The sequence below is a fragment of the Excalfactoria chinensis genome, chromosome Z (assembly GCF_039878825.1).
Source record: "Excalfactoria chinensis isolate bCotChi1 chromosome Z, bCotChi1.hap2, whole genome shotgun sequence".
Taxonomy (NCBI): Eukaryota; Metazoa; Chordata; class Aves; order Galliformes; family Phasianidae; genus Excalfactoria; species Excalfactoria chinensis.
The window spans coordinates 13520020-13664198 of record NC_092857.1 but is presented as its reverse complement, the minus strand read 5'-3'; the positions used below and the strand labels follow the sequence as shown (position 1 = coordinate 13664198).

The following is a 144179-nucleotide window of genomic DNA, read 5'->3' as shown; positions in this document are numbered from 1 at the left end:
TTTTCAAGAAGCTACTCAGGTTTAGTTTATGGGCTTGTCCAAACATTGTTCATAGGAAATGTTCTTGGCTTAGAAATCCTCCCTGTGACCAGGAGGGTGCATTGTCTACATAAAATTAATTGCTGTAGAATCTGAGACTATGGAGACATGTACCATGTACCATGAATGGAGTCTAGCTAAGAATTTCAGTTTTTAAATAATGGCATAAGAAAGACATCTTTTGGCTGACTATTGTAACAGTGCATACCCTCATGTGGAAAGCATTTTTACACCCTATTCATCAAACAGAAAAGCCTTTATTGATGCAGTACAATTGCTAACAGAAAGATGTTAAGAACCTCACACAAGAAATCTGACTGTAAAAGTTTATGGTACTGCTGAAACTCATGTTGATGTCATGTTGGCAACTAGATGACTTCCTCAGCATCTGGTGCTACTACTCTTGATCAAGTCAGTGGTGACTAGGTACCAACATGCTAAGAATGAAAGGACTACTTATGGCTTGCTCCAGGGACACAAGTCAAGAGACTTTATGGTAACAGATCTTAGAATGAACAATCTAGAATTAAATATATATATATATATTTATATATATATATATATATATATACACACACACACATATACATATAAGATACTGACTGCAGGCAATGTCCTGCAGCTTAGTCTAAAAGGAAATAAGAGAAACATGACCATTTAATGCAGAAAGACTACTGCTTCAAAAGTAAGAAATGAGAAATTTCATGATAAACTGTCCAAAGAACAATTTTCATGTAAAAGCGTTCAAGATTAATAACTGAGCAGCAAACGCATTGTCTGAAGCATACACAAATTACATAATCTAGAGCTAGATCAGCATAGATCAGCAATATCCAAAGAAACTATATATAATCCAACTTTTATTTTTGAGATATACGTCAGACGCAGCTGATATTCTGTGTAAAGTTATCAACCATTTTTCTCAAAAAAGTTTTTATCTGAATTTTAGCACAGCTGTTCAAACCACAGTTTCTACTTCTGAACTAAACACAAAAAGGAAATTCACCTAGAAATAATGAAACTCTACCATATGCTATGGCTATTTTGACAAAACATCTGCTACTGCAAAGGCCCATTTTTAAATGATTCAGGAATATGCCATGAGTATCTATTCTTGCCAACTGTTATTCCAGGAAATTATGTGGTTTATTGACTGCCCCAATAGCATTCAGCTGAACTGTTGGCTAAAATGGCTTCCAGAACTACAATTCGTACTTAACTCCTGCAAGCAAAAACTAGTCTTAGGAAAATAAAGTCTTTTTAACCATTCAGTTTAAGACAGATAATTTGTCTTATGTTAGCATAACTAGGTTATTTGATGTGTCCAACTCTCTTTCTATCATAGTCTCTTCAATTTGGCATTAATCTCTGTCCTGTTTACTCTGTAGTAAGAATGATATAATAGAGACATATTTGAAGTAAGAAACTCTGCAAAACAAAAATATCTTTATTTTAATGCATGTCAAATGATACTTAGCAACATCTTCATTAACTAAAATCTTATCTGATATCATGAGATAGGGGAAGACAGATGACTAAATTCATGTTTTGCTTTAGCACAGAACACTAATGAGCAGACAATATTAAACAGAGTACTAACATCATTACTAAGACTAAGAACTATGAATTTGGAGCAGAACTATATCTATATTCCAAAGAGTTTGTGACATAACAAGAATCCTGGCTCTGCAGAATATCACTGCATGTTAATGAATCTTAGCCTGCTGTAGGGGACCTGCTTTGCAGGGGCATTGCACTTGATGATCTCTAGACCTACAACCCCTACAATTCTGTGATTCCATGGTCCTAGTTAAGGATAGAATATTGGCTTTTAGGTGGGGCATCAACTGGGGCAGAGAGGTTGGGGCAGCCTGTATTCCTTACACATAAGCACTAACCTACATGAATGTCATGCTTGTATATGCCTAAGCCAAATTCATTCAGGAAACAATATTCATAACTTCGAAATCAAATTCATTACGGAACAAAACTGATAATGTACTTTTGAATATGACTCTGCTTCTTACCTCTTCCAACAGTAACCAAAACATTTCCTTCTACAAGTGTTGCAAACAAATATGAAATTGCCTTTCATATCTGAAGGGCTGGTCACTTTTATGGGTGTAATATGTGAAAAAGTAGAAGATATTCAGATTATAAATGCTGGAATATAATTTAGTTAAATAAAACAGTATATCAAATATTACACAAAACCAATCTAGATTTTCAAATTGTTTTCCAATATGTATTTCATTTCCTTCTGGAATGTGAAACAGAATCAAATGGAATAGGTCAACAGTCAAACTTTCGTTTCTTAAGAAAGATCAACTCCTTGTCATCCAGTGTAGATATTAAAGAAAGTAGCTAAATGCACTTTGTGAATTATTTCAATACCTTTCTGTTTAAATCTATTTAATCTTCACAGTGCTTCACTTGTGAAATCCAGGCTTCCTGGACCTTGGTTTCCCCTTCTATCTTTCTTTAAAGCTCTATATGATTCTAGAGCAATGAATATATCTGGTATAAATAGATGTAGCTATATCTTTCTGCAAACAAGATTGCAAAGCATGCCTTATTACTAAAAGACAGATTTTCCTTGAACTCTTCCATTACCATAAATAGACTCTTCAGAAAAACAAAACAAAAATCTCATAGGAGCTACCTACATTATTAGTTTGAACCTATATATGCATTTTAAAACTCATATACAACAAGATTTTTAGTTATATCACTTCTGTATCTTATACCAGCATTGCTCCCCTCCCCGCCTGCCCCATAATAAATAAACAAATAAATAAATCAATAAATATGTCCTCATTAAACTCTGTGTTGCTGAAGATGTGATGCTATTATATCACTGAAGAAAGACATGTGGATCATTCTTCCTTTTCATTTCATCCAAACTGATTTGTAACAAGCAAAAAAAGCCTGCAATAAGCCACTCTTAATCCAAGATATTCACTGGGCTTTGAACTGATGCAGATTATAGCAGAAATCCAGAGGCTACTCATACATGTTTTCTTATAAAGAGATCTCTCAGAGGTCAGGAAGGGTCCTCTGTGAGATCTCTTTTCCATTCTGGCAATATTGGCATAAAATGTAACTTCACGAACTGCAAGAAGATACAAATCTCAGGTCTGCTCAGCATAATAGCAAAATAGATGCCTGTCAGCAAGATGTTTTGCATTATATTGGACAGAACGTAAAACCAGAAAAACATCATAAATCACAGCATAACATAAGAGGCATTGTAACAGTGCTATAATTTACGTCTGTTTTTCACAGTGCTTGATTTCAGTTCTGCTAGTCTTCATTTTCTCTTCTTTCTGGTTCACATTCTGCTTAGGAAACACCTTACTAATTGTAATATCAGTTCATCAGTTAACCCCAGAGAGTAGCAAGATGCCTAGAGTCACAAGATGGCAATGCTGAGGTGAGCCAGAAGAGAACAAATGCTGGATGCAGTTAAGAAAGGTTAATCTCCTCAATTCCTCTCCAAGCAAAGGTGAGAAAATAAAGAAAGTAATAAGGAAAGAAATATGAGAGAGCCATGGAATAGGCAGAAAATGGTGGACTTTGCTAAGATTCTATGTGAGAACTGAACATATTATTCAAGGATATTAAGTTGGATCAATCCACAAAGTGAATCACAGATACAAATTTTACCAAAGAAGCCCAAACTGTTTAAAAGTAATCAAAGTTATTTCAAGGAGACTATTTCTAGCAGTTTCTATCCCCTCTGCCTTCGTGATTTTTGTTTTTATCTACCACATATTAGCACTTACAGATGGAAATGCAACTGAATTACAAAACTGGAAAAATGACAAATTATATGATCTTCATTTTGTTTTGGAGTTAGACATGTTGCAGGGGAAAAAAAAGAAAGTAACAAAGGGATTAAATATCTAAAGCAGTCATTCATTTGCAGTTTAGTTAGATACAAGTCATTTCCAGTCATGGACACTAAAGATATGGTTCTTTTCTAACACTCTCCAGAATATACTCTGTATCTATATTTGAATTACTGTTAGTGATTCTTATAGCAACTGGAAATTAACATTTCCCTAATTCCCTACACATTGCTAGTTTCCCTCTGACATGTAACTTTTCACCCTTTTTGTATGTTTAACATGAAACTAAACATAAACTGTTCTTTTTTTTTTTTTCCTTTTTTTTTTTTTTTTTTTTTTTAACCTAAGGATGCAGCTTGGCGTTACAACTAAACTGATCAAACTACATAATTCTGTCGAAAGAAGCTATCAGCAATCTTGCTTCCTCTTCTGTTCTACCAGCTGTTTATATCTACTCCCATATTCTCTTTGCACTAGACTGCCTTTTTCTCCTTCCTTCCTTCCTTCCTTCCTTCCTTCCTTCCTTCCTTCCTTCCTTCCTTCCTTCCTTCCTTCCTTCCTTCCTTCCTTCCTTCCTTCCTTCCTTCCTTCCTTCCTTCCTTCCTTCCTTCCTTCCTTCCTTCCTTCCTTCCTTCCTTCCTTCCTTCCTTCCTTCCTTCCTTCCTTCCTTCCTTCCTTCCTTCCTTCCTTCCTTCCTTCCTTCCTTCCTTCCTTCCTTCCTTCCTTCCTTCCTTCCTTCCTTCCTTCCTTCCTTCCTTCCTTCCTCCCTCCCTCCCTCCCTCCCTCCCTCCCTCCCTCCCTCCCTCCCTCCCTCCCTCCCTCCCTCCCTCCCTCCCTCCCTCCCTTCCTTCCTTCCTTCCTTCCTTCCTTCCTTCCTTCCTTCCTTCCTTCCTTCCTTCCTTCCTTCCTTCCTTCCTTCCTTCCTTCCTTCCTTCCTTCCTTCCTTCCTTCCTTCCTTCCTTCCTTCCTTCCTTCCTTCCTTCCTTCCTTTCTCTCTCTCTCTCTCTCTCTCTCTCTCTCTTTCTTTCTTTCTTTCTTTCTTTCTTTCTTTCTTTCTTTCTTTCTTTCTTTCTTTCTTTCTTTCTTTCTTTCTTTCTTTCTTTCTTCTTTCTTCTCTCTCTTTCTCTCTTTCTTTCTCTCTTTCTTTCTTTCTCTCTCTCTCTCTCTCTCTCTCTTTCTTTCTTTCTTGCTTTCTTTCTTTCTTTCTTTCTTCTCTCTCTCTCTTTCTCTCTTTCTTTCTCTCTTTCTTTCTCTCTCTCTCTCTCTCTTTCTTTCTTTCTTTCTTTCTTTCTTTCTTTCACTCTCTCTTTCTCTCTCTCTCTCTCTTTCTTTCTCTCTTTCTTTCTTTCTCTCTTCTTCCTTTTGCTTTCCCTTTCATTCCTTCCATTTTTTTCCTATTTTTTTCTCTTTCTTTCTCTTCTCTTTCCTTCTTTTCTTTTCATCTCATTCTATCTTCCTTCTTCTTCCTTTTTCTTTCTTTCTCTTTTTATCCTTTCTGTCTCTCTTTTTTTTTGTTCTCTCCTCCTCTGTCCCTCTTCTTCCTGTCTCTCTTCGTTTCTTCCTTTTATCCTTCTTTCTTTTTCCTCTTTGTTTCTTTTGCTCCTCCTTCCCTTCCTCTCCTCTTGCTCTTTCACTCTTCTCTTCTTCTACAAGTACCTTGGCAGGGACAGGAAGGGAGTAGAGCCAGTGCTAGAGGAGGAATAAGAGCTCGTTGGGAGCTATGACCCGGCACCCCACTGGGTGAAACACTGAGCCTTGTGCGGCAATCTGATTGTCATTGCCGGCAGAGGGAGCGCATAGCATTGCTTCTGTGAGGCCCTCTGGTGAAACACTTCGGACGTTCAAACAGCGATGGAGTAAAACACTAGGAGAACAAGACTGCATATGAAAGACCTTTCCCATCTACCACAGCATCAGTACTGGGATTTAAAACAAGCAATGGCTTAAACTGCATAACAGTTCTCCCTGTTTCCTTGTAACAGGTTTTGTACTCATCAATTAGAATAATCAATGTTTATTTAACCATTTGATCTGAATTCAAATGTGGGATGTGTTGTAAACACACATGAAATCACTTCAAAGTAACAGGGAGGTAACAGGGTAACAAATCTGGAAGAACCAAAAGTAGCCTTGCAGCTCTACAACTTCCATAAAGAAAGCAAATTTATGTAAGATACATACAGGCTCACATGAATTAATGCAATGTGCACTCAAAAGTCAGGAAAGCCAAATATTAAGCTTTAACTTCCTCAGTTTAACTCTTCACATTGTATATCCTGTCGTTTTTATGGTAGACCGTAAATAACAAAATGATACATTAAGGTTTCCATTTAATAAGGAAACCTGGAATAGAAAATAACACATGTGTACAACTTGGCCAAGTAAACACTGTGGAAACAGTCTTAAATTTAAGTGTTTCCTGAGTCTGGATTGAGGATGTTTTAGACCCACATCTGGATCAAATGATGTGACTTGAGTCCTTCTCAGATAAGAAAGTATGGCATAAGAGATGTTTTTATAGTAGTACAACTCAGCTGTTACAGTTTAGGGCTTTTCTTTCTCAAATTTTTAAAAATTTGGCAATATTTGATCAAAAAACAACAATTATAATTTTCACCTCCAAAGTAATTAATTTGGAAAAATTGCAATCCAGTGAAAAATGAGAGAAGGTCAAGAAAAACAATCATATACTCAAAGAAATTATGCTTTCTGCTATACCCATTTTTAAACAAGTGTGCAGTAAATTGCAGGTGATAATGATCTTTCTTGCCCAAAATTACAACAGAACTGCTAAGTCACTTGCACATGCAGTGTTCTTGATTTACTCAAGAGTAAGTGAGATTAAAATAAGATTTCTGATTACATTTTAAATAGGTGATCATACTTTACTTTGACTACAACATCTATTCTGCCTTCATGGCAGTCATGGAAGAAAACTTTCATGAGGAACTCTAGCTCTCTCTGTGTTTGTATAAAATAGCATTATTTTTCCAGGGCTCATTTGGAGTCTCTGTAATATGCAGCTCTCATTTGGTTTGGAGCTGTAACTTTGAAAGCATCTGCAGTCAAATTTAAAGAAAGATGCACACATGCGTAAGTACAGTTGGATAATTGAAGCATATTTTTGAGATGTGATAACATGGGAGAAATTATGATGTATCTGGTGGACTGCAAATATACTGCAACATATCAACATATTCTATACAAGTAACAGTCTTCAACAGATGCAGAATCCCTGAAAAAAAAATAAAATAAAATCATTTTTAAGTTATGAGACACACAGGCACTGTTACAGTGATGTCCTCAGATGTTATCAGACCCACCTTTGCACATCATATTTTCCACAGAGAGGGGGACTGAAGAGGATTAGGAGAAAACGTATCTTTCAGCTTCCCAGTACTTTCACACCTGGATACCAGATGGCCTCCAGGGGCCTAGTGGGTGTTTAAAGTTACACCAGCTTATATCACAAAGTCCAGAACATCATACAGGGAATCAAGTGTACACCTTCAGCCATTCTAGCTGCCACAGTTTTTTGCTATTCTTGTTCTAAAACACTAGGATCTAGGAAAAAGAGGCATATTCCACAGTCTGCAAGTCTTTCTCCACTAGCATACAATGGTTTGACTCCTGACAGTTCCATTCCAGATGGTGTATATTTAATTTAACATTCAGTCATTCAGATTTTTGTTGAGAAATTTTCTATGAATGCCCAAAGATATTTCCAAGGATACACATCCCATATTTTAAAACACAGGCTGTACTCTTCCTGATTCAGAACCAAAGACTATCAGGCAAAATTTCTATTCCCAGGTGGCCTGGGAGTTTGGAGATGTCAATGCTTCTTCCTCTGAAGTTCTTGAAATAAAATTCTGACCACTGTTTCTAAAATGAGTCTGTTTGGTGTACCTATGATTATCAGTGATTGCAGAAAGCTCTGATATATTCACCTCTGAAGTTCACTTGGAGTTTTAATTGATTCTGGAAAGAACAGTTGTAAGAGTTCAGTAAAACTACATATCTATTTGACATATTCTGTCACCATTCTGTCAGAGCCCAGAAGGCCTAGGGGTTTGTCCAGAACAAGGATGGGATGGCCAGAGGAGTCCTTCTGAAAGAAGCACCTAGCACAGTCACCTTCTTTAGGCCAACTGCTTGCACCCCTAAGATATGGTCTGCTGAAAACAGGAGTCATACACCACAGAGTGCTCAGCATTGTCCAGCTCACTAGCAAAAATCCTTGCAAAAATCTGCCTGTACAAGATCACAGACAGGAATCCTTTGGTTGTTCTCTGTGTACACAGACACACACAGCACAAAAACCTTGACCCACTTCACAGAAGAGATCCCAGAGACCTATGAGAAACTTCTACCTTTCATGTAAAACTCAGGAACATTTTCTATTCTTGTTCACTCCTTACTTATTTCTGTTCTAAACAGTTATTCTTAGTGATTTCTTCCCTCTCTTACTACCTCAAAAATTGAAAAGCCCTTGGACAGCCTGTCAGCTTGTTGTCCTTTTGAATCTTCAGACCAACATGCTATTCTGATACAAATCTAAACTTCTACATCATTTCATGTAAATTCACTCTGGAGACAACAAACATTTTCATGTGGTTCTATTCCTTAATTGTTGAACCATACAAAATAAGTTTGTAGTTATACCTGTCAGAGCATTGAAACTTAATGGATAAGCACTACTCACACATGTTAAAATTTCCCAAGTTTACCTTTGGCAGATCACAAGTGCAGAGATTTTTACCAAGATTCTTTGCTGTTTTGGCAAGGAAAATACCTGTCTAGTATATATTTCACACTCTGTGCCTCTTATGTATACTTTTGTTTCCCTATGTATTCTGACAAGGCTCCAAAAATATGAAAAAAAACTCATAAGGAAAACTATAATACTTTTATCTGTGCAAGTACTACGTTTTTGTTCCTTTCTGAAAACACACCACTCAAAATGACAGCATGGGGAAGATTTCATGTATAAGTTCCCATTGATAGTGATAGCTGATGCTGTGTGACTTTGTTCCAAAGGAGAGAGAAGACTGTTAGGTAAGAGGCTCAGACTGCGCAGAATTCACACCTTATAGAGACTTTTGCAGTTACTCACTGAAATCCAAGATGTGCAGTGTATGTCAAGTGTTGTTGGTTTGAAGCATTTTTTTCTCAACCTACCTGGTTACAACCTATCTTTTCCCTCACCAGTATGAAAATTATTTTTTCTCAAGCCTGTGAAGAACCAGCCCTTGGGTTTGGGCACCTTTATAAGGAGGTGCCCAGACAGAAATGTAGCTGAAAGAGATGTCCAAGGCATTTGGAAATACTCTACACTGCAATGCCCAGAAGACTGTGATAGGGAAGCCCTTGCATATGAGACATGCTTAGCCAAACTCAACTATTAGCTGTGTCCCACGTGCCCACTCATAATTTTCCAGGATCTTTCAGGTTTCTGAATCCTGTTTATAATGGTGCCAATTGCTTCACCCACCCAGAGCTCTGCAAGGCTGCTGCAGCTCTAACCCCATAGATGCCTACCCTGCCCCCCCACACACACTGGAGGAACCATATGGGACAGTGCCATAACATATAGATATATACATCCATTGTTCTCTCCTCTTTTCACTTTCCTTGTGCTTCTGATGGAGGGATCAAACCTGGCCAGAGCACTTGCACTCTGCAGGAGCTTTCCATCTTGGGCTAGAAGGTCACTGAGCACATCAGGTAGGTCTCATACTTCATTTCTGTGTGCTTCCAGGCCCTCTCACTCACTCACTCACTCAGCCCAACAGGGAGCAGACATACATCTAAACTTGGTATCACTTTCCAGATATCTCTGTGAGCTGAGCCAGCTGAAGGTGACTCTTCTCCTTCAAGTATCCGAGCCAATCTCATCTGTTATATGTAACATAACCCTCTGCACAGCTCCATAGGAGGGTCCCCTAAAGTTCACTGCAGCTTCTCCCCTCAAGAAGAAAAAAAATAAAAATAAAAAAAAAATTATCTGTCAACTTTGTGATCCAGTTCAAATCAATCTTTTAGCTAATTTGGAAATACTCAAGCAACCTCTGCAATGCCCTAAAGATTTCACTTGCTCTCCTCTCAGTAAATAATGGCTATAGATGCAATTAGAGAACAAGTGTGCTAAAACACAGAAACATAAAATTTTCATAAAATGTGATGTAGAAGAAAAAGAACACCATTTCTGATTGCCAGAATGTGAGTGTTTTCTCAGAGAAAGGACACTTGCCAAAGGGTGTTCCTTCAAGCCTCTAGCACCCACTTGGAAGAGCAGGCACACTCGTCGACAACTGACACCAACACCATCTTCAGTGCTGACCTGGAGCCTCTCCCTCCAGCACGGCTTTCTCTGATTGGAGGGCAGTCTCTACAAGGAGCACCCACCAGGCCTTTTGATGCTAAATCTTGTTTTACAAGTTATCCATAGTATTAAACATTCTGCTTTTATGGGGTCTTTTCCTTTTATTTTTAATATATATTTACAGTGTTCTCTGCAGTGTTCCAATAGCAGAGGGAGTAATAAAGGTAAAGTAGATATGCTTGACTCCATTCTCTCAGCAAATTAGCTGTGCCTTGATTGGCTATCAAGTTAATCAGCATGGCCTGATTAGCCTTGCTTCTTCTAGTGGCTTAAGTTCATTCAGAATAGACATGTAGGAAAAATTAGTATTTTATTCCTCTCTGAAAATTGGGAATCACTAATACTTACTTGGCATAGTTTTCTGTATGGTACTGTTAAATTTGCATTCTTTGTAAAGCTTTCTGAAAAGTCCTGAAAAGTTACAATTCTCTTGTTCAGCAAATCAGTAAATGGAAGGAAGAAGAAAAAGGAGTACTTAAATACACAATTGCTTCAGGGCTCTCCAGTGCTAGGGTTTTGGAAACATATTCTGCCTTACACTCTCCCTCTCCAAAAAAAATTTGTGGCAGTCCAAAACTCCAGTCTTTTTGAAAACTACGTCCCTGTTGCAACATTCTGTGTAATGAAAAGTTAATATTAATAATAAAGGAAGAGAAAGATAAATAAATAAATAAATAAATACATAAATACATAAAAAGAGCATTAAACATTACAGAATGGTGGCTTGCAAGAGAAGTTGTCAGTTCAAATGGCCAGTACTTGGTAGTCTCCAGGTAGGGTGCAAATATTACAAACAAACATGAAATACAGAGCAATATTGTCAGTAAATTAAAATCATGCTTGAAGTGATAAATCTTTGCTCTAGATAGCGATTTATTAATGCTTTTGGAGTTGGTCCATATATCTAAAGTTCATTTAGCACAGAGGAGTGGAAGAATGACATGCAGCTGTGGACAGAAAAAGGAAAGTGTTCAATTGTTTCAGCCACAACACTGGAGTTAGGATCTGAATTTCAGTAGTCAGTGAAGTGGGCAGGGACTAAAACATTACACAAGCCTTTCTCTAGGGCCAACCCAGCAAATCTTCAGCAATACTGTTACAGATACATTCACAACTAGAAGTAGGGCTGGTAAGAGCCACACATTGTGGTTAGGGGCAGAGTGCTTTTCATTATCAGTTTTTAGCTGTCTCGAATACTCATGACATTCTTGATTATTTCACAACATTGTTTCACCATTACAGCACCCCAGAAAATACAGACACCAAGAACTTCAGGAGGGGTGAGATGAAGTGGGAATTTTCCATTCCTGTGATCACAAAGGAGCTGGGATCAGATACAGCAACAGGTTAATAATCTTCGGACACTTAATATTTTATCATATCTAGCAAAGGGCTGGCAAATCCATTAAAAGTACAATTTTTTGACGGGAGGGTTTGTCCCCTCCCTTTTATACTGAACTGAAAAGTGATAAATCTCTTTTAAGTTTGCTTTGGCTGAGATGCTAACATGGACGTTTCATCACGTTTTACGCAATGAGGATATAAAAACAAAGAACTATGGCAGCTCCAAGTTTTCATCTAAAAAAAAAAAAAAATAAAGATTTTACAGCTAAGCAAAACATATAATGTAAAGTAATTCATTTGGTTATTCTGGACATACTGTGAATATACACAATATAACTGCCTCTGCCAGAATTCCTTCTCAGATTGCTACTTTGACCAAAACAAAAACAAAACAAAACAAAACAAAATATTTTGCCTCTAAAGATATTCCTGTAAAAAGCTCTCTTAGAGTCATATCATACCCACATTTTACAAGAGAAATCCCTAGAGAAAATGAGAGGATATTTCAAAAGCACTTTATTTCAACAGAGTTGGCTCATCATAAGCAATTGTCTCAAGTGCAATTATTTGAGTTATCTGAAATCCAGAACTTTAGTAAACAGGACAAATTGATATAGCAAAGCTTATGTTAAAGTTTCTTGTTTGTAAAATTATGGCCTATAGCTAAACCTGGCATATCTTGTAAATGCTGATGATTACTCAAGAGAACTGGGTCGTTAACCTGAATTTTTCTGCATTCACGTTTTCATTTCCTTATGCCAAAGTCCTGAATCTGAATCTAAATAATCATGTGGGAATGCTTGTTGAGGAACAGATTGGTGGTTTTTAACTCCTGCTTAGTACACTTGTCCTCACCTGTTATGACTGTGAAGACTAAAGCAAACAAACAAAACAACAACAACAACAAAAGGCCAAAACCACTATCAGATTCACCACAGAGTTTATTTCTGGACAGTGACCCAGAGTGGCTAGCAGAAAAATCACCACTCAGTTTTCACTCTGTACACTCACATTACATTTGTGCTAAAGGACAAAGACACACATAATGTTGTGTTGGTTAGTCTTGGTAGACGAGCAATACAAAGTTTCTAAAGAGCAGAAGCAGAATCAACAGTGAATAGGAAGGGCATAATTTAGCTTTTTCAGAGTAGATTCTGGCCAAATAACTGTGTATCTGATTGCAGGAACATGCATTCATTTCTGGACAGGGTTATTCCTCTGATTAATGAGTTACAACTCTGTAGCTGTTGACCAGAGCCCTGGTGGAGAAGTTGTGTGTGAAGCCAAAACTGTTCCTCAGAAAGGCTTTGGTGATCCCTACTCTTTAGGAATCAGGGAGAGGGACACCGGTGCATCTCTTCAGCTTGCTTTCTGGGTCAAAGACTGCTACTTTTGATCAGCTTCATTAAACACCTTGAAGAACTGAAGTAACTCAAGTACACTCTTCCATGAGCAGACATCAGGTAAGTAAATGCATCTCATGTTTTCTAATCTGCCCTGTCCAATTTGCAGCCCACATGTCTTGGTGTGCTCAGTGCAGGTGTTGAAGCTACCTACCTGAACTCAAAAACAAGGTCAGAAAGGCATGAATGGTAGGGTGCTACTTGCTATTACCAAAACATGGTGGATCTGCTCCCATGACTGGAGTGCTGTGATGGATGGTTACAAGCTCATCAGAAGGGATAGATGAGGAAGAAAGGGTGGTGGTGTGACCCTTTGTATTAAAGGTTGTTTTGATGTTGAAGAGCTTGGGGTTGGGAGTAATAAAGTTGAGTGTCTGTGGGTAAGGATAATGGGGAAGGCCTCTAGGGGTGACACATTGATGGGGATCTGTTACAGACTGCCTAATCAGGGTGAAGAGATGGACAAGGCATTCTATGAGGAGCTTGCCAAAGTTGCCAGCACGCATTCTTTTGGGAGACTTCAACTTCTCTGATATATGCTGGAAATATAACACAGAACCGAGAAAATAGTCCAAGAGGTTTCTGGAGTGTGTGGATGATAGCTTCCTTATGCACCTGGAGCCTACCAGGTGCGGTGCCTTGCTATACCTGCTCTTCACTAACAGTGAAGGACTGGTGGGAGATGTGAAGGTTAGGGACTGCCTTAGGCAGAGTGACCATGAAATGGTAGAATTCTCTGTTCTTGGAGATGTCAGAAGGATGACTAGCAAAATTACCATCTTGAACTTCCAGAGGGCAGACTTTGACCTGTTCAGGATGTTTGTAGCTTAGTTCCCTTGGGAGCTACTACTTAAGGGTAAAGGAGTCCAGGAAGCCTGGATGTTCCTCAAGATGGAAATCTTAAAGGCACAAGAACAGACTGTCACTGAATGCCACAAGGTGAACCATAGGGGAAGAGGACATGTGTGGATAAACTGAGAACTACTGTTGAGACTCAGAAGAAAAAGAGAGTCTACGTGCTCAGGAAGAAGTGACAGACTATTTGGGGAGATTACAGGGAATTTGCTAAGGTATGCAGGGAGGAAGTTAGGAAGGCAAAAGACCAGCTTGAACTCAGACTGGCCACTCTAGTAAAAGAATAAGAAATCCTATTGAAAATTTAACAGTAAGAGAAGAATCAAGGAAAATTTCCATCCTTTACTTGATGCAGCGGGGAATGTGACCACTGAGGATAAGGAGAAGGCTGAGGTCCTCAATGCTTCTTTGCCTCTGCCTTTAATAGGCTGATCAGTTATTTTCAGGGCACTTTATGCCCTGATCTGAAAGTCTGGGATGGAATGCAGAATACACCCTCAGTGATTCAAGTGAAGAAAGTTAGAGAGCTTCTCCATCTGGACTATCAGTACTGTCATCACTGTTAGAACTTACATTTAACTTTGGCAAAAACAAACAAACAAACTAACAAACAAACAAACCCACTCTCAATTTCAGAAATAAAAACAACTTAGAATACTTTTTTTGTAACTTGAGATAAAATCTTTACTGTTTCTCACTTCAGCTCTAATTTATTGAGCATTTAAAGGAGTGATCTTGTCATACTTAATAAACATGTTGAGCGACCCCTGAGTTTTATTCCTACTGCAGTCTTTTATTCATAGGCCTGGCTATACTCAGAACATTATTTGATTCTGTGCTATGCTTATTTAAGAAAAAATAAATTTATATGTTTTTCCTACAAATAAAATAATAAAATAAAATAAAATAAAATAAAATAATAAAATAAAATAAAATAAAATAAAATAAAATAAAATAAAATAAAATAAAATAAAACAAGGAAAAAAGGAACATATCTATTTTTATTGCTATGAAGCTAGAAACCAAGTCTGCACATAGCAGATATGTGCGGGAAACATTCAGTTTTGGTAGATACTGGGAATGAGTACTTGCTTTCAGGCAATGTTAGGCATGACCAATAAACAGCAGAAGTTTCTTACATGAATACAAGAAACCTGGATGAAGAACTTTGTGATACGAAACCAGAGATAGCAGAAATAACAAACTGCTACTGAAACATAGAGCTTAGAGTAACAGACAGCCACAGGTCCCAAGCTGTACATTAGTGATGATAGAAACTGTGAATAAGAACTAATATAGATAAAATAAAATTGAACTAAGTCAAAAAATCAGTCTCTGATGAAGAATGATTGTGCAAATTTATTCAGATTAACTTTGGAAATATCTGCAGTTCCTTTGAATAAGGTATAAATAATGGCAATATTATTTGAGAAATCCTCTTGCAAATTTATGTAATTAATGAGAATCTAGTTCTTTGGATTGGATATGAGATCTACTAACATAGGGCCCATTTAGCCCTGGTCAGGATATATGCTGTCATCTGAGAGATGAGACTCTCTTAATCTTTGATTTGGTGAGTATTTGGTTTGGTACCATAAATTAGTCAGCCACAGAAAACAAGTGATCATGAGCTCCCTTACTTAAAACTGAGTGATAGGACAAATATAAGTAGGTATTCAATGAAAACTCTCAGTTTCAGGTGAATGAAATGAGAAATTCTGGAAGGTAATTAATGAAGACAAATAGACTAAAAAATAAGGAATTACGTAGAATGTTTTTAAAACAAACAAACAAACAAACAAACAAAAAAGTTCCGTATTTGTATCACACACAGAAGTGTGTACTTACAGGAAATTGGTTTTAGGTATGTTACAATAAATAATGACCTGACAAGTAATATCTGCTTATGCTGAAAAATGCAGGGAAAAGCTCAAAAAATCAGAAATTATTGAGATAAAGAAAAATATCAAAAGTAAACAAGCTACTACATGGAAGAGAAATCAGAGGAAGTTCTTCAGCCACAGTACTGAAGAAAAAGATAAAAACAGTGGAGTAGAAATGCTATGGCAAAAGTTGAAATATCAAATGATTATTATGACATCTCCGAAAACTACATAGAAAATTCCTATCAGTTCCTAGTAAGAGTTTTGATGCCGAATACCAGAAAGAAATGCATAACCACAGTGGAAGAATGAGGATGAAAATGAATGACATCTAAGAGAGATTCAAAAGAGTTCCTTGATATTGGCATCTTATTTAAGACAATGGAGTATTTAAGACAATGCTGAAAATGAGACAAAAGAGATGTTTGATTCAAAAAGCCGCTGAGGCAAGATGTTTCCACAGTCCTCCAGGCATTAAACTCTTCCCAAAATATGGAATAGTTTGAGGTGCATATTTGTATGAGCAAATTTGAAAGTGATTATATAGCTTCATTAGGGTTCCCTGATCACAGGTATTGTGGTTTGGAGCTGAAGGATAATACCAGTCCCTCATTTCCTCATTGGTCAGATTCTTCAGAACAGATGTAGTTGTCAGTTCGGGATGCTTGTTGGAATTTGGATGGTGAAAAGCATTCTGAACAATAAGTGTCGGTAAGTTGGTAAGTGTTAAAAACCTAGTTCTGGGTTCTTTCTGCATCCTGCTGTTGGTTAACGATGTAGTTGTGACCATATCTTGACATCTATATTTTACTTATAAATCTGTGGTTACTGTCAAAAATCTTTGTGAAGCCTTTATATTAGGTGAGATGATGTACTTGTAAAACTAACTAGTAAATCTATAATCTTTACGTGGAAATGGGCATTTGAAAGCACAGCTTTGATTGCTATGTAGATTGTTATATGGAACGGAAAGATAGACTGGAAAAAGATAATGATAAAAGCCAGTAAAACAAAACTAAAAAACAAACTGTGAGCAAGAAATCTTGATACAAATTGTAGTCACATCAAAGATAGTGCTTCCATGCTTTGCTTTTCCACTTTAACTAATTCAGAGACCTTTGGCCTCTTCGGTATGAGGATGTCCTCCAGTAGGTGTTTGGATTCTTATTGGAGCATAATGCTGGCAATACTTGAAAAGTATTCATTAATAATAATAGGTTTCTGAGTATCCAGACAATTTAATTACAGTGCATCACAAAGGTGCCACTATTACTAGTTTTCAGTGTTGCATTTGTAGTTGAATTGGAAAAGTAGTACAGTGTAAGCTATCCAAGGTACAGTGCCTGAGAACTAAAACAAAATGTTATAGGTGCAATTAAGAAAATGAGAGAAATCAGAAATGACATTATGAAATACTTGAAATTTTCATTTGACCTCGGTTTACTTAGGTCAGATTTGAGAGAACATCTGGCTCCATAACTAGTTAAAGGTCTACTCATATCAAATCAAATGCCTTGCTACTTCTTCAACTCGGAAAACAAAACAAAACAAAACAAAACAAAACAAACAAAAACAAACAAAACAGTTTTCTACTTTCAAACTGTACATACTGTACCAGATGATACTATGTTTCTGTAGAAGTAGACCAAATGTCTAATTTGTCAAAATTCATTGCAGCAGCCTTCAGCTTTTCATTTAAACCAGTAGGATTTAACAAGGCATGTATCAGCAAAAGCTACTTACAAGTAGTTCATCATAGCATTCTTCAGACAAGCCAATATCAATGTCCATCTGATGATAAAATGTGGATACATACTGCAATCACTGAATAAGATGGCTTCAGAAATATCTCAGTGGTGATCATACACATTTATATACACTTCTAGCTACTAGACTCATTGTACATCTGTCTGTTGGTTAGAGTAAGATGGCTGGAAACACGCAGCCTTTCCTCCCTATCAGACTGCAGCCTTCCTGAATTAGATAAAACCTTCTGCTTTTTGTCAAAGAGTAAGCTGGGTTCTGAACTCCCTTCTGATATCTAAAATCTAATTGTAACTCTATGATAAAACAAGTGTCAAGGACAGTAGAGAAAAATAAGTATACTACAACTAATCTGTAAAAATTTGTATTTTCCTCCAAATACCTTGTTGTCAGAAGACAACAGACTCCTCTCTCGTCTCCCACTTGAATGTTATTGTGCTTGCTATGAGAAACTGTTGGAAAGGCAATTCAGAAGTGAGATTAGATTTGTTTCTTTATATGTTTAAAACAGTAACTGGAAAACTTGGACTGCAAAGAGTTGAAGTTGCTACTGATTAAAAACTATTTGTTCTGTTCTGCTTATTATCCATGATGGCAGCAAGCTAATTCCTCTCTACATCAATTTAGCTGTAGAGTTCTCCTATGATTATGAAATCCAAGGAATGTTTTCACCACACAATTGTCAGATTTAATTTAATGTAGCTCTTAAAAAAATAAATAAATAAAAAAATAAAAAATCTAGCTGGACAACAGTTGTTTCAAAAGTACTTGCACTCTTGTAAATCATCTTCTGCCATTCTTTTTTGTTGTTGTTAGGAGCATCATGAGCTCATAAATCAGTGGGCTTTTCACATTTTTAGGATTATCTCTTGAAAATCTTTATAACCCTAAAGATGACTCCCAAAAGAGGGTTTACTACATTTCATTTCATCATAAAATGTCTTATGGGATAGTCTGCCACACATTTAGATCACATAGCCAACCACTTCAAATGTGTGTTAGGGAAATCTCTGATACATTTGCTCTTACTAGGATCTCAGTGTCTGTTGCCTCCTGGCACCAGGGAATTGCCATGGTCTTTGAGGCAACTTAAAGAGAAGTGAGAGTTTCTTAATGTGGCTGTGTGACAGCACACTGTAGATGTTACAACACTGTCTTGCAGAACTCCAGTTTTGTTCTCAGTTTAATGCCTCTTCTCTCTACAGTCTAATTCAAAGTGTTCCAAAACTATTAGAGCCTTTGATAATCTGTGGTTTGTTTCATCACATGGGCATCCATTCTATGATTTGTATTTCTGAGTGCATGATTTCATCCACTGAAGACAGCAAATGCCTAATGGTGATGTTAGCAAGCATCAAAAGGAGTTGGTTGATAACAAGCTTTCTTTTTTAAGTGAGGAATAAAAACAAACTTATCACAAGCTCTATGGATATTACAGCTACTAACAACATTTTTCTCAAGAGTATGTTAAGATCGCCTGGACTGTTCTTATGTGGAATGAATTAATCAGAAAAGGAGGAACCTAATGCTAAGCTCATGAAAAAGCATTGTCATGAGAGATAGAGAATGTCTTGAGAGATAGAGAATTTCATGAAAGATCCTGGGTTGAAAAAGATGCTGGAAATGGAGACTAGCTGAAGATGAACATAAAGATATTTTCCAAATTTGGGAAGAGACAGGGTAAATGGAAGACTATTCATAACACAGGAAGAAAGGTAAGATAAAGGAAAATGGTTAAAATGAGAAATTTCCTTTCTTAAATGTTATGACTTAGATCAATGACATTCTTAGTCCTGATGTACAACTTGCAAAGTAAAGAGATTTTAATTGTCCTTGCAATTAAGGGTGATGGTCTTTACTAAATTCTGTGTTTCAGCCATAGTTTATGTAAGTAATTTACATTACTCAGCCTGTAATGATGCACTTGGCTTCATTGATTATGGTCTGTTTCTTATTTGTTTGACAATACAGTGTAGGACTTCACTGACACAGATTTCCTTTAGTTTTACAACAAAAAGCTCTTGCAAGTACTGCATAAGACATCTTACATTTAATCACTTTGTTGTTTTCATATCTTCTCAGGCAGGTGCATTCAGACATTTAACTCTGCATTCTGAGGATAAATTGGAACTCCTTGCTATAATGACAATGTAGAAATTCCTTCACTGTGTAAAGACAGACTCATATTTGATTTTATTTATTTATTTATTTATTTATTTATTTAACGTAGCTTGTAAATTTTCAGCCTGGACTGTTCTTGAGAAGTAATTTAATTCTTTAATTTTAATATAGATTAAGATCCACAACTTACTGCTTAGAACATTTTCTTTTGAAAGCCATGGAAGTGAAAGCCATGCTCATACAGCATTATACGGGAAAGGAAAATATATATAAACTTCTTGGCAGTCCTTCCAGCAAAGAGTGCTTCACCTGTGTTTAGAAAAACTACTACTAAAGATGAGAAATCTTTTACCTGGAGGAGAAAAGCAAGACACAGCTACTGCAGTGCTGTAGTATGTTTTCACTTATTAAAACAAACAAACAAACAAACAAAAATATACATTTTAATCAACGTTAAATCAATTAGTTTTTTTGCCATAAGCAATAAGAACAACTGTCTAAGTATTCATGCTTATAAAGAGAAATGGATGCAAGAATTTTAACGGACTTTTGGTTGTGATATCTATATACATTCAGGCTGCAGAAATGTCAGTATAAATTTTAGCATATTCTAACCAAATGATACACTCGGATTCCATCAGTAGTATATTCTTTATTTCTTTCTGCCTATGACTTTGTAGATATCACTTCCAACTTGCGTAATTAGAACTTAAAAATTTAAAAACAATTATTTCAACTCTAAAAATTAAAATGATCCACATTAAACCTGAAAGTAAAGTGTATGCTATCATCTTCCCTTTGTCATTCATGCACACTCTCAGAATACAATGCATTCAGTAGGAAAAAGCAAGTACTGAGGTTTTTAAAAAATGTTCAGTTTCTCTACTGAACATTTTTCGGAGATCTTAAATTTAATTCCTAGACACTAGGTTTCCATGCATTTGGAAACCTTTGGGTGTATCACTTCTAATTGGTGACCCGGTGAGAGGTAAGAGCCAGTTATTGAAAGACTTAATGGAGACATGAAGAATATGTGTTTTCCTTCCTTGGATGCAAAGTACTCTTTCTGAGGCTGAAGAAACTCATCTCTTCAGTAATCAGTATGACAGCTCAGAAGTACTTTGTTTGATTGACGTTATGAGAAGTAAGTCAGTGAAGATTGCAAACTCACATTTGGTAACAAATATATATTTTCTTTGTCCTTTAGAAAACTCAGTTACATAGCAGTTTTACTTCTATACAGAATTTAACTGGAGTATTTGGTCAGTTTGTGTTTAACTACAATCTCTAAATATAAAAAAATAAAAGTGAAATGAAATAAAATTATATATATATTATATATATTATATATTATTTATATATACATATACTTATATATATATATTATATAAATATATATTATTTATTTATTTATTTATTTTAAGATGACTTTAATGTCCTGAACATACTGCAGCAATTTGATGCAGAAAGCCTCAAATTTTTAGTTGAGGGCTGCGCCTTATCCTCTGTGGATAAGTAAAAGTATATACCTACTTAAAATACTTGCTAGAAATTTTTGAATAAGCTGTTGAATCAACTCTGTCTTAACTGTAAAGGTTGTTAAGCAAATTTTCTTAGTTCCAAGAGAACATATTCTTCACTGACAAAAGAAAACCTACTAGATGACCTAGCCATCATTTTGTCAAAAAGACAGTTTTAGGCCTTTTCATGTTCTCTGATTATTGCAGTGGTTTTAATCACATTTTTGTATTTCTTCAAATATCAAATCATGTTCCATTCTGCATTGGCCAAAAGAAACATCTAGGAAATTGTAAGTCTTCCTGACTGTGGAGAAGATTGTATGTATGCCTCCAAGCTGTTATTGGTTTGTAGGATTTTTCTTTTTCTCAGCACTGAGCCCCTAAAACTAGATACAAAAAGAAAGACTTTTTTTTTCTTTTTTTTTTTCCTATGATACTAAGAAAGATAAATATTGGACTGGGGTGGTCACTGCCCAGACTCATTTTGATGGTTTATATAATCGTATGTAAAATTCAATTTGTTCGTGGAGTTTGACCATGTGGTATTATCAATGTGTTTCCTGGCATCCCAGCAAGAGTTCACTCTGTCAACCCCCTAAGCATCTCCAGCCAAAACAAATCAGTTCTGTAGTGCACTGATTTAAAATCAGTATGTGCTTTCCCTGGTATTATATGAGAGGCATACCAAAACGTATTCCCACACATGAAATGATAACAGAGGATCCTGGAATTTCTATAAGCACTTGTCAACAGTTGATGGGCTGGTTCAGCCCGGTTCTATGACTAGTGAGGTGGAGGAATTTCACAAAATCTGTGCCTCCAGAAATCACTTCAAAGTGATGGTGATGAAGCTTTCAGTCTGCTGAAGCATAAAACATAATGGGTCTGTAGCCAGTGGGAAGGCTTTCCCTTCTCTTTCCAAGGTCACTTTCAGTTGGTTTAGGATTAGCCATCATGAATATTTTTGTCCCATGAGGAAAATGAGGAAGGACTGCATTACTCATTCCATTATGCAGTTCACCTTGACATGCTTTTTGCATTTAAAACCGTATTTGAAATGTAAAATATGATAGTCTTGTTGCATAGATGTTTTATTTTCAGGACAACATTAGCAGGAACATTATAGTTTCAGGAAGAGCAGTAAAAATAAAAAGACAGATTACATAATGTAGTTTAAGGAACCTGCAAATAATTAGTTGGAGTTGTAAATATACTCGAATGAACTGTAACAATTTTGAATCTGAAGGATATCACTAAGACTCAAATTTCGCCTGGGCAGAACTGTTTTCCTAACTCGAATGAGTAGCCCCACAGTAGTCAGTTAACAAAGATAAAGTAATTTGGTTTCTGTAGAGTTTACAGAAGAGAGAAGAATTTCCTATCTGCATATTCCATCCTCTTTCTTCGTAAGATGGATGTGAAAGCTGTCCTTCCAACAGTGGTTATTTAGAATAAGATCCGAATCCTCTTCCATCTCATGCTGGCTAATCTTCAGCAGTAGCAGCCAAGAATGGTGAAAATTGAATGGAAAGGACCATCAGTTCTCCCAGGCAAAACTGTTGGAATAGGAAGCTATAGGAGCTTCATCCCAGAAGACTTAGTACCTCCACTGCAGAGAGGTTTGTGCAAAGATCTATCCCAAAGGCAATGACACAACATAGTCATGAAACCTCACTGGTCTTCAGCAGTTTCATATTCTACTACATCTAAATTTAGGGCTGTAGAAGGCTATAGATGATTACTGGCTTACATCTATCTTTATGTATAGGAAAAAGTCATGCTTCCAATATGATTAACTTTGTCTAAATTCCACTGAATGTGAAATCTCCACTCATGACTACTTTGGCCAAGTTGAGAAGTCACTGTAAAAAACCCAACCCTTAGGATATTTATTTTCCATTTCTATAACTCTTTAGGGAAATTTCAAATTATGTAGAATTATAACTAGCAGCAGCTTGTGGGTGTTGTTTCTGAACCATATCGTTTTGCAAGTTTTGTCTTCCTCTCTGACACTAGATAAAATCATTAAATTTTGGTTAATCCTGTAACTTATATAACTCATGGCTTTTTCAGCCAGGACCACAAAAAACCATTTGTAGTACTGAAAATGGATATAAACTCTTGAGTCCAACAAGATCATTTAAAAAAAAAAAAAAAAAAAAAAAAATTCTTTCCCTTGTCCTTCACTGAAGTTCCAAAGTAATGACTCAAAATTAAATCCTCATCAAAATTTATGATATCAAATGTACAAGAAAAGTCCCCCCCCAAAATATATTTATATAAATATATTTATATATATTTATATATAAATATATATATTTATATAAATATATTTATAAATTTATATATATATGGAATACCTCCTTGACAGAATGACACTTTCAGTGTTGGAATTGCTTTACAAAACTGTGAAGACTAGAAGAGATAGTCTGTCGTCGTGTCATATGCACTAATGTAATCTTGTCTATTTAGAGAGAAGCTGTGAAATACTCTGGTCATTCTACAGTTCACCATCAATTTTTGTTTTATTCCCACCTGCTTACCTTCGGCAAAGATAACTAAAATCAGGATTCACCGTAGCTTTCTATAAAAGACAGCTAAAGACATGGATTCAGCATCTTTTACAGCCAAACGTCTCCTCAGACAAATTGACAGGAAGAACTGGCAAGAGTTTATCCCCATTGAATGGGCAACAGGGTCCATTTTACAGTCTTACAGATCTTAAAGTTCAGCTCAAAATCACCTCTTTAACAGCTATTACATGACAAAGGAGATATGAGAATATGCTATTACTTATTCTAGTCCAGGATGCTGAAAAACGTGGGACATGCTCTGTTCTCTGGATGTAGCTTCAGGCCCACAGAAAAATATCCATGATGGCCTAAGCAGAACATAAAAGGGAAAAGCAATATGAAACAAAACAAAAGAATATGAGAAAAATAAAAAAATAAAAAAAAAAAGAAAAAGAAAGAACACTGATGTGAAAAACTTTGCTGTTATCATGTCCTCCACAGAGAGAAGGTAAGGCTGAACAAAGACGATCTTTGAAAATAAGAAAACTGTGTTAGGTAAAGATTATGGAAGTTGCAGGCAGATCGCTTTTCCAAAGAAATGCACATCAGGAATTTCTTTCTGACAATGTATGGTTTGCAGCAGAGCTACCAATACTAAAATATTCTGACAGCTATGTTTTCAGTATGCATGCTAGTTTTCTCTTTGCCCTCTAGTTTTATCAAGAAAGAGATTCTCAATGATGAGAAGCAGTATGTTATGAGAAATACAACTGAAGAGTTCTGCCCAAAATAGAGCAGCAGCACAGAACTGTGCAATTAAGGGCATGAATGCATATTAGGCTTTTCAACCACCTTTCTGAATCTATGATATGTCTGGTTATGGCTCTGGATTTCGGATTTGGCTTTTTGTTTGTTTGTTTGTTTGTTTGTTTTAACTATCAGGTTTTAAACAACCAGAAGTTTTAAGTTTTAAAAGAAAGTTTTATATATATACACATATATATACATATATACATACACACACACACACACATATATATATATATTTAATGAAAAACTAATGTGGCTTCAAAAGCAGCTTTGATTAAATTTGTTCACAAAGCTCTTGGAATGATTCTAGCTGGAACTGTAATCTCTAAGCTTTTGGCCCAGAAGAGAGAACATCAGTAAACCCATGCATGCTTTTGTAGCATTTTCCTTGAGTGGTCTGATCAGAGTTTAGTTTGTAAGATCCAAACACAGCTGAGCAGCATTTGATTATGATTATTTTATTTAATTTTCTAAAGTATTTGCACAATATTATTGTTACTTTGAAGATACCTTACTTCAAGCTGTTCAGCTTTTACTTGACAAAGCCAAACACAGTTTCTTTTTATGAAACACTGTAAATATAGAAAGTTGTAAATTAACTTGCTTTGGAACAGAGAAAGCGATTTTAAGAAATGTCAAGTAATATATCTAGCTTTGAAATCACTCTCCAGAGGAAGGAACAGGACTTTCCCTGTGTTCCTGCCACAACAGGAAGCAAAAAGGCTAATTCAATTTCAGGCCAGAAGAAAGAAAATAACCATGTTTACATTATAGCACACACTAGTAGAAGAGATACTTAGAAAAACAAGAATTGTGCTCGTGACCACACAACTTATGCATAGCATAAGTATTTGCCATACACTCAATTTTTACCATTTTGATCCAGCTACTTCACTTATTAGATGTAAACTGTAACTACTCCCTTTACCTAAAAAAATTAATATCATTAACAGGCCAGTAGTATTACTTATACACGATGTTGTTTTTAAAGTAAATAATTAAATAATTGTTGATAAAAGCACATATTTTACAGTAATGCTACAAAGGGCTGTGTAAATGATGCAAGGTATTATTTTATAATACCCTTTGTATGTTGAGACATCCAACCACTGCATTTTATAGAGACTTGAAAAGTGTTCTGTGTGGGCTGGTGACTACTAAGACCTTATAATGAGATAAAGTTTTGAAGCAGAGTTTTCCAAACTGCGCAGCTGAGAAGAATTTGCAGAATTTCCTAAATAATTGTGATGGATCACCAGAGTTGAAGCACTTCTACACAGGCTGTTCCAGTTGATCCATACTAAGTCACTGCTGTGTGCTGCAGTGTGTGTGACCTGCAGTTCCAGTGGCAAGAATACAGCCTGTACTTGAATCTATTCTTGAGACTCAGCACATGGGATTAGAACCAAGCCACAGCAGGCCGCTTGGAGGAGAGACCGGAGATATGGTATAGAGGCCTAAGAGTACAATTACCCATGCACTGAATTTGAGTGAAAGTAGGGTGTTGTAGCGGAGGGCAATATAAAACAAACATTGTTCAATTTAAATAACTGTACAATACAAATCAGTGATGATAGAGCTAGAATATTATACTGTAGAACCTCTGGAGTTATCTGCTAATACCTGTGAGTCCTGATGATCAGTACCTCTTGATAGTCAAGCCTAAAACTCTAACTTTTTACTGTTATACCCACATACTTGGGGCATACCCACTTGTTGCTTCAGACAAAATTATTCATTAGATTACATGCAATACACTACTTACAAGAAGAATTTAGTCTCCTTCTATCCAGTCTGAAAAGAAAAGGGACGTTCTAGGAAAGATGGCCATATAAAAACTGCTAGATTTTGATACCAGAACTTCTGACTACAATCTAATTTCTACCATTCATTATTTTTATTTAATGACAATTATCTGCTTAATTAAAAAGTTTTAATTTTCTTGAAATTCCAGAAATCCAATTAGCTCTCCTCCTGAGTAACTTGACTTTTAGTTATCTCTTAAATCTCTGACAGAGAGCAGTTTGCTCTTTGATTGAGATGATCAGCAACTTTTAGCCAGATCAGTCAGCTGCAAGTAGATCTCCCAGACCCTGAGCAACTTCTCCTCTACAGCCATCCCCTGTTAGGGGCAGAGTTCCAAAGCCCCTCTCCATCCCTCTGGGATGTTTCTCTACACTAGATCCTGAAAACATCAGAGGAATGAGCTCTTCCTTTTGGAATCAATGAGAATAAACTGTTTAGTTTCTCAGTAATTGGGCTAGGCACTCTCCAAAAGCAATGGATTTTGGAACTCTTTTCCTGACTACTTTTTCTAATCAAGAGCTAAGCATTTGGTCCTCCCTGGACTGGTGCATAATTCTTTTCATTTCATAGGGCTTCTGGAGTCTTTACTTCCAACTCAAAACTCCCTTATATTCCGGAATATTGTGCCAAAGCATAGACATAACACAGAGAGGATGATTATCAGTGTATTTTTGTAAGGCACAGGAATGCACAAGAGCAAAAATAAGCTCTGAGAAAGTAATGCATAATAGAGCACTACCAAAGACAACAAATGTTATTTTTATATTCTAACATTTATAGTCTTCACCAAGACATTAAATGTTTAATTTGCAGCCTCCACAGTCCACACCAATCAAGTTCAATTTATTCAAATACAAATCCCAAAGCAACTTTTAGCACTGCATAAAAGTAATTGGCCATACAGAAGCCACAAGTGACTAGGATCAATTTGGAAATTTAAATATAATCTAGTCCATAAAAATCCTTTCTTCACCAATTCAAACCCTTTTGCTGTTCCTGTGGTAAAAGTCACTCAAGGATTTGATACTTACAGTGATATTGCCCATTCATGATAACCTCATATAAGTCTTCTGTATTTTCAAATCATTTAATTTCTTCCCATCTTGAAGATATTTCCTAGCCATTTCTAATGGTCAGTTCTGGAGCTAGAGAACACAATTATACATAACATTACTTTAAACTTGAATTGTGCTCATGTTCTAAGATGTGAATTGTGAATTGGGAACACATATTTGGATAGCTTCAGATCCTTCTAGTTCCTATGAAATTGTTGTCTTCTATTTTACATGAGTAATTAAAATCACGTAAGTACTCAAGAAAGTCTTCCACTCCCAAAAACTTGAGTTAGAGTACTTACTGTACATCTGCAAATCCAAATATTATTCCAAAGAACTGAAGTTGTCCATGGTGAGTTTTTCCTCATTCTTTAGATACCACTCGTAGTCAGAAACAATCACATGTTTTGCTTCTGAATTTTTATACTGTTTTCTTTATACTCTTTTGTATCTAATACAATTGAAAGCAAGTATCTTAAAATACCTTCACATTAGGGGTCAGCATCAGCATATGTTCTCCAGCTTCTGCCACATATATATATTTAATTATTACTGTAAAAGATGAGCAATCTGCCTGTTGCTTAGTCACTTTTATCTTTAGGTGATGCACCAAAAATCCTGATTACTTTGTTTCAGAAACACACTGCTATAAGTTTATCCTGGTAATCCACTGCATTAAATTTCCAAAACTTTCTGATACTTTGGAGAATATACTAACACATACTGAGAACTGTAGTTACAATTATTGTTTTTTTTTTTTTTTCTGGTTCCAGTCCTTCAAGGCCTCCTTTAGATCACTGTGTCATGACTACTTCACAGATCTTTTTCTAGAGGGAAAACTATACCATTTGTGTAGTTTCTGAAAGACCAGTTCTTGCTCAGCCTCAGAGTTCTAAACCATGCATCACTTAGGAGTACAGCTCTTCTCTACAGAGCAATACATCTTTTCAAACACCAGTGAATTCACTGCTACAATCCAGTGTCAGTTTTATATGCTTGCTCTTCTACTTCATATCCTTTGGTTTGAGAAGCCTTCTCATGTTGAGTTGGTCTTTTCCACAGTTGTCCCACTGACTTTAGAGGATCGTTTTTCATTCCTGTATGTGAAATAACTGCAGAATTCACCCCTGACAAGATCACCACATTCATTTTCTCCACAGGTATTCTTTTCCTCCTCACACTCCCCATAAACTCCTGATCTGCCAGTCACAGTTGAACAAAAGAGTCAGTACTGAGCATGATTATTTCATACATACTTGAAGCTTCAAAAGGCTACAACATCATGAAACAATATTCAAATGATCAAACAAATGATAAGATTTATGGACACCGTTGATTTGCTTAGAACTAGACAGAAAAGAATAGACAAATTGGAACTACATGAAAGCATCCACTGGATCAATCTAACATTAAGTGCCCTAGCTAGATATTTTCATACCGCTGTTGTGATGATTTTTTTTTTTTGTGTGTGTGTGTATTTTGTTGTTGTTTTTTGGGCTGGGAGGTATGGGGGGAGGTGATTAATTAAAAATGAAAAAATATCAGCAAAGGGTGGTAGGACAAGAAGAAATTACATTGCTTAAAATTAAAATTGCTGCTAATTCCTTCTCTAGAAGGCTTTCATGACCAAAGAAATCAGATTCTTAGGGCTAAGAAAAGGAAAGACTACATCAGGGAAATATTTTCAAAAAGATCTTGGAGTTGCATGCATGAAATATTTAAGTAGGCTAGAGCCTGTGAGCTTATATTCTGATCATTTCCCAAGTTCTGAGAGATTTACAAGAAGTTATTTTTTTTCCTAGAAAGGTAAATACTTTTGAAAAAGTATCCTGCATTTGAAAAACCAATTTTCTTTGGAAAAAAAAATAAATCAAAATAACCTTATCACTTCTAGTTGATCACATGTTAATATACCGTGAATGTCTTTTAAAAGTCTTTCAACTTACTATGATGCTTTACTAATCATCTGAAATTTGCAGATATAGTTAACAAGTAAGTCTGTGCAAAACTAAAGAAAGAAATGGCTTTAAAACAATTTCTGAAGATTTAGAAATGTAAATTTAAAAACTGAATTTTCAGTGATGAAGGCAAGTTTTTTTCTGCACTTTGCCCTGCAAGAGGAAAAAGCTCAACTATTTTCCAGACCAATTAGGAGAAACATACTTAGGAAAAGTGTATACTCATTAATATATTAAGTCATTGCTTATTCTGAAACAGAAGCAAAATTATCCCATGTCAGAAAGATTAATCTCTTCATTGTTTGTTATTATGTTCTCTTTGCTGAAGCACTAACAAGGTGTTTTGTTTTGTTTAATATGTTCATGGTAGGTGCACCCATCAACACAACTGCAATGCAAGTTGTAATGTGCTTGGTGCTGCACAAACTTCAACAAAAATATAGTTCTCTTCACAGTCCTACAGTTTCATAATTTGGATAAGGTCCTAAGAACACAATTCTCATTTAATTCAATGGTAAGCACATAACTAAAACCCTGTGCAAAGCATTGAACATTTAGCACAGTATTCACTAAGTAGATCCAGATGATGGGCCAAATCCAGCTCTGATGTAGGTGGGCAAAATGCCATTGAAATCATTTGAGTTGCGACACCAGAGCTGAATTTGACCTTATATTTTTTGAACATGATGCCAAATGACTGCAAAAACAATGTAGTTTTTACTCAAGTGCAAATGAATGCAGTGGTTTCATCCTAGCCCCTGGAGGACAAGTATTCAGAGCACAAAAGCATCACACAGTTTGGCACAGCTTGTAACTGCTTTTCCGCAAAGATCCAGGACTAGAGCATTCAGGGCGTTGCAGGTCATGAGCAAAGGAGGAGAAGCAGGATAGCTGCATGGACATGGCTACACACTGTTTGCCTCTTGCTAACCTCTTGCCAGCACTCGTTTATTCATTTTCATCCTCCACTTTAATGTTTCAAGAACAATAAAAGCAATCTGAATTATTTTGAAGTCTTAGTGGATTCACATTTTTTCTCCCCTGGGCCTACTGAAAGGCAACTCTATAACTCTGTATATATGCTGATAGAGTTACAAGCTGATTTTTTTCTTAATGGGACTACTAATACTCAGCCTGTGTAATGTCTTACCTTCAAAGACGTCCAGGGTCTTCCTGAAGGCAAATTTATATAAGACTGATTAATAAGACCACTATTTTTAATACATGTACTTGTTGGCCATTCATGTTTTTGTGTTCAAAATTTGGCTACCAGAATTACTAAGCATAAGGAAATGTTTTAGCTTCCTTTAGAATTACATTAATCCTATGCCTCAAGGGGACTAATGGAGGACATAAATTCAAGTCCTTAAAGTTACCCTTCCAGTCAAGTCAATAGGCACATCTTTAATTAGCACAAACAAACAAACAAACAAAAATAACAAGAAAACCCACAACATAGATAACAATTAAAAAAGAAAAAGAAAAAAAAAAAAAAAAGTAAATCTACATTAACTGCAAACACACTACTTGGATCATCAGATCCAGTAACTAAATAATATGAATGTAGTCAAGAGGGCTCAATATTTTGTCTTAAACCAATGCTTTCATACTGTTTCATTAAAGGGTACTCAGTAAACTGCTGCTTTTCTTACTTACCTTTTCTGTTCCGTGGGTAACTAAAAAGCTGAAACCCTTCCATAGAAAAAGAAAAAAAAAAATAGCACAAAAATATCATGTCAAGGGAAAATCTCCTGATTTAAAAGTTGTGGGGAAATTGGTTTCCAGCAAGTCCAATATTCAATAAATAGGGGAAGAAGTTGCAAGCTTATTTCATAAGACCCACTTTTGTTCTGCTATTTGTTAATCTCTTCCAAGCTGTACTGTCACAAACAAACTTCCTTGAAAGAAATCGTAAGGATAACTTCCCAGGGCTACAGAACAGCTGAAGAAATAATCCACAGTAGTACTCATTTTCTTCTTGCATATAAAATGTGTAAAAATTTTTCTTCACAACCAGTATCTTACCAGTTTTTCTCCAGTATCTTACCAGTTTTTCTCCAGTATCTTACCAGTTTTTATCACCAGTTTATTTCTTCCTTACAGCAGTCTGTGAACTGTCCAAATGAGATATTGCAGTTCTGTTCATTCTGTAGCAGTATGGATCCCATGCTATTTCAACCTGCAGAATAAAGTAAGCTGAAAAACGGAGTCAACCCAAAGAAAGGGGTGCAAATATGAAGTGAAAAGTTGTAGCTCTTCAGTCATTCAGACAGACTTCTGAGGTGCTGTGAAGAACAGAAATGAAAACTAAGCATTTATCAGGATCTTCAACAAAAGTAAAAGGTGAAATTAAAAGTGTAGCATCATTAACTCAGCTTGGACCATCTTTACTTGCTGATACTCAGTTTTCAGAATTATACTTTAAATTAGGAAAACATACAATTCAATATTTTCCAAGATATCCCAAGAATGGTTTGCATCTCACAGATCAAAGTTAGACATTTTTCAAAGAATCTACTCAACCAACAGCACATATTTTTACATCTACATCAACTTACATTTTTTGACATCAGAATTAGATAATTTGAAGAACTTTTAAGCTGCCATTGAATAAACATGTTAGATTTATCTTCAGAAAGTGGTAGATATATTCTGTCTTGTTCATTTCACTCCAGAAAGTATCAGGAATTTGATACAGAAAATTAAATGGAAAGCAAGAAATATTTTTCTTCAGGAACCAAGAACTAGAATTTTAAAACTAAAAGTTGTTCAACACAGATCTTTTTATTACATATTTGATTTTTATCTCCTCTAACTCATTCTTTTCCTTACAGTTCAGATGTCTGGAAAACTCTTGTAGATTGGCTTCCAAATCCAGTAAGCCCACCCTAGGAAGGCAGCTTTCAGTTCCAGGAGAAAATTTTTACTCAGTGGCAAACAGGCTTCCAAGTTCATGATCCAGAACAGGCCAAGAGTACTTAAAAGTCAAAAACATCATAAATTAGTGAAGAAAGGCTAAAGTACTGAATGAAGTATGCAAAGTTGATTTGGGGGGTATCAAATCAGAAATCAGCTCCAACTTTTAACCCCTATTGAATTGTCCTGTAGAAATTATGTCTTAAAAAAACAATCTGAACCAAAATGCTATGCCCAATAGAAATCACCACTGAAACTCTTAACAGGCTTTTGCATTACAAAGGCCAAACTTTTTTTCCCCTTGACTATCTTTTTGTTTAACCAGACTTCAAATAGAGAGCTTCCTGGGTGGAATTAAAAAACCACACAGAAAGTACCCCCATTTTAGTTTGACTTTGGCATTTCATAAGGATGTCAGAGCTAAGTCTAGCCAATTCTTCCAACCCAGGATTCTGTGGCATGCAGGGCTGATGGATAGGTCACATTCTTTCCTCCAGCCATACAAACTGATGTCCTAATATGGTACTAGGTGGCACTGTGCTGTGAAAAGTCTTTTTTTTTTTTTTTTTTTTTTTTATGCAACTCTTCGTCACTAAATACCACTGTACTTTCTGACAAAAAGTGGTGCTAACTCGTTCCTTGACAAAGCCAAAGCATGAGCTAACTCAGCCCATTTCAACCAGTCTTAACCTTAATTCACTGTATGCATCAATCTTCAGGTACTGCTTCTGTAAGAGATGTAAGTCTTCATGTATGTTTTCCTTTCAAAACTGGAGCCAATTTTGAAAACATTCAGTGAGTATGCATGAAAAAAAGCCCTGCAAGATCCTTTGGGTGAATGGCTCAAGACCTACATGAAACTTTGTGATTTTAATAACTAAAATTAAGACCACTTTGCCCTATGCTGTGTACACAATTCATGCTCATGCTTCCCTACACCCTAATCTGGTGATGGCTGTAATTGCTTTCTATGCATTGCATTTTTCATACTTTTTTTTGTGTGTGTGTGTGGTTTTTTTTTCCCCCTTTCCATATGGGTACTGCTACTGTACAAAGATCCACGAACAGGAACTCACTGAGACAGGCCACCAGTTTCTTTCTGAAAGCCAGAAACTTGGACTGCAGTACCAACTGCATAATTAACATCCTGTGTAACCTTTAATCTGTGTTCCTCATCTAAAAGAAAATAGAGCTCGTGACAATGTTTATCCTTATCAAGTCTTCTTTCCAACCGTCTTTTGTGTCTTGATATTGTGGTAGTTTAATGTGGTAACATTTTCAGATGACATATTCATTTGTAGCCATTTCTAATTTCTGTGCCACCCAAAAAGATCCTTGAGGGTACCAACCCCTTGTATTTAAAATCAACCTCTAAATATAGTCCAAGAAATTTAAAAATAGCAAATCTAAGAACCTCAACTAAAAGTGAAGATATTTTACATTTATTTCTTGCCTTCCATTTTACTGGAAATTTCACAACATTCTAAAAACACTTGGCATTAGGCAAGTAATATGATTATTCTAATTAAAAACGATGTTCTTAAGTACCATTTATCATTGAAACTGTCTCCAGTGACAGACAACTAGTTTTCATGTCAGAGAAGGCCATGCAAGACTGTAGGTACTACAGCTGTATTTTCCAAGCAGTTTAGGCTCTTGTTCTTATTATAAGTTATCTGTTGAAGCTGCAATCCCAGTTTTAGTCTATCTTTATAAAAAGCATAAGACATTACAATAGAAAGGTATCAGATTCAAATTCATCACAATCACTATTCATGGAAATGTGTTCTCTGTAATACCATCCAAACGAGAGAAATAGTTCAAAGTTCCAGGGTGAGGGGTAGAGTGGGTTTTGTTTTGCGCGTTTCCCACCCACTTTTCTTTTTCCAGTTTGGCTGCGTTCTTACGTATGTGTCCCACAGAAGGGCATTTCTCTTTCCTAATCTCCAGTTTATCCATCTTGTAGGAAATACAGCAAGAAGGGGCCTGGTAGCAAAGGCAGAACTTGGTGAGATTAAGACCACAGAAAGAATCTCAGGCAGAGGGGCAGGAGCCATATCCCCTCCCCAGCTCCGCAGGCTGCTCAGCTTTACCTCCCTCTCCCAGGGCAGGTTATGGCTGGAGGAGGGGCAGTCCAAAGTGATGCACTTTCACACTCCAGTTAATTTGCAAAGATCAAACAGCTCCATGGGGCCACTGTGCTAACACTACCCCATTTGTTGTCATCTTAGACTCTGGAGAAAACTTTAGAGTAGAGCCGAGTTTACTTAGCTGCATAAAGTTTGGTGAACTCCAGTTCATTCCAGGGCCTGTTAACAGCAGGAAAAATCCAGCCTACAGCTACAGAGGATTCACTGCTTGGTGACACTAATAAGATCCAGATCCAAGAGGTAGAGACAGATGTGATCTTCTGTATCCTCTGGCCTGCGGGGTGAGTATGCTAAAGCTTTTCATCTTCTTTATGATGTTCCCTCTTCCCATTCAAGTGCGAAGGGTGAGGGCAAAACAGGAGAGGCTCATAGAAATTTGTGCCCTCATTTTGCTTTAGTGAGAATTTGTAAACCACCGCTGAGGAGATAACACTTAGGGAGACTGCTATAAAGATTCTCCAGTCTCACCAACATTTTAAATAGATATGCTTATTAAAACCAGAGAAATAACTGCTTCTTATGAAGAGCTAAACAATGAGAAAATAAACACATACATGAGGAGCCTGACACGGGTTTCTTTGATAAGGTCAAGATTCTGGAAATACAAACCAAAGCATAAATGATAGGAAAGCAATAAATTTCAATAGTACTGCATAGATACTATTTCTGTGTCTCTATTCTGTATTACAGTAAAATGCGTTTCTAATGAGCAGACATATATTACCCCAATTTTTAAGGTAGTGTTTTTGAAGTTTTACATATCAGCATCATAACTGAAAAATATAACAGCATATTTCCGTAATCTGAGTGAAAAAATAAAGTACTATCCCTATAAAGCTTTTCTTACCTTTGTCTTTTCAAAAATGTCCTCCATTTTTTCGGCTACATTAAGGGCAATAGCTTGCTTTGTGCCGTGTCATTTACAAAAATTACATATGAACAAAATGCATGCCATGAGCTACTTAGGATAAACAATTTATATTCCCTGCCCAGATAGCAGAGGACCAGATTCTCAAAACTTTGGTTTGTGGGCTGCCCATCTGAGCAGAAATCAGCAGGATTTAGTCCTAATCTATGCACCTGACATCAAATCTACTAGATGAATCTACACAGACAACACATGTCTATCCAGAACATCAGCACTGAGACAAAAACCACACCAGAGAAAACACAAGAGCCATTTTGAACTGTGTTCAGGCATTATATACTTTTCAACCCACTTAATAAAATATATAGACTTAATAAATCTCAATTGAACAGGTGAAACAGTAAGAAATAGTTCAATTTATAGCTTTTATTTCAAATTCAGATAACATTGCTATAGATATCAGGAACTTCAGCAGAAAGAACAGTGAATATAATGAATTAATGTCACGAGTCACTGCAGGATATTTCTTTTTGCTTTAGATGTGTTGCTTCCAGGGAAATGTTTCTTTAGTTAATATGAATGCAAAACTAGTATCTGGGAACCTACCTAGTAATGTGTTGATTTCCTATCTTTATAAATAGGAGTAATGAGCCATCTCCAAAATAATTTGCTTGTATTTACTGAATAAAATATGGTCAGAAGTCTATCAGAATCCAAATTAATTAACATCTTCTGTGGGATTTTCATCTCCTTCATACAGCATTTACACTTCCAAAATATTTATGAGATACAATGAATTTTCATAGCTTTCTAATCCAAAATTACTGTCCATGTCTGTCCTTGACTTTAACCATCTTAGCAGTGAACCATTAATATTTGTTGGGTATCTGTATCATGCCAGAGTTGGCATTTCATTTAGGTGCTGCATCATTAACTTTGGTTAAGAGCACTACTTTAAGAACGAAAGCAAAAGCATAAATAAGGAATTGAATCTGCAAAAAGTTCAAATGTTGCAGATGGTTCTCGTCAAAAGACTGATATCTGGATGTAGCTTTATTGGAAATATAAATATTTGTAAAATAATTTGGGCTTGCATTTAAAGGTCATCTCTTTAAACAAATAAGTGACATTAAATTAGTCACAAATGTTCCTAAAATATTGTTTTTGCCATTTACTATTAGCCAGTAGAAAGTTGAGTCATACTTCTCACATCTGACAAAGTGTTATTTTTGATTTTTAAAGCAATATAATGTTATAAGCTGTATCAGGCTGCTAATATTTAAATTGGAATTGAGCATTGGATTTGAGTCATACTTGGCATGATCTCACACTTTTCCTCCCAGTGGTGAAAATTACTGCTGAATTTCCCATTAATTTTTGTAGCAATGTTCTTTGGACACAAGTGGACAAATTTTACCCAGATTTACACTCTGCTAAAGCCAACAGGGATGCAAAATACAACCCAACATCTATGTGCCAGAAGGTGACATGCTGTGATGTGTCTGCTTGCCATCAGTATACTGCTGCAGTAGAAACTAATATTACAGTTAACCCAAACACCTTTTGAAAGCCACTACTCTTACTTTGAACCTTTACTTAGTGTTTACTTCAGAGAAACACTATTCTGAATGTATGGAGAGTTAATTTGATCCCTGCAATTTAGCACCTTTGTAGTATAGCATTTGTAAAGGAGCAGACAACTTGCTGGATACAGAGGAAGGATTTCAAAGAGGCAAGGTATCTGTTATTCTTTTTCTAGGATGGCAGCAATTGTAGATAATCATTGCAGTACTTTTTGTTGGTGTTGACAAAGATTATTCCAGCTGTATTTAATTTTTTTATTATTATTATTTTTTATTTTTTTGCTATTAAGAGTGTAATTAAGCAGTCCTTCACTGAAGTGTTTGTCTATTTGCTAAATGTTAATTTAATTAACAAATGCATACCAAATAGAAAAGGTCAACAAGCTATGACATGACAAGTTCCTAGTGCAATACAGCAATGTTTTATGAAGTCTGAATAATGTGGTACTGTCAGGATTTCTGTAGAATAATTTTTGCTTCAAAACACTTTACACCTAACACACAGTCAAGCTGTGTCTGCCATGCTCACATCTAGCACCTACGGCTGGGACTAAACTGATCTAAGTTGATCTAAACTGACTTCAGACTGGATGTGATTGGATGGGGCCCTGGGTAGCCTGATCTAGCGAGTGGCAACTCTGTCTGTGGCAGAGGGGTTTAATGTCACTTCCAAACCATTCTACAGTTCTATAATTTTTGTTTGCATGGAACAGTATCAATAAACTTTTAATTATACTGGATTTGATTGTTTGTTTTTGTGGTTTTTTTTTGTTTTTTTTTTTTTTTTCCATTATTGACATAGATCTGCCCCTGAAAAAGAAAAAAAAAAAAAAAAAAAGGCAAAGAAATATGACATATGCTCAAGTCTTTTTCTGTAGCATGTATGAGACAGTAATACATCAGTTCTAGCTCCTGCTTCAATAATAGCTTGCAGCAGAAATCACATGGGTACAAAACCTCGTTGCATGGTATCCTCTAGACAGTATACAATATCAAGCGCATTTAATACTGTACATAATATATTTCAACATCTAAGCCACAATTATTTGTAGGCATTTGATTCTCTGAGCTTTCCTGCATTATTGTAAGGACACTTCAGCCATATCATCCCCACTCACAAAGCCCTAAAGTAAGCTGGAATGGCACTTGGCAAGGGCTGAGAACTCAGAGAGTAGAATGGGAGATTGCCATCAACTCCAACAACCTACAGAATTCCTCCTCCTACTGACATAGAAAAGGATGCTAAGATTTTCAGTCTGAAACAAACTTAATAGCCTTAAGATATTTTTAAAGGTGAACTGGAATTCCAACGCAGTTCATCAAATCCAAGAGGGACAACAAAATATGCCTGCCTCAGTGTTGTTTCCTTCTTTTAAGGGTTTCAGTCCTTCCCTAATTAAAAGAAATTGCAAAACTCCTGCCCATTTCACTGGGAGAGGAATCAAATCCTTTCAAATCTTTACCAGGGACTACACCCTGATATGCATGTTTTCACATGAAAATCATCCATATCATCCAAAAGTATTTTTGCAGTGGGAATTAACATCAAAAATGAGATCCATAACACAGAGCAGCCAGTCAGCATCATTTTCACAGTCCCTAGCATCTGGCTGTCTGTTCAGCCCCAACAGGCTAGTCATAATCCATTTCATAGGCTTTAGAATGTAGGAAAGATCTAACAATCAACAACATTTAGCTTATCAGCAACAGCAAATGAAAACACCAAGGATGAAAAATAAGAACAACTGTGCAAATGATGCAGAGTGCCTGGTTTGGTTCATTAGAAAGCCGTAAGATATAAGCACTCAGCTGAATGTCATGCTCTGTGATACTGTAGAGCATTACAGCAACCAAACAGCTCTTGTAGACATTTTGTGTCCTTATCAGTCCTTCATCTTCCTAAAAATAGTTAAATTCTCCACTTGGGAACACCTTACAAAACACTGAAGTCATAGTGTTGTAACAGTTTCTGACACTTCCTTAATTAGCTTGAGCTCTGGCTTAGAGGGGTCTGGAGAAGGAACAGGAGGAGAGAAAAAGCTGTGTGTTAAATATTGTAAGACTTCCGCTGTTTTATATGTAACATCAGAAAGAGAGAACTTCTGCATAAGGTTGTTCTCATGGTTTTCATTATCGGATATAGTTAATCAAAAACATTTCAACCTCAGGCAACCATCACACTGCTAAGAGAATATTAAGAGGGTATAAAAGCATCCTACTCACTTGGAAACTAATTAACTTGGTTAAAAATGAAACAGTTTTTTAAAAAGTACTGTAGTGTCAGGAAGGTCTTGTTGATACCTCAGATTTACTATGTGTGCACACAAATGAAAGGCAATTTTGCCTCTCTTGAAGGTAATGGAATTAGTAAAGGCAGATCAAGCCTTTTGCACTACACTTGAATCTTTAAGGAAATAGGATAGCAATTTATGTACTTAAATGTTCTCAAAACTCAAAGTCCTAGTTTCAAGATATCTCATTTTAAGAGTTGTGTGGTTTCCTAAAGTTCTGTTTTGTTTGTTTTAAGAAACAAACAAACAAACAAATAAATAAATAAATAAATAAATTAAAAAAGAGAGAAAGAGAGAGAGAGAGAAATTTAGGTACCTGATGCCTGTTCAAGAGTAATTTAAGTGTTCAGTTCTAATACTACAGCCCTGAAAATCCTTCTTCAACTATTCAACAGCTTCCTAAATTTTGCAGATTCTTCTATTCTTGTATTTCCACTTTATTACAAAACAAACAGCTTCTTCTTCAACACGGCTATACTTTTCCCTCATTAGCACTTTTCCATGGCCAGATGTAGATGTAAAGCTCTGAGACAATGACCCTTCTACTGAACTGTGAGCATTCATTCCCTGAGCACATTACTGTACACTGGTTGAAACAGAATCTACATATAATGCAGTATCAATTCCCTTTTTTTACCAGCTTTCCTTTTATACCAAGAGATCACAACACACATGCAGATTATGAAATAATAGTTTTCTTGATAATGGCATTTGACTTTACATCCCAGTGAATGCCTAAGTTCTTGAGCTACCCTGCTGTCAATGAGGTAATCAGTGCTCTCAAGCCCTCTTGATGAAGCCAACTAAGCAAAAAACAATTTATTAAAATAGATTGAAGTGGAAGACAAAATGGTGAATGAGGTTCTCATGTTCTGCAGGTTCTGTTTTGCAGCAGAAATTGCAAAAGCCCTGTCTCAAAGTCAGACTCAAGATTTGGGTGAGTGCATCCATCTATTTCTGCAGGAATCCACTTCTCATTGCAAGCCCACATTCCCAGCTTTCATGAGATGGCCCACCCATGTTCCAAACCATGACATTTCCCTGGAATTTTGCAGAGTACAACAAAATTCACTTTTACTTCACCACATTTTATTCTGGATAGCTACAGTGACTCTAATCAGCTGGCTTGAATTCCATTTTGAATGGAATTGGCATTAATGGTAGGTTATTTTCCAGACACCTGTTTCATAAGAGTGTGTCCTCAAGAAGGTGTGCTCAGCCTCTGTCAATTTCAGTCCTGAATGCAAACTGATATCCTCCTATCTAGACCCCGTATGTATATGGGAATATGATGAAATTCTCAACAGATTCCTTAGTACATTACGGGACTCTCTGAAGAGAAGAGGCTGTAATTTGAAATCCTCCTCTGTTGACTTGGATAAAAGTTAGACTAAGAAAAGTCAATAAATGCTTCTAAAACGAATCAGACTCCACATTGGAGTACTTTCAGACATAGCATCATGTGATTTAAACAAGGGTCTCAGAAGTTTAGAGCTGAATAGGTCACAAGCCTCTAAAATTGCTACTGACGTGTAGGGTGCTCTGTGATATTTTAAGAGTTATTTTGTTGCACTGATTAATAATAAATAGAGAACATTTGAGTGGTTTTATTTACTCAGCTTTCTCTCACATGAAACTAATCCGCACATACATTATTGATAAATAATGTGCACCTCTCCAGTTCACAGCATCTAAATTATGCAGAATTAGGAACAGCTGACAAACCAATACACATAACAGTTTATCCTACTAGATAGCACTGTATTTGCTGCCAGCACATTTGGTGAACTGTAATTTTAAGTAAAATCTACAGAGGTGGACTTTTTTTCTATAGATGATACAACATCATTTGACATTCCGATCAAAACCACCCTCATTACTGTTCAGTTCAGATAAGAGTTATCAGAATCAAGTTAAATACATACAGAAGCATTTTTGAAAGCAATAATGAAGTTTAGTGGTTGTGGTCAGCCTTATACAAATCAAAAGTTCAGTAGAATCTTATATTTAGAATAAATCAACTAGCAGGTGTTTCAGCTCTTCATGACACCACAGTTGTTTAATTCTAAAAATATATATTCTTCTACCAATGCTCACCGTGGCTTTTTACAAAGCAGTGTCTATTTTCAACAAGGAACTAAACACAACATTGTCAAGCAGCATCTCTCAGCGCTCATGAAATATTTAGCACAATAATCACCTGAAAGCATCACCTGGCACAGATTTTTCAGAACAATAATCTTAGGTTACATTTGCATTGGGTTTCCAAGAGGAAGTATGATTTTTCCAGTGCAGTTACATAAGGCCAAATTCACCTCTTCATCTCACTTAATTCATGTCTGGAAAGAATTTGGGCTATTCCCTACTCAACTGTGTTGAATTAGGCTTTGCCTCTTCAGTTTTATTTAGATTGAAGTAATTGCCTGAGAAAAAGCTCCACAGAATATTCAACATATTATAGTATTACACAGAAATGTATTAGGGATGTTTTGCTTAAAGTGTGGCAGAACATACACTGACTCTTCTGCCCAAATGATAACTGGAGAGCAGAGGTGAACAATTCATAGACCCAGCTGTGTACACTGTGGAGTTTGGGGCTTTTTGATCACTGGGGCAATAGAGGTATGAGACAAAAGCCTAAAACCCTAGAAGCAAGTCATTCTTCAAATACTGAAATCTAAATCCCATTTTATTATGCTGTCAATGAACTGCTGAGATTCTCCCTTGCTTGTTAACATGATAGCAGACAGATGAGAAGAAATAAAAAGTACTGGCCTGTGAAAGGCAAATCAAAAGGGGAGATTGAAGGGATTTCTCGAGTTACTCAGGTGAGTCTTTACGCCCCAGCCAGTGACCCAGCCAATGGTCAGGAGGGTGCAGGTTCCATTTGGTTGCCCCTAAAGCTCAGACACGGGATCCAACTGTCTGCCCAAAAGGCTGAGAATTTGCAGTTTCTTTGTAAAGCTTACTGCACAATAAACAAAAGAAGGGAATTTGATACTAACTAAACAGGGAATGAATAGTCAAGAAAATTGTATAAACTTTTTAAAGTCACAAATCTTAATGCAGAAGGAACAACTTCAGGTGCTACTACATTTCAGCTGCAGAGATTTGTAAATATTCTTCAGATCTGCTAAATAATCATTTTATGCCTTTCAACATGGGTGGCATAATGTTTGTAAACTAAAAGATTCCAGTAAAATAATAATAATAATAATAATAATAATAATAATAATAATAATAATAATAATAATAATAATAATAGTGGGATCTCTAATTATTGATTTAAATAAAAAAAAAATAAAGAAAGAAAAGAAAAAGAAGAAAAAAGGAAAAACTAAAACATTTATATTACTATGATTGACATTTTGAATAAAAAAAATTTATCAAGTTTTGTGCTACCACAACTCAATTACAAAATGAGGTCACGTGAACAAGACAGGAAAATATAGAAACACAATTATATTTGTACAAAAATTTTAAGGGCAGTCAGCTAGAATTTATAGACCTAAACCTAAATTTTCTTGCAATGGAAACTTTGTTCCATGTATCATGGTATATATTCATCAGAATGAGCTGTCAAGTTTAAGTAATACCTTACATGCCCTTTTTTGTAACTTGCAGAATTAGCTTTATGAAACCCAGCTGTTCAAAATAAAGCCTGGACTAGCAGTGCCATCTAGCATCTTTAAAAAAATTCAACAACAACAAAATCCCTGTACACTTAAATAATTGGTAAGTTAGCATTTATTAAGACAATCAATTTTTATAATAGATCTATGCATCAAGTCGTAACCCTCAAGTGAGGGACAAGACATGTTTTGATAATCATCGTATTACCAAATACAACAACTGTACACGTCACAGACCATCTGGACAATAAAAGTGTCAGACAAAACCCTTTTGCCTTTGAAAGAGCTGAACCAAGACTGGGAAAAAGAGGGCTGCACTTACTCATTCAGTGTTAGGTTATTGCAATGTTGATAATGTAAATCTGTGATAGAGATGGGAATAAGGAACAGTAAGAGGTTTTCTTAAGCAATATTGAATATGTAAACCACTTCGGGTTACCAGAAAAATAAATAAATAAATAAATAAAAAATTGCTAATGCTAGTAAGGAGAAAAATCTGCTTCGCATGGCTGAACAAATGAATTCCCCATCTGAAATTCAACTTTGTGTAGGTATATGTAGATATTCACATAGACACATGAACAATATTCATTTTCTTCTCTCAATATGGAGTTAAAAAGCTTAAAATTTGCAAAAGTATAACAGCAAACAAAATTTCACCCACTTTTATTGTTTGTTGAACAGAATGAATTGCTTGGCATTGCATAAGACAAAACATGAAAACAAATACTGTCTCTCAGAGTCTACAGTATAGAAGACAGGCTCTGAAATGACAGGATGTACTGGGAAGCCTTGAAACACAGTCATTAATTATCATCATTGTTAAAAGCAAGCCTTTAGGAAGAACTAGAGTGCAAACAAGGATGGGAAGACACTGCAGTATAAGGGGTTGCAGAGAGAGAAGTGAGATGAGTTATTGCAAGCTCAGAAGTAGCAGGGCCTTGGCACAATGGTGCAGAGACATAGATATAGGCAACACAAGTTTCCTTCATATATTATTCAAAAAGAAAAGTCATCTTTTTTTTTCTTTTCTCAGCAGTGTAGGTTTTCTTGGGATAGAAACAGAAAGAGTATATGTCTATAGAGATATAGTGTAGTATATGTCTAAAGAGTATATATAAGAGTCTGGCTTGTGTGGAAAAAATGTATGTATTAACATCAATGTAAACATTTGGCAGCCATTGTAAAATCACCTGTAACTATCTCAAAATCATCATTCTGTTGGCAGCCTCAGTGGAAAAGTAAAATAGTTATTTATTTAGGTTAGTCCTTATGTAATTCCTTTGACCCTTATGAAGTTCTTCTTTACTTTTACCTACTTATTACCACTAGTATAACATAAGATTTTGTGAGCTTCCTCTTTAGTATGGCATTCAGCTGCATTAGATAGAAACACTGAACATACATCCGTGGTATTCCCCTTTTCCATATCAGGACTTGATGCATCACTTAGAAGCTGTTTATTGCTAATTACTTCAAATGACTTTTTACTGTCTTGTAAGAATAGTTATTTTTAAAATATATCACATCTGTAGTACTTTCAAAAAGACCAGTAGGCATTACACAAAGAACTGGAAAAGCAAAGCGTGAATGCTTTAGTCTGACAAAGTGTTCCTGCACTTGTAAGGAAATACACAAATGGCACATGTTTTCCAATTATAATCACTCTAACTTTAGATCTATGAACAGAAAGGAACAGCACGCACTTTGAAAGAGACTCTGAAGGAAATGTGAGAATGGAGACCTGGCAGATACTATACAGGGCCTCTTTCTGCCTTCAGTTCCTTATGTCAGGCTTGCTGGAAACACTACATGTTGGTGGTAACCCAAAGAACATTTTCTTCTTACATTCTTTTAAACTTCTTTTTTTTAAATGCAAGTTTCCTTTTTACCTTCTCACTGTGTTCTAATTAAGCAAGTTTTATTTTCTCATCTTATTTTCCTTCTTTTATGGCAAGCTGTTTTGATGAGGAATTCATCCTACTGGGACAAGTCGCTGCTAGGGAGGCAAGGTATAATAGTCTAGGTATTTCCACAGGTCTTGTCAGTGTATTCAGAAGATTCATCATACCTCTGCAGAGGTTCAGTGTTCATATTTGTTAAGTGTTGCTTAAATAAATTTTCTAAAGAGCACCAAAAAAAAGGATAAAGTTCCCAACTAAAAGGAAAAAAGAAATCCATTTAAATTAGACACCCCCTCACACAAGTAAACCCACTAGGCACAGGGCTGATTAGCTGCCTGAGGCCACTGAGACCATAGGCACAGGATGTTTTCCTAAAGGGAGGAGGGACTAGTTTGACCTTTTAATTTATAAAGGGAAACCACACACCCAGGTGTTGCAGCTCTGCTCACTAGGAGCAATTAGGGCATAATCTAGGTTGTTTATTTTGTTGGGTTCAGAGGTCCATGCTGAAAGATCAAAAAAGGACTTATAGACACTCAGTAAGCCTCATGCATGTGATGTTTTTCAACTGGCTTTTGTGTTGGCACTGTCTAGTTATTTGTTTATTTGGAGAGGGAGGAAAAAAAAAAAAAAAAAAAAAAAAAAAAAAGTCTCTACAGTCTCTTTAAGTAGGAAATCCCACTTGGGTTTGTCTGCTCCAATGAGGCAAATTGTGCCTTCATGTTGAAGCTGGATTTTAAAGCAAAACCTTGAAAGAAAACCTATGTCTATAAAGTGAGCGGCAGCTCTCCAGTCAAAGGTATATTTTTAACAATGGTAAGAGCCAATCAGTTCCAAATGAATGTGCTTTTCCTGACTACCTTGTGACTTTAGGAATATAGACATAAACCAGTTAGTAAAGTGAAACATTTTAGTACATTTTGAATATGTTACAGTCTTCAGAGTCTAGAACAATTCTACTTAATATAATATAAAAGAATGCACATAAGCCTCCAATTAATTACAACAGGTGCTATAAGGGACTCTTCTGAACAACAGTGACATTGGTGTCACAGCCGAAGTTGCACAATTACCCATGCTTCTTTCCTAGAATGAGTCAAGTTTTTGTAGCTCTTCTGACCCAAAGCCTGACAAAGAAAGTTAGGCAGGAACTCATATAGGCAATAAAAACTGCTTCTGAGGCTGTCAGCCCAGAAGCAATAGAGAGAGAAACAGATTATGCTGTGGTGCTCCAAAATCTTGCACCTTGAATCTCTCCAAAGGTGCCATCCTAATGGTACTGCCTGTGCACAGAAGACCCGTTAGTCATGATACTGATTCAATTATTAATCTGACTGTAATGGCCACTTTTTTTTCTTTCTTCTTTTTACTCCTCCATCTTAACAGAGGTAGAAGGCAATAGTCAAACAAAGACTGATTGTGTCATCCACTCAGAATGTGCAGATCCCTCTCCTAGACATTTTTATATCACTACACAACAATTAAAAAAGTATAAGGTCTTAGACAGTCTACAGAAAGGAAATTCTTCCCCTCTACTGAAGTACTTGGTAGCTGATCTGTCATCAACTACCCACAAGAGAGTAGAAGGGTAAAAATAGCCATTCTTCACAATAGATTCCATTCCAGATCTTTCACATTTCCTGTCAGTGCCTTCTCTGGCTACTGTTCTTGCAGCTACGGGGGACCTTGGCCAACAGGATGGCAGGCCAGCCATACAGTACAAACTGTCATATCTTGAGATTACTGCAAAAAGATGTCAGAACATGCCAGCAGGTTTGTGCTGTTGTAAGGACTAACAATAGGTTTTAATACTGTGATCTAGTCACTGCTTTTGCAAAGATATATATGCAACCTCAAATTAGTAGATTTTTAGTCTAATCCAAAAGACTAATACTACTTAAGAGCATTCTCTTGTTGATTTCCCAGATTTTGGATCAGGAATAGCGAACAGACAAGTTTTTGTAAGTGGGATTTCCTTAATTGTGTGAACTTAGATCATGAAACTAACGATGGCATCTGCTACCTGGAACACTTCGGAATATGTCAGCCAAAAGCACTAACAAGGAATTAAGAACGATGCTTTTTTTTCTTCAGATACTTGTTTATTTCTAGTTTTATTTCTTGTTTATTTCCTGCTGACATTTAATCTTGCATAAAAAAGAAACTTAAATAAAGTTAAACTATTGAGACTTTTTCTCTCTGAAGTTTTCAGTGAAAGAAAATAAAAAATAACAGAAAATCACAAATCTAACTCACAAGACTCCAGAACAGCCCTTACAACTAGGCATGTCTATTATCCCATCTTTTTTATTTCCTATACAACAGAAGAAAGCGTGTGTTTCTCAAGGAAAACACAAATGTAACATTTGGAACCATAATGTCTGATTCACTGCAATGTTGTCTTCCTTTATTCCTTTCTGACTGTCATAAAATCCCATGATGTAGAAACGTAAAAGTACTTTGATGGTTCAAAATATATTACAGAAGAATAAATTCTGCTATCTTCAGCTTTAATGAGTAAAAACGTCAGTATTCTATAAAATACACGAAACTTTGTTTTTTTCATTAGATCTAAATTATAGTTTGCCATGGCACAAACAGGAAAGAGAGAAAATCTATTTGTGAATGCAACTTCTGGCTATGAGAGCAAGTTAAGCTTACTTTTCATTCTTTTTAGCCAATGGAAACCTTTAGCATCTAAAAAATACAGTGAGTAGAGAAAAAAAAAAAAAAAAAAAAAGGCTGTTTCTTCAATATTTTGACCAAAAATAAATCTCCTAAGCTTAGAAACCAGTGACTTCACTTTTATATAGTAGGAATATGTTCTCAATGCTTCAATTTTATTTGTGCTGATTTGTGAATTTCTCATCAATAAACCAGAGGATGTCATACCCAGGGATTGTTCCCCATAGCCATATTGAGTAGCATCCACTGTTAGAGGCTTATGGGAACTTTTCAGAACCACAACTCATTGAAGTAGATGCAGGAATTGTGCAGAAGACAGACCAGGAAAGAGGATAATTCTATAGCATGTATTAGAAAGCAAGTTAGATCCAATAGCCATTAAAGTTATTCCTGCATCTAATGTTTATTAGATGAAAGTAATCTTTATCAATTAAGAATGTAAACTTTATTATATATTCTAAGGAAAGCATGCCATGTACAAAAATACAGAGCTAGAAAGCTGGTAGCGATTTTAAAATGAAAGATGTAATTGAGAAATAGAGAAGCAAATTCAATGGTTTATTTCTTAAATTTTTAAACAGTATCAGATGGGCATAATTGCAAACGAACAAATAAGACGATGAGCAAAATTTTGTTTTGTCATCTATTTTACAATCCAAAGTCAGTGGACACTACATGGGAAAAGAGTTTGGTGCATAGATGGAGTAGCAGACTCAGACTGAACTTAGCTTTGCTACTCTCCTGCTAGATTGCCTTTGGCAAGTCTTTTCCATAGCTTGTACCTCTATTTCCTAGCATGTAACAAGGATTTCCTCTGTCAAGGATTTCAAAATCTCTTGGTAATGCTCTTGTAGTTCAGTTGCATTGTTTTCATACTTTGCTGTGATCTTATCCTCTCTGAAGGCAAAAAGTAGCTTGGCATGTGGGATATAATTTATCTCATAGTGCTACAGTTGGGTAAATAATACTAATACATGGCTATTTGAGGTAACCAAAATGGGATTTAACACAGGCTTTTGCTTCTAATCTGAACTTTCAAAAACATTTGCTGAGAGATTGTTTAAAGCTCATAGGTGCCTCAGGCTTCAAGAAAGCTTCATCAGTACATACAGATCAACTTCCCATCTGTACAAAAACACCTGAGCACCTAAAAGTAGACAGGACCAAACACACCTTATATTGCAGTGCAAGCTCATTGCATGCTGGAATGCTGAAACTAAATCTTCTTATCTCCATGAAAGATTCAATCCAGTGAGTGTTAACACCTGTGAGAAGGGAGACTTGAATTTCAGTGCTGCTTGGACTGCTGCTTATTTATTTTGCATTAGGCAGTCATACAACACATAAACAGACCATGGAAAAGCAACTGAAACCCAGATCTTAATTTTAAAATAAATAATAGAATCATAGTGTATCCTGAGTTGGAAGGAGTCCATTAGCATCACTGAGTCCAGCTCCCTATGTTGCACACCAAGACTCAATACTCCAGATCCTGAGCACTCAGTTCCTCACACCACCAGGCTTCAAATCAAAGTAATCAAGTCACTGACCAGTTTCCATTTCTTGTTTCTGATAAATTGCTGATTGGTTTATTTCATCTTTGAAGACTTCACTATTCCTTTTCATCTCTGAATTAATGCCAGTAACAACACATTGAGCATACCTCTACAGGTGGCTGCTAAAGAAACCAAAGATTAATTTAATTTATGTTCCTTTTCTCCAAAATCAAGTCAAACTGCTTCAGCCCTCAGGAATTGTGCTAGAATTGGTGTTTTTCTGGACAACAGTCTAAGCAAAGTGGAAAGTGACATAATAATTAACGGGAAAATGAGATTGTTGGTCAAGTACTTTCATGAACTGAGATATGAATATGAATCTTCCACATGCAGAAGGATCTGAACTGAAAATTCACATCACATCAGTAAGAACTTGGGCATGAATGGAGATCACAACTTGTGCATTTCCCTCTGTTCCATAGTTCCTGTTCCTTCAATTGGCCTAAGATTTATCTGAAACATCTATAAATTTGAAGAAGGCAGCTTCCTCTTGTACAGAAACAGTTCCCAAGCCTTCAACAAGGTGATAAGAGAAGACATTCTGATCTGTTTAGGTACACAGACAACAGTGCAGATGGCTGTATCTTCTTCAAAAGCAGCCAAGTGTTTGATGAACATCACCATACCAAAATCCTTTATTTTGGACAGATTCTCATGGTAGGAAATAGTGAGGAGTTTGTTTGTAGGTATGATGGTGTCTGCAGTCACTCAGAATTTCTGGCAGCTCTGATAGTGATTCAGTTCTGATTCCAACTTTATTACATACATTTTCTAATTTATATATATATATATATATTCTGATTCCAACTTTATTATATACATTTTCTAATTTTTATATATATATATATTCTGATTCCAACTTTATTATATACATTTTCTAATTTATATATATATATATTCTGATTCCAACTTTATTATATACATTTTCTAATTTATATATATATATATATATATATATATAGGAAGAATGTTTTAGATACCTTGCACTTATCAGTAAGAGATGAAAATCTTACAGTCATATAAAGGCATTATCATAAACGATTCTGAAATGAGTTAACCATTGTCTGTCTCTAGGTTGACTACTTCTAGTTCAGGTCAGCTGAAAAACAAACAAAAAACAACTAAAAACTTGCTGCCATATTTATTATAGGTAATTTCAAAAATGCTGTGAAAAGCCATTTGGGGAACAGAGGATGCATGTGTGTGTGTGTATGTATGCACACACATTTCTGAAGAGGTTGATTCAGTCAGAATCAGTGTCAGTGTAAATTACTTCCTGGGTTTGATTACTGAGTTATTTGTTTGAATGCCAACTACCTGAGGATATGATTCTTGATATACCTCATCAATTTACACATTTTATTTATGCAGAAAATATCACAAAAGTTGGCTCAATAAAAACAAAGACAAGACTACTTGAGTCTGATGTAGTATTTACCATTTTTGACACAATTTCAAAGCCAGCAGGAACTCTAGAAGTAAATAAGTTGCGGAATTGGTCTAGAAGCATTTACAGTTTGTAGATTTTAGCATAGCCTTGAGAAAGTGTGACAGATAGTCATGCCAGAAGAAGCCCTTCTGTGTCAGACAACTTCTCCCAACTTTCCCTTTATTTACAGTGGCTGCTAATGGCTGCAGCACAAGTTCCCTTCCTCTAATTCAGCCTGAGGATAAGGGAATCTCACTATATATATATATTGCCATTACCACCTTCCACAACTAAATACTTCGGTGAGCCAAGCACCACTTTCAGCTCCTACTGACTGCTATCAGAGCAGACCAAAGCCAGAGGGATTAGAACAAGGATAGCAGAAGAAATCCTCTTTTTCTAAGTTGCAAGGATGCATTCTTCAGACTAATTGATTACAAATGTTCACTTAACAAGCAAAGATATTTATATGTTACAGTAACGTAATAGTTAGACTTGAAGAACTTAAACATTGTTCACTTGTCTTTTGAAATCAAAATCATCCAGTAATTATTACAGGGGAAAGGAAAAAAAAAAAAAAAGCTGTACTTAAAGCAAATGTCATTTTTAATCTAACAGAAATTTGTAGCCAAGAATTTAGTGAATTTTTTAACTTTTTTTTTTTTTTGACGAGTGCAAACCATCTATATAAATGCATAGCATAATTGAACAATAAAAAAAATAATGATAAGGACTAAAAATAAAAGCAGAAGCCTTTTGCAGCTGTGCTATTTTCTTTGTTTTACTCTTTTGTGATTTACCATACAGTCTGCTAAGTATTCCATGCATGATGTAAAACAAACTGCTATATTGTGATACTTGAGGGTGTACGCAAAAGACATACAAGTAGTACATGGATAAACTATAGGCAGAATGAAAAAACTCAATGTCCATGGAACAAGCATTAATTACTGTCTTCCTTAGTCTGATTTGGGAATTTCCAGGGAATTTCTAGAATTGCCACGCCCTTGTGTATTTTCTGCAATTTTGTCAGAGCAGGAAAACCACATAGAATCTGTTGAAGTCAGCTGTCCAGAATCAACTGAAATTTGAGTCCTGTTTATTCTCTAAGTTTTGCAGAATTAGAGTTTTAGAGAGAAAGGATCCTCATAAAAAGAAACAGAAAATAAATTATTGTGAACGGATGAGAGAGAGTTTGCCCTGCTCTTGGTTATTCTGCAATTTCACAGATGTCAGTAAGTAATGCAAGCATTCTGTTCAGCTTTTAATCGTGATCTATTTGGCTTCTTCAAAGTCATGAATACTACAGAAAATGAATTCAATGGTCATCTAAAATGAACTCTGCATCTAGAACAGCCTGATATCTTTCTAACTTGTTTTTAAGTTTTCACATGAAAAAGATCAAACAGCCTACCAGTTCCTTCTAATGCTCACCAAAAGCACTAGACTTGGTATCTGTAATAATGATCTTCTCCTTGGAGAATATACAATAGCTACCATTCCTTCAAGTTATGAATATGTTCAGATCCTTCAGAATTCCAAAACCGCCTACCAAAATTAGTTTCTTCTCACAGTTTGGGTTGTTTCTCAGCCCTTGAAAATGACAATGATCTCACTACTGATATCTGAATTTATAGAAGTGACATCTATATAGTCATATCTGAGTAACTTTCTGTAAGTGAGCTGAAAGTCTTAATAGGAAAAGCTGAATTACCCTACCCTAAGAGTACTTCATGCCTACAATCATTCTGAAATTTACTGGAAAATTTTGGTGCTTAAATACATGCACAAGAAATTGACTGGATGGAAAGGGACTCAGTGATTTGCAAGGCCAAGTCCAGTTTTCTCTGAAGACCTGATAGATTAGAGGGCCTTATTTATAAAAATGTTTTCCAGGTCACTTTACTTGGCAGAACACATGATTTGGTGAGAGAACTTGCATTTATTCTCAACATTCCTATCCTCAGTTATTAACTCATCATAGTTATGACTTACAGTTTTCTTCTGTACAAAACAAAAAACTGGAGAAAGGACATCCCAGCCATCATTCATCCATTTCTCTGCAGATGTCCCATGTTGTGCATAAGGTAGGCTGCTTACAGGGACCACAGCACTGTGCATGTCTGAACAGCTCTCCAGGGAATGTATTGGAGGAGGAACAGCTTCTCCCTGTCTCCCATTGGAGACACTAAGCAGTTTTAAGAGGATGCTTCTCCTGATGGCCAACAGGGAACAACTGTCTAATGTCCAATGAACAGCACAAAATCTCTGTTTTAGACTTCTGGAAGAGGGTCTTTTATTGCAAACTGCTGAGAAGAAGAAGAAAAAAAAAATTATTCTCCTCCTCCTTATACTTTCAGCACACAGCATAACCCTTTTCGTTTCAGTGGTGAGAGAAAACAGAGATAAGCTGTTGTGGCTTTTCTAAAAATGTGGGCTGTTGACAGATTTGAATGTATATCCATAGGGAACCAAAACTAAGAAAGTCTGGCCTGACTAACACTTTATTTGTAAATTTGGGGGCTTTTTTTTATTTTTTAAGACTCTTGCCACTCAGTAACAATGAATCTAAACTTCTGAATAGAGCTTTTAGTATAGGACATTTTCTTGACTCTATAATAATTAATTAACTAACCTAGGCAACCTGATAGCCTTCTATGATGTTGTCACTGGCTGGGTGGATGGGGGGAGAGTGGTGAATGTAGTCTACCTTGACTTCAGCAAGGCATTTGATACTATCTCCCACGACATCCTTATAGCAAATCTGAGGAAGTGTGGGATAGATGAGTGGACAGTAAAGTGACTGACTGGCAGAGCACAGAGGGTCATCATTGGCAGTGCAGAGTCCAGCCGGAGACCTATAACTGGTGGTGTTCCCCAGGGGTAAGTGCTGGGTCCGGTCTTGTTCAACATCTTCATCAGTGACCTTGATGAGGGTATAGTGGCCACCTTCAGCAAGTTTGCTGATTATATAAATTTGGGAGGATTGGCTGACACACCTGAAGGTTGTGCTGCCATTCAGCAAGATGTGGACAGGCTGGAGAGCTGGGCAGTAAGAAGACAGATGAGGTTTAACAAAAGCAAGTGTAGAGACTTGCACCTGGGTAGAAATAATTGCATGCACCAGTACAGGCTGGGGGAAGACCTGCTGCAGAGGAACTCTGCTGAGAGGGACTTGGGCGTCCTCGTGGACGACAGGTTGGCCATGAGCCAGCAGTGTTCCCTCATGGCCAAAAAGGCCAATGACATTCTGGGGTGCATTAAAAGGACCATGGCCAGCAGGTCAAGAGAGGTGATCTTCCCCCTCTTCTCTGCCCTGGTGAGGCCTCATCTGGAATATTGTGTCCAGTTCTGGGCTCCCCAGTACAAACAAGACAGGGATCTCTAGGAAAGAGTCCAGCAGAGGGCCACAAAGATGGTGAAGGGCCTGGAGCATCTCCCCTATGAAGAAAGGCTAAGTGAACTGGGTCTGTTTAGCCTTGAGAAGACTGAGAGCGGACCTGATCCAGGTCTATAAATATCTGAGGTGTGGAGGGCAAAGTAGTGAGGCCAGACTCTTTTCAGCAGTGTGTGGAGACAGGACAAGGGGAAATGGCCAGAAACTGCAGCAGAGGAAGTTCCTCCCTAATGTGCGCAAGAACTTCTTTATGGTGAGGGTGATGGAGCACTGGAACAGGCTGCCCAGAGGGCTTGTGGAGACTCCTTCTCTGGAGATATTCAAGACCCACCTGGACGACTACCTGTGTGATGTGGTGTAGGGAACCTGCTTTGGAAGTGGGGTTGGGCTCAAAGATCTCTGGAGGTCCCTTTCAATCCCTACAGTTCTGTGATTCTCTGATTCTGTAATAAAATTGCCAATTAACTGAAGAGTTTGGCTGCCTTTTGGTGTGTTTCTGGCACAAACACCAGCAAGTCAGAAGTTACATGAGGTGAGCTGAAGACATTGCTTTTGTTAAATCACTTGTAGAGCAGAGTCACGGAACTTCAGAAGACATGAGAAAATCTAGTGTTCAATACTGCAGAAATTAAAGACGTATTTTTATACCTGCATCATCTTTGGAAATTATATGCTGGCTTATCTCATCAGCCCTTTTCCTCTGCTTAGACAGTATTTTGTATTAAGTAGTGCTTTTCCACAAAAGATGGTCAACATTTTTGAGAACTAAGTAACTTGCTCTTTGCTGTTTATATTTCTGTCATCTAAATACACAAAAAAAGACTCCAAGATTATATTCTTTTCCCAGTAATCACATGAATAGGATAACTCCATTATTCAGGGCTGGAAGGAATACCAGAGGCAAGGCAGCATTACAAGCACTGTAGAAGAGAAAGAAAGGAATGTTCCTTTCCTTTTTTGGCCTCATCCTTCCATTTGTTGGGTGCAAGATGCCCTTCTATGCTGTTTAAAGCTGCTCAAAATGAGCTTATACCATATACACAAGCTTCTGCTGCTTGTTATAGTCTGTAATATCTCTTGGTTTGGCAGATTCCAGTCTGTTTTAGGGTCTACATAATCCTGAGCTTCACTGAAAAAAACTTCAGCATATTTCTAAATATTTAGAAACATCCAAGGAAGGTAGTTTGCCAGTTATTGGCATGTAATAAAACAATGTGTGTCATTCTCAGAGTTCCTTGCTTTTAGCTGCATGTAGGGTACATGAAACATGATGTCATTTTTTGAGAATCTGTCATTTAGGAGCTAATTATTAACATCAGAAACTGCCAACTTGGCTAAAATCTGCAATAATTTGGATCTGTGTGGCCTGTTACCCACATATCATAAAGAAAAATAATTTCTTTAAGCTCAGCAGAATGGATGACTGCTCTTCAGAGAGTTGCTTAAAACTTTAACATGCTGTAAACATTTTAAATAATGATGGAAAGAAGATACCATATTGTTATCCTTTGTGTTTTGATCTTCGTAAAAGCTAAACAAGCTGCTAATAAATATAGATCTAATTAAGCTGCTTTCCAAAACAATGATGAAGAGTACCTTCTACCAACAGAAACCTCCAGGAAGACCACATTTTGGCCTTTCAGTACGTGAAAGGAGCTTGCAAGCAGGAGGGGATCAACTTTTTGCTTGGTCTGATAGTGACAGGACACAGAAAAAAATTGCTTTAAAATAAAAGAGGGGAGATTTAGGTTTGATTTTAGGAGGAAATTTTTCACTCAGAGGGCAGTGAGGCACTGGCATAGGCTGCCCAGAGAACTGAAGGCATTCAAGGCTGGGTTGGATGGGGCTTTGGGCAGCCTGCTCTGGTGGGGGGCAGCTCTGACTACAGCAGAGCATTGGAGCTTTATTAAGGTCTTCCCCCACCTAAGCCATTCTATGATTCTATGAAAATCACTTATAAAGAGAACACAGCTTGGAAATTCTCTGCCTTTGAGGGTCCCATTTTTTGGGTGGGGCACAAGAGCAGAATAATAGAATGATAGAATCATAAACTGGTTTGGGTTGGAAGGGACCTTTTAGATCATCTCACTCCAACATCCCTGCTATAGGCAGAGACATTTCTTCCAAAACAATTTGCTCAAAGCCCCATCCAGACCGGCATTCAATGCTTCCAAGGCAGGGGCATCCAGAACCTTACTAGGCAGCCTGTTCCAGTGTCTCAGCACCCTCACAGTAAAGGATTTCTTCCTATTATCTAGTCAAAATCTACCCCCTTCCAGGTTGAAGTCGTTTCCCCTTTTCCCACTGCTACAGAGCAGAGCCTGGCTGTCCTTTCTGAAATCCTGGACTAAATAATAAGGAGGCTGAATCTAGCTGAGCAGTCATATCTGAGCCATTGTGTTCTTAACAACGGCGTCAGGGGTAGCAGGACACCCTAAACTGACATTCTTAGGAAAAGAATCCCACATACTTCACCGACTCCACTCGCATTCATTTCCTTTCTTCATGCTGTCTTCGGTGAGATGCGTTCGTTCCATGCTTTTGAGGAGCACAGATTCCATCCGTCCATGCGCCTCCACACCGCCCGCTCAGCAGCGTGGGACCCGGGAGCTGCCCGTGGCTCTCCAGCCCGCGCAGCATTTCCATCCCCTCCTCACGCTGAGAGGTGTTTGCTCACAGAAGTGGTTCCAGTGACTGCTACAAATTAACTGACAAAAGGGAGGCAATGTGTGAGCTCCCCCTGCAATGTGTGAGCCATTAACCAGCTCAGAGGGAGCCCAGCTGGCTACCCGGGTTGCCTGTGGTGAGGCAAGCATGTTCAGCTGTTGGGCTGATGTTCCTAGCTGTCAGCTCTGTTTCAAATAGCTCCACAAGCAGTGCCTAGAAGTGACTTCTTCACTCTCTGCCAGTAGCACTGAGGAAGGATGGAGACTAGCAGATTTTTGGTTTGGCTTTGCTGACTCTGGTTGGATCCAGGAAGAGTGAGCACCTTTCTGGGTGCATACTCCTGTTTATTAAAAAACAAACAAACAAAAAACAGTAGAATAACTTTTTTAGTTCTGTCTCAGTTACATCCCAGATACACACCTTTCCTAGCAAGTTAAAGGATAAATTCAGAGATACAAAGATATCCCCATCCAGGAAGCATTCCAGGCCAGGCTGGATGGGGCTTTGGGCAACCTGGTCTAGATGGAGGCATCTCTGCCTATAGCAGGGGGTTGGAACAGGAGTTCTGATTTCATAAATAAGACAACACTTTGTTTCAGTTCAGGAATTGAATCTTGCAAGTGAGAAGTAGAAATGTTTACAGGGTATGTTTCATATAATGGTATGATCAGATAGAGTAACTGCTGTGGAAGTAAACAAACAAACAAACAAACAAACAAACAAAAACCTACCATCCTACTCTTTATCCATAGAAAGTGTCAGCTGTCAAGAATTACTATAGTCAAGGCCTTTTCAGATCATTTTTTGAAGTTTAGGTGCACCAAATCAGCTGAGGTTGGAAGACCGAGTGAGAGGCTGCTGTCAGCAAAAGGATAACAGAATCACACAGACATTCAGTGCCCGAGTGCAGCAGCATTACCCACAACAAGCAAAATCGGTGGGTGTATCATTTATGCAGAGAGAGAGTCTATCAGAACGCACACAGAATTATTAAGGTTGGAAAAGACAAGTAAGATCACCTGTAGTCCAACCACCAACCCATCCCCAGCATGCCCATTAACTCTGGACTGCCTGTTCCAATAGCACACTAGTCCTTCTGAGAAGAATTTTTTCCTAGTATCTAACCTGAGCCTCTCCTGCTTCAACCTGAAGACACCACCTCTAGTCTTGTTTCCTCAGCTGTACTGGTTTTCCCATGGGAAATGTAAGCTTAAATGAGATTAAGTGGGGGTGGAAAAAAATAAATAAAAAAGAATTCTGCAAAACCTAACTGACATTTGCTCCTTCCTGGCACGTTCTGACAGTTTTGTTCTCAATCATGCATATTTATAGACAGCATTTATATGCCCTGTATTCATGGCAGTTCTGTATGAAATTAGAAAGAAAAACAAATCCTCTGAGATTAAAGTAACATTTTTTTTTTTAAATATTGCCTTTTTAATTATTTTTGTGCTGCAGAGTACGTAAAACTGGCTGCCAGCAGACCATTACTAAACACAACCAGTGTCTAACCCATGCGCATTGCTATTTATGGGACTGCAGCTCAGTCTCTGGAGTCTATACTCTCCTTTAGCTGACCTTTGTAAGCTGTATTTATCAAGCAAAAATCACATGGATATTTTTAAATGTCATAAACACATTATTTGCAGACCTCTTTCTAATTTTTTTTGTCAGGCATAACATCCTCAAAGAGAATAGCCACAATTAGCTTTTTAAGAAGAAAAAACGGTTTTCTTAATTTGCTTAAGTTCAGCATTCAGACAGCTTTGCCAGTGCAACCATGAGTGAGAAATATTCAGGTAATGGGGTAGATCCCAATGATTAAATCCTGTGATCCCATAATTCATACGTGTATTCAAATGGAGATGACCTGTATAGTCCTAGGAACAACCCTACTTAGGTTTTGTGTCTTTTAAGACTCAGTATGTGCTACAGATGGTTACTTATTTCCAGCAGCCATGCTAGCCCAACAAACCCTTCATTCTGCCAGCAGATCTCAAAGACATCTCACTCTTTATGAGAACCAGCAGTAGCACAGGAAAAGCACCTGGCTTTACAGTGATTCTCTGAGCTGGAGGTGCCAAGTTTTCCTGAGCTAAATTCTGTTTATCTCAGTCTCTTTTTGCACTTGTCTGTTGTTACATCTAACCAAGAAACACAAATGGTTTTGAAGTTAAATGCTGGAACAGCCATTTTATTAGCCTCTGTTTAGGCTCTGCTAGAGATCTTTCCAGGTTTTGAATGCTCCTTTGGGAAGGAATGTGCAAAGAGCAGCCTAGCACTGTGACCAACACCACAAACTCACACTACGGACAGCTAACATAGTATTCTGGCGTTATATCTCTTATTCAAGCTTCATGTGGTATATGGATGAGCCACATTTTACTGATGATTTAATGGTTTATTTTATATCTCATTCTGTACATAAAAATAGAATAGTGTTAGTATCTGGACACTTTTTGAATGACACAGAGGTGTACAACAAGGTGAAAAACAAGGACAAATATAGTAATCACAATTTCATAGATTTCACAGAAGAAGAAAACTGCAATGGTTATTTCTGTCATGCTTTATTTAACAGTTAAATCTGATAAAATGCAATGGCCTTTAATCCTTGCTGTTGCTGGGCACAAACTCTTTACTCAGTGAAAATGTTTCCACAAGCACGTTGAGTCTTGAGCCAAACGTCTTGTCTCAGTGCTGGCTGGTGACTGTGGATTCTATGTACCACTGCCTTTTCCTTACAACTGAGATCAGTGTTTTACAGCACTGCCAAGTTCAGCAGCTTTTAACTTCCATATAGATGGAGGCATCTGACCCACCGTTGTTGTTTGGCACTCCTCGTTTCTGGCAGGAGTAACTCTCCACCAGTGATGTTCCTGGCCCAGATCTCTCTCAATGAAATCACTGGCAGATTTCCCACCACCTTAAGTAAGAACAGAATCGGGTCCCATGACCAGAAGCTGCATGTGCCTCTCTCACTGTACTGTAGCAGCAAGTGGTCACGATTGCTATCTGGCAATTCAACCTGAGGGGCTGGTGACATCTCAGAGTGAGTTGATTACATTAACACTCAAAGGCATATTTATAACGTCAAAAAAGATAATGTATTGCCTAAGGGAAATAATGTACGGTTAAAAACAAACAAACAAACAAACAAACAAAAAAAACTATTTCAGCTATCTTAAAATACTTCCTCTTGGATTCAGATCAATTCCTTACACAGGAAAGAAAAATAACCAAAAATGAAACATTCCCTATTTGCTGACCAAACACAAAAACGGGACATAAGCATTTGCCACAAGAATCAAAAGACTATATTGTGTTGAGACTGTTTTCTGCTAAAACTTACCAGTGCCATTAATTTCCCTGAACATCTCTTGGCAAGAGACCAGCCTGAAAGGAAAATCATTGAAACATATCTTCAATTTTCGCACATTTTTTAGAAAGGTTTTTCTTTCCATCCTCAGTGTGATGGATGTTGAACATTTCTAAAACTGCAGCAAAGAAAAGTTTTCTCAGAATCTTAGAGCACGTAAGGCAAAAGAGAAGCTCTGTTCAGAAGCAGCAGGTACCGTTTCTAGCCCAGGACCCGGACTGAAGGTAGCTGCTTTTCAAACTTAGCAATGGAACAATTAATAAAGGAACCCATTAAGGTCTGATTGTTGCTGCTAAAAAGGGAGGTTGAATTTCAGTCCTTTGAAGTAACTGAGAATGATTCAGGCCTCATTACAGAGATATAATCTACATTCATACATTTATGTTAGTGATTCAAATCTATTGGGACAGATTGAATTCCGTTAAATAGTGCATCTTTCCTGTGGAACTGTTCTCAGGCTTTCTCAGGCTAACCCAAGAGGTGACCTAACAATACAAAGTAGTGGGGTATTTAGGGATTCAACTGTGCTGCAAAAGAAAGACTATACAGAAAGGAGAAAAAAGAATGAGATATAATCTAAAAAGCTATGTCAGCTTTTCATTGGGACTCTGTTTTGTAAATGCCCTCCCTGTCATCACACGGGATAGAAAAGGACTCTATGTGCAGTATGTGCAGAATACTGTGCTGAATACTGCACCTGCCAGAAGCAGATATGCAGTTTTGTACTTAACCACAAGAACAACCAAGCTAGAAACAGGTCTAAGCAGAGTAAAATTCAAGAGTACTCATTTTAGAATGGAAGGGTGTTAAATATATCTGTTTGACCCTCATGTTGTTACTTTCTCTAGCCAAAAGAGATCTTTAAATGCCAGTTCCTTGCATTTTTCAGCATTTGACCAAAAAAAAAAAAAAAAAAAAAAAAAGAGAGAGAGAGAGAGAATGGAAAAAATGGAAAGCTTCATCTAATGTATGATTTTAAGACACTGTGATGATTAATTACTATTTAAACTGTTGGAATCAAAAGAAAATCATTTTCGGACCTTGAGTTGTACCCAGGACAGTAAATGAACACCGACAGTAATTCCACAGACACTCTCCAAGGAGCAGGCTTTTCCTTTTCATTTTGGTTTTATTTCTTTTTTCGTTAAATGCTACAAAAGAAAAGCCTAAGACAGAATCACTAAAAATTTTCTGACATGCTCTGCACTCAGTGCAAATACGTGCAGAATAAATACTCCAAAGAACCATAAACAACATCATAAAACATATTGATTCTAACATTAAATGGTTTCATTTTTAAGGCTGTTTAAATGTCACCCCCAGAAGCCGAGAACATAAATTTAAGAGCTAACTCTCTCCAGAATAAACACCATAATTGGAGAAAATCATTTCTAATTTCTGTTGTGAAGCTAACAATATATTTAACATCCTAATCTAATGAATCAGTCTAATTTTAGAACTATTTGTTCTTTTCTACATTTTCTGTTCTTTAAATGAAGATTGACTCCAAATGCCACATGTAATTGCATAGGCGGTTTTCCATTGCATCCCACTGATCTGCATTATTAAACTGCCTCTATTTCACAAAAGTTCTGGTCTTACATATCAAGGAACTTGCTGTGTTTCTCTCGCAGCTCACTTCTCCACCGCTCTGTGCCCCTAGTTCCACCTACTTGCATTCCAGAACCATTATTTTACGATACTAAATATTGAACGAACACTCAACGTCTAGCAATGCTTGCCCATATCCTGTCAGACCCCTATCCTGCACTATGGTGTTAAAAGATAGTACATCATATGAAAGATGCCTGTTAATTACTTGGAAGGCTGACAGTTTGGTGACGGGATAGAAATATGAATCTGTCATAACATCCAGTTTGTGAAATGACAAATCCATTAGGAGAAACAGAATCAAAGGAGAAAAACAACAACATATGCCTGTCCGGGAAAATAATTGCTTGAAAAATCACTTTAAAATAGCCTTGGAAATGGAATATTTGTTTCTTTCTGGCAAAGGAAACTGCTTTAATAATAATATTAAAAAGAGAGAGAGAAACATTCAGACATATTTTATAGGGGAAACCTTTGCCATCCCAATAAAGCCCCTTTTGCTTTGAAGTCATACGCGTGATTCAGTAAATGACTCATGTTAGCAATTAGAAAATGGTCATTTAGGGCCCCGATTTCTTTTGAGACAAGGAGGGTGAGGGTGGGGAAAGAGACACAATAAATCTTGAGAGGCTTAAAAGGAAGAGCAGGCTAAAGTGTGAACTTTTTATTTCAGCAACGGAAGTGAGAAATCAGTGATTCATTAAAGGAGAGAGAAAGACCTCCATGGAAGCTGGCAAAGAAGGAAAAGGAGCTAATTATGTCTCTTCCCCTTTTTACTCTCTCTGACCAGCATATAATCTGCTCTCTCAAGGTCTGCTAGCAGCATGTACTTCTTCCCAACCTTTCCACCCAACCCCTCCTCCAGTAAGGGGGGAGGGGGAGGTCTAGCAGGCAACAAGCTCCAGGTGGCTTTCTCAACTGCTCCGCTGCCAAAAGAATAAAATAAAATCCTTCGCTAGAAAACAAGTTTCTTTTTTTTTTTTTTTTTTTTTTTTTTTGACTGTTGAGGGGGGAGCCTCCCTGGAGGGGATTGGTTCAGCCTGCAAGACAAGGAAATTAGTAAGGCATGAGTCTCCAAGCCATGCTGGTGGCCAGCACTCCGAGGAGTGGAGCGCTTTAGCAGCAATTAGCAGCGAGCCGAAGGCGGCGGCGGCGGCTGCTGCTGCCGCTGCAGCCCGGGAGGAAGCGAGGGCAGCTCCTGGGGCTCCCTCCTCAGCAGGCACAGCTCTCTCCAACTGCAAAAGGGTTTCAGATGTCCCACCGCTGCTTGACCTCCTGCAAATAAGGGTTGACCACCAGAGGCACATCCCACCTCTGATTTGTAATCGCTGACATTTAGGCTACAGCTTCCAACCTGTTTACAACCAAAGGGGAGGGAAAGGAAAGGAAGGGAAGGGAAAAAGGGGTGGGGGGAGAGACAAGTTGGGATTTTTTCCCCTCTTTCTCGTTCTCTCTCCGTGTGTTTTTTTGTGGATTTTTATTTGTTTGTTTGTTGGGTTTTTTATTTGTTTGTTTATGTGGGGGTGTCTTTTTTTTTTTTTTTTTTTTTTTTTTTAATACTGTTCTGGAGAATTTAAAGCAAAACAAAGAAACTGCCTCCTCTGTGGCTGTCAGTGAGAAAGGACGAGTTGTGCAACTGGTTTGGGATTTGCAAGAGGGCGAGGGGGTGGGGATCAGAAGAAGGTGCAAAGCCACAAAGTGTGAGTGCGAGTGTGTGTGTGTAAAGGGGTGTGTGTGAAAAATCCCTTCCAGCACCCCTTTCCACTGGTTGTTATTTATTATTGTTGTTGTTGTTCATTCTGCTGTCATCTATTTTTCAGACCTTTCTGCATCTAAGATGGTGAAGAAAGGAGTGAGGAAGAGAGCAAAATAACTACTGGGAAGTCTCAAACCAGGTTGGGGAGTGTGTGTGTATGTGGGGGGGGGGGAGGGGGGGGGAGAGGGAGGGGGAGAGGGTGGAGAGGGGAAGAGAAAAAGGAAAGAGGATTAACCACAGCAACCCCCCCAAAACACCAACAGCTCTTTTTTCTGAGGGAGGACTCGAAGGATTAAAAGGCAGCAACTTCTGAGGCGATCTGTCCCCTGAGTTATGGATGTTGGTGCACTTACTTCAGGCCAGATCAGAGCTCAGAGGGATCTAACCAGAAGCAGCAACCACCGGCTCTCCACTTGCCTTTTACCAGGTTTTACCCATCCAGTATGTTTCTTTTGATAAGACATTTTCCAACGCCCAGAGTTTCAGTACAATGTGCAAATGGATACTGACAAATGGTGCCTCAGCCTTTTCCCACCTGCCTTGTTGCTGCTTGCTGCTGCTCTTCTTGGTGTCTTCTGTGCCTGTCACCTGCCATGACCTCGGCCAGGACATGCTGTCCCCGGAGGCCACCAACTCTTCTTCTTCATCATCCTCCTCCTTCCCCTCGTCCTTCTCCTCTCCTTCCAGTGCGGGGAGACACGTGCGGAGCTACAATCACCTCCAAGGAGACGTGCGCAAGAGGAAGCTCTACTCTTACAACAAATACTTTCTCAAGATCGAGAAGAACGGCAAGGTCAGCGGCACCAAGAAGGAGAACTGCCCCTTCAGTAAGTACGGCTCCGCCGCGCCGCGGCTCCAGCGCCGCGCCTCCACCGCGGCAGCCCCGGCCCGGGAGGGAACGGTGCAGGGGGCGCGGGGGGCTGTTCGGGGTGGGCTCCTCCGGGAGCTCCCGCAGGCACGGGCGCGAGGATCTTCCCGGCCGCGTTTGTTTTGCAAATGGCTTCGCCGAGCACAGTTTGTTTCTCTGCATGGCAGAAGAGCAAATTAGAAAGATTTGTGAGGATGTGGCGCGGAGCGTGTGTTGGGGGGAGCATTGTCTCCCGAATATGAAAATCATTATCCCCTGTCATTAAACTGCCTTGACGAGAACGCTCTATTAAAACAATGCATCGATTTCCCCCACGCACGCACTCCTCCCCGCGCCGCACCGGGGCCGTCCGCCCCGCTCTCCCCCCGCGGCTCCTCGGGCGGCAGCGCCGGAGCCGGAGCGCTGCATGGCGAGCGGCTGCGGCGGGACCGCGCGGACCTCACACGCATCTCATTGTCAGTCTCTGCTCGGAGAGAAACGGTTTCAAAGTAAAAGTCGTGCGGCTGTTCCCATGGCTGTGCTTTCGAGATTTTCTGCCGGGCTAATTAGGCTTTTAGTAATAGCGGGCTTCTGGTAATGTATTTCTGGCTGTCAGTGCTGGAAATGTAACCTTTATTCGGTTTTCTTGCCTGTGCAGTCTCAAACTGAAGCAACTGTAATAAATCACAGTATATTGCATTGTAACTCTTTCAGTGACTGCATCCCGCTACAGGAGTGTGCTGAAGAAGTCAGCTCTGTTATGCAAGAGTTGGGCTCCAGTGGTGGAGCACCACTCCTTGGTTCTGGGGTTATTCTTCATAAATCCAGAGAAACCTGGGGATAAAGCTCCTGTTAAACAACTTGAGGAGGCTGGCTAGCTAATGTGTCAAGTACAGAGCACTTCAGGAGGCTGCTCTTCAGTATGACAGACATCACGGTTAATTCAGCTGTATTTCTCCTAAATACCCGTAATGTAGGCATAGAAGTAGGGAGGAGAAGGTTGATGTATCATATGTCACTGCTTCATTTGCTCCACCTTGCAACTTTGTACTTTATCATGCGCTTAATGTTTGTAAAGGGTTTAGTTGTCAACACAGCTGTCTTACCACCTCCCTTCAGCATTACATAGAAAGCTGAGTTCTTGGAAAACAGAGCAGCTCCAAACACTTTGACAAGTTTTGTTTAGAACCAGGTCCTAGCGCTGTATTTCTTAGATCTCTGTTTTTTGTAGAGGACAGCATGATTCCATGAATATGGGATTCTGAGATCTTTGTGTGCATCTCTGCAAACACAAAGCCATGCTGCATAGAACATCTCTGCAGTACAGTTGGTGAGGAGCCCAACCTGTAAACAGTGTGTGCAGAGAGGAAAATGCTCTTCTTAGTAGAGTTGTTCAGTGAGTGAAGCTGCATGAGTTTGTGAGATCCCACCAGTAAGGGAGAGAATAAACCAAAATGCACATGCACATGGACTGAAAGTAGAAAGATGTACAAGCACAGCTTTGTATAACTGTGGGATATGATTGGTTTTCCTAGTTTCCAATCAACATATCAGAAAGAGAATTGACATTCTTGGAGATGTCAGGTTATTTTTTCACATCTGCAGAGTATCTACTGAAAGAGAGAAGAATGTATTTCTTATAAATGCTAACCAATCACTGGGTTATATGTGGTTATATTCTGTCTTTCAAGTTTACATGCATTGAAGAGAGGGCTCCTATCGTCCCTACGGTGTGCAGCTAGCTAACCCCACTTACACCACATTGTGTATAAAGTACTTAAGCACAGAACAATTAGGCTTCTGCTGGCAGAAGACAGGTCAAACAGTTGTATCTTATTCTTTTAATAATTACAGTAATTTGCAGTGTGAAATTGTGTTTTCTGTAAAAGCACATAGCCTGAGACCCCCTATCTGCTGTATCTTAATTTCAAGGATGTCTGTATAGCAAAGCATTGCAAGTGACTCAAAATCTCTTCCTACCAACACCTCCTGTAGCTGTGTAATCAGAATGCCACAGTGCCGCCACTGTGCTGATTGCTAGGCTGATTCCATGCAAATATGTGGTATCATTAAGGTAATCTAAAAATGTGTGATTACAAGTGAATACATTTCTGCCATGCATAAAGGGTTGGCCAGCCAGCTCCCTGAACTGGAGCCTACTTAGCATCAAAGGCTATTTAATCCCTAATAGGAGCTATTCCTTCAATACCATTCTTCCCTAGACTCATAATGGTGACTATTGGAACACAAGACTGTGTTTGGAATTTAATTTGAGGGCTGATTTTCTCATACGCTAATGTTTAGAATCCATTTGTGCTGACGTGAAGCCTTATCTGCAGTGCTTTAAGATCATGATATGTTGTGTAATTAGGCAACAGCTTTCATGGCTGCCTGCCAGTTAAGCACTGTCAAGTAAGAAGAACAGTTGGAGAAAGTCAGAATAAACACAGAATTTAGTCCTCAGCCTTTAAAATTGTTCAAGAAGCATTAGTAGCTCTGCTGTGTAAGTATTGCATGGAGTGCACTAAATAAAAGTTTACTTTGGCAGATACTTTCCAACTTGATTGCCTGGAACTCTTCCATTAGCCTTTCTATACCTATAGGGCAGCAGGAACAGAGGTGGCTGCTGACAGCGCTGTCAGGAGGTTGGAGGAAGCGCCATTCAGCAGAGCTGGAGCATGTTTGTCAGTAGATACAAGCAGGACCCTTTGCAGATTTTGTTCTATTGATCCTTACAGACAAAGCTTTGTCCTTGAAATGCAACAGCTCGGTGCTGAAGTACTAATTCATCCCTCAGTACCGCAGCTGTGAAGTCCCTTTCCCGTTTGTGCTGGGGACATTTGCATGCACGAACCAGGATAGCTGTACTGCTTTCTGGAGATTAAAGTATTTATGCATGGAAAAGGGAATGCCAAAACTCCACAGTGAGTAGTCAAAGTGCTTTTGCTGCAACCAGACATCTGGGATGACCAAGAGGATCTTTAGCCTTGTGTAAAAGTGGAGAGAATTGCACATGTCCAGATTCAGACCTGTCCTGCGCCTAGAAGGAGGGAGGAAGTATTTGGGTTTGAAGAACCACAGGCATTGGGGCTGCATGACATAAACCAGCACAGGAAAACTTCAACATATATTTGGGTAATATGCTATTTTTTAATTGATGTATAAGGCAACTGTAAACAGTGCTATGAAGCTCACGACCTTCCCATTTAAAGCACAGACCTTAGTTGAAGAATAGTGACACAGTATGTGATGCTTAATTAGCAGCAGCTAACCTGCAGTCTGCAGTGGGAGTTGTGCCCGAGCGAGGACTGCTGGACGAAATCTTTAGGTAGGTGTGTGGTTGGGGAGTGGAGGCCGTGCAGCCGAATCTGCGTCTTAGTGGGAAGGATTACCGGAGCGGTTCCTGCGGACCAAGCGGTGCTATGCACAGCCTACGGTAGGTGGCGGCACAGCCACTGCCTCGTGTCACCTCTGCTGGAAGAGGTGGGGGAGAAGGAACTGGGTCCTTAGCTCCTTGCGCTGATTTAGCTCAAGCAAAGCTAGAAGGGCTTACACCACCTGACAGGTTGTTATTTGGCGCTCAGAGCTTCCAAAATGGATTAATCCAAACAGTGCAAAGACACTGCAAGTGCAGAGTAAGAGCGTTCCCAGGGAGAGCTAGCATGAAATAATTAGCTACTGCTCACAGGCTAATCTGTTCCAGGCTTTTTCCCTGAGTATGCAATTATCTTTTATGTATGGCTTTAGGATCTCCTGACATTCCTGTTAGTTTTTGCTTTTGCTTTGGTTACTCGGGGTTTGGGTCAGTAATGTAGTGAATAATGGCTAGAAGTAGCAGAGCCTCATTCTGCAGCTCAAAAGATCATGGATAGCCGATCTAATTGCTGAACATACTGATCATCAGTGCTAGAGGTTTTAGGGATGCATGATGTATAAAAGCACATAAGTATATAGTTATGCCAAACAATGGGTTACATACACACAGATAGCATTAAAAGAGTTATGATTAAGCATAACCAACTTGATATTTAATTGGGTGGGGTTTTTTGTTGTTGTTGTTTTGGGTTTTTTTGTTTGTTTTTTGTATACCTCAAACCTTTGTAGGTACAATAATTTTGGATATGCAGCTCAAAGTGGATTTGGTCAGTCAGTAAAATATGCTACATTCCTACCACAGTTGCTCAAGCTAGCTGTTTGGGGTTATTGACTCCTCACAAAATGCTGTTTCCAAATTAATGGGAGAACTCTTCTCCATTTCTTTCTGAAGAAGGGTTAGTAGCCTTCTGTATTGTTGCTTTATTTAGAGACACTTTATTTTGCTAGAAATTAAAAACATTTTAAATAGGAAATAGTACTGTCACACTGAAGTAATTTGAACTTTTTTTTTTGCTTGTTTGTTTTGTCTTTAAATGTGAAATTTATGTTTTTATGAAGATGATTTCTCAATTTAAGCCTTTTTTCGTCTTTTTTTTTTCTCCCCTCCCCCCCCCCACCAGAACTCAGACAATTTATAACTGGCAGTGTACAACCTTAGGCACTTACAATTTATGAATGTGGAAAGAATTGTACTATTTAATGTCTACATGACACTCTCCTGTTACCCTTACTGCATTCCTGCCTTGTGGACCCTCCGTGCTGATACCATAGCCCCATCATAAATCTGTTCAGAATACACGGGTGTAAGAAGACTTTTTTGTCTTCATAAATCTAACCTGTAGCCGTGTGACAAAAATAAAAGAGTTAAGGGTAGTGTAAAGTTTGTTCTTAAAACCCCAGAAGGGTGAGGGCAAGAGGCATGGCTCAGAAAGGTAGTGCTGCTGTTCTGGTGGGGGGATTCAAAGGTATGGCACAGTCAGAACTTCCCTTGAAGGCAGCCTTAGCTCAGCGAGCTCCCTTGAATGTGCTCACTCTTTTGAAACATCTTGGATGCATTCACTCATAGGATAAGATACTCTGTTTTGAAATAAAGCATTTTAAGATGACTTTCAGATGTTTTAGAGATGTGTGTTTCAATAGAGGCCTTTTCCCTTCACATGGGAGTTCAATCATATTCTGCAGTAGGGGAGTTTTCATTTCATCCACAGAACCTTTCATTTTGGAAAAGAATAAAAACCCTCCTATTAGCAAGCCTCGTTTGCCTGTGTCTGAAGTTAAGGGTGGCAGGTACTTGGGAGAACTTCCCTCATGATTGTGGGAATGTGGATGTGGCCTCATATTTCCTCTGAGTGAGTAATATAATCACATAAGGAAAGTTCATAAGAAGAGAGAGAAACTTTTGTAATAAATATTGTACATTTATCTATAAATCTGAAATTTGGGATGATAGCAATAGTGTCAGCAAAGCAGAGAAACAATTCAGTCAACTTTGGGTTCATTCTAATGCTCTTTTCATGGCTTGTTTTTGTTTTTCTCAGTTTTCAGAAGAGTTTTCTGCATCAAGCTCCAAGGGTCTGTTCCTCACCAAAAAAATTAGTTTGCACATCTTGAATAGCTGCTGAATTTGCTTGCAGTTGCCGTAAGATACCGAACCTTGTCCTCATATTCTAGGGTTTTTCATCTAGGAACTTCTGATGCTTTCAGCAGCACAAGACGTTTGAACACTTCAGCATTAACAGCTAACATCAGCTAGATTACACTGTATAGAGAAGAAAGCATTGCTTGCTTTGGATCCTAAAAAACAAATAATCAAATAAGAAATGGAGGTTTCATTTAGTAATGTGAGCATGTGCCAATATCTTATTTGGTAAGCACAGTAGTACTACTACTATGCATGCATGTACTTACAAACAGATTTTCCTTCTGCTTCAACATTATTATTATTATTATTTTTCATGAAATACGTATATCTCACACCGCTCATTGCTCACATACTTTGAATGCGAATAAGTACTTTAATGATACATGGAACCATTGGTCTCCTGAACTGAAAAGATTCTTTCCTAGCAGTATTAATTTCATTTGTTGCTAAAGCCAGTTTGTTGTAAAACATCTCTGTTGGTTCCAACACAGTAAAAGGGAGACAGGAAACACTGTTACATGAAGTTTTGAAAAGCCAGCCTGGGAAAGCTCTCTGTTTTTATGAAGAAAATGAAAAGCTTCAGGGAGAGGAGTGAGGAGGAAGCGGCTTACTTTTTAATCACTGGATGGATATTAAAACTGAATTCATTAGCTGAACGGATTATTAAAACTGATTGTGCTACTTTGTGAGTACAGTGCAACAAATGGAAGTTGCAAGGGAAATAAAGGTTTGTGAGTGAGCCAGGTCACACACTAAATAATGGCTTTAAAGGCACTCTTTGCTTTTAAATTAGGTCACTTATGTTCTTTCTTTGAACATTCAGTTCTAATTGCAACAGTAAATCAAAGAATACACTCAAAGTAGATTCCCATGTAAGGTGGACAACTGGACAGTGCCTTTTTACTGCTACCAACACGTGCATCCAATTACTGGGTTGATATACTCACAGTGTCAGCTGTAAAGCATTCCCCTATTTTATAGTCAGCCTAAAGAATTATTAGCCTGTCCCCTTTCACATTTACCTCTAAATAATCTGTCAGTAGTGTATATCTTCTACAGCTAAAGAGGAATTTTCACACGCATTGAGTCTGACTTTCCAGAAAAAGGAAATGTTGAAATTACACCAAAAAAGTTTAATCCTTTCTCCCCTCTCCCTCTGACTTCTGATGCTGTGCAAGAGAGGAAAAGGCTACATTATAAGTATGAACTTTATACAAAGATCAGGTCTTTCTTAAAATTTGATTTAGTCATTCAGCATAATGCCTATTCCTGCAGTAGTTGAATATGTGATAGACAAAGTTCGTTGTTTTTCAGGGTTAGTGATTCACCCTACAGAGAGAACAGGGGTGAAAACAGGATTGAAGGAGTTTGGCTGCTCTTCCTCTTTCAATTACTGATACTAGAGATTCAACACATAGCATAGAAAAGAAGGAAATGTGTGTTTTCTTTCAGGTTTCTAATGCACATCTCTGGAAGCTACAGACTGACTGCAGTATGTGAGGACTGGGGAGGGGATGCTTAAGAATTTTAGAAGCACTTAGGATGTTCTTTAACTGCAGTTAAGGTATGGTGCTAAGTGGAGGCTGGGTATATACCAATGATACCTTGCTTATATCAGAGTGCCAGAGCAACTCTGGAAAGGATGACAAGAAATAAGGGCAGCACATGTCAGAAGTGGAAGAGGGGAACATGGCTTCCCATTCTGGCAGCAGGCAATTCACTCCCACTGAATAACAGAATCGTAGGGGCTGGAAGGGACTTCTAGAGATCAGCTAATTCAGCCCCCTGCTAAGTCACGTTCCCTACAGTGGGTGAATCACCCATCTCATCTCACTGCATCATCAATTTGCTCACAGTTTGAATCTACAGAGCCACAAACTCATTAACATGCCTATTGACTTTGCTTATAAGCACATGATCGACCCTGGGATATAAATTCCCCCCACCCCCACTTCCATTCTGTCTTCTCTGGATCTGTTCTATAGATGCGGTTTGATAAGTGCTCTGACTTTCCCTTACTCAGATTATTCTTCCTGTGGATTAGTCACGTGCATTGCTCCTAATGTCAAAGTTGAAACTGACTATTTACTAGTAGAATGGTGGTCATCCTTGCCCTTGGAAGTAATCAAACAAGCCACAAAAAAAAAAAAAAAAAAAAAAAAAAAAAAAAAAAAAAAAAATTGCGTTAAAGAAGAAAAATACATTGTTTTAGTTTGTTTTAGTTTGTTTGATCATTTTCTTCAGCTTTTCACTATCCTTATACTGTCTATCTCCTAATTTTATTATTAGAAAGACACACTCGACAGGGATCAAAATATCCCTAGATTTCTAAGTGGTTTAATCTTTTGGAGGTGGAATTCAGGTTTTTTTATGATTTGATGTTATCAAGTATGTCATATTTTGTAAGCTTAAAAATAAGCTTATTTTGTAAGGTTCTGAAGAAGTTACATAGCTACAATCTCAGCAGCTGTTGCTACAGTGGTCATAAGAGTGTATGCTCTAGAAGAGAATAGAGAATTGCAGTATTTAAAATGAAGAGCTGTTGATAAGACTGTAGTCGTAATGCTGTTAGTTTTTTTTTCAGGCATTTTTACACTGTAGGAAATGCTGAGCTTCTTGACATTCACTGAAGCAGCCTTTGACAGCAACAGAATATATTTCATTCACTTTATATTTCCCAGACACTCAATTTTCCCTGTGGATTTCCAGGGGTAAAAATTGAAAGTGTTAACTGTGATAATCTGAAAGTACCCCTCTCATTCACAGGAAGAATCCAATAACTTGTGGTAACTTTAACTGTAGCTGACATCACTGAACCCTTTTCCCCTGCCTCAGGAGAAGTGGTGCAGTGCAGATGGCCCATGTCCTGACAACAGAACACCTTTCCTTTGTCAAAACTCTACTGGTAGCATTTGGAATACGTAGATTAATAGAGTACTCACTGAGAACATGTCGCTGCAAAACTAACATTAACATGAAAAGAAGCAGAAGAAATAATCTAGAGCAAACCATGTAAGCTGAGTATTCAGATACCTTGGAGTAGACTCACAACAAGCATACAATGATGCTCAAAAGCTAACCTCTACCCATAAGAGATACATGTAGGGTTTTGCTGCTGCCATTACTAGGTATTTGATCAAGGGGCTGGGCACAACCATTTGTTAACTGGAGAAGAAATATTGCACAACCTGAGCATCATGGGATGCTCTGAGATACAACCAGACATCCAAAATATTGTAAGCTCTTTTATAAATTTACCTTGTTCTTCCAGAAATAGCTTGGAAAGAGATTGGCATGTACATAATGGAACAAAATAATCATGTCAGCTTTTCTATGCATACATAAAGATACTGGGAAAAGATACTGGTTCAAGTATGGTGATTGTTATGAACATGTCACGTATATTTTATCAACAGAGCATCACCTCTACTTCCAAAGACTCTTAAGACCATACAAGCAATGACTCACATTGTAAAGCAATTCATAGTTTAAACTGCTTAATGGGCCAAAACACAATTAACTGAAGTTAGCAGTGATAGCTGCAAGACACCCTTCCTGAGAGCCAGTATTTGAATCAGTTAAAGCAGTTTTGCTGCTTCTATTGGATTTTGCTTTGTGGGCAGCCATAATCCTAGGTCAAGGAAGACTGGGTCAGATGCTGAGCTTATGCAGGTTAACCATCTATTTACTCTGCCAATGGCAACATTTCCCATGGCAGACAATACGAATGAAAAATCTCTGCTTCTCTGCAGAGAAGTGGATCACTTGTCTCACATCTTCAAATGCCCAAGGGTGGAATTAAAACCCAAATCTGTATATACAATGGCATATAGAGTTACATTTTAGTTCTTTCTTTTCTTATATGTCATGCACCAGTCAAGAACGGTAATTGACAGTTGATTCAAAGCTGACGATTGTTGTATATTAAAGAGCTACAAGAGTGAACCCACTGATATCACTGAAAACATTTTAGGATCACTGTATGGAAGACATATATAGATTACTACTGGTATTCTATATATGTGTGTGAAATAGATTGCTATGGGGGTTTGAATGAGGACATGCATTTCAGTTGGGTTGCATACCTTACAGAGCAACTACTCTTTCAAGGTTGCAACTGAAGTTGTATGAGAACAGTTCCAAAACTAGCATTCTTTGAAGAAGCTATTATTTATACAAACTTCAGAAAGGCTCTTAAAAGACCATTACAGGATTTTTAATTAAATCAAGGCTAAAATGCAAAAGGGCCAGAAAAATGACCTGGGAATGTATGGAACGAAAGGTTCATATCCTTCAACATAGGAGGTGAAAACAGACTGGGAATAAAAGGTTGGACTCTTCTGAGTTTTCATGCTCCTTCTGCTGATAGTTAAGCAACACAGAGAATAATTTTTGTTTGTTTGGTTGGTTTTTGTTTTGTTTTGTTTTTTTCAAAGAGAAAAGGAAGAAGAGTAAATAATTTGAAACAATAATATCCTATGGGCAGTACGTCTTGAGTATGTTAAGTGTCATAGAGTGTTAGGTATTGTGAAATATCAGGTTATATATAAGATTTTTGTCCATTGTAAATAAAATTCATGCATACATTTGGTTCTAAGCTCTCTCTGTCTCCTTGCTTCTGATAAAATCAGAATAGTAATGTTTCCTAAATGGACAAGGCTCTCATGAAAACAAGTTATTTATGAAACACACCAGTAACACCGATGTAAGTGCCAGAAAGAAAGTCCACTAGGAAGTTAATTGCTTTCTTCAGAAAAGTTTGGATGTAGGGAATAGGAAGGGTAATATTGTTCACTTTATAGAGGATGAGACTAACTGATTTCTTAAATCCAGCAAACACGTTTGTCTTTTGATCAACAAAAACATAGTATTTCCCTGGAAAAGGAACATTCATCAAAGCACTGTCAATATTACTCAATACATTTGTTGCATAGCAAAAAACCCAAAAGTTAATGGCAAAACATCTCCTAACAAACAGGCACAAATTGGATTTGCCCTTCTGCCAAGCTGAGATGAGACCTGGTTGTGCTGCATGAACATTAGAATCATAAAGGATGTCAAATTTGGGTTTACTTTAAAGGTCCAAAAACAAGGATATTTCAGCTCAAAGATCTATATCATTTCCACGATTAAACAGTTTAAAGCAAGCAATTTTACTCTCTTCTCCTTAGCTAGGCCTATCAATCAAAGAAACTTGAGAATAAAGTTTGCCTAATAATCTTAATATTTGTTCCAATCACACATTCTTAAGACTACCTCAATTTTCCTGAAGCTGTTGGTCTCCTGGAGTTAAGCTACTGGAATTATCTTGTGTTTTTATTATTATTATTATTATTTCTTCTCTTACCATTTTTATTATTGATATCTTCCCTTTGGTGTCATAGGCATTATTCTTTTAGTTTAATTTATTACAGTTACTTTTACATGTCACAAGTTCTCTTTGAAATGACAGCCATCCAAGTTTAAGTCTTTTCAACTTTAGTGAAAACACATATAATGAGGCTGACGCTTGGCTCATGTGGTATTAATCTGGTCTCTTGGTCATTTCTTCTGTGTCTCCTGCTACAGTCTGCTCTGAAAAAGACATATCTGCAGCTGGGGAGTACATAAGATTAACTTCCGCCTCTCTGTGGCTTCTTGCCTCAGACCACACACCAAATAATTCCTCAAAGCATTATCCAGATTTGCTCAAAATTCACCATGCTTGCTTTATTCCTTCAGTTCTGCCACACATGCAATTGTGGACTCTGCTTGCAGCTGATTCTGCTTATGAAACAGGAAACATTTTGCAAAGATGAGGATTTAGAGAAAAACACCATTGTAAAATATCTATAATAATTTTTCTGTGGAACTCTTTTGGTTTTGCTGAGTTTATAAATGTACATGGTAGACCAGAAAGGTCAGCAAAAGTAACCTTTTTGTTTTTCAACTGCACTGAGTGCATAATAAACCCAATCTAGCTTGCCAGCAGAGGCTGAAATCTCGTAACTGCTGTGACCAAAATGAAATAAATTTTTTAAAAATGGAATGATAATGCTTAGGTTGAAAAGGATCTTTAATGTTGTCTGAACTATTATATTGAGTAACAGTACAAAGAAAAGTCACTACTGTGTTGATGGGATTTCTCTCTTATCCATGGATCTCAAATCTTAATTGTGGTGTAAAATCCTTGAAAAGGGAATCACAGATGTAAAGGTTATGAGTACTACTACTCACACCAATGTAGGCTCAGGAAGTGTCTGTGAGGATAAGCAGGAAAAGCAATACATGAAAACATCTCGCTACTTTCTGTTACCTTGTGGTTAGTATAATAAGTTATAGCTGGGGTTACCAGACACTTCTGATTAAGTACATGTGGGGATGGGAACATACTGTTGGTGTTTGAATAAACAGCAGTCGTGTGTATTCTAACATTCATATTGTTGACTTTTCAACTAAATATCTTTTAATAGGAGTTTTGGAATCTTTTTTGCTCTCAGTACATGAAATATAATCGTTTTCAAAAATTTTCACTGTAAGACCACTAGCCACACCACACTTTCTGCTTAGTAGTCTGTCATAAATACATATGACCTCTTCATTCACAGATGTCTGTTATGTCCCAAGCTATGTCTTTTCTGCTTGAAAACCTCCTGTTGCACATTCCCTGGCATACTGATGTTGCAAAAATAGCTTTCATGATGATGCATGTAATGTGCTTCATAAGATTAAGTTTCTTTAGAATCTGGGAAGGCTCTAATAACCAATAACCATACTTATTTATATTTATATTTAATTATATTTTATGTTTATATATTTATATTTTCAGATCTAATCCTTGTGTAGCCATAAGAACCTCCAAGGTCTTACTCTACCAGGTTTATGATGTAAAACCTCTCATGTTGTATAACATGCTGTAAATAAGTAGAAATTTGTACTATTGCATTATCTGAATGCATGGGATTAATCCCTCCAGGAGGACTGTAGCATATGCCTTACCCAGCAGAATACAACAAATGCTAGAGACGTGTAGATATCTTGCAGTAATCTCAAAGTTTAGTCCATTAAAGAACTTATCTCTTCCTCTAGTTCCAATAAATACCTTGCTCATGAATTATAGTTAAGATGACCTTGTAGCAGAGTTTCTTGTTGGTTGGCTTGGATTTTTGTTTTGTTTTGTGTTGGTTTTTTTTTGTTGATTTTTTGTTGTGTTTTTTTTGTTTGTTTGTTTGTTTTTGTTTGTTTTTTGTTTTTTTTGTTTGTTTGTGTTTGTTTTTGTTTTTTGGTTTTGGTTTTGGGTTTTTTTTTTTTTTGCATTTCTCTTCCAAGTGGTAGATTTGTTTTTCTGATTTTGAAGGAGAGCTTATAATCACAAGTCATACGTCACAAGCCACTAAAAGTGTCAAAATCTTACAGCAGGCCTTTGGTGGCTTGTTAATCTCTCTTCCCCCACCCACCCCTCCCTTTTTTTTTTTTTTTTTTTTTTTAAAGGAAACAGACTAATTCACTTAAACATAATGAGAGCCATGCCTGCCATAGCCTACTTTTTAAACAGTGTCAGTTCTAGTAAGATCTGTCTTATTTCTTCACCTCCTTTTCTTGACTCCACCAATTAAACAGAAAGCTGAAAAATACTAGTTTTTATGGCAGCACTATTTCAAATGTCATACGAGAAATGGAAGATTCAGTTTTCATAACAGAAGAATACGCAAGTATCATGGTGCAGTTTTTCTTTTCCTTGGAGCCCCTCCTTCCAAATTACCATCAGTAACAAGCAAATGACAAACCTCTATGCTAAACAGAGAGACCAGATGTATGTCTAACCTCTTGCCCCCATTTTTCTAATTGGCTTCCATTAGGGACCAAAAATGAAAATACCTCTAAACAAAAATAAGTGGTATGAAAAGGTAAAGTTTTCAACTGCACTATAGCTCTCTATAGAATGACAGTATTACAAAGTCCTGTGTTAGCCCAGCAGGCTGTTTTACTTCAGTGATGCTTCCAAACATTAAACTGCAGCTCCAGGTGTTTTTCATGTTTTTTTTGTTTGTTTGTTTGGTTTTTTTTGTTGTTGTTGTTTTTGGTTTTTTTTGCTTGTTTGTTTGTTTGTTTGTTTTTAAGTAGTGGCAGAAATTTCCTTGAGTTGCAGCAAAAGTTAAAGTAACAAGTAGTAAAATACTCACTTGTTAAAGAAAATCTATAAATATTGTGTTACAGAGTTTAGGTTTGCTGTTCAGTGTTAGATTTCTTCATCTCTAGAGGGATTAGCTAACCAAGTCTTGAAATACAGCTATGTTATTCCCTCCTTTTCAGAGTATTTTAAAGACCTGGATTTTTTCTTTTATCCTTAGTCAAGTTTATTCCACACAAAATCCATGGATTGATTTTTTTACTCTATTCCTTATTTTATGTTCACAATACAATGGGTGATATTAATGTTCTTTATAGAAACGGGAATTTAATGTAATGCTTAACTGTTTTGTTTTTATAGTAGATAATATCTGCAACATAGATGCATATGTACGATAGAATGAATGGTGACTTTAACACTAGTTAAAAATAAAGTAGAAAAGTTTACAGAAGTGATTGAAAGTGGGTTATAAAAATCTCTCTAGAGACAGAGAACTTAGAACTTCTCTTGATAAGAATACACTTTCAACCATTGGATATAAGGAAATTAAATTTCTTTGAAAGCAAATTGTCATTAATGAGCAAAGCTAGGTGCTACTGATACTACATAAGCTATTCTTCGGAGCATACAAGCTTGAAAACTTAAATTGTTTTATGATTAAAGATAAATATTTTAGGTACTGCTAATTTAATCACCACCAATTTCAGCTGAGTAGAGTCCATCCTTCCAAGGGTGCACTGCCTGAAAGCCAGCAGATCTTGCATATGGATTCTAAACTTGTAATTTTAATTACTTCCTACTCATATTCATAAGCTTCAGTGGAGGAGTTAGTGCTGAAGAGATGTAACTGAAGAAGCACCCAGGAAAAAAGAAAACTGCATACAGAAAGAGAGGAAAATTAGGTTGATATTTTTTAAAATGAAGACAACTAATTGCTAAGACACTTAGACATCCAAGACACTGAGAAGTAGAGGAGAAGCCCTCCTGCAAACTGTGATAACTCCTCTACTGAAGCTTACTAAATCTCATTGGCTATTGTAAGTAGTCCATAATTTCCCCTATGCAAAGCCACCCAGTTTAACTACTGGTTTAAATGCAAGATACTGTCTAAAGCCAAGTGTATACTGAAGTGTATGGAGAGCAGCTAAGCTATATCTGGGGATGATGGTGAACAGCTGGAGATAGAGGGCTTTTCTGACAGTGCAGGAAAGACCATCTTCATTCCTGCTTAAATCAGACACACTGGAATTTCTAGACTTCTCAGCAGTTTTGGGCAAAAGGTGAGGCAGTGAGATTATGTTGTATCCAGGAAAATTTTTACAGTAGAAATTTTCAGTCCTTTGAAATACGTGGTGATGCCTTTGACAAAGGTGGGACACAAAAGCAGATCTAGACTGGCCGGTATATAATGTTTTTTATTCTTTAGTCATGACTCATAACAGAGACTCTGGATTTTTTAGAAGGAAGAGTGAAGGACGTGCTAGCAACACTGTCATTTGTTGTAAAATCGCCGGAATCACTTATATTTTCAATAGAGATGACTAGAGTTTTGACCCTGTATATCCGAGTACACCAGTCCACAATCTCAGGTATGCATGCCTTATATTTCTTTCAGATTGGCAAGGAGAAATAGGCAATTATTATTTTTTTTTTTTTTTTCCACACTGGGATTTCAATTTCTATAAAGAGAATCATTTCATTTCCTTGTAAAAGTAGTAATACCACCTTAGAACCTAGTCCAGGAAAAAAATATATCAGTTGATTTTATGGGTTGTGCCAATTGTGGAAGAGGTTACAGATGTCAGCTTTGCAGAAGGCTGAAATAGCCAAAGGAAAAGGTCAGTTGTGGGATAAAGAGGGAAAGGAAATTAAAACAAAGTTCTTTGTACTACAAGCTACAGAATAACCGGTGGGGAAGCAGGAGCACTCTGAATTCACACGACAAACTCGTCTTTTTTTCCAACCTTTGAAATTGTCTTATGTTTATCTGCATAAACTTCAAAGTCAAAACACTTATACTGGAACCATTCCTACTGGATAGCTTCAACAGACAACTTCTATGAAGCAGCAGCCTATGTACGGTATCAGCAACATCTTTACTACACCTCCAGAACACTCCCTCATCCGCTTGATGGGCGCTTCCAGATGGCCTCTCCCACCTGCAGACATCCCATTTTTGGCAGTTGGAGAGATGTAGATTTGGGAGGAGTAGTTTTGTAGCTCTTTGCATAGAGGAGGGAAGTTCTGCAAAGGCACATAACATGCAGCTGATGAATTTATGGTATCAGAAATTTATCTACTCCTCTTTCTCTGGCATCTTTTTTTGCATCATCTGCAAGGCTTACTGTGACTGGGGTGTTCTGCTGTGTACACAGCCCCAGCATGGGCACTGGCAGTGTGTGTGTCTGTTAAATAACAATGGGTTGAGGCACGGGAATGCAGGACCAGAGAAAACCTCCTTAGAATTCTAGTGAAGCCTCCCTAATCACCATTATTTGTCATATAAATCTGTTCAGAATTTTAACAAGTTCCTTTAACAACAGATAGGTTCTGCTCACGGTATGCCTTAGCTGGCTGTTACATGATCTCATTCCTCTACATGTTACAAATAATTCTCAAAATATATTTATAGTCAGTGCTACTCCTCCCACTCTTTTGCCAGCAATGTTTACTGCCCCACAACTTTCAAGATTTTCCCACCACAGTGTATACAAGCAGAAGAGTTATATTCTCTTACTGTCTTTTCCCCTTTTTTCTGCAAACCTTAGAAGGTCAGTGTCATTGCTGAACAGAGTCCAGTGCACTGAGACTTACCCTCACTGTTTTCCTGCTACTTATAGCCACTAAGCAACAAAGCAACATCCACATGTTCTACTATACTATGCATCTCAGTGGATGATATTAATCCATTTGTTGCATTCTGGAACTAAAGATGTCTTTCTTTTCAAATAACTTTAATGTTAATATATTTAATATATATTCTGGGGAAGCTGAATCTGAATTTTTTAAGGGGGCAGTGAGGCAAGGGGGTTGGTGCATATCTAGGCCTGCCTTTTTCTTGTAAGATTTTGTTTCCATTCTCCTGCCCTCTATAGTTGCTTCTAGGAACCTGATCTTAAAGCTGCACACCCATACTCTAAGCCAGGTTTCATTCTCAGCACTCAGGACACTCACAAACTGTTCCTCGCTGCTGCAGGAAATGACTACTAAGAAGAACTCTAATATTGCCAAAACTAGCAAATCCCCTAGACAGACTTACACTTGTCATGTTGCAAATACTACCTTCTACCCAGCTAATGAAAGAAATGTGGACACACAAATAGATCTGGCTTACGTTATGTTTAACAGGGCAAAGAGCTGAAAATACTGAAGTCTGCTGTTAAGAGTGATGGTAAGAACACAACTAATGTAGACAAAGGCAAACCATCAATTTATCACACAGCATTTTCTTCCTTTTCATTTGGCATATGAGATTTCATTTAAATTCAAGGGAGGTTGTTGGCTTATGGGTAGTTTTGGAAAGGAACCATTTTTTCCTGTTTTCTGAAAGGTGTGGAGATGCCAAAGCATTTTCCACTCAAAATAAATGTAATCATACTTTTTAGAAAGTTAAATTGAAAGATTAAAATCCATTATTTCTATGAGAAATAAAGTGAAATGAGAAGTCACACTTGACTGAAATAATGCTTAGTCATAAAAATTCTACACTTAGGTTATTTTGAAATGAGGAAGAAAAGGGAGAATAGCAGATAAAAATTCAGATGTTACTTGCCAAAGCAATCAATTTCATTGCTAAACACAGAAAAAGTCTATGTTATGTTTTGTACAGGGCTGTGATCTTGTCCTTGATTCAGGAAGGCAGTTTGATTATACATAGAATGCTTTAGCTAATGATGTTTGAGGCTCAAGGTACCTATGTCTGTACAACTGAATGAACAGAGATTTCCAGCTAGTCCTTAGCTGTCTTTGGTTCCTAAGAATTACCGAATCACTGAATACCAGAAAACTGGGTTGTGTGCCACTGATGGCCTAATGCTGTGCAGAGAATTCCTGGTTTCTGTGCAGAAACTGTCTACAGGTCACTATCTCTGTGAAACATATAGAAGAGAAGAGACCGATCCTTACTTTCCTGGTTTCATTCCATTGTGTTTATCAATGATTTTAAGGTAATTATGAAGAGCTATGCTTGTTTTCTCCTCTTGACATTTTTTTCAGGCAACAGCCGTTAGTTCTGGATATAGGAAAGAGGAGGAACTAGGACATTTTTCAGGAAAAGCTATCTGTATCTAGAAAAGCACTTAAAAAAACCTTGTCCTTTTTCTGGCTGTGCATTTGTGTTTGATATAATCCATACCGGTCTCCTTCCTCTTCTGTGTTGAGGGGGGATGAGAGCAATGTGCTGGGTTTTGTTTTCTCGCCTTATTGTGACAGACCTTTTCACTACAGTATTTCCCAAAGCCTTTAGGCATATTTTCAGTTGTTCCTGACATTCTAAGATAGATATATCAACCAGAGCTATTCTTAGCACTTTCCTGATGTATCAAGATGTCACAGAAGATGTTTGGACCATTGCATCTGATATATGGAGATAATGGGCACCACATGACAATTTTTTTTCTGTTTTCCTTTTCTTTTACTGTCTGCATGTCTGGCTTTAATCAGTGACTCCTCCGTGAATTGTTGCAATTGGGCCTGAACAAGCTCTGTGCTTTTCTCTGATACGGAACTGTAGACTATAGGTGAAACTGCATTAAGATGTTTCAGAGGTTAATTATGTCTGAAAGTTTCCAGTACCGTCCACATCAATTGACACTCTCAACACACTGCATAAACAGTTTAGGAGAAGCTATCATTAGCAAAGCAGCAGAGCTGCTGTTGCCCATCCCCTGCTCTGTCTGCTTCAGTTCTGAAGACTTCACACATGGATGTGTATTTTCGGTTGATTAATTGATGCATTCAAACAAGAAGGTTGGTCAGCTGCACATACCGTGTGTGGATATATACAGTGAAAAATATTCCTACATGTCCTCTAAACATTTAGCACCTACACAGTCTTTTCCATCTACAGGTTCTTTTTACTTTTTTACTCTAAGTACCCTTTTTTTGTTTGCTTTTTTAAAATGTCACTTGAAGTAATTTAGGTAGAACACCTGCGTGTGTTCCACTTTTGAGTATTTTCTGACAGTCTGTGATCACATTTCGCTAGTTTAAAACCAGTTGTTTTCTGTTCACCCATGAAAATTTATAGACCCAGAAGCTAACTTTCATTGGGAAAATAGTAAGAAACAATTAAACAAAAAGCGTTTTCAGGAGAGTGGTGTAAACATTCTAGTAAACATTGCTCTTTTAAGCATAATCTTTGTGAGTTTTCAGATAAAAAGAAAAAGTCTATGTTTTTCAAACAAAAAGTGTTCCTGAGAACAATCATATTTCCTTTAATGCTGTTTCATTTCAACCCAAACTTGTTGAAATCAGTGATCTCCTATGTAAAATAAAGAATGTGTAAGTACCTACTTCCCTCCATCTCTTTTTATGATGTTTTCTTACATTCTAACAGCAATTTCCTTAATCTTTTTGAAGAGAAGAGGCAGCTTTATGCTTTGGAGTATGCAGGAACAAGTTGAGGAAGGGTTGGAAGGTCAGCCAGTGAGCTTAAAGCGTGGCAATTCACTTCTGTCTCACCTCATTCCTGCTTCTTCAGAGCAGCAGCACAATAATCTTTTACATCTGTTTGATATGGCCCGTATGCTTGAAGCAACTTGGACACTGCTTGCATAGGAGCTGTCTTGAATTTGCCTATATGAGATCACTGAAAAAAAAATCATAGGACACTCAAGGAATTCTCCAGGTTGCTAGATTTAATTACCAGTATTTCTAAGGAATTCTTTTGTACCAAAAATAATTGGATCATCATTTTTTTTTAAGTGGATTAGATATAGAAATATAATGTAAAACAGCCATTACATTGAGATATGACGTGGGACATTTTTAGCTGTCAAAATGTGCCTAGAAATGTATAACAAATGCCAGCATGATACTGTGAATTGTGAAAAGGAAAAGAGAAAAGTTCTGCTGTTTGCTGTTGCCAGTAAATGTCTACTTTTGTTTAGACATTATTACTACAAAAGCCAAGATAAGGCTGATTTGCCAAATGTTGCATTGTGATGTCCAACTTGGTTTTTGATTTAAAATACACATGTGCCAAAAATTATGTTTATATCATCTAGTGTGTTGTGTAATAAGAGTGTTAGGTAGACCAGTTAATGAAATTACTGAAATTTTGTAGTGATGTTAAATCCAATTTTGATTTTCTAAAAAGAAATCTTGGAGATAGTGTGCTTTAGAATAGAATAGTCTAAAGTGATGTATTTATTCCCTGCAAGCAATAATCTGTGTTGCCAGCTTCCTTTATGTACAGGTGAGATGTTGCTGGTGCTAGAATTATGCAGTGGGAAAGCAATCTTTTAGCCTACTTTGCAAGCTGAAAAATAAGAGTTAAATATTCAGCAGTTGAAGATGGACTGCAGGGATTACCATATCTAATTCTCTTCTGTCAAATTAGACTGGATATCAAAATGAATGCAGCCTTTTCCATTTTAAATCAAAACTCTATTGTTGTCACTTGAGTAATTTTCTGGAGGGTATCACTTAGAAGGAGTAGTTTGCAGGATCAGCTTTGGTCTCCTTGAACACTGCCAAGGATGTTTCAGTAGTACAAAATCTGCACACGCCAGCTTTTATGAGTTATGTTTTTTGTTTATTTTTCCATTATCAAGATGACCAGTGAGTTGTTTCATAAGTAGTATTTTGATGAAGAGTGTGGCAAACAAGCTCCATTCGTCCCTTGTTTGGTTTGACACCATTCATGAATGTTAACACTTAATTAGTCATTGCCTGATTGGAGGAATGTGAGTAGCTTGTTGTTTTTGTTTGTTTATTCCATCCCATCAGTAAGTAGTGCAGCGTAAGATGTATCCTGAAACAGAACGTGATGTGAAATACCCATGTTGAAAAACTGCTTGTTATGGGTAACAGAAGTTAAACCATTGCACCATTCTAAAATTCATGTCAACTGTGCAGTGATAGACAACACATTTCTAAATTACTTGTCAGAAAAGAAAACAGATTGAAAGTAGGTAGGAATATCAAAAGTTTGAAAATGAAATTCAACTGTCATCCAGGAAAAAAGAATCAAGGTCAGTATTTGAAAACATGATGCATTTAAGCCATTTTCAAATAAAGCTGTCTGAAAGTCAACAACTGTAGGGGCTCATGCAATTGTTTTGATGTCTCTCTGGATGTATACCACCCGTTCTTCCAAGAGTTAGCTTTCCTCTTGGGTTTCACTTAATAAAACTGTTTAAGGAAAACTCAAGTTTTAGAAAGATTTCCACATAGAAAAAATTACCAACCCTGTCCTCTTTTGAGAGATTTATACAAATACTTGCAACAAGTTGGTCCCAAAATGGTCCTTACAGTCAAGATCTATTGTGCCTCAGTTTCTGGCTTTATTGTGAATATTCCAGTTGCTATGTGATTCCCTTTTATTTCGTATTTTGAGGCAGCAACAAGCAAGGAGGCATGTAAAGGTGTTTTAATGCAGTAATTGCATTAAAACCCAAATCTTGGCTGCTTAAATTTGTATGAAATCTTTACCTTTGTATGTATTTTAAATGAAAAGAAGTTTAATATCCTTATACTGAAAGCTAAGCCTTTGCATATAAATTGATAGTGTCCAAATGTGTATAGTTTTTTACACATTCAAGCATTTATAGCTGCTATCCAGAAAGATATACCAAATAATTTCACTTATTTCTCATATATTGCAAGAAAACAGGTAGGACTAGGTAAAAAAGGTGAAGCGAGGCTCAGAACAGTAAAAAAGATGAGAGATGATTTGATTCCTTGAAATTATTTTTAAAATGTTGACATGCTTGTCATGAGTATTTTTCTAGCAGACATATTGATGTAAATAAGGTAGACAGGTCTGACTGCCCAGCTGTTGGAAAGTATTAGGTGTCTAGTGGCATTATGAGTGTAGTTGTGAAGCCATGGAATGAAAGAGTGTGTGTGTTTGTTTGTGTACAAACAAGATTAAATAATGGATGTTATTCTACTCAGGGTGGTTTCCTGGAAATAACCTTTTGGGTTTGTTTTTAGTTCTTACTAATTATTCATTTAGCTGCCTGGTTTTGTTCTTATGGATGCTGTTGTTCTGCCTAGATAGTGTATGAACATGTTGCAGGGGATTTGGAGGAAGGACTTGCAGTAATTGGCAGAAGTTAGCCACATGAAATGAAAGCAAGGGCATTCCTGTTGGAAACCTGGCTTTAGCTAGTGTCTGCCTAACCACTGCTCAGTCTAATGAATAGCAATGGAGACTAGTATTACGAAGTGCAGGGAATCATCAAAGGTAATAAAATTGAGATCAGACCAAAGCAGCATCTGGGAGTGAAGTTTTAAGTAGCAGACAGGAATGCATACTAATTATTGGATTGTTAATATGTTGCATATGTTGGTTGAATAGAGATGGTGTGACTAAGGGCAGGCAGTAGCAGAGCCAGTAGCCCTGGATTTTATCCATCACAGATTCTGTATTAAAACTCCAGCTGTTTTATAACTTTCCTAATACGACATATTCCCATGAAAAACCTGTCTGTCTAACTGAGCACACCACTTCTTTCAGATGTCACCAAATTTATGTAACAGCCGAGGACCATTTGGCTTCCTGCTAGGCTGGATTGAAAGCTTAGAAAAGACAGCTGGACAGTGTTTCGCCGCTACTAAAATATTTGCATTGTATACATCAGATACTCAAGTTCATCAATGTGCTCTGATGGCTTCTTTCCTACATACACAGTGGGAATATTTAGTTCAGATGATTTTGCAGCATTGCCTTCAAAACATCTTACAGAAGATGGCCCTCGAGTATGTTCTTCTTTTTTAAGGATCAGAATACTAGAGAAAGTATTATTTTCTTTTCTCTATAAGACATGATAAGGAAATTCAGAGCCAGAACACTTCACCAGCCTGAATTTTTTATGTACAGTATTTGACACACCAAAGCTATAAGAAAGAAATTAATAAAAAATAATATTTGACAACTTGTTAAGCTGAATTATAGCCATTTATATTTCTAATTTTCAAAGCAATAGCAACACAAGTTAATTAATGTACTGGAGGCACAGGAACCATTGAAAGTCCTGTAGTGATTTGCATGTGGTGGAGAATCAGTCTGCAAGATAAATAATGATGCATATTAGCTGGAGTAATAATGTAGCCAGTGAAGCCATCATTTTTCTCCATGAAGCCTTCAAAATTTCAAGCTTTTGACATCAATAACTGTTTGAAGTGTAGAAAATCACCCGTTATCATCAACATTGTTTGCGTCGTTCTCAGTTTATGTCCTGTACTGACTCCAGATTTCCTCTGGCTATCTGCTAGCAATGGAAAATAACAAGGTAATGACAGATGTAAAGAGAGCTTCACACCTTATGAAGTCTTTATGGAAAAACCGTATTTCATGTGATAGCTCAAATTTTATTTTCATGTTAGGGAAATAATTTAATTATTTTTTACTTGCAAGGGATGGAATTTGTCAAGGCTGCAGGATCAAATACTTAATGGACAGTCTGCTAATGAAGTTTTCATGTGAAGTTGTCATCAGTCCATGATGAAAACTTTTCCTTCAAGTGAGTGAGAGAGGCGCTGAAGGACCTCACATCAACATCTCTTTGACATGGAAATGGAATTCTGTTTGTGAAATGATGGGTAGTGTGTGGTCGGGAACAGCTACATTTTGTTGTGCCTCTGTCACTGGCCCATCAAGAAAGAAAGGAACAGATCTCAGGCCACCAGCTTGGATATGGTACTCTGGATCAGGCCCATGGTATCTGGGATTCCCTTATTTCCATATTAAGCAATCCAGTGACATGATGCTGTCACACTACAGAATTTACATTTAAAAAGAGAAATCAGATGTGTGCATTAGCTCTTCGGAGCTCTGTCCACTCTTCTACGTTATTTTTGCCAGGTTACCAGGACTCTGATTAGGTTTTCATTATTTTATTCGCAGACATTAGCAGTTGTTAAGAAGGTTTTATGTTGGATTTTAGTTGTTGGTTTGTTTATTGTTGTTGTTTTTCCAAATCTGTGAGTTTTAAAACACATATTTTCACTGTTTCATAATATATTTTACTTGGGATGCAAATGCTCTCTGATCTGATTCCACTGGTAGCAGTGTCTTGGTAAGCCTCCTTGGTGCAGAGTGGGAACACTTTTGAAATCTTGAAATGTTTCCTCAGTAGAGAAATTGTTTCCCACCCAGCTCTTGCTAGCAGTCACATATTTATCCATGGAATCCCCATATGGCTTTGTGGGTGGTAATGTGTAGAGGGCAGCTTTCCCACCACAGCAGTTTTCCTCAGTACAGATTTATTTCCTTCTGCTCTGCAGAGTTTTCAATCTTAATCACTGCTAAACTTAGGCCTGGTATTTGTAGGCCAATATTAGCCGTTTGAGGAAATAGCCTATGTTGAACCTCACAGCTCCTTGGATACCCATTTGTTACTTTTTGTTTTTAAAATTGGATAATTATTTTGAAAGTTTCCCCATCCTGACTTGAGGCAAAATGGCATGGACAGAATCCTGGCACCAAGACTTTCATTGCAAACTCCAGCCTGGAGGCAAATTGGTGACTCTTGGAGGGTTGAAAATCTCAGCCATGCAGAAAGCAGAGAAGACCCAACAAAAGCAGAGTCCTCTGGCTGACTCCTGTACATGAGAGCAGTGCAGTGCTCTGGACACATAGTAAGGGGCAGGCAGCAGTCAAATTCTAGCATCCTTGTCAGGTCTGAAGTCTGCACTGATCAGTAAGTAATTCTTAGCACAAAATTATGAGAGCAACATGGTCAGTGTGAAACTGATAAATGACTGTTTTAAAATACTGTCCATTATATAAAGATGGGCCAGAACCAAATAGAGTGTCACATACCTTGCTATATTAACATGTATTAACACGTGAACTGAAACAAGAAATTTGACATATGTGTTTGTCCTTTGTTGTTATTAAGCTATAAGGGGCTGAAAAGTCTTTTGGTCCTAGTTCAGTATTACAGACCTCAGCTCAGAAGATACCTTTCTGAAAAATACCACTTATTCTCTGACTTGGAGGAGATATTGTTCTTATGGAAGAAAAGGGAAAGAGTAAGGTATAATTCCTTCTTACTGTCCCTGCTTATGACCTAGGGAGTGAGAGGCCCTCATCGCAGACTGATTTTCATTGCAGTTGTAAATGCTGTGGCTAGACAGAGCAGAGAATCACCTTTGCTTCTCTTGAAATTTGCTGAGTACCTTTCTCCCAGATGAAGCCCAGGTGGACTGTAGACATCAATGTGTTAAGAATTTTTCTTCACTCTATGGAATTCATTGAGGTTTCACCCCTACAGGTGAAAATTCTTTCTAAAACAATAGTCTCTAGTAATACTGTAGAATGTTGAAATGTAAAATCTGTTAGAGGTGTGGATGTTCATGGAAAACCTAACAATGGCACACCAATGTGCATGATTTGGCATAAGTTTGGATTTTTGTTCCTAAGCTTGCTTTCAAAGTTTTTTGCTATTTTAGCAGCTTAAAGTGACATGACTGTGTGCTTTCTACTAGGTGGACTTAATCTGCCAACTCTTTATGTTCTGTTGTTTCACTAATGCCTAGTGTAATGATGGTAGAAACAAAACAGGAGGGAAGGCTTGCATGAAAGTGCTAAACACTATCCTTCATGTCACTCAGGTGGTGTTATTCATGTTTCTTTGGTGGGTACTGTTTAAGAGAAAAAAGATGAAAAAGAAAGCAAATAAATAGGACCATGTACAGTAAAACATATCAGTAGTAATTAATCATTCTTTTTATCTTATCAAGTTGTCCTTGACTTGAACCAAGCATACACGAGCACTAGAAAATGGAAGTTAGGTATGCACATGCATATGCATGCAAGCAAGCACCTAGTGAATTCAGCTTCCTTTTTCCTAATAAAATAGCAAGCAAAAAAATTAATTTTCTGCTGTTGCAGTTGGAAAAAAAAAAGTCTCACCCTAAATTGTGGATGTTTTTTGCAAGCCAGGAGGCATTAGATAATCTCTCTTTTACTGTAAAATGATGCCAATTAAGTTTTCTCATGGAAAGAAGCTCTCAGTTTTCGAAAATACACCTGAAGGAAAAAGCCAGGCTGTTCTCTCACTGTTTCTAGTTGGTTGGACTTTTCTTTTAAATATTATCTTTGTGTGAAGAAATAGTTTGCAGGATCACAATGGTTGCTTTGCAAGGTAATGGATGAGCACTTACAAAAGCGTAGAGACAGCATAAATGTTATCTTTAACTCATGTCCTTGGAAACTGAAAGGAAACAAGAGGATGGAAGAAGCCATGTTTGTAAAATGGTAATTTTTCTACTGTTTTAGGAAAAACAAAAGCTCACCTGGTGTAATTATAAGTTTACTTTAAAAGAAGATTCTGTAACTGCAATCTTCTGTGGAGCAAGGATGCAAGCTGGATCAAAGGAATGGGAAGATTTTACTGGTGCAAACTCCAAGAATTTGACTGAATTTATAAAGCATGAAAGGGGGGCCCTGACCATGGGTTTTCTTGGATAATGTATATTAGAATGAATATTAGGAAACACTTTTTACTTACAAAGGAAACAAGAATTTCAGCCATTAATACTTGTATATGAGTTAGTGAATCTTTTTCAGAAGAAAATAATACTCAGAATAACAATTTATTACATTTTGGGTTGTTGTTGTTTCGGCTCAAACAGTTTTTAATTACCCTCTTTTTTCCAGCCATAAAGAGCACCTGCTTAAATCCAAGCCAACACTTTTCTCTATCATGTAAATCAAAATTGTCTTGTCACACTGTGGTGCCATATCTTTTCAGTAATAAAATACATTGCTTTTGTTTTCTTTCCTAAGTTGGTAAATGTTGGTTTTCTGGCAGAATCAAAGTCAGTATCACATCCTGAGGAGATTTTGTGCATCTGTTCTTTGTATTACACTATACTAAGAAAGTAGCAGTTGGAATTGTTGTATCCCTTCAAATCAGCAGCAGTTCTGCTATTGAATTCATTGGCAGAAGGGATAGTTTACATTTCACCAAAATAGAAAGCACGGATTTATGAAAGAAAATGGCATATTTACACCAGTTCTTGAACTACCTTTCACAGTCTTCAAGTGCTTGGTGTCATACTAATTTTACATCATACAGAATAATCTTTTGACAAAATAAAACTCATGGACAGACGCTTTCCCATGGGTCATTCCCATGGGCATTCTTGGTGTGTAGCACATCCTAGCTGAGAGAATACCTCATTAGCAGCATGAAAACTAACAATTAAGACACATTCTTGGGTGCCATATATCCAGGCTGACTTATCTCTGTTGAAATTGCTGAGGTTCCTTTGTGTGTGTGTGTGTGTGTTTGTTTCTTTAATTTATTTTTAAGTAGTCTCTTAATTTTGTGTCACAGATCGAAATAATAAAGAAAAATATTTTTGGGGCAATTGTTCTTTTTAGAATACAAGCATTGTCCAGTGGGTGACAGAAACTCTGGGCATCTGCATTTGAAAGTCACTAATTCACCAAAACTACAGAATGAAAACTTAATTATATTGTTAAGTAACACCAAAGCCTTTACATATCACACCACTTACAAAACTGTAACAACCCAATATCCAATAAACTTATTAAAAGGTTATACTCTACCCCCCAAAAAGTCAACTTAAGGCCTCAGTGATGTACAAACAAAGTCACTCTGTTGATTCCAGTAAAATACCTTTACATCAAGTAGATAAGCATTTGATCCTCTTATTCTTCTTAGTTTCACAGTTCTTGCTAGAATTTGTAAGTGAGAAAGGAGGAGAATTCTAGGAGAATTTTTGTGGGTTTTTTGGTATTCAAATATTTCCCTTTAAATGGTGAAATAGGAAATGCCTCTTTGCTTATGTTTGCTGAGAGCTGTTGATAGAGCAATTATCATTCTTGTTTTCTTGAATAAAAATATATCCTTCCTTGTAGATTGATAAAGAACAACTGTTAACTGTATTTGGCACAAATATAGCTGATCAGCAACATAAATTCCTATTGGTGTTTTTGTTTTTACAGAAGTATTCTCTGTTGTGTGTGTGTATTTTCAGACTGTGATAAAGTAGTATTTATCCTTATTGAGAGTTGAGTTTGAGTTGCAAGGAAATGCGACTTCACTGTGTTATGTGCAATGAAGGGAGGTGGGAAGTTCATAGAAGTGTTTCCACCAATGATGGTGAACTTTAAATCCAGACACTATTGAATGTCAAATTAAAGATGCCTTATTTCCTTAGGTTACTCAAACATACTGCACTGCACTTTGGTTCACAGCTGAAGGATAACAACAGATAATTTCAATGCAAGAGCTCCAGTTCTCTTGAGCAAACCAATATTTTATAAGACAGAGGTTTGTCCCTGCATTATTAGTGTTAAAAGTAGACACTTCTTCCTGCTCAGCTGTAACCCTTACAAGAAGGAAAATCTTTCAAATATACAGTTAACTTTAGCTTCTCATCTTCAAGCCCTCCTCCCTGCCTTAAATTTTGAAGAGAAGTTTTAAAATTGGTTTTAAATGTAATTCCAGATAAGCTAACTTCTAACATGGCTGTCCTGGCAGAATATTTATTTTAAGTAGAGCTAATAATTAAAATGTGTTTTAGCTTAGATGAAAGCTTGGAAAGGCCAGAGATTGTTATATTCCTTTCTCTCAGAGTACCCCAGAAGATTCCCATTCTATGTTCCAAACTTTAATGATCCGTAAAAATTACTGTATGCTTGGGATGGATGACAAAGTATCCAGTTTCTTACTTTGCCTCAGAGACAAGCATGCACCCTCCTGAAAAATAGCAATTTCAACATGACTTTGAACTTATCCTTGACAGCATCTTATTCTGAACACAGTTTTGTCTCAAAGGGCTATAGTGGACACATGGTTGCCCTCAAAGATTTAGGTCTCTTGACATCTGGAGATGATCTCACTGTGATCGCTCTCTCTCATCTTCCACCAATCTTCCCTCATAGAATTTCCAACTCATTTTTCTCACGCAGGCATTATTATGCCCAGAATTCATCTATGCAGTACTTTTGTCTACTCAAAGAAATGTTAATAGTATGAAGTTATGACTCATTGTACAAAGTCTGTTAGCATGAGTTTTGAAAACCGTTTCCTTCAGAAAGCTTTGCTTGGGCTCTGCTAGCCATGTTAGTCTTTACTGACCGTTATTACATCATCTTTCATAAGTGCCCTTGCTATTTCTTGTCTGTTCCTTCTCACCTTTCTCAGATTTTCAAAAAACTGTTGAAGCTATTCTGCCATTCTTTCCAGTCTCTGCTTTTCATTTATAGATAGTATCACTCAGTTAATCAAATCACACAATCACGGTATTAACTAGTGCTTGCTTATCCCATTCACTGCATCTTCAAATATGTGTGTAGAATGGAAAATTTGGGGGTGAGAGTCAGTTGAAGAACAAGTGTGTATACAGAAATTTGCAAAATGAGACAGCAGCTCCTGAATGAGATCTCCAAGCACCACTGCAACTAAATAGAAATTCTTCATCTTTGTGTATTATTTTTGTGTTTTATCTTTGTATTTTCATCTTTGTTTATTATACATACTTCATCTGTGTATATTAAGTTCAGCTTAAGTGGATTTAGAAGTTAAGAGGAATTGTTTTGTCTTGCTTTTCCTTCTTTCTTCTTAGTGTTTATCCTAAGATTAGGATAAATGCACTTTGCATGTCCATGGCTCAGTTTCATGGAGGGACCAGAAGAGGCTTAGATTGGACATAAGAAGGATCTTTTTTCTCAGAGAGTGATCAGGCATTGGAATGACTGCTCAGGGAGGTGGTGGAGTCGCCATACCTGGCAGTGTTCAAGAGACATCTGAATAAGGAGCTCCAAGATACCAAGATATGGTTTAGTGGTTTGTTGTGGCTACAGTAATGGCAGGACAGATAGACTAGATGATCTTGTAGGCCCTTTCCAACCTTGTGATTCTATGATTCTATGACCAAGTTTGCAGTTTCAGTTACACAGCTGACAAACAATAGCAGATTGTAGTTATTCGCAGTGTCCTCCTGTTTGCATAACATATCAACTACTGTTTCCCAAAGAGAAGATTATCTAAAAATTGTATGGTTATAACTGTTCTCCTACATAAGTATTCTCTGTTAATGTATTTAAGCAGAAAGACAAAGAGTAGCCCCCAGATTTTGTTGAGACAAGATGAATAATGATTCAGAAGCAAGGAGGTAAAAATTGATCCTCTAGAAAATTTTGCTGGAATTTATTTTTTTTAGCTGCAATACAGGAGATTTTTGACATGCACTTTCAACAAGAATCTAAGCAAGAATTATCTGTTTATGAGTTGCATATATGATGCAGTTGCTTCGTGTAATATATAACTCAGCTATACTATTCCACTTCGTGTTATCACGACTTAAAGCAACCAGCAGGAATGTTCAATTTGAAAACAATCATTTTGAATTTGTTGCTTTTAGTTATTTTGTTGATTCTTACTGCTTGGTATTGTTTAACACTGTCCTTTGCTAACCACAAAGTATATGCAGACATTTCAATGGGTAGTTATATGGCTTAATGAACAATTCTAATTTTATTTTATTTTGTTTTTGCTAGAAAATTGTGAATGATAAGTTAGTTATTTACAAGATAATTATTTACATATGACTTTTGTCAAGCAACATTTTGAAAGAAATTAGCATGTAACTAAAATTTCAAAAACCAATTTAACATTGTTTTGTTAGTTAAATTACTTTAAGTGACATTATGTTGGAAGCACAAGGACTAATTTGTCAAAACATGCTTTGCATTTGGTATGAACTGATTTATTAAGCCAAGGACTGTATGCAGTTAGTATACTGAACTGATTGTTTCTAGTTACTATGTCCTTCAGTTTTTAAAAGTAGCAGAACTTGTCTACTGACACCTTGTTTTTAATCATCAATTTCTCTCCTGCTAGAAATTTTTCTTTCTTTCAAAACCCCAGTCATTTCTTAGGTTGGAATGGATGACTTACTTATCTGAATAAGCTGAATGAGCTGTAAGAAGTTATTTGCCCTGTTAAAATTTTGATGCTAAGTGTTTCATCCAAGAGGGTGACCTCTAACTTTATTAGCAAATGTACTACTTCACTTATTATAATGGTTTTCAGTATCAAATTTACTATGTTATTATAAGGCTGAACTTTCTCATTATATAATCTTTATTAAATAAAAACCAAACCAAGCATATGAGATTTGATTCAAACAAAAATATTCAAGCAAATCTAATGCTACAGATCTGTATTTTTCCAGTTATATGGTAGAAAGTCACGGTTTGCACTTTAATGACAGGGAGTGCTGCCACGTTGTCTATAATAATTTCTTGAGCAACTTCCATAATTCAAACCTATCATATCCAGATTTTTTGTGTAACCCTTTGCAATCAAAATATCTGTTTATTCACCATAGACATCCTCAGTGCATGGCACAGATGTACAAGGATCCTGCTAACATTTGAATCTCACATATCTCCTTCTTGATAAAGTCATATCCGAGAAGGAAGTGCTCCTGTTTTAGCTGAGCAGTCTACACTTAAGGGAGTCAAGATGTTGGCATAAGGTGAGCTGGGGCTCAGATTCCCTCTTACACCAGAGTAAAACAGCGTTTATTGTTACTGATGTCAGGCTTAACTCTGAATCTAGCAGAGCAATGTAGGATGTCTGAAAACCACCTTTGAAAAGTTACTTGGCACATTCAGTGAGTACTTCAAGGCCAAACGTTCAGTCAGTAGATACTGAGGAAACTATTACAAGGGTAGAGGAGAAAGTAGGGCTGAAAGAAATAGCATCAGTTTTAATGGAAGTAATGTTTGCACAAGAATAAACTGATTACATTTGGTCAAGTCTTAAATGTCATGCTTGTGTGACATCATGTCTAATGTCATTTGCCCACTCTACAGGCCAAATCAAAATATTTCCACAATAAATGAAGCAAAAAAAATGTTGTTTTGGAAGTTTTAAAATGAACTTTAAATGCTGTTGTGTAGTGTATTATCTACTAATTCTGCAACATTCATTAATTGTTATTATTAAGTTGATTTTTATTATTCATAGTGTTTTCAGGGACCTGAACAGTCAATTATTTCCAGCATTGGCAAGACTTCCACTTTGTAAAGTGAAAACATTTTATATGGAGAAATCAGAAAGCAAGCATATGACTCAGCTGTAGCTGACACATCTCTACTAAAGCTGCTGTCACCACTTGCATTTTCCAGCCCTGATTATGGCTCACAGGAAGAAAAACAATACACCCGAGCCATTTTGTACACCCACTTTCAGACACTACATTTCATTATTATGCTTCACAGTTACTTTTCAGCATTGTGAGCCAAATGCTTCATTGTGATCTCTTCTGCATTAATTAAGTGTCCCTTTACAGACCAATTTTTTAATGATGCATTTGCAATATATCTGCAGTCAGTTTGTGCATGATGCACAAATACACTTCAGTCTTGTGCTGAAGCACCCACTACACTGTTCATCAATTTCCTTTTTAATCATTTATTCTCTTTTATGTCATTTGATGATGTTTCTTCTTAAAGGATTAAGAAAATGCCAGCAAATTATGGGACATCTGGCAGAAAATATATGTGGTAATGCTAACACCCACATTAATGAGTTTAATCTTGATTAATTAGATAATTAGTAGTAGAAACTAGTATCTGTAGGAATGCTGGATGAAAACACATGTTGTCTTACAGCAACAAAAACAAATTGCGTTTTTTGTGGATGTTCGCTAAGTATTGACTAAATGCAGCTAAACTGAAAGAATATTTGTAATTAGTGAAAAGCTTCAAATAATTACTAAATTAGATCCTTCTCTGGCTGTAGCTGTTATTTCTTTTGTTTGGCCTGCCTCCAGATGGGAAATAGCTTAGACTAGATCTATCCATTAGACAACATTGACATCTGTCTTGCGGGTAGAAATATGAGAAGGGAGGATGACTGTTGTCTCATGCATGTGCTGAAATATGTGAAATTTTAAGAGAAGCAAATTGACCCTATGCCCTTGGATTACATGAATTATTTACAAGAGGTCACTATAATTTTGTCTGTATGAATAAACCTGTAACATTTCTTTTTCTACGTAATTTTTCTGCATAAGAATAATCAGTACTAGTAATCAGTACTAGCTAGTGCACTTTATAAACGTTCAAAGTAATTTGAAGGTACTTGATAGCTATGCAGTAATTTGGTTTCCAGTGATACCAGGCATTTCCCATCCTGTTAGGTCTATCTCAGAGTTTAGGAATACATACATAAAGTACACATTAATTATGCAACATATATAAGAAGCCTTTGTAAATAGTATTTCAGAAGCTAACATTCCTGTGGCTCATCCCATGCATAATTAGGTACATATCTATATGTACACTTGTTTAGTACATGTCACTATAGATACAAGTTTAAATAATACTCATACTTTAATGTAATGAATAAAATGAATGTAGATATATTCAGGTGCAAAGTTAGATAAAGTTATGGCCTCTGCCGGTTCTGTTTTGTGAGTGAACCACTGTTTTTCTGGATGCATTTAAGTCATAGGATGTGTAAAACTGCTTATGACTAATGAATCTTTACCACCAGATACTAATTTGTAAGTAAATTTGATAACATAGGATCAAAAATGGAAAGCCAGTATGAATGTGGCTGAGCACGCCAAGTCAGAAAAAGAGGGAGGGTGACACTTATTCTCAGAACATACAATGTATTTCTTCACCATTCTGCCACAGAGGTGTTCAAGTTAGATTTAACCTCATGGCCTTGGGACAAATAGCAGTCAAGCCTCTGGGCAAAATCAGCCTGCTGCACAGTGTATCATCTGCTGAGCTATATATCATATGCTGGGCACTTAGAAATCTGTGATGCTAGTTGAATTATCCCCAGTACTGTAGAAATACAAAACAAGAGATAGTTTGTCTGAACAATGTGATGGCATTAAATATATCATTTACTTAGGGGTTTTTTTACTTCCTCACCACCATGCAAACTCTACTTCAAGTACCTTCATATGCAGTTTTACATGTTGTTTCCACACATCACACTCATGTATTACTGTGAAATTTATTGTTGCAGATGTTCAAAAATCTGCATATTAATCCAATGTGTTTGGTTTTTTTGAAGGAAACAAATATAAGTTACCTGAAATGCAAGTTGGTATTCACTGTTTTAGCCTCTCCTGACTAAGTAATGGTTGATATACTGCTTTGTCAGTTTACAATGCTGTTTCATCCTGTAGTTCCAGGAAAAGCAACACATGGAGAACAGAGGAAGTTCTTAAGGGGTAAAAATGGCAGGACTAGGTGCACTTTCTGTATCCCTTAAATGAGCAAACGTGATAAATTTTAATAATAAAAAAGAAGCAAAGACTACACTACTCTGGTAAGTTATTAATTAATTAAGTTGAAAGTAACTTTATTTTCAGAAAAGGAGACTATGAAAATATCTCATCAATTACGTCTTGAGAGTAGTGTTCTCTTTTCCCCCTCCACCTTCTTTTGGGAGGTGATAGTTGACAGTGGCTTTTATCTTTGTAACTATACCTCACTCTTCCAGAGTGTTACCTACTCTTAGTCTGTTATCTTTCATAACAGACTTGTGCATATCTCTTCTGTGAGGAGCAAGGATATTCAAATACAGTTATAAATTTAAAACAAAATGAAACAAAAACCTTGAAACAAATTTTTGTTTGTTTAGGGTCTTCTGCTAAATATATAAATTAATTTTTTCACAGTAAATCCGATAGCTAGTTTACATTCTGTATATTCCTAATGTCCCCAGCTATACTTTATTTCTACCACATGCAGATATTTTTCCTGTTGTAGATAAATTATCAACAACTAACAAAAATTATTCATGTTAGCTCAGATATTGTAGCATTTCTTATAAAGTTATACAAAACTTTATGTGACAGTTCAAAGCTGCTAGGAATCTTTTGTTACAATTCAGCCTTTTCATAATATATTTTTCTTTGAACTTGAACTGCAGAGGGGAAGATGAGGAGAAGGCTCTACTGATATTTGAAACACATCAAAGGCTTGAGAAACTAAACATGCAAGACAGATGCTTTTGTTAACCTGTGCTGTATCTCATTTCACCATCTTTAGCAGTATATACAGCTCCAGAATTTGAGATCATTACTGTTTTTCTACTCATTAATGTGAAAATTTGATTGAGTAGGAAGTACTTGTTTCTGGAAGGAAATTTCATTTTCTACATCTCTAATCTGAAAATGCAACTGTGAGGGATAAAAAGAACAGATAAATAAACAGCAAATTGCTAATACACTATATTTTTTAGAGTTCTTATTTTTATGGAAAGATCCATAGCACCTATTCTCACTGCTTATGCCACAGCCTGTTCCATTTCCTTCTAAAGAGAGAATAGTAACGCACTTTCAGCATAACTCACATACGTCCAAGAAAGGGATTAGTCTTTTTTCAGATGTATCAATGTATGGAAAATGTTCATCTGCTGTCTTTGACAGCTAGTACCAGAAGTTGACCAGAATTGCTCAGTTCTCTGGATATTTTGCACTAGGCAGTCAATGCTTTAAAATAAAAATAGTATGTAAATATATTTAAAAAAAAAAAAAAAAAAGAGAGAGAGAGAGCAGAAATCTCAAAATAGATGTAATCCTAGGAATGAAAAAGGTCTGCCAGAATGACTAACAACAAAACTTTCATAACATAAGCCCAACTTTAGTTTGGGGTTTTAAATATGGAGTTGGAAACAGGAGGAGAAAGGGAGTTTAGAGCTCCCCATTCCATATGTGGAATGCCCTGGCTGCTCTTCCCTTCAAACTCCTACACGTACTAGTATTTGACTCCAAGTATTTTTTCATGAAGCAAAACAATAATGATGGTGATGATAGTCTAATAAACTGGCTAATGAATGCAAAATAAATTGGCTAATAAGTGCTGTACTCTACTGCATAGTCTCTAGGTTATCCACAGGTCCAGTAGCCTCTCTCTAGGTAAAGACAACTTTTGTAGGTTCAAAAAATATACCTGTTAGTAGGAAGATCTGGATCCTATCCCCTGTTCTGCTTTGTAACCACAAATCTGTTACAGTACTTTACACATACTGTTTTTCATTTGTATACCTCACCAAATATACTCATCTCTAAATATTCCCAGCTTTCAGAATATTATATACCATTGGGATTTTCTTATCTTATTTTAACTGAAAATGGGCATGGACCAGGACTGTCACTTTTGGTTTACTCCATTATAGTTAAAGTAGTAGCCTTTAATCATTACCAGCAATATTAGTGCCACTACACTGTTTACATCTTAAGTATGCTTCTAATTTTCCCATTCAAAGGCAAATTGTTGGTGATATCTTAATGGTTTTTTTTAGGTAGCTAATGCCAAAATGTAAGGTTATAATCTTGATCTGAATATTTCCCAGATGTGTGGTAAGGTGAAAGGTGGAACAACTTACAGAACCTGACTTCCTATGTGTGTTAGTCTAAGTTAAGTGAATTTTAAGTCCGGCATAATTAGAGAATGAGACCCCAGAAGCATTCACCTTCACAACTCTTTGAGATGAAAGCTTAGTTCTTGGGTGAATGTAACATAATCCATATGTTGGAAGAGAAATCAGAATCAGCTGCCACTGTCTTCTTGCATGTGTTTTACAGTGTCCCATTAGCCACTTTCTTGTCAAAAGTCGGTGATCTTCTCAAAGCTTAAGGTTTCTAATTCATTTACAGTGGAATTAGGTCCAGGTTTGAATCTAATGCCAGTTCTACCCCAATGACATGCACTGAGGTTTCACTTTGTGTATGGCAGACCTAATTTTGATAGAGATATTTTTGATAGAGATTGAAGCTAAGGATCCTCAGATATAGAAGCTCACATGGCTCTTTTCCTCACATAAGAGATAATAAAGATGCCACAGAGGAGAAATAGAGCAACTTTATGAATCTTGGAACGTAGCCCTGTTCTGAACAGAGAGATTGAGAAATCTTCCCAACTTATATTGTTGTATGAATTAAAAAGGCATTTAGAAGTCTTTTCTATGACACGTTATAGTGGAATCACCTGATACTTAAAACAGTTAAGATAATTAGAGAAGTTTACTCTGTGTAAACATTGTGGTCTCTCAAGATAAAATTCTGAAATGGAGCTCAGATATGCAAGTCCTATTTCAATCTTTGCTGTTATTCTGCAAAACAATCTCCTAATCCAGTGTAAGTAAGTTACTGGCTTCTAAACCTGATCTCCAGTATTTATTGATACTGGAATGAGGGTCACACATTTTCAGGAATTTTGTACTATTTATGCTAATATGTAGAAAGTGTGTTCATGTCATTCAGCAGCATGTCTGTTATCAGTAAATAGAAATAGCCATTTTTAATGCACAAAGATAAGAACTACTTTATGAGGCCTGAGTATGAAGATGTCACTGAGTATAATAAATCTATCAGCCACTTGCTTTAGCTCATCTATTAATAAGTATAAACCCAGATTACTTGAAGAAGTAAAATCTATTATGGGAGGATAGGAAGAGCACAGAGGTGCACCAGGCAAAGTTCAGATTAGTCATTAGTGAAAATTTCATTGCCATGGGGGTGGTCAAATACCTGGGTGACTGCTGACAGCAGTGGGCACTGGGTTTTGCCAGCTGATATCTGCAGCAGCAGCATTAATAGCTTGGAGATTCTTCCAACAACCTGACAGAACTTGCACAAAATAGTAGAGAATCAAGAAGGTGTTTTGCTAAACTGGAATTTCTTAGTCTCTGGTTTATTCAAGATTTTATGGAACACTATCTACTTCTCAGTGTATTCATTAAACATATGGAAATGGAAGTTACAGATTACTTGGGAATAGTGTCAGTATCACGGTGATGTTTCTCTACTGTCATAAAGAAGGAAATATTTGTAGAGTAATTGCAAATTGTATCAAAATATCAAAAAATATAATATAGTTTATATCCTGATTTAAAAAAAAAAAAAAAATCATTTTCTTTGTATTCTATCAGACGCTAATTTCGTTATTGTCTACTTTCCCTGTGGACTTCTACTTTTTTGTAGACAGCTGACAGTACCATTGGAGGCACAGAGTGGGATCAGGCAGCCCGGTTGCTTTGTAGCATCATAGAAGTGAATTAGAATTGTGCAGATAGATTACAGTAGATTGAGCGTTGCCTTGTAACTGTTGATTGTTGTGTTATTTCATACACAGCAAGGATCTCCCAGAGCATCATCTTGGCACACACAGATTTCAAACAGTATAATAAATAACGTGAATAAATAGACAGTTTAAAGGCAGCCACTGTAATTCTCAGTCAAATGTTTCAGCTTACTCTTTTTCTATGAAGCTTATTTATTTAATTATTTATTTATTTAGTGACTTCCATAAGGAAAAAGGAGGAGATTGCAATGTGGATTTGAGGAGAAAAAGAGGCCCTAGAAATGGTGAATAAAAAGAAAATAATTTATCAGAGTTAGGCAGAGGAACACAGACTTTGAAAATAATATTTTCAGACGTGTTTCTGTGATCTTTGTGCCTTATTTACTAGAATGCTTACTGTCTGCTAGCCTGGCTTTTGAAAGCAGTCCCACAGATCTCTAACTCTTGTAGATGGGAGTCCAGCTTCTGGATTCTGTACCCTAAGTTCTTTAAGATTTACCAATGCCTTCTGGCTTCTCAATAGCCAAAAGTGTTGAATATTTAAGGAGGTCATGTGCACACCATGAACACTGTAATTTTGTGCATTTCTGAAAGTGTTGGACATGCTATGCAAATACTGTAGAGAATGCCATGTAACAAGTGCAAAATTTCATTGACTACTTTTAGGTAGAAACATCTGTTCTGGAAGATTTCACACACTCCCAAGGCATCTGCAAAGAATATAGAGAAATTTCACCACTTATTAAAATCGTTCCTTAATACCAACTCTTACTTTTCTGTTTTCTTTAGCCCACTGTTTCTATTCCTCTTCAGTGGACTTTGGAAGTTACTTATATGCTTACACTTTTGAATCTCTTCTTCTTAAGATAGACAATTAATTTATTTCACTTTCCTTTGCAAATTGTATTTTCTAGACGTGTCACAATGCTAGTTGTTCATCTTTAGACACATCTTGAGATGAGCTCAGAGCCTAATTTATACATTCCAAGTGCTGGACGAAAAATAGAAAGATTTCCTTGTTTCACTCCTGCTATCCATGTTGAGATATCTTAGGTAGATGCTTGTTTTTCATGATGTTCACTCAAGTCCAGACTGTGGACAAGTAGACACACAGCAATTTTACTGCAAAATGGATATCTTTTTTTTTTTTTTTTTTTTTTTCCCAATCAGAATTCATATTTCCTCAATATCTCATTCTGTTCTGGCAGTGAATCATTGACAGTGATTCACTTAATACACTTTTCATTACACTTAAATACAGTTTTATGTGTACTTAGTGTGTTTGAGATAATGTAATGTGATAGGGTCAAAAGCCTAACTAATTAGCTCTTTTCAAGATACGAACAGTTACACTGTCATAAAATGAAACTGATTTGACAGAATTTGCTCCTGACAAATTTGTGTTGGCTGCTTCTCTGCTTTCTTCCATTTCCCTTTCTGAGAGGATGTATATGTAGAAACTAAAGGGCAAACACACCACTTCAAACTAAAGGTCATTCTGATTTCCTGCTTTTGGCAGTAGCAGAAGCCAGGAAAGAAGAACACATACAATGATATCTGCCTATTATGCTTTTCTAGTATCTATTAGCATTCAGTTCAGAGATTAATGTTGGTATTCATGTCCTGGAACTTGTTTAGTTAATTGTTTGGACTGCTTTCGATGTAAACTGTCTGCTGTTATCTAACAAGCAGAATGTGAAAAACACCAATGTCTGTTGTTATCTAACAAGCAGAATGTGAAAAAAATAGACCTAGCATCTAACCAATAATTTCATCTGAGAGGCATCATAGTTTTCCTTTCTTTGGTGTTGCCCACAATTCCATCTCCTCAGTCTATTTCTGCTACACCTTTAAAAGCCTAAATTTCAGTTATTTTTCAGGCTTATTCTAATCTCTGACCATGCATGTCCCCCTTTTGTGTAGATTTTCTACAAGGTTACTCCTTCTTTTTTGAGATTAGAGACTAGGGCAGCCTGCACGTTCAAAATGGAAGTGCAGATAGATTAAAACACTGCTACTATATTTTCCATTACCTAAAAATTCCCTATTTCTTTCCTGTACTTTCCTAAATTTTTGTTTCTACTGTTTGTTATGTGATTGAGAAGTGATAGTTGAGCCATAAGCAATTCTACAAGGCTTGGTTTTTATGAAATTAACATCACTGTTCCCTATGTGCATCGCTTTACAATACCCATCTATGTTTAGTTTTATCTGGTATTTTACTGCCCTGTCAGCTGGAATCCTGTGGTATCTCTGCATTTACTCCCAGTTGATCACAAGCAATGCAAAGACTTTATGTGTGACTTTCTGAGAAAAGTGATTTCTTATGTTCTCTATTTTTAACCTGTTACTTCTTTGTTTATTGTTACCTATACATCAGCTCCATAGCATGTATATAAAACAGATGATGCCTCTTAGGGAGCATAGTTGCCCCAGTAATTAGAGTATGCATGGAAAGTTTTGTATTTATTGTCTACTCACAGTCTGTATGAGCATCACAGTAACTCTGACATGTCTCAGAATATCTGTCTCCACATGCAGAACCTCTGACAGAAGTACAGCAGCTCTATTCTACATCTGCTCATCTCCATAACTGTCTAAGTTTAGGTCTACATGGTCAAATACTTTAGCAGCACATGTGGCTTTTGAGTCGAATGCTCCTCATCCTTCAAACTGCACACTAGTTCATTCCTAGCTTTCTTTTAGAGAAAATTTCTTCCTGAGATGAACCTCCTCAAAATTTTCATACAAGTTCACTTCAGGAAAAAATTCTGGAAAGGAATATGGACAAGACAAACTCTGGTTTGGTTCTTTTGGCTTTATGCATTCTTACGCCGGACCATGCAAGAAGAAGTCTGCACAACCTTGGCATCATAAGCAGCACACTTATGGGATGTGACACAGTCTTCACAACATGTCAGACACTCAGAACTGAACAAGCTGATGTCTGAGGGTATGCCTAAAGTCTTTAGAGGTAATAATCAGAGTGAATGTGTCCCATGGGCTCTCACGGATACACTGGTCCAATCTAGAAGGTGTAAGTATTAAGGTCAGATAATTTTAACCATATGATCAAGGGTCCAGGTGCTCTTTGTAGTGTTAGGCAGTAGTGTAACTAAAGGTATCTCTGAATCTGGCATACAAGTGCATAGTGGAGAGTGCCAGCATTTTGTTTGCCTTAACTCCACATATTCCCTAGCAAGGATTTTACTGGGATTGCAGGAAAAATCCCACTCACTGTCAGTTGAAGATTTGATTGATGTCAGTTAGTTGAATGGGATTTTGTGCTGCTAAAATCCAATGAGCAGAAGACTCAATTTAGACACTGAATGCTGAGAAGAAAATGTGGAAAGAATGTACCAGACCTTCTGTATCCCATTGTCCATTAACTGTTCCAAGCATAGTTTTGTAAGTATTTGCACATAATTCTTGTGTGTTTCGAGAAAAGAGAGAAATAAAAAGATTCCAGCAACCCAGGCCACACGTGCTATTAGATCAGATAATCCTGTGTGCAAAACATGCTTGTTAGCTGTTATCTGAAGATGTCAGCAGGCAAGATGGGAAACAAAATAGAAGGAGACTTGAAGGTAATGAAAGCAGAAGGGTGTGAAGTGATTGTGCTCTGCAGATCAGCCTTTTAAGTTTCTATGTAAGATTGACGATTTTGTCATTCTGCTTTTTGATGAGGTGTTGAATGAATGTTTAAGTAGACAGCGCTTATCACTGCTCATCAGGAGTTAAAAAAATTGTTTGTACTAGAAGACTGAAGATACCAGGTCCAGCCAGTTTAGGAGGCAGTCAAGTATTAAAGATGAAAACACTGTGAAAGACATATATCAGGTGCTTTCACTATAGCAGGCAATAGTTTATATATGTGAGCAAGTGTACAGACCTTATTACTTGTTTTAGTGTTTCAGCATACCTTTGATGGTTAAATGAAAGTATACAGGATATGTAGGAAAAAGTGCAAGTCTAACAATAAAAATAAGAAGCTGATTATATATTATAACAAGAATAATACTTGCAGTTATTGAATGGTGCCTTTTTGATTGTTTATAATTTAGGATGAGTTAAGAATAATTTTTTTCAAAGAAAACAAAAAGTAAATAGGCAAAGCAATCAAATCGTGACCCATGGTCATCTATGTAAGTCTTTTAAGCTAGTATACTGTTGGCCTTAACATCTTCTTCTGCATTAACAACTTGCAATGAATTTCTCAGTCCATTCACAATGTCTCTTTATTTACTCCAAGATTATCCAGTAACGTGCTGATATTGTCTTTTTCAGTAAATGTCTTTTCTAAAACAGTTAAGGCAGTAGTTTATTGGCAATGGATCCTCCAAAGTTACGAGCTACTCATAGTCTATGACAGTGTTAAATTATAAACATACACCCAAACTATGTGAATACAAGTATTAGGATCAAAGACCTCTCTTTCATTTTGTCACATCCAGAGCAGACAGTAAAATAATTTGGAGGAGAAAAAAGCGGTAAGGGACTAATAACAGTCAGGAATTTTAAGATAGAATGAAATGCTGTTTGCAGTCACTTACTGATAACTGATTCTAATAACCCTTTGGTACAGCTGCCCCAATTTATTCTTCCAAAATCTTCCTTCTGTCCCCTCAATCATTATGATGTTTCTTTTTTTTTTTTTGTTGTTGTCGTTTTTTTTACATGTTACGGTTGTGACCAAGTTATATTGGGGTAATTTGTGATATTGTAGATGAAAACTGGTGAAAATGTTTATAAGTAACTGCCACCTAAGATACGTATGTGAAAAAGAGTGATCATTATCGCTGTCCAGGGGTTGTCATACATTATAAACATACAGATCCCATATGTAAACTACCTTTTTTCCTGGGAAAAGCAAAAACAGCCATAAAGCATTAGAACCAACAACTAACTGATGTGGTGGATTAGTGCATTTGGCAAGATTTTTGCACAGAAACACAGTAGTAGCAGGATAGTGCTAGAATCTGTACCTAGATGTAGGTCCCATGAAAAGGAGCCTTTAAAACTTAGCGATTTTCCATTTTTCACCAAATTTCTCCAAATCTAGGTCATTTTGACCATACAGAATCCTACCCTGGCAGTGCAGTGTGAATTCCTAACTTTTGTGCTACAGTTATGCAATAGGTTTCCCTTTGTCTCCCACCTTACACAAGAGGATAAGTATTTGAGATATGTTTTTCCAGTCCTATTGTCCTGTATACCAAGTCGAGATCTATCATAACAGATTAAAAATAATTATTAAACTGTTCTCTCATTTCTATGTTCAGCTCAGCCTCCTTAACTAGAATAGCTAAAGCATGTGTGAAACAATCAGAGTGGGAGGCAACAGACCTGTCTCTTGGATAAAGACTGTTGAGAGGGGCGCATTGGAGGCAACCTGCAGCACACTGTTTGACACATCATACAGCAGAGATACAACATCTTATTGATATACCTTTTACTTATCTGACTTTTTTAGCACCCAGGCTCATTTCATGCTAGTGCCTAAGTGCCCCATCATATATAATTTGTGCCCAATGCTTTAATATACTGTGTCTGCTAAGAGCTTGTGGCTGATCATTAGTTGACTGCCTCAGAAGTGAAGATCTGCCCTTATTGAGACTGTAAGTGAATGACAACTAATTGTCCAGCCAGACACCATCCATTTTGACATTTCTTTCACCATGCCATTGTCTGTATATTATCCTTTCCTTGTGTGTTAGGCTGGGCAATAAATTGAAAGTTTCTTCCAATTTGCTCTCTTATTCAAGTACAAATGGTAAAATGCAGGAGGTGAATATAATGATCATGAATATGGAAGGTAACATGGGATTCTACATAGGTTACAAATGGACAGCCCCATACACCTCTGAGGAAATTTTTTGAGTTATATTGGTATCTTAAAAGCTTTGCACCATCCTATGTATTTCTATGGAGACATAAAAATTTAAGTTTTGGACAAAATCCTGAGTGCCTAGTCCTGTCGACTAAATGGAAACATAAATGGTCTGCCAAGTTTCGATTAGGATTTGGATTGGTATCCAAGTTTACTTATAAACTCATGAAGTAATCTTTCTGCTCTATTCAGTACCCATCAGACTTCAGTTAGAATACTGGTCCAGTGTTGGGCACCTCACTTTAAAAAAATTAGCTGCTGGAAAAAGACCAGAAAGAAAGCAATAGGAGATCTAGAAAACATATACTACCAGGAATGACTGCAAAAACCTGAATTGTTTGTTCCCTAGGGTTTTTTGGTTGGTTTGTTTCATATTGAGAGCTTATTTCCAAGCCACATCATTCCAACAATTTTGTTTACAGTTCTTCTCCACAGTTATATTTGAAGGGTTGATGAACTTCAGCATAGAGGCAGAGAAAAATATTAGGGGGGAGGGGGGGCTGGAAATCCTTAAGTCATCTCTGTCAACAGAGCTAACAAACAAGGTAAGCACAACCATGCAACTAACCATATATACCAGTCTGGGATGTTCTGTTTCCCCCTTTTTTTCTCTCAGTCTGTGAATTGCTACAATAACTTGGTCAGTTTAAGTTATCAGCTATAATTCCTCTATCCCAGAAACGAACATTTGGCACACTAAAGTCTTCAGACTCTTACTTTTTCCATCAACATTCACAGAACTAGCAGTACCTATTCTTGTCTTTGCCCAAAGCATGGTTGGCTTTGCCAGTAGCTAGAACATCTCCATAGCTTAAATTAAATTTATATGAAGGAAGAAATCTTTGTCATCTTCCCTCCTTTTAAATAGCTCCAGCAGTACTGTGGAGAAATCTGATGAAATGATTGAATGTAAGCGATGAAAGTGAGGGACAAGGTGTCCCTAAAAACTGATCTGACCTCAAATGACAACACAGATATGTCCTCTTGCATTTGCTTTGGTTAAGTTTCACTTGCCTGACTTTTGACATTTAGCACAGAAAGTGCTGATGTTCAGAAGCGCCTATTTCTCCACTGACTAGCAGGTATAAATCATTTTTAATTACATATCAGAATGGATTTCACAGACGTGTCAGGATTGCTTCCTGACATTCAGCTACATAAAGTAGCTAAATTTAATCTCCTCTTTTTCTAGCCAACAGCTCTTACTATTGCATAAGATTTTCTCTTCCTGTGTACCACAGTGCTTCCATCTTTCCATTTACTTAGTGTACAGAGGAGCATTGGTTGAGTGGTCCTTGTTCTTCTCTGAAATCAAACTCATAAAAGCAGTAGATAAGGAAAGGAGGAGAAGATTATTTTCCTTTAATCCCTCCGTGGATCTGATAAAGAGCTTTAATAATTAGTCTTTTTTATGGTCTTTGTGAACAATGGATATCTCGTGACTTATGCCAATACTGTTCTCATGCAGGAGGGCTCTGAAGTCCTGTTCCCACAGTCTCTCAGGAGTTTGGACATTTATCTCAAGCTTATCCATATGCATCAGATGTCAGAAAGCTCACGGGACATTCACATTTTGGCTACATTTGATATAAATATGACATATCAGAAACTTTCTTTGTGATATTTCAGTATTTGGACATCTGATTTACAGCAGGAAAGGCTGAGGTCTCAACAAATATTAAATAATAATAAAAAGCACCAAACTGATTTTAACTTCCAATAAAATTTTGGTTTTAAGTCAAAGCTTAGGTTATGGCTCAGGCTGTTGCTTATTTCAGATTTCTCTCTGTAAGTCTTTTACGTTGTAGATTTATACCTGGAGCTATATTTCACATAGAGCCACAAAATCCAGAAGGTTACATTTTAGTGGTGCTACTTTGCTTGGTTGAAAGTGCTTCCAAAGGCAGCTCTTGCATATCCCATTTTATTTTTCATAGGTTTATTTTCTGTTCCGCCATCTTCCTCTTTCTGAAGTCAACAATTCTTTAGCAAAACAAATTAAAAAAAGGAAAGTGTTCTTATTTGGAGATGTGTTCATCATGCCTTCCACAGATGTAAATGGTGAAAGAGGAAGGAAACAGACCCAACAGCCTCTCATTTCCTAAGCATTTCACTCCTCTTTTGCATGACCACATCCAATCAGTCTTCTCACTTCTTTAAACAACATGTTTTCAAATCACCTTTATGAACAGTGAGATTTTCAACATGATGCTTTATCACCTACTTTGTTTGGTCCAAGCCACTGACAGTCAAAAGAACTCTCCCAGGTACTATCCGTGGATGCTGACCAAACCAAAGTTCTCAAACCTCAGGTTAGAAGTGTGTTGCCAAGTCTCTCTCTCTCCGGGTACCCACCAAGAGCTTCAGCTGCCTTCACAAGCCCAACAGCTTCGTGTCATCATTTAGGAAACTGGAAAGTTTCACAAACTCTCAGTTATCACATTCCATCCAAGTGAAATCACTCTTACTCCGCAATATTTATTCACACAGAAGAAAAATGAAGAGAAGGAGGGACTGCCTGTGGATTGCCATGTATGTGGCGTCTTATCTGAGATGGCTAGGCTCAGAACAGGAGAGGATGCAAGGTGTCTCTTTTCCTCTACATTAAAACTGGCATGACAAATATACAGTGCATTTTAAGAACTTACTTACTTTACAAAGGACAGAGAAAAATGGCCTCTGCTTCACACTGTGAAATTCAGTTTGACTCCAGAATCATGTGGTTCTTATTGTTTGGCACGACTGGATCCACTGAGTATTGATAATATATCTTGTGCTGTGTCAAGTTTACTGTTTCTTAACAAAGGAAAAAACTTATAGTGGCCTTCCAGTACCTGAAGGGGGCCTACAGGAAATCTGGTGGGTGGCTTTTCATAAGGGTAGTTAGCAACAGGATGAAGGAAAGTTGTTCTAAACTAAAAGAAGGAAGATTTAGACTAGATATTAGGAAGAAATTCTTTACTGTGAGGATGGTAAGGCAATCTAACAGGTTGCCTAGTGAGGCTGTGAATTGGCCCTCCCTGGAAGCATTCAAGGCCAGGCCGAATGGGACTTTAAGCAGCCTGGTCTAAAGGGAGGTGTCCCTGCCTATAGCAGGGGGTTGGAACAAGATGGTCGTAAAGGTCACTTCCAGCCCCAAGCATTCTATGATTCTATGAAGAAATTGCCTGGCATAATTTCAGATTGTTGTAGGAAGTTCTGCAAATTTTTTGCTTCATATCACTGACATTTTTATAAGAGCATAAGAAATTTTGAATTAGGGTTCAGAATTATGTAAGAGGTTGGTTTTTGTTTGTTTTGTTGTTTTTTTTTTTTTCCTTTTGGTTTTAAACAGTCCCTCTGTGTGCAACAAGACAGCTTTCTGTTACTTTCTCATTTATATAATGATCACTTTTATAAACCATAAAAATACAGTTTATTTAAGTTAAATATATTTGGGTTCCATTGGGAGTATGTTCCTAGCCCTTGGGACCTGTAAATACAGCACATGCATGGCTATAGGGCACATCTCTTGATATTTAAAATGTTTCTAATTATGTTGAGACGGAAATGGTTTGAATATTGAAAGCCATGCTTTTACAGTGGATGTGGTCAAAGGGGATTAGTTACAATTGTTAAAGTTTACAGAGTAATGGCTGTAAAATAATAGCGTACTATCTGTTTTAAAACCATAAGGGAATCCACAGTGGGTTTTTTGTCCTCTTTTTTTAATTTATAATTTTATTTTGCTTTCCACACTCCCAAAGAACATGAAACTAGAAACGAGTAACTACTGACCAGATTTTTTTCCCATGAAAATACTATTTTTTTAATTGCTCATTATCAAACCTCATTACAAATAAAATTATTGCACGGAAGTATTTACTTTATTAATTTTGTATATGTTAGATAGTATTTGAAATATTGTTTTTGATTCAGTCTTTACAGAAAACTAACATGAATTCCAAGGAGAAACTGACATAGGCTAGAATAGAAAAATAGTAAGATGAAGTTAAGCCGGGTGATTTACTTGGTTTTTAGTTTATTCACTTCTGACGTGACTGAAGATGAACTAAACATAAAATATCTACCTCTACAAAGAGAAAAACAAAAGATCTGAAGACAACACCCATACTGAGAAAAAGGATGGGAAAATTAGTTTTTATGTTATAAGTACCTAAGAAATGATTAACTAAATGAATTAATTGTAATACCAAATCTACTGAATTTTTTCCAATAATGGGCTAAAATCTTCATGTACAGGAGAGAGGTGTGAGGCATCATACATTTGCAAAAGATTTCAGAAATTAATGTTTCTAAGGCTATTCTCTTAAACAAGATCAGCCAGCAAAAACGAAGTGAAATTCTTCATGAAGCGACACAATAAAGAAGAGGACACTTAAGTGAAGCATATGCAGAGTATGAAACTTAATTAAGTATAATCAAATTCACAAATATATGATAAGAAGGACTGCTTGCATTCCTTTCAAATATTTAATCAGAAATTGAAATTAATCATGTTCCTGTGAAAACGAAAGAAATATACATTACATATACAAGAAATATACATATGAAGACGCATATATCTTTTACGGGAAATGTGAAATGTTTCTTCGTGTTTCAACATCAGTAAGACATTAGTAAGAGCACTACAGCTGTGCTGTGGGGATACAAACCACAGTCTTTAAAGACCTAGAAAATCTGGCAGCTTTAAGAAACGCACTGGAAAACTGGACTTGCTTAGAATGCTTAAGATGGTAGGTAGAAAAGTAGGTGTGGTAACTTCTGAAGGTAAAACCTTTCTGTAATGAAAAAAATAATTCTTTTTTTCCTGTCAACTTACATTATAAACAGGAAATAATGGGCCCAAATTGAAACAAGATCGTGTCAGATACCAGAAAAACATTCTAATGTAAATACTGAGATAAAACCACCTCGAATGTTATAAAAGTGTCTAAGGACAATTCATCTGCCAACAATAGCTTTCCTATTTAAGGCCAAGGGGTGCACTCGCCATTAGATCATTTCAGCCATATTGCCTGTGGCTATTTACAGATTCTTGTTTCCAAACTGTAGCAAGTGACGAATATTAAGTTTTAAAGTATTTATTCTTGAAAGACAATGGAAATTATATATATTTTTTATTTCAGCACTGTAGAAGCCTAGTCATGGTGCATGACACAGTCCATGAGGAAAATACAGAAAACTGTGTGCCCTCAAAGAAGTCAGTATCATTAGATGGTGAAAAATCTACAATTTTATGCTGCATACCGTATGCCTCAATTGCTTTTCTTTACACGTTCCTGCTGAATTTAATAATGACTCGAGAATAATAAAATACATATTTTCACCCTTACATCAAAGGGGATTGATTTAAATCCAGTCTGTTTCAAAGTTCTGGAAATTCCTTATCACTTCTGCGTGGAGATTGGTGTCAGATGAGTTGATGCTCTCATGTTGACCTCTGGAATTTGTGTCTACATCACTGACACCTATGAAAAGATTCCTATTGCCTTCAATAGATTTCTATGAAACTCATGAGAGAAATTCCTCCATGAAAATCTGTGAATGTTGATGAATAATTTTCAATTTAAAAAACAGCTAATTGAGTACTTATAATGAGCGTATCACTCGATACACGATAAATTCTCCAGGGTGTGCACATAGCAGCAAGGTAGATATGTACCAAACCAAATCCATGCTGCCCAAGAGGCAATAGATCAAAAGTAGAAAATTACAGAACATTTTTTTAACTTCCAAATACACAAAACATAGTGAGAATATATCCAGGATCACTGCTTATGAGAACAAACATAGTAGTTTAGAAGAATTCCGACATGTTTAACTGCAGTTACCACTATAATGGGGTGAAAGCAAGTTAGTTACTGTGCTTCATAGTATTAAATGAACGTAATAAGATTTCTCCTCTTGACTTTCTTTTGGCTGTCTCACTGAAGATGTAATAGCATATGAGACTGTGACCAAACTTTACCAGAAACATATTATTATATTTTCATATATTCTGTAAATAATTCTGTTACTTTAACTTGGCTGATGTATTGCAGAGTAATTTATCATTGTTGATTAAGGGGAAATTTGTTAAAATTTACTAATTCAATACAAGTTTCATATTTAAACACTGTTTTTCTCTGGCTGTTCTCAGAAGTTTTACATGTGTAATAGTCTGTTAATCCAATATGATGTGCTTTTTACAAGGATAATGTGACAAACTATAATTTAGTTTAACCCATTTCAAAATGTAACAAGTAATAATGGCAAGTTTTTCCACTATCAGATTCTCTTTTTATTGTTACTGGTTTTGTTTGAGATAGAACCAGTCTAGTTTTACCCATGAGACAATTCAGGCACACAGATATTAATTTCTGCACTAATGTTCTGACAATTTTTTTTTTTGTCCTTTTTTGGCATGGAAAAGTCCTAAAAACATGTTACCTACACAAAAATAAGATTGCGTCATGTCAGTATTCAGAACACTTTCTTATTCTTTTATGGCTTCTCATGCATATAGCTCAAACCATTCTACTCAACTCTGCTTGAATTTAGAGCACAGTTATTTTAGGGGATAACCAACAGGAGAGAAGTATTGAGGACCACTGCTCTGTATTAATTCTTTAGAAGAAAATCAAGTAGAAACTTAGTTTTTCCACAGTTTTGAATATGCGTAACTTTACTAAGAAAAAAAAAAAGCATAGCATCCCTTGGCTGGTATGGGCTCATTGATCTGTTTGTCCTGGGCTAGCTATCTGGACCTTAAGTAGCCCTCACGACTTCAGATTAGACAGTGTATCTCTATTCATTTTACATGTGGAAAATGACACAGAGCTCCTTTGCAACAATAAAGTCAGCTTCAAAAGTAGGACATGGATCTTAACTGACTCTACCCGCACATTTTCTGGATCTTCCTAGATTACTCCACTAATTGAAAGTTCATCTTACTTCTACTTAAGGACCTTATGCTAATTCCAAGCTAACATAGAAATAACTTATGGAAGTTCTGTTTAGAGTTTTCATTTATCTAACTGACCATATCTTTTTCCACTTGGCAGTAGTGAGGCAGCTCCAGATATCAGAGAGGACTTTCCTGCTACTGAATTGGATACCTCTGAGTTTGGAAACTATTTTTCCTGCTCCCTCACAGGTAGCAGAATTGCAGTGCCATGTATAACTGTGTCTTCACTGTTGATTCAAATCCCCTGAATTTCAGCTCGAGAGAGGATTTGAGCAGAACAGTTCTCATATGGCTGTATGAATTTTAGTGGACATTCAGCACTATCACAGCATAGGTGAAGATTTTTTAGTATATATATCAAGTCCATCCTTACCAGAACTGATTTTTCATGCTGATTTCTCATTAAAAAAAAAAAAAAAAAAAAAAAAAAAAAAAAAAAGGTGCAGTGAAAGAGCTTCTGCTGCATCCTAAAGTCCACATGCTTTCACAGTCTGCATAGATGGCATATTTTCAGGGCATTTCCAGATAAAAGAGCTGAATAGCCTGCTATACTGTTGATGTGTGGTCGGCATAAGGAATTTTTCAGTAAATGAAAAGAACATATGAATTTTCTAGTTTTCTGCTCAGATAAAATGCTTTGGACGTAGTTAGGAGGAAATTGTTGCAGATTCATTTTTTTAAGTGAGCTAACTCATAAGTGTTGTATCATGTGGTCATGCATTTTGTTGGCTCCATCTAGGATATTTTCCTCTAAGATTTTTCATTCCTTTTGCGCTTCCTGCAGTTTCCCCGTTGGTAGCCCCTTTGTGTCTTGTATTCTAACTACTAGTATTTCAAAATCAGTAGAAATTCTGGAGCCTGGATGCTACCTGAAAAAAAATATTTAGAAGTTATTTGGTTGGACCCGTATTTGTTCTATGTGAAAGTATATGTATTAAAACAATATAGCAGTCCAATTGCTCTAATAATAGCTGAAAACAGACCTCTGAATCACTCACTATGTAAGTGGTACTAACTAACTTCTATCAGTCCCAACTCAGTATGCAGAAAATGCAGGCAGAAAATACAGAGATGAAAAGCTCTGTCTCCCATCGCTGGCCCCTTGAGTCATCCAGTATCCCAGAAATAGTTTGTTTTAAAGAAACAAAGCTTAATCATATTTATTACAAACAGAGTAAAATGTTTCTGATATCTGAAAGGCAAAGAAGATAATGTGGCCATTAGGGTTAGTCTTACTATATCCCAAGATGTCAACACGCTTGCCAAAAAATGAATTTATCAGCTCAGTGTAGCCAAGAGATTTAGTTTATCTAAATGTCCTACAAGGAATAAATAGTTTACCACTGGTTTTGTAGATTGGGATAAATCTAACATTCTATTGACATATGCTATAGATTTAATTTAATGCTGTGGTTCAGATGTCTCTTCTGATAAATCTTAGTAAAATCTATGCTAAGAAGAATGGAGCTGTTTCAGTATTTATGAGATTTAAAATGCAGGGTTAGCAAAGGAAACATGTTAATTGAAACAATATTTGTGTACGTTTTCACAGTGGTTTGGAAAAGAACATTGCTGAAGTCTATTAGTCAGATGGTGCTGAATACTAGAGGTGGAATATTCTTAAGTTTTTTGCTATTTTTCTGTAGTGAGAAAACCTTCTAATGAAACAATTAAATATTTCAATTTCTATTTATAGGCATATTGGAGATAACATCTGTAGAAATTGGAGTTGTGGCAGTTAAGTCCATCAAAAGCAACTATTATTTAGCTATGAACAAGAAAGGAAAAGTCTACGGCTCTGTAAGTATTTTTTTTTACCTTCTCAACAGATGGCATTAGTCAGCATTCCTCCCCTTATTGCCTACTGAAACCCTGCTTGCCCACATATTACTACTAAAGGTGTTCATCAAGATTTCATCCTCTGGCAGTCCCACATCCACACACTCCCTGTTCCATGCATTTATCATGCACACTGCTTCAGGCACATTTCTTACTAAATAATGGCTGATGGAGAAGGATCTACAAAATTTGAAAATTAAGACCAGATTTCCTTGTTTCTCTGTAATACAACCACATTTATTAGGCTGCATTATTCTGAAGGGATACCCAAAATCTTGTAAAACTTCAGCTGATGGAGCAGGCACACCAAATTGTCTAGCTTTGAATGCTGAGAAGGTTTCTAGAGCAGCCATCTATAGACTGAATGTACCAGTTGATACGCGGGTTTATAGACAGTACAAGGAGACAGAGATTTTGACTGAGAAGAATTTGGCTATCATTTGAAAGTTGTCTTTAAATTTGCACTTGTCTGGGTTAACTGATCTTTCCATTAGTGAAAAAAAAAAAAAAAAAAAAAAATTAAGACCCCAATATTTTTAGCAGGAAGCAAAATTATCTATAATTCTGACTAGTAAACTCTGATTTATTCACGAACATCCACACAATGGCACAAACACAAGATTGTTCTGTTATTACATATTGTTTGCTTTATACAAATCACCTACAAAGGCAATGAGCCAGTTTTCAAATTGACCAGTATTCACAATATTTATAGACTTTAAATAAAACAGTGTAGCTAGGTCTGTCTCTGCTTCAAATAGTGAAGTAATGCTAACCTAAGAGTAGCAAGAGCATCACCTGAGGCTCAGAGGGACCTGAATGTTTATTCACCGTGTAAAGAAGTAATTATTTTATATGTGTTTAGTTCACAAAAACTATACAGTCTTTCTTCATCCATGCTGTTCATAGTCAGCCCTGGTTCATAGTTACCTCTGACCTCCTCAACTTCTGAGCTGTATTGAGGAACTGTGTTAAGAATTGAAAGGCCTGAACAGAGAAATTATTCCTTATCTCCTATAAATGTGGATTTTAATTTGATAAATTACACTAGACAGAAATACTGGATGATCAGTGGTCAGCTCTGCACCACTGATAGATGTATAATGCGCAGCTGACAAAGTTACCTTTTGTCACTTAAGCTCCATTGCTATACTGATCACAGGTATGCTTCCAGACATACAAAAAGGTGCTAGTCTAAATCACCATCCTAAGTCTATATGTCTCAGTTAACTACGTTTAACATAGTTATCTGTTATGATCCATCCCAAACTTTTCCTACTCAAATTGTTAGTCACTGCTGGTGTGGTAAGAATTCATGCTGCCAGCCATATAAACACACACACACACACACACACACAAAAAAAAAAAAAAAAAAAAAAAGCACAGCAGCTTTTGTGTACCATAGGTGGAGACTGCTCCCAAAAGATTCAGTAATTCACAGTGTATTAGAAATAGTGCTGACAGGAGGATACGAATGTGGAAAGCTTTTTTTTTTAATTCCAACTGAGATAATTTTTCAATATTCACATCATAAAATCACAACATAATGACTTATCAAAATGTATTCCATAATACTTCAGAGATTTCAAGAATGCTTCTGTTATTATTTTTCCCATCCTCCCTAGACTTGCAGTTAGACTCATATTACTACAGTGTGGCAGTTTGCAGATGGATATGAAAAACAGAACCAATAAAAATTTTAAAAACACTCTTAAGCATGTGCATAATAGACATTGGTGCTGGGCTATACTGAAATTCATTTGAAATGAGCAAAGCAATTCTGAGCTAACACTCAGACCCCTGCCAATAATACTTCTTAGCCACTTCGCAACATCATCTGCTCCCTCTGCATTGTCTAAGAATAGAACTAAAAGTTTGGCCTGCAGTGTGGTTCTGCATCTGAGAAAACAAGTCAAGAAACTGTTTCTGTTTTATCAGTTTTCTCTGTTTATCAAATACGTTGGTGTCTAACTGACTGGTTAGAACAAAGGAGACAAGGAAGATGAATTATTGGATTTATTTAACAAAACAGCAGTCTGGCAGATTGGAAAAATTATTGTGGATTTGAAATGTGATTGATAGCCACCTGCTCTCTTAATACCTTGACACAGAAGGTGACATGTTATTACTTCAAGTAGAAGTTAAACAATCTGAATGAAAGTTTATGAACACAAATAGTATTTATGGTTGTTTAACTAACTACTCATTTGAAAATTGAAAAACATTTTGGGAGACAAATTGGATTTGAGTGTGCTCAGTTCTGTTAAGAAAATACTTGTGCTCTCTGGTCTGAACAGCAACTAAGGAAGACATTAATGATAAACCAGAAAATCCTATTGTATCAAAGCACTGAACATTAGCTAGTTTAACTTTTTTAATTTTAAATTAATAGGAATGGAAATACGTAGTTTAAATTATTCTTGTTCCCTGAAATACTCATCTGTTCCATAAAAAATGTTTCATTATTCAGACATATTTCTCATCTGGTTCATAAGGAACCTAATAACACATATAATTAATATATCATACTCTGAGATTCTGATATGCTTCTGCTTCAGCTGTGAAATAGCATCTTGTTATCTGAAATGCAGAAGAAAGTCCATTTTTTGTTGCAGTTTAACTATGTTGTGTATACTCCACTTTCAAAAGATTTCTGTAGAGAATATGAGTAATTATGTGATCTAACTTATTTATACATAGTAACCGCTCATTTGTGAAAACAAAGAACTCTTTCCTGTGGAGAAGCAGATAAAAGTGCACCTAACATTCTAGAAAAAAAAAAAAAAAAAAAAAAAAAAGCTGTCTTCCTCTACATGTTACCTTGCACTTGCATTTTTTTATCCTTTCTAGTTAAATAGCAACTAGATCTCCCTTAAAAATAGAAAACATTAATTCCTACTTTCCTACTACTCTACCCAAAATTACTCCCAAGTTTACTTGAATATCTTCTCAATAAAATGCAAGGTTGTATATGAATCATAAAGTCTAGTGAATTAACCTTTTTTAGACTAAGCCCATCTTCAGTTCAGCAAAGTAAAAGGGTCTCTCGTCCACTGTAGCAATAGTGTAACAGTGATTCATACTCATTAAAAAAGCCCTTTTGCATTGCCAGCATGGTGTAAAGATCTTACCTTCAATAAGAAGTAGGCCTAAGCCACGCATTTTTCTTTAATACATGGTATCAATAATCTGGTTCAAGATACTTAAGTGTTGTATTTATTAGAACTGGAGTGTGATGAGTAATTCCAAGACTGCTACCTCATACTTTGAGTTTATGACTGAGAATTTGATTTAATATTGTTATATCCCACTACAGAGAAGTTACAGTTCAACTTTCATTGAATTTTGTCATTTTATTGCTATAATTATGCACAACTGAACTTTTTTCCACTTTTTTGCTATCTAAGAGTTGTTGATGTCAATGGTATTTACACAGTGAAGCATTATGTCTGTTCTGAAATGGTGCATTTGTTTTATTCTTTCAACAGAAGGAGTTCAATAGTGATTGCAAATTGAAGGAAAGAATAGAAGAAAATGGATACAATACATATGCATCCTTAAATTGGAAGCACAATGGAAGGCAAATGTTTGTTGCTCTGAATGGAAGGGGAGCCACAAAGAGGGGACAGAAAACAAGAAGGAAAAACACTTCAGCTCACTTTCTTCCAATGGTAGTAATGTCATAAATGAAGGAACTATTTTATCAATGCAGATGAACCAAAGGCTCTTATGTCACTAATAATTGGTAATCTTCTTGAAGAATTATTGCAAAGAAATAGTGCAGACATCTGCTTGTTTGAAAAGAGCAGGGGAAGCCTCTGAAGTTTTTGTGCTCGTTGCTGGCAAATGAAATACTTTTATTTAGTTCGGTGTTCTATCTTAAGAGCAAGATAGAAGCTGAATCAAAGGGGATATAAGTCATTGCCAGTGTGAACATTTTTTTTTTCTCTCTGCAACAGAACTTAAGGAATGTGAGACAATCTAATGAATGATCTTCGTGGGGAAAGTTATTTATGGAATACTAACTCGTATCAAAGACCTTAATTGCTCATTCAAGCCTATGAACAGTTAGACATGCAAGCATTTACTGGAAGCACTTGGGTCACATGCACAAATAAAGATGCTTCTGGAGAAGCCTTGTGGAAGAATGGATAGGATTTAAGAATATAAGCAAAGCAGTATCATGCTGTTCTAACAAAACGAATACTATGGTTTGCTTGTATGTTCTAACTTCACTCCTTTTTATTTCTCTCTAAGTTATTTATTTAATAGGATGTTAAATATCTTTTTTTTTTCTTTTTTTTTTTTTTTTTTGAAATGTTTTCCTCATTTGCTTCTTTGTTGTTTTCAATTTTTCTCAGTGCTTCACACAGGGCTGATTAGTTAAAAGATCAGAACCTTGTAAGTACTGTGAGAACAGGTAATGGACAAGGCTTTAAAGGCAGAATTTCATGTGTATAATCCTTTTTTTTTTTTTTCCTAACTCTCTTGCACTTAAGCAAAAGACCAAACATGCAGTGCTTGGATTAATGGTATTGTGTGTCTTTATGTTTGAGAGGTTTTCTTACATATTAGCACTCAACAACAAACTTCAAGAAATACTTACTTCAAAGGTACTTTCTGCTACTTTTAAACTGAGAGCAGGGTCCATCTCTGTACTTGGGTATCAATGCATCTGCGTGTATATTCGTCTGACTTTGATTTCATTGTGGAATTAAGAACAAATGCATTGTAATCAGTAAGAAATTTTGCAGCAAGCACTGGGCTGGAATCTGGATCTGGACAGTCCTATTAAAATCACTGATAATTCCATTGTTAAAATTAAACAGTGTGAAATTTCGAAGTGTTAAATTTGGTCTCTGAAAGATGAGATAGCAACACAGCACTCCTTATTCAATTAATATTACCATTCAGTGAGTTTGTCCTTGTTAAGATCTTGAAGAGTCACAGAAAAAGAATGGGAGCAATGCCTAAATAAGGACTGAGGGATAGGGAATCCAAAATCATGCTCATGCATTTATCAGAGATTATTATTCACATGTATATTATATATGAGAGCCAACAAAAAAGCTGTGCTGGTATCCAGCTTTAGCATGCCTTTCATATCCATCATAGTCACTGAAGGCTCCAAACGCATAATATCCAGCACATTTTCATTAAGTGTTGCTAGTCCCATGGCTTAACTTGAGCAACTGCAGTATAACAAAATTTAGCATAATATGAAGTCTGTTCAATTAAAGGTACATAAGTTTGTTTTATGTTTTGCTTTACTCTGTAATTTTATAGAGCTCTGGATAGCTCACCAATGTAACCATATCGAGATTCATTTTGTTAGAGCAGATAAATAGAAAGCAGTACAACAAATAATTTGTACCACTGTCTTCACAATGTATTCCACTAAATAAATAATTAAGCCTTTGCAGTGTCTTTAGTAAGAAACAGAAGTAGTATAATATTATTTTGTTCTAAATACTTTTAAGTGATAACTATGAGATTATATTGATGATGCAGTTTTATCTTCAATATTTCTTGTTGTGAAAAAGTTGTTTTTATTTTTATTGTTTGGAAACTGTATTTTGGTACAAAGGAGAGCCTTGCTTAATGTTTCTTTTGAGAATGTTTAACCTCTATAAAGGCTGGTGTTGTTGGAATCTTCTCTAAGTTATTTAAGTCAATGTTTAACCAGCACTTCAATCTTAATCTGTTATTTAAAAATTAGCCATTAAGGGGAAAAAAAAAAAAAAAAAAGGCAAAAAAAAAAAACCACAAAAAATAATAGCTTTCCCATAAAATACAAAGTGGTCAGACTGTATTTCCAGTTCCTAAATAAAGCCAACTCTTTTAAAACCAGAAAGTAATTTGAGACACAACATTCTAACTGATAGATAACATTACATTTCATGGTACTTTATCTCCAGCTTGCTTCCTAACAAGTGAGATTTTCTAGACAGGGAAATAAGAACTTCAGATTTTGAATGTAATTTTAGGTGATCAGCAAAACTTAATGACCATAATAAAAGTGAGTATCTGTTGTTAAAAATTTGTAATCAATAATTAAAACTGTCAAGACATAGTGGACCACTCACAGTGAACATTCAATGTTAGCTTGGGCAAAAGCAGTATTGGATGACTACTTAAAGAATATTTAGGGTACAGATGATGTTCTCTTGACAGAATTACCTAGTTTATATGATCGGGGGAGGATTTTTGGATAAATATTATCACAGTACTCAGAACACTATGCTGCTCGGAGGCCAAAATCGTGAAAAACATCACTTTTCCTAAGTGAGTCAGGAATCATTTCTGACATGAATTTCTCAGAATGAACCAGAACAAAATGTCCCAAAAGGAAACAATGATTCCTGCATGATTAACATACTGTAATACCCAGTGGTGGTGGGAGCAAACTGCAGTCCTTTTTTCTAGAGTTTTACAGTTCCTTGACCATATCCTCTGTTCTCTGTCAGATAGAGTCTTGAGGAGGAGAGATTTAAAACAGAAAAGAAAAATAAAAATCACTGAGCAACAATGTATAGCATGTTATATTTAAATAAAAATAATAAAATATGGGGAATAGAGAATAAGACTATTGTCTTTGTTTTATTAACCTGAATTGATACTGCAACATATATATAAAAAGGGAAAAGATATGTTGTACTACAGGATGTGGTTTGGTACTATATAGCTCTGAAACAAAACAAAAATCACTAAGACATTTTAAAAATTTCTTTAACTCTTTGCATGTGTTATCTCCACAATAATAGCAACCAAATGCTTTAGAGTCTTCCCATAAGTGTTCAGAACCACCTTGTTTATACACTGGAAAAAAGGATGATTATAAAGCATGGACACTGATGAAAAAATGATGGTTTTAGGAAGAAGAACTAGTACTTACACTTTTAAAATAAGCATTGGAGAAGGAAAAATAATTGCATTTTATGTAAGGTTTCATTCAAGGCATTTCAGGTTATAAAGTTCTTTAGAGGTTAGTAAGCTTTAGTACAAGTTGGTGAGTCAATATTTGTAATATTGCTGAAACTGATTACCTGTGTTCACACAATCAGTCATAACTGCTTCAAGGATTTAAACCAATGCTGGAAGACACTGCCTACTTTGAAGTGTCATTTTTTACTCTTAAATTAGATTGTCTGGCAGGATTCATCCTTCTAATTTCCTCTTCAGTTAGAGTGAGAATACATCAACACAAAACCATGTTCTGCTACAGTTAGTCTATGTATGATTATTATAGAATAATTAAGGTTGGGGTTAGAAAAGATGTCTGAAATCATCAAGTTCGTCCATCAAAACATCACTTCCAATATTGCCCACTAGACCTTGATCCTAAGTGGCACTTCCCCATCCCCCTGGACAACCCATTCCAATGCTTCACAATGCTTCACCACTCTTTCAGAGAATAAATTTTTCCTGGTATCCAAGCTGAGCCTCCACTGGTGCAACTTAAGGCCATTCCCCCTCATCTTCTCACTAGTTACCTGGGAGAAGAGACTGCAACTACAACCTCCTTTCAAATCATTGTAGAGAGTATGAGGTCTCCTCTGAGCCTCCTCTTCTCCATACTAAGCAATCCCAGTTCCCTCAGCCACTCCTCATAAAACTTGCGCTCCAGACCCTTCACCAGCTTTGTTGCCCTAATTGACTGAAACCATTTCAGTGCAACCACAAATAACAGAAAAACATATGCAAAGTTATTTTCCCATTACAGTATGAGCAAGAAATTGAATATGAAATATTATTTTGTTTTGAACCTATCAGAATAAGATTTACAGCTATGTCTACCCACCCAAAATGTTTGTACCTCATTTTTAACTACAATGGGGGCCTTCAAAGACTGTGTTTTGGGATTAACTATCTGGTACTGGCATTTTCCAATGAAGCACAGTGAGTGTCATAAAACTGGCTGATGTCTTTTCACTCACTAATCCCAGAAAAAACACATGCTGTGTCCTTCACTCAAACCAACAATGCAAAGAAAATATGCCACTGTAAAAGGAAAAATAAAGAAACAATGATTAAGCCTCGAGTAAGTGATTAGGCAGCAGTGATCTTTCAGGTTACAGTAGTTTAAATGAGAAGTAATTGGACTCCTGAAATTCCCTACCAGAAATTTCAAAGAAATTTCATACCTTGACAACAAAAAAAAAAAAAAGAAACAGGTATCATCCTAGTGTATATTTCTGTACATTTTTTCCTGTGCTCAGTTCTCAGAAGTCTACAAAGAACATCATTCTTTCAAAACTGTAGTGAAACAATCCATCAATCCATTCATAACAATCAAAATGTTTTGAGCTTCTAGTGTCAGTATGCTTCAGGTACCTTAAAAGCTTAAAAAAAACCTGGTTAATTCTTAATTACAAAAAGACCAGTCTACAAACAGTATAATCTTTCAGATTTACCTTCTAGATGTTGCAGCCAACACTCTGAGATCTTCCAAGCAACACTTCAAAAAAAGTTTGATTCACTCAAGAAATGGGAAACAGAAAAAAAATGATATCATTATTGTTATTTACATTCTTCATTGCTTTCTTAATTGGTACTAAATACATAATCTATACTGTTTTTTTACTAGAACTTGTTTCATAGTGCAGATATCTCAGCAGTCTTATAAAATAAGGGCCCTGGTTTGGGCTCTGAAGTCCTTGAGTTTCTCATTGATGCAATACAGAAGTGTTCTTCAAGGAAATATGAAAAAAGTTACTCGGTTTCTAGGCTCATTCCTCACACCATACTTTTATGCTCACTGTTTGAGAGAGAATATTTTAGATGATAGTTTTTATTCTTACATAATATGGTTCTTACACTTCATTTGCTATCCCAACTATTCTATTGTGTCTTTCAGACTCCCAATAATGCCCATCTAACTACTGCTCTTACTGTGGATGAGCACATCCACGGTACTGATCATGCCAGAACTATTCAGACTAACTGCATCTATATTGTTCATTTCTGAAATGCAGACACATTATACACCACAGAAAGACAGATCCTCACCCTCTGCTCTGCATGTAATATCCATGTCCAAAAAAAGCAAAATACAGAGGTACTATACTAGAAATAATGAAATATTTTTGATCAGAATAATAAATAGGTCACTTTGAAAGTAACACCTCCTATTTACTACTATGGAAACTACAGCTGATACAAAGAGCACAAGAACAGTATTTGAAAGATCAAATTCTCAGCTATAAAACCATATTTTATAACATAGTCATCACCACTAGCTATGCAATTTCATCAGTGTTGAGCTAGATCCTATGTGCTACACTCCTAAAAATCCTTGTGAGTGGAGGAGACCCACTGTTGCTGTCACTACTACTGAAATGCATTATCCACTGCCTCACTGTGCTCACATCCACTGTTCATTCTGTATAAGTGTTCAACAATTGTTAATGGATGTCTGTGGGTGCCATTTTTCCTGCTTGAAGGAATTCAGGGACACACCTTTGCTTCATGTGCAATTCCATGTCAGATACCATTCTTTCAGACTTCCCCTCTGCTAATAGTCTGTCACATGGCAAAAGAATATTGTTGGGAAAATTCAGCCTTCACTGCTGTATTGTCAACATCCACTTCTGACACTGTTGGCCAACATCATAGCATAAAGGTATTATTTTCAAAGCAGCCCTTGTAAATTAAGCTGCAGTGAAAGTGGCATGTAGTATCAAATTCTCCAAAACAATCCTGGACTGCTAATTCTAAAGGCTGAGCTCTTCCAAAAGACACAGCACTTGTGACCATCATATGACAGTATTGACATACCTCATTGTATATATAGACATCATCCAATAAACAGTAGAATCCAGTTTTGGAGGAAGCCTTTACCTTTAACTTTCCAGGACAATCAGATTTATTCCTCAACTATGTAGAGACTACTTAAAATCTGTAGTGTTGATTTTGATACCAATCAATCAAATTGGGTTACTCTGTTATTTTGAGGAATGCCCAGTGCTTAATAGATGTCATGGTAACTACTCTGTAATAGATGTGGATATGAAATGATTTTGCAGATAGGAAAGGCTCCCTGTTTTCACACACAGAATTTAATAACAAAACGATCAAACATAAGCAGGGGAAATTAAAATATATTTGCAAATAAATGAATAAATAAATAAATAAATAAATTCCTAATACTAATGGTTCTGAAGAAAATTAATTTGGAAAAGTTTACAACTTTCTTCCAGAATTTTAAGCACATAACAGTCATCAGGAATGGCTTCGGTTGTTGATTCTACCATAGGCAGGAGGATGGACTGTCACTGTTCCAAGATCTCTTCCAGTAATATTTTCCCTAATTCTGTGAAGCCAGTGACTAAATTTATATAAAACAGTAGAAACAGTAGACAGTCAGATGCAGCTTAAGTCTACATTCAGTAGCAGCAGGCTCAAGTTGAATCCAGTAATGAATGTGTAGAGATCCTATTAAAAGTCCCCACGACCTAATGGTCCTTTTCAACCAGGCCTTTTTGTGATTCTATGACTAAAAGCAACCCAAGTGCAAAGTTTTTCAGCATAAATTCACCCACTAAATGATAGCAAATTGATGTTACAGAGAGATGATGTCTGGGTCTGACTCAAGCCTGAATCACATACTGATTGTAGGAAGCATGACTGACCTGGGCAGTAAAGACATGCAAAGGTCAATACCCATATCATTTGGATGTTTGGTAACATGCACAAAAAAAAAACCACCACATGATTTTCACAGATAATTATTAAAATTTTCCATGGTCCTTACAAGAATAATGCCACAGTGAATAAATCTCTTAATTACCCCACTCCTCAAAATGTGCTCTGCCCTTATATCTGTTGGCTAGAGGATACTGCCCAAGAACGTTTACATATTTCAGCTATCAGTAGCAGACATATAAATTAACCAGTAATTATGTTTGTTCTATTTAATGCAAAGCTTTGGGCAGTTGACAGTTTAATAAGTAATGTATTCATTTCATGTACATTTTCTTATGCTCATTTTAAAGTACGGTAGCTATTAAATGATAGACTGACCCTGCACTATTTACAGTGGGGAAAGCTCAACCAGCCACACTTTCTTCTTATATTCTTTGTCATCACTTTATATAAGTTCTAAAAAAACATCTGTTCTAGGGAAGAGGGAAATATACAGTTCTCATAACCATTTTGCTACTACCAAGTCTCTGGAAGTGTTGCAAAGGTTAAGAATAATTAAAATACAGGGAGAAGATGGTAAAATTAGTCTTCAAGTTAACTGTAGCTCCAACAAGGCATGGATGTACCATAGAATCCAGCATGTTGCACTCCAAACCCAAACTCCATTTTGTTAAATTAACAGATACTAATATGTGTAATATGTAAAAACTTTTTTACCCCACAGTCATAAACACTACACACATACACACACAGATATTTACCACTGGCAATTTTCTTTGAAACTCATCATATTATTTTCTGTTTTTCACACCAACAAAGTGTTGATGTTATCCCCTGCTATCCCCTGCTGCTAATCTCTACTGGCTAGAGGGACATATCACTGGCCTGAGGGTCGTGCCCAATGGGTAGTTGTTAATGGAGTTAAGTTCAGCTGGCAACCCGTTACAAGTGCTGTCTCCCAGGTGTCAGTTCTAGGGCCCATCTTGCTTAACATCATCATTGTTGACCTGGATGAGGGAATTGAGTGTACCCTCAGTAAGGTTGCAGATGACAGGAAGTTGGGAGGTGGTGTTGATCTGCCTGAGGGTAGGAAGGCCCTCCAGAGGGATCTGGATAGGCTGAATCGCTGGGCTGAGGTTAATGGGATGAGGGTCAACAAGGCCAGGTCCTGCACTTTGGACACAATAACCCCATGCAGTGCTATAGGCTTGGGGCTGAGTGTATGGATGGTTGTGAAGAGCAAAGGGACCTGGGGGTGTTGGTTGATGCTCAGCTGAACATGAGCCAACAGTCTGACCAGGTGGCCAAGCGGCCAATGGCATCCTGGCTTGCACTAGAAATAGTGTGTCCTGCAGGAGCAGAGAGGTAATCATCCCCCTGTACTCAGCTCTAGTGAGGCCGCATCTCAAGTGTTGTGTTCAGTTTTGGGCTCCTCACTGCAGGAAAGACATCAAAGCCCTGGAACTTGTCCAGAGGAGAGCAATGAAACTTGTGAGGGGTCTGGAGCACAAGTCTTATAATGAGCAATTCAGGGAGCTGGGATTGTTTAGCCTGGAGGAGGCTCAGGGGAGAACTAATTGCACTCTACAACTTCCTGAAGGGAGGTTGTGATGAGGAGGCACTTGGCCTCTTCTCCCAGGTAACAAACAGGACCTGAGGAAATGGCCACAAGGTGTATCAGATGAGGTTTAGACTGGACATAAGAAGGAACTTTTTCTCTCAGAGAGTGGTCAGGCACTGGAATGGCTGCCCAGGGAGGTGGTGGAGTTGCCATCCCTGGCAGTGTTCAAAAGGCATCTGGATAGGGAGCTAGGAGATATGGCTTAGTGTTTTTCTGTAGGTATGGTAAAGGGAGGACAGCTGGATGAGATGATCTTGTAGGTCCTTTCCAACTTTGTGATTCTATGATTCTATGATTCTATAGTGTCAGTATAGAGTTAGCTCAATTATGCTTCATAGAATCATAGAATCATACAACCATAGAATTGCTCAGGTTGGAAAAGACCTTAAAGATCATCAGGTCCAACCTCAGCTTAACCACACTGCTCTAACTCAAAACAACCCTGTGCTAAATCATGTCCCTGACCACCACAGCCAAACAATTTTTAAACACATCCAGGGATGGTGATTCAACCACTTCCATGGGGGAAGCCTATTCCAGTGCTTAATTACCCTTTCTGTAACGAAGTTTTCCTGATATCCAACCTAAGTTTATCCTGGTGCAACTTAAGGCCATTTCCCCTTGTTGTGTCACCTGTCAACAGTGAGAAGAGTCCAACCCCACTCTCACTATAAGTGCCTTTCAGGTACTAGAAGTGAGCAGTAAGGTTTCCCTTCAGCCCCCTTTTCCCCAAACTAAACAGCCCCAGTTCGTTCAGTCTCCCCTCATAGGGCATATTCTCCAAGCCCTTCACAAGCCTTGTTGCCCTTCTTTGGACCTGCTCCAGCACTTCAGTGCCCTTACTGCACTGAGTTGCCCAAAACTGAACACAGTACTCAAGGTGAGTTCTCACCAATGCCAAGTACAGGGGCAGGATGACTTCCCTAGTCCTGCTCCCCACACCGTTTCTGATACAAGCCAGGATGCCATTGGCCTTCTTGGCCACCTGGGCACACTGCTGGCTCATATTCAGCCAACTGTCCATCAGCACACCACGGTCCCTTTCCATCAGTCAGTCCTTGTCCGTCAGCTCATCTCATCAGTGTTATCATGAAAGTATCATTATGTAAACCTCTAATCCATGTTAGAGAGGAAGTGTCTTTACTTGTGATCCTTATGGCAGAAATGGTCTTTAAGAAGAAATTTACAAGAAAATAAACAGAAATGTATGCAGATATTCATGTGGAAGATTTTTTCCCTCTGTTCAGTGGGAGAAATATGAGAAACAAATAAAACAGACCAAAAAAAAAAAAAAAAAAAAAAAAAAAAAAAAAAAAAAAAAAAAACCACTGAAGGCTGATTCTGAAATTGTGGATAGTATCATGAGACTAGTAGGTCATATTAAGCATATCGGAAAGACTTTATGGGCCTCTCTTTTCTAAGGATGGATGGTCAGAGAAAGGAAATGAAATGATGCCAGACAGTAGAATGATGTCAGTAGCAGTATATCCAATAATCAGAAGCAGCTTTACAACAGACTTGCCAGTACCTAAGAGGACCTACAAGTAAAGTGGAGAGGGACTATTTATCAGGGATATTGAACAAGGGTTTAAACTAAAAGAGGATGAAGTCAAATTGACACTAGTAAGTAAGTCCTTGCTAAGAGGGTGGTGAGGAACTGACAAAGGCTGCCCAGAGAAACGTCCCTGGAGGCATTCAGTGCCAGGTTGGATGTTGCTCTGGGCAATCTGGTCTGATAGAAGCTGATCCTGTCCACGACAGGAGGCTTCGAACTTGATGAACTTTTAACTTTCCTGCCAACTCAAATATTATATGTTTCTATGATTCTACAATGAGTTTCTATTATTCTATAGTGACAGCACTCAGCACAGATTACATCTGAGCCAAACAGCAATCGGACACAATATTAAGATATGTGATTCTACTGGTCCTCTAGGAATACAACACCTTTCCTGCCTAATAAGTTCAGGAAGCAATGAATTCACATTTATCAGTTTGAAATAATGCATCTAAACAGGACTTCTTTATTTTATCTTCCAAAACAAAGATGATGAGAAAAACACAGTTGTCATACAAATATAGTCGTGCTTTAGAACAAAATGCTATGTATTTCAGAGAAGTATAACCTGAACCTGGTCAATAGCGCTGTAAAGACCAACACAAAGTTCAATGTTGTTCACAGGTTCAACAGTTAATTGTGTCAAATGAGAAATGCAGGAAGGTGAGGATGAGTAGGCAGAGAGCCATACATGGATACTTTACTGAACAAGTTTTACTTCTAGTCATTTATTTAAACAAATAGCTAGGTCACTGCAATGACATTACAGAAGAGTAAAATGGATTGTATCAGAATTGTGGAGTAAAACTACCATCTTTATCTTTGCTTAGAAGGTATGCCCTAAATGTAGCTAAGTGATATAATTGGGGTTTCATGCACAGCAACCACTGCCAGATACTGCTGGGCAAGTATAGGCATCATAGATCAACAGTAACAGAACACTAATGTGGCTAGACCAGACAGCACAGAAACTGAAAAGAAAGAAATAGTGGGAAGAATGAGTTAAATTAACATTGCAGAACCTCTCAGAAAAGGTTCAGCTTAAATTTTGGGCAATGCCTGAGCCTGAGGGAGAAGCTCAAATTTTCTTCAAACCCAGTCCTAGAAGTAAGTTGTTATTTGGTTCTAATTATTAAATTAAATATGATTTTTGTTTGTTTCATTCCCTCCCAGATGGTCTATGTTGTAAATATTTTACTGGTAACTTTATTGTGTTTTATGTAAATAAGGAGAATTTTCTTAACTTGAGCCAAATCACATTTAAAACAGCACCATGTAACAAGGACAGCCCCAATTAAGCAGAGTACTATTGCAATACATAGGAATCTTGTGGCTTTTCCTGTCTTCTTTTTTTTTATTGAGCATGAAATCCACAACAGATTTCTTGCCACCTAGGTAGAACAGAACAAGATACACTCTCACTTTATTCTTCCCTGCAGATGCGTGTAACTAGTCCTATATGGAGCCACAGCAGGACACAGTGGTAGTGTGCAGCAGACCATGCCTCTCCAGGCACACAACACAGAGCCCATGCCAACCTAAATTCTTCTGCAGGGAATACCGAGGCAGTTTAACTTGCATGGTAAACTAGATCTTTATCTTAGAGCAATGCTTTGAATGTCCATTGGGGAAGAAGCTTTTCACTTTGGCAGCTGTTCTCAGCTATCATGTCAGACCACTCTTGGGAAGAATGACAGTGTAGAGCAGGAATGGAAGCAGTTTACACAGTGGAAAAGGAAAACAGAACTGATGTAGTCAATGGTCGATGAGACACGCCCAGGTGAGGGCTCCACTCTGCTCTAAAAATTGCTTCTTGTGAAGGCCAAGAAATGCAAGAGCATAGGGGAGAACAGGAAAAAATAATGAAGTAATGATGCAAAAAAGTGGGAAAAAAAAGCAGGAGTGTGGGAAGCAGGCTGCACAGTGGTCTGGTAGACCTGGGTTTGTGCAGTTACCAGTACTTCAACATACCGCCTGCAGTTAGCAAGATAACTCCATCAGTACAAAAAGAATTTAAATGTTGACTTCAAACTCTTAAAAGTATTTTATGTGCCATGACTTCCAGTCTCATGACTGCTGTGTCTCTCACCATGAGTAATTATTTTTTAGTTTTATATACATATGCAAAAATTCAACTTTTCTTTAACTGTTCTTGAAAACAAGGCAATTATCTTGTTCATCTTTCATATATCCAAAATGCATAAAAATATCAGGGAATATCAGTTCACCTTTACAAATTTCTTAATCATAGCTATGTTTGACTCAGCAAAGTTCAGACTACAACCTAATTTGTGTCTCAATAAAGCAGATCTTCTTGATAGCAATGTTATCCTAACAGAAAAACCTGAAAAGACAGTGAGCCCAGTTTAATCCCATTATGTATTTTGTTTAAAATTCATCTTCACTGCTCATCTTAGGTTCAAATGTACCTGTTCCAGTACTTTGTTCTCTATGAAGAACTGGAATGAAGGTGCTCAGTGTTTTCAGTAACTAACCAAATACAATCGTTTCGGTTGCTCAGCTTAAAGGCACATTGCTCTTTCTTTGATACTGTTTAAGACTCTATTTTGCATGGCAGCATTTCTAGTAACTGCATTATCCTAATTTTGCACAAGCAGAAGAAAATGTTGTTTTTAACCCTTTCTAAACTTTCTTGTTAACATCAACTGTATTTAGGATGAAAGAAATCTGTCTTTTGCCACAGAATGCTTTTTTATGAACATAATTCATGCAAGTTTGTAAGAAGTGTATGCTTATTTCCAGGTCACTGATTAAAACTTTGATTTGCAACAGGCTGAATATGCATATTCCTAGAATGTCTGTCTAAGCTTCCTGCTCAGTTGTTTCTCTTTAAGTGCTGTATTTTGTCAATTGGTGTCTCATTTAATGTATGTTTTACTGACAATTTCAAGTGCTGCTTTCTGTAATTGAAATACAGTATGACACCAAACAGAATGTTTATAAAATGTAGTATGTATATACATGGTTACTTTATCAAACTTTTATCTTATTAAGAAAATCTAATTTATTTTGTAAGCTCTAAATATCCAATTAGCTAATACTATGTTCTCATACTGCAGTTCTGTAGCAGAAATTATATAAGGCTGGCTGGTTTGTACAACCTTGAATAATTCTACAGGCCTCTCTGATGACAATCACAATTTTATTTTCTACAAAGAGAGAATAAAATTTTATTTAATAGTTTTGAACAAATCCCAAAGTGCCAAAAGATTAAAAAAAAAAAAAAAATTAAAAAAATTTTAAAAAAATATTATCACTATGCTTAATTTGATGAACACAAATTCCCATCTTCATTTTGACTGAATCTGTGAATGCATTAATAATCATACAGCTAATCATTAGGGCAATACTTGCCATAGAAACATGAATAATAAAATCCATGATGTTTTTATTGTTTATGAATCACTAATAATGAGTTGCTAACAAACAAACAAACAAAAATAAAAAGATGGTAGCTTACCCAGATAAAGCAACCAAGCACTGAATTTCTAAATCTCTTTGAAAATTTACATTGATTTTATATTTACCGATCACCTATTGCTTTTTTCAGCAGACTACTGATAGCAAATTGACCACAAATTTTGTGTTCCAGCCTTTTGCCTAAATTAAAATCCATTACCTAGCCTTTCCCTGACAGAAGATAATTGAGCAATATCAACATACCTGTTTGTGGAAATTCTCTTCCTCACTCTGCGTGACTGTTGGGCTGTCCTTTTAATATAAAAGACTTTTCTAAAAATTAACAAAAATTTTCCTTGCATCAAATTTGTCCAATTAATTCACTTTCTGCCTTACTCAGGGATGGAAACAATAGATCATCATCTTCTCTGTAATAACCTTCCTTGCATCTGAAAAACTTTATCCTATCCCTTCTTCATTCTTCTCTTTTCCAGACTAAACAAACTGCATTCTTTCATACTTGCTTTGGAGTTCATATTTTTCCAAACTACTTATCTTCCCTTCTATTCATGGTAAGCTATCACCAATTTATGTGTCTTTCAGAAAATGTGCTCTCTCCCTCACCAATAGCAGCTAGCGTGAAATAAAATCATCCTCACTCCTCATGCATTTAAAACCTTTCAGGAATGGCATTTGCTCTTTTATAAATTAACATTCACTTTCACCTGTGTCTATTTTGCTCTATTTGCAAAGCCAGTCCTTGTCCACCCCATATATGCATTCAAGTATCCAGTGAACAACATTTAATTTGTTTTTCAACCAGCTTCATCTGGTTTCACTGAGACCATATGTCCCAATTTTGCTAAAGAATGGTGCAAAAGACTGAATTGGAAGCACCCAAGCACTCTATAGATAAATATTAAACCAGACTCAGATGATTCCCATCAAGAGCCACAATTCACAATAAACTGAGATTCTCCTCTCCCAGTCTTCCACACTGATTTTCAACAGAATCCTGTCTACTAGATCCAACTACAGCTCCAAGAGCATTGCTAACAGTTTTGTTTCTGGAGATCCAGAAAGTAAGAGTCAATCTAAATTGGCTGAGTTTCCATATAAACCTCATATAGGCAAGTGTTTACTTTAGTTAGTTTACTCTAACATGTAACACGTGTAACTTGTTTACTTTATTCTAACACTTGCCAAGCCAGAGTGTCTAGCAAGCAGCCAACATCATCTATAACAATCTAAAGCAAAACTACACATCCCCACATCCTAGGTATCATATTCTACACATCTAGAAATAGCTAGTTAGCATGTCTTCAGTAACAAGCTGCTTTCTGATTGTTACCCCTATTATTAGATAATTAAAATAAATAAATAAATAAATGGGAACACGTGCATCTTCCATAGTTACTGAGGTCAGCACAAGAAAGGTCTTGAAGTTTTTCCTTCCCTGCCTTCAGAAAGAAGTGATCAGAATGTAGCACATCTGTGAGTTGAGCCGTAGACAGCTCTTGAGCATGCCCATCTTTGTTCTCATTTTTTAATAAGAAAACACAAATCACTGTGCTGAAAACTCCAGCAATAATTCCACACCAGCATCATTAGAGAAACAAAAATTTCAAGGTGAAATGCCATGACACAAGAGCAAACAGCTGTACACAGTCATACAAAAAAGCAAAAAAAAAAAAAAAAAAAAAAAAAAAAAAGACATTTTTGGAAACACAGTTATATCATACCTCACAGGTAATGTAAAGCATTTGAAAGTCATTTCTCATAAATATATCATAAGGGCACAACAACTTGTCCTCTACATTATGCATGTTTTTCTCCTCCATTCTTGGAATATTTTCCTTGTATCTACTAGTCCCACTTGCCAGTGAAGTTGAAACAACTGGCCTTGCAAAGTTCTTCCAACCACTTTTTAATAGAAAACTAATATAGAATAATAGAAAAACTTTGTTTTGCATTTTAAGCCTCCAATTTTCTGACACCAGTGCTGTTTCAAACAAGTGGCTACACAGCTCATTTCATAGGTAAGAAATGACATTTCTCAGTCTCACTTAACATCCATATTAATTATGTCTTATCTTGAAAATTTGTATCTATTCATTCCATCAAGTAATTATGAACTCCTGCAGTTCAACTGGAAAAAAACAACAGAGTTTACTTTGTCAAGAGACAAGAACTTGAGTACTTATCTTAAACTCAACAGTGAACACATGCACACACTCAAATTATCACTGAATGCCATACAAAAATTTTGTTTGAGAACAATTATTTTCTTCTAAATTTTTTTATCAAAGTGCAAATAATCTTTCGTTAGACTTAGAAAACAAAAAGCCAGATGTCAGAAGTGAAGAAGAATATTGTTCAGTTAACATAGCTCATTAAAAACAGACAGGCATTACAGCAGCTTACTCTGAGTACCACTGTGCTTGGAAAAAGGGATCTGGATGTTGGCAAGAGTTTTGAATTTCATTCTGTCATCATCCATATAAAGATATGCCCTACTTGGATCAATTAATAGCTGCTACTTATGCTTACATCAAGCTACTGTAACTATAAAGAATGGCCTGGAACCAAGGACAAAAACCTAGGATATTTTCTGCCCCTAAAAACATCCTAATCTTTGAAATTAATGCATTTTCTGCTTGCTTCCTTCTTCCCCAGCTGCACGAATTTGGTCAATTGGCTCTATAGTAGCAATCACTCAGATTATTACAAACAGTGACTTGTACGGCTCTTTTCCTCCCTGAATGGGTTTAAAAAGTAAAAGTAGACCTAAACTGAATGGTATTTTAAGTATGAAGCACTTAGCCAAACTCCAACATTATCCATAAGGGACTGGATCTACTCTATGAACCCTACTCTTATAGTGGAGGATACATATGGCCAGGGGAGCAGTGGAATCAAGGACCTCTTCCCTGAGTCAGACTAACAAGCCAGCTATCAGGGATCCCAGTATACCCAAAATTCTTCCCCTTAAATTTTTATGGAGCTCACATTCTTCATTCAAGCTCTGAACTCTGTTCCCAAGCCCAAGTGCAAAGAAACCACCTCATTTACCCATTAGCCAGATCTGGCTACTATGTAGTAATTAAAAAGGTTTTACATGTAGTGTCTTACTCAGCTTTCTTCTCTTTAAGCTGAGACATCTACACCTGTACACTGCAGCACCAAACAACTATGCTTAAAGTGTCTTTAACTACTCATATTATTCCCAGAAATAATAAAAACCACTATTTCTCATGAAAATATTTACCCTTTTTTTCTGTTGCCTAGGGATTATTTTTATTCTAAAGGAATACTTGGAGGAGTCACTTAGTTGTCTGAACACAAGCAATTAGCTGCAAGATTTAACATTTTGTAAAAATTGTAGTTGAAGAACAGGTTGCTGGATACAAGAACTTGATGCTGAAGTAAAGATGCCAAATTAAATGCCCTGATGTAATTCTATATTTTTGATTGCAAAATGACTAGCAAATTTTGCAATTATCTAACTTTGAATTCAAGGGCTTGGGTCTGTTTCTCTGTTGTTTTTCAGATTGTTTTTAGAGTCGTAAGAAGAGTTACTGAAGAGCTATGGAACCTCAAATGAGGAAAGGAGGTTAAATAATATGAAGTTTTTATTTTATTTGGCTCTGACAGAATGAAATCCTTTTTCCTCCCTAAGCTGGGAAGAACAGGAGAAAACTCATATTAAATGTATTATTACAGCCTTATGCTTCACTTCTAAAGAGCCACTGTTGAGTGCTAGATCCTCGTGTCACCTCAAACCAAAAGCTATCCCTCTTTGAAACATTTACTGTAGAAAACAGGAAATCTGTTTGCAATCTTAACTACAGATGAAACTTTTCAAAAGATGTCTCTAGTGCCTAGGCAAAAAGATAATCTTCTGGATAAGGCACTGGACTGGAATTCTGACCTCAAATCTCAGCTACCATGCCTATACATGGCCTTGGCAAGCTATGTAAAGATAGATATTAAAAACAACAACAAAAAATAAAATAAAAATTCAAGACTAGATGATAGGTGCCTGAATCAAATGTTTTAATCTAAAAACCTTAATTTGGCTGCCACCCAAATTTCTTAGGCACTGAGATTCCCTAAACAGTATTTGTTATAACTCTTAGCAGGATTCACAATGTCAGATTGTCAGAATGGTTTTCTTCTGGGTGTGGTACTCAGAGGAGCTAAGGGTTCAGACAGTTAATCTCACCCCTGCAATACCGAAACTTGCAGTCAAAGAGGAGATAGAACTCCTGGCAAGGTCACCTGATGTCCCTTTTTCCCTTCAGCTCTCCTGCCTGATGCTTGTCCTGACTGCACGCATCACCTCAGCACTATTGTAAGGCCTACAGCTTTCAGATACTCTCCCACTGTATTTGATATATTAGCTTCCATTCCAATTATATTGTATTATAGTGTGTTATCTTGCATTCTGATAGCATATTTAGTAAATTAGTTTGTTTCTACCCAGATCACTGACGCTGCTTTTAATTATTTTGGGGTCCTGTGTTTTCCCTTTTCCGGAGGCACAGATTTTGCAAAATCCATCCATCCCACTAGTCGCAGAACCAGGCTGAATCAGCCCATAAAACACTGACAATCCTTTAGTTTAAAGTCATTACTTCATGTTCTATCACTACTCTCTCTGATAAAAGAATTTCTATTTAGTCTTCCTCTTGGAATCCTTTAGGTACTTCTGCTTTCTTCCATCAAATAGTGAGTGAAAAAAACTAATTTTTTCTTTATCCATAGTTCAGAGCAGTGTTTGTTTCTCAGATTGTCATATGACTCTTTTAGGTATTTATCTATCTTTGTGGGATGAGCTCAACTTTTGTCCATCATATTTCAGTTGCAATTACTAAAGAAACAACTAAATAATTTCAGTTTTAAAGTCAGAAGCCCCCTTGGAGCTCCCCAGGGAAAGAGCAGTGACAACTAGCTGTAAATTTTTGTTTCTGGTACTTAGAATCATAGAATCTCAAGGCTGGAAAGGACCTACAAGATTATCGAGTCCAACCACCCTCCCTTCACCACTGCTACCATAAGCTAGCTACTAGACTAGATCTCGTAGCTCCTCATCCAGATCCCTTTTGAACACTGCCATGGACAGCGACTCCATCACCTCCCTGGGCAGCCATTCCAATTCCTGACCACTCTCTGAGAGAAAATTTTTTTCCTTATGTCTAATCTAAACCTCTGGTACAACTTGCAGCCATTTCCTTGGGTCCTGTTTGTTATCTGGGAGAAGAGGCCAAGCCCTCCTCATCACAACCTCCCTTCAGGAAGCTGTAGAGTGTAATGAGGTCTCCCCTGAGCCTCCTCTTCTCCAGGCCAAACAATTCCAGCTTCCTGAGACGCTTATCATTAAGACTTGTGCTCCAGACCCCTCACAAGTTTCACTGCCCTCCTTTGGACATGTTTGAGGGCCTCAATATCTTTCTTGTTGTGAGCACCAAAAACACAGTACTCAAGGTGCAGCTTAACCAGAGCTGAGTACAGGAGGATGATTACCTCTCTGCTCCCGCAGGACACATTATTTCTAATGCAGGCCCGGATGCCATTGGCCCTCTTGGCCACCTGGGCACACTGTTGGCTCATTTTCAGCCAAGCATCAACCAGTACCCCCAGGTCCCTTTCCTCTTCACAGTCATCCAGACACTCAACACCAAGCCTATAGTGCTACGTGGGGTTTCTGTGGCCAAAGAGCAGGACCTGACACTTGCCTCATCCTATTCACCTCAGCCCAGTGATCTAGCTTATCTAGATCCTTCTGAAGTAGGCAGACCCACACTATCTCCCAACTTGGTATCATCTGCTGTCACGGATTACCTAGATTTACCTGTATCCGTGGCAGGGCAGCCGCCCCGTAGGGCCTCCCTTCCTTCCCCTCCCGGGGCCCTGGAAAGGAAGGGAAAATAAAACAGTGGCAGCAATCTAAGGAGGAAAACTTATTTTACTAAATATGATATCGGAATACAATGATTTGGGCTAATAAATCAAACAAAAACAGAGAGAGAGAGTCCCCGAAAACTGAGAGGCCTACTGTGAAGTCTAGGCGACACGGCAGGAATGCTTCTCACTCCCTGAGAGTCCGAGAGAGAGAGAATTCCAGCCTGAGAGCGGAATCTCCTCCCGTGACTTATCTCTGGCCGCAGCGTCCTCTGGGATATGTAGTTCTTCTCTGAGAGCTGAGCACCCGGGATGCTACCATTCTACGGAACTGGAGTATGGATGATCCATACTGCACATGATGTTATGATGTGGAATATTGACAGCAGCACCACAAAACTATGACATCTGCAAAGTTAATGAGGGTACACACTCAATCCCCTCATCTAGGTCATCAATAAAGATATTAAACAATATGGGCCCCAGTACCGATCCCTGGGGGACACTACTAGTAACTGGTCACCAGCTGGACTTAACTCCATTAATCACTACCCATTGGGCACGGCCCTCTAGCCAGTTCCTTACCCAAAGAAGGGTATACCCATCCAGGCCATGGGCAGCCAGTTTACCAAGAATGCTGTGAGACACCATGTCAAAGGCTTTGCTTGTCTATCAACAAATTTGCCTTGTCTATGAGTCTGGCTACCCAGTCGTAGAAGGAGATAGGGTTGGTCAAGTACACCCTGCCTTTCATGTGTGCCCCGATGGCGCACAGTGGTAGAAGTGCTGCTTGCAGCGCCGGAGGCCTGGGTTCATGTCCCCCTGTGGCGCAAGTGTTAAAAGTGCTGCTCTGCTACACAGAAGGCTCAAATCCCAGGAGTTGGACTTGATGATCTCTAAGGTCCCTTCCAACTCGCACGATACTATGATACTATGATAACCCATGTTGGCTGGGCCTGATGTGCACGTGCCATATGATCTCATCCAAGACAATTTGCTCCATAGCTTTCCCATAACTTTCCCTTAACTTACTCAATAGCAGCTTCCCTAACTTACTTAATAGTAGTTAGTTGCCCTTGGTTAGTATAAAAATTTGATCCCTACCATTGGCCCATTTGATGGATGGCTCAATTCTTATACTAAACTACTTGTTAGATCATTTGCTAATGAAGTAAAAAGTCTATGCTCAGGTCTGCTTGTCTTAGTATCCTACCACAAAAATACTACAGCATGTCTTCTAAGATCAAAGGCTGAAGTGGGAAGATTCCTCTTGAAAATCTGAGCTTGAGTTCAGCTTTGTGTAAGAAGCTATCACTTTGCTCTTCATATATTGCAGTCACAGTCTTTTTCTTCTGGCAACAGACAGGATGACATGTGGCAGAAAATTTTCTCAACCTGAAATGTTTATCCCAAGAAGACAAGCGTATTTCCACTGCCCATTTAAAAAAAAAAAAAAAGAGTTGGTATCCGGTTAATATTCATCAGGTTGAAGATGGAACAACTTAAGACTTGAAGTTCCTACAGAAGAGTACTGGCTTTATCATGTGCCACTTATTTCCACAAAACTCTCATAATCTTGATAGCAACTTCTGTGACAAAGAAATAGCAATTAAGGTGCTATTGTTAAAAATTACTACTTCTCTAAGCTTACCCATTACTTCAAGCAATATGTTTTAACAGCAGAAAGTACTAATGTATGCTTTCTACTCAATGATATCAAGAAAATATTAATCTAAATAAACTCTTCTAAGCAAACCTACTGATCTTATATCAAAGCTCTAAAGTGCAACTTCTCCACTATTACCCCAAGGAGGTCTTTATAGGTTTTATAAGACATTGTGTTTTACAAGCCCCTCTTCAAATGCTGTGTTTGATACAGTTGTTCAATGCTTAGGAACAGTACATTGTTACTGGATGTTCGTCCCAATTCAAAATACCACAACATTAAACATTTTCAGCCGAACATAATATTTAGAGAATGTTCCACATGTTTGGCCCACAGAGAAGAGGTTATAACACTCTTGCAATTACATCCTCTACAGATGGCACATGCTGTATGGATTACTGCATTGCTTGTTCTGTTGCTGTGGACTTGGTTTGAATTGTCTGTGAAATGCTGGAACCATAAATCAATTCTTCTCCCTCTCAAAGGAAAAGAAATATTTCAAAGGGAATTTTGTGCAAAATGGCAAGGGTCATTGAGGCTAGGGGAACCTTCTATTTTGTATCAAGAAGAGGATGACTTCTGAATAAAACAAAAAAAGCAGAGATCTTTGCAATAAAGTAACTCTTTTCTCCCGAAATTCTTACATCAGAAAGAAAATTGATTGGAATAACAAGGAAAGGAAGGAAAAATATATTCAGTCACATCTTGTATAGGTCTCCAGGAATGGCAATTGTCCTCAAGAAAAGCTTTACCAGTATCAACGGAAGACTGGGACAATTCAGTATCTTACATATATTCATTAAAGTCAAACTGTTCACAGTTATAAGGATAGTAAAATATTGTAACAAAATGGTATTCAAGCCGAGCTGTTGAACCAGATGACAAGGTAATATCATGCCTTGATCAAGAGTTACATAACTAGTTTTGTGTGTGGCAACATTAAATGTCAGTTATTTTTTCTAACATTTGTCTTTATACACTAAGTGATCATTGGAATTATTGTACATTGCGAAAACCTTGTGATAAAAACGTGAAATGATTTTTGAAAAAATCTATCTTCTAATCTTGATCTCATGTTGCAATTATTCCCAGACCTTATTGTGGTTTCCTGCACAAAATTACATCCTTAAGCACACCAGCACAGTGTTTGCTACAGACATAGGACAATAAAAAGTCAGCAGCAGGAGACAATATGTTTTATATGTGCAGTTAACATTACACAGTGCTGGAAAATATTGGCAAGTGGCTTTTAATTATGGTACCCCTGAATTCTTAAAATGTATCACACAGAACACAAAGTCACAAAGTATTTGTGTACTGTAGCTACTTTTAAGATCTACTTCCCAAAGTTACAGACTTTGCATCTGAGAAGACAATTTCAAGATATTCTAATTTTGTTAATACAATTATTCTTCTGTGTTTGCATTCTTCGTTTAGCTGAAAACAGTTCCAGATAATAATTGCACAGCAAATGGTTTCATTTGAGGCTATATAAATAACTCCAGAGAGAAGTAAATCCAACACTTTTTTTTTTTTTTTTTTTTTTTTCCCCACCATGTTGGCTCTGTAAGAAGAAACCATATTCCACTTATTTCATATCCTGAAAAATGTTCTAACAAGAAGTCAAACTAGCTTAGCAAAGACCTGTCTCTAAATAGATGCAATAAAGCCAAAAATCAGCTGACAGCAATCTGCTGCTTTCATAGCCAAGAACAATTTGATGCATCATTATAAAGAAAAAAGTGAGATGGTAAACACCTTCTAGGAACTGTAAATACTACCTACACTGTAGCATGCCAGCGTGGACTGTACTCCCTGACTGCCTGAAACAGACCAGAGCCTGCTTCAAAGGCCCTTGAAGATACTAAAAGATCTTCTAGAAAATCCTTAATCAAAATTTTCAGCTGAAGATGAAAATGGTAGAAGAGGATCGCTGTAAAATACCTCATACTCATTTATCAAAACTGTTTCCACTTTATCAAAACTGTTTCCACCTACAAAAAATCATCTAAAGGAATGGGCTTCACTTTCCATACAGTTTCATTTGGTTCATAGTTTTCTCAGTTCCATCACTTGAATTTTAGGAATTGGATGTGTGATAATCTCACAAATTCTGAGAGCTTGATAATGCTATAGATTCAACTGTTTGAGTGCATCTTAAAGAATACTGCCTTTACATTCACTGAGCACTGCAGAGAGCATTACAGCTCTACCACTGTTTAATAAACAACCATTTTTGTTACTACTTTGGGAGAAATGTGCTATTGAGCTATTATTAGACTTAATACTGTTAACTTTTGAGTCACACATGGAGCAGGAGGCCAACATTTTTTCTCAGCAGCCCCATTTCAAACCTTAAAACAGACTTCCATAGACAGATTGACTTTATTGACAACATCTTAGTTTTGCCAGATTTATTTAAAAATAATGACATTTGTCTCATTGCAAAAACTTCAGAAAAACATCCATTCTTACCATTCTCTTCTTAATTTTCTTATTACTACCAGGACTGCACATAACCACAAAACTGCTGTTGGCAATTCAGAAGCACATCTTCTCCTGCCATCTGGAGATGTGGAGTGTGCACAGCATAAAGCCACATTCAGGGGTCTACAGTTCCATTTGTTCCTTCTGTTGAATACATGCTGAATAGCTGAATTGGGATTGCTTTTGTCTTAGATTGCTTTTGGTTTGGTATGGTTTTTCATTTTTTGAGGGTTTTTTGTTTTGTTTTGTTTTTGTTTTTAGGTTTTGTGGTGTGGGGTCTTTTTTTGTTGCTTTTTTGTTGTTGTTTGTTTGTTTGTT

General features: G+C 37.0%; 1 protein-coding gene across 3 annotated transcripts; it reads left to right on the top strand.

Moving 5' to 3' along the window:
* The first annotated feature begins 62453 nt into the window (after positions 1 to 62453).
* FGF10 (fibroblast growth factor 10) lies at positions 62454 to 123120 on the top strand. 3 transcript variants are annotated; one of them, XM_072359498.1, is made up of 5 exons: positions 62454 to 62662; positions 63196 to 63270; positions 63395 to 63958; positions 116419 to 116522; positions 120050 to 123120. In XM_072359498.1, exons 3-5 carry the CDS (start codon positions 63622 to 63624, stop codon positions 120245 to 120247), a joined length of 639 nt encoding a protein of 212 aa, XP_072215599.1. In that variant the 5' UTR covers positions 62454 to 62662; positions 63196 to 63270; positions 63395 to 63621; the 3' UTR covers positions 120248 to 123120. The 3 variants fall into 3 exon arrangements, with proteins under 3 accessions (XP_072215599.1, XP_072215598.1, XP_072215600.1); XM_072359497.1 differs by having other exon boundaries at positions 62454 to 62696; XM_072359499.1 differs by lacking the exon at positions 62454 to 62662 and adding an exon at positions 63010 to 63075.
* The last annotated feature ends 21059 nt before the right edge of the window (positions 123121 to 144179 follow it).

Excerpts from the sequence above, each read along its gene's own strand:
- FGF10 (XM_072359498.1), top strand. The coding sequence starts at position 63,622 with ATGTGCAAATGGATACTGACAAATGGTGCCTCAGCCTTTTCCCACCTG. Across the intron at positions 63,959-116,418 it reads GAAGGAGAACTGCCCCTTCA|GCATATTGGAGATAACATCT; the intron begins GTAAGTACGGCT and ends TTCTATTTATAG. Across the intron at positions 116,523-120,049 it reads AAGGAAAAGTCTACGGCTCT|AAGGAGTTCAATAGTGATTG; the intron begins GTAAGTATTTTT and ends TTCTTTCAACAG.